Source organism: Bacillus rossius, chromosome 6 (assembly GCF_032445375.1).
Source record: "Bacillus rossius redtenbacheri isolate Brsri chromosome 6, Brsri_v3, whole genome shotgun sequence".
Lineage (NCBI taxonomy): Eukaryota > Metazoa > Arthropoda > Insecta > Phasmatodea > Bacillidae > Bacillus > Bacillus rossius.
In genome coordinates this window covers 10,916,759-11,060,937 of record NC_086334.1, presented here as the reverse complement: position 1 = coordinate 11,060,937, position 144,179 = coordinate 10,916,759, and the positions used below count along the sequence as shown (strand labels likewise).

The window sequence follows — 144,179 nt, the reverse complement described above, 5'->3', positions numbered from 1 at the left end:
CACGCGGAGGAGACATCTGGCGTCCTTTCCCCGGCAGCTAACTGCGTCCTGGCGACCCTTCCGCGCCTCCATCTCGCGCGGGCCGGGTTTACGACCGGCCCGCAGCCCTCTCCTCGCATCCCTTTTGTCTGAGTCCCTTCTTCACCCTTCTGAGATGCACTTCTCGTTCCCTGCTCTGCATTCGCGTTCAACTCCCCGCTCGCGCTCCAGCGAACCAGGGGCGGCTATCGAATGGGGCTATCGCACAAAGAAAGGATGCGTGTCAGAGATTGGATTAGGAATATACTTACAAATTTATGGTCTCAAATACTTTAACAGTTTCCTATACAATTTTTGACGGAAAAAAAATGTTTTAACACATACATTTTAATGATTAAGTAGACATCAGTACATTCTAAAATTAACAAATTGTTATGATTCGGTCTCGTGAGAGCAGGTTTTACTGAGGCACGCCCCATACACCACAATAACCAAGGGGTCGCCTGTCACCTGATTACACCAACGGAAACACAGCTGTATCCACAATCGTTGAGGACCTAAGCGACCAAACGAACGTACCCAGAAGCCTCAGCTTCTCGACGGGGACAGTGTCCTGCGTGGTGTGAGTGTAGTGCGCTGTACTCAAGCTCTCCGCAGAGTTGGCCTGCCTCGCGGCTCCATTCCGAGCCACGCACTTCGCAGTCTTGTGGCTCGTCCAGCAGCCGACCGAGCAACTGGCCGCAAACAAGGAAACATACATTCACACTCAAGTCACGCTGAAGAAGTTAGGTACAACCTCTAATCTAAAAATTTTAATACAATTTCTGCTAGTATTTGTGTTCCTGAGTACTGCTAGGATTTATCGACAATCCCAGAAAGAAGTATTTTGGAACAACCAATCCAACACACTCTAATTGATTAATTACAATGTTACTCTCTGAAGAAGCATTATAAATTACAATTTTTTTTTACCTGTTAAAAAACTATTTATGAAATATGTTAGCTTCCAGTAATACAAAATGCACCATAAATGAATTAATTGGACTGTATTTTGTTTCGCCACTGACACCATATTGATATAATATTGGAATATATAAAACAATTTTTTGTATTGAATTTTATGTATATATTTTTTAATATTTGTTTATTGGTGTAGAAATGAGTAGAATTTATTTTTATTTCCATTAACTGAATGTGTTATAAACAGTTAGATATTTTAGTAGAATCACAAAAGCTTTATTATGTAGTAGGATTTTTGTTTCAGTTTTATTAGTAGTCAGTTTGACGGTGTTTGATGGAGCTGAATGCTCACTAGATGTGTGGATATGCTTGTTTTTGTATGTGAATACGTAAAATGTTATAATGTGTCTTATAAGAATTTTTCAAATTCCTTATTGTGCGACTTAGTATGTTAATTGTAATACTCCTAGAATTCAATATGCAAATTTTTCTTTCTAATGCATGATAATGTGTGAGAGAGCCACGTGAAATATGAGTTATTTTTGTGTAATTTCTATGTTTTACATTGCTGTAGGTTGTGTTCCTTCTCAAAAAAGGCCAAGTGTTTCCAATAGTAAGTGATTGTGTAACAAAATTAAAAGGTGTTTAGGTTAGGTTATATAAAAATTTTAAAAAATTATCATTAAAATGTATGAAAGCTCACAAATTTTATATTTTATATTTCGACTGGATTCTGGAAAATTGTTTAATTGTGAAGGGCTTTGAGGTCAGGGAAAATTGTATGGTTTAAATAATTAAAATAAGTGAACTTAGATGAAGAACTATTAAAATTGCTGTAAATAATTTGTTATAACTATGGAGTAATTTTGGCAATAAATTTATGTTTCCAATAATTATTACCACACTATTTGACTGGGATTAATGAGCATCCCCACAACAGAATTATAAATTTGGAATTCAAAAATGCCTTATTTTTGCAGGAAAAAAAATCAATATTAGTAAGAGACCTACTAAAAAACACTATTTTCAGGATTTTTTTTTCTATTAAGCAACAACTAGCAACTTTCAAAATGGTAAGTAAAAAAAAGCAAAATCAAACACTGAATTTTTTTAGTACCTGAAATTTTTTTTTAATCAAGCTGGAATAACAATAGTTTGTCATGTGCGTCCATCATCCCACTCGCTGAGTGATTTACAACACACCGCTTGTCCGTCATAATTTTTTTTTCCAATTCAATGCTGCCAACTTTTGAGAATACTTAAATTTTGAACAAAATTGATCTTGTAAAATTATATTAGTTTGATGAGCATGTTAGCTATGCAATTATAACTCAACGAAAAAAAAATTTTTCACTCTGATAGTTACTTAAATTTTCTCAGTTAAGTTGGAATTACAAAAGCTAGTCCCCTCCATCCGTTCGTCACCCATACACACATTACTTCACAAAATCCAAATCCAAAATACCAACATACTTGTATATTGAGAGCCACAGGATAAAGGTGATAAGGTAAGGCCCCTTCTACAATGACATGGAAACTGTGAAGGAATACGTAAACAGAGAAAGATCTCAGGAACAGAGTTTCTACAATAGCACCCATACGGAGATGGACCCGTATGGGTTAGCGCAGCAATGATGAGCTCATCCGTTTACATTGCTCCGTGCAACCAATAGAAGCAGAGTATTTGGTTGCTATGGTAGGCATTGTTGTTTATGTTCTAAATATGCTAATAATTGTTTCAAATACAAGAATATCTAGAGTCCTATTATTACTTTGTGGTTTATATTATTATGCATGTAAATTCTGCCAGTGTTATGATCTCGAGGCATTATATATATAAAATATTTTCTAACCTTGAAATGCAATCTCATTGGTTGCCATGTGTTACGTTTCCGTGCACTATGGAAAAAGCAAACGCGATAGCGAAATGTTCTGTGAGATCCATGTGAGTTTACGTAATCCGTTTCCATGCCATTGTAGAATTGGCCCAAAGGTCAATGGCTTGGGCCGCATCACTGCACAGGCTACCTAATGTCACCTATGAACAGGAGGGTTGGCTGATTTAAATCAAGGTTTAAATCAAGTTTTTAAAATTTTTATTTAAATAGAATATCTTAACAAATGTTAATGAAAGGTCTGATTCCACTCTAATAACAGCAATAGTTTTCTTATTAATGTTTCTTGTGATACAAGAGCAAATAATTATATACTAATCAAGATCTTATCATTTAAATTATGTGATTAAGTTGTAAATTATACCCAGATTAATACTTCTCTAAAATTAAATTAGTAAATTGTGGTAAATTCTGTAGCTTAAGTCCCAGTCAGATGTGCAGATTTGCTGGAGTTCAGTTCTTTGAAGTTATAACTTTTCTGGTTCAACATTAGTGGCAGAAAATGGATTATTATATGGCTTTCCTTTGAACATACTGAGAACTAAAATAACTAATGTAATAAAAAAAACTGTTTAAACAAAAAAAACTTGTTTAAAACAAAATAAAAACAGGTTATTTGATTTAAAAAAAAAAAAATCCAGCACTGATAAACTGTAATTTCTTAGAAAATATTGCAAATTTAGAATCACTATTTTCAGGGTAACATCTTTAATGAACAGAGGGACATCTTTAATGTTCGGAAAAAGCATTTTCAGAATTTTATCGTTCTATTTACAGAAAGCTGCAATGTAAGAATTTTGGGTAAATATTTACTTGGGCGGTATTTCCGAAAAAAAATGTTAAAAATCCGAAAATACCTTTATTTTATGCTCTTCAACTTCCTCTTTTCATTAAAAGTGGCGGAGGTAAGAAATTCCAAATACTTTAGGAGATATCGAATTTTTAAATTTCATCATATGTAGTTGAGCGGTATTTGCGAAAATAAATGTTAAAAATCCGAAAATACCTTTATCATATGCTCTTCAACTTCCTCTTTTCATTAAAAGCGGCGGAGATAAGAAATTCCAAATACTTTAGGAGAGATCGAATTTTTTAATTTTGCAATACAAGACCTGTGGAACCATTCGAGGGGCGCCATTTTTGTTATTTTGACGTGTGTTCGTGAATACGTGAATCGTGAATGCGTAATTAATAAAATGGTTGATTAGGTCAGGTCAGTTACATTATTAATACTTTCAAACTAAGCCGACATTAAAAATTATATTGTGAATTAATTTTAATGGCTGTTTAGTTTTAAAATATTTATAATGTAACTGACCTGACCAAACAAACCCGGACAGAGGGTGAACAGTAAACTAAAATGGTCGATTAGGTCAGGTCAGTTACATTATAAATACTTTCAAACTAAGGTGATATTAAAAATAATGTGAATTAATTTTAATTATTCTTTAGTTTTAAATTATTTATAATGTAACTGACCTTACCTAACAAACCCGTAACAAAGGATGTACAGTAACAACTCACGTAAATTTTTTTGTTACTTATTACTTGCGCAACAATATCAAAATAACAAATAAGACTTTAAAATTAGAAACGTTAAAAACTCACCTAAGTTGGAGGCGGTAATTAAACAACGTTTTAAACAATAATTGAACTAAATAATCACGTATTAGTTCATTTGAATTCTGGCCTATCACGAACAATCACGTGACATCATTATCCAATAAAAAAATAGATACTCGTACGTAAACAAGAAACAATGGTGCACGCACGCCACAGGAATGCGCTGGTTTTGTGCTGAAATTTAAAAATTCGATATCTCCTAAATTATTTGGAATTTCTAATCTCTGCCGCTTTTAATGAAAAGAGGAATTTGAAGAGCATATAATAAAGGTATTTTCGGATTTTTAACATTTTTTTTCGCAAATACCGCTCAACTACATATGAAGAAATTTAAAAATTCGATATCTCCTAAAGTATTTGGAATTTATAATCTCCGCCGATTTTAATGAAAAGAGGAAGTTGAAGAGCATAAAATAAAGGTATTTTCGGATTTTTAACATTTTTTTTCGGAAATACCGCCCAAGTAAATATTTACCGAATTTTGACCAGATTTCAAAAAGGCAAAAATCATATTCTTGTATAAACATGTTAGTGTAAAATAATTCTGCCGTAGCTAAAGAAATAATATAAATTTAGCAATGTCGTTTGAACGCAGTTGATTAGGTTAAAGGTAAGGATAACAAAACTGCATTTTAATTTTTTTTTTTTACTTTGTTTCAGTGCACCCGTGCTCAATTTTTTTTTCGAGAAAATCATAGATTGTTGGCAGCTCTGATTTGGGAAAATATTTTGACGCACGGACGGATTTAGGACGAAGTCGACGGGGTAAATAATTTACCTAACTTCAAAACCTTCTACATAAAAAAAAATTTTGACACGCAAATATCTTTGCAGACATTTTAAGGTTATTCATTCATTCATCCGTCCGTCCGTCAAAGTATGAAGTTGCCAAGCTTCGGACTGATGGACGATGGAATTTTTCGGGATATCTGATTGGCTTCAGGTCCCTTGATAAACGCACGGATGACGGGCTTTAGCAATCCCGGCTTCATACACGTGCTCACGACATTTATAATCTATGTATAATTCTAATGTATTAAATTAGCCTACTTACTATGCGATAAGACAAGAAGGACATTTATATTTTGATTCTTCGTTACTGCATATCTGACACTTCATTCTATTTTAATAATGTTCAAATTAACATCAGATTTTATCTTTGTGACAAACTGAGAACCGCGACCGTAGACAAAAGGCGACTATTTATAAACAAAGGAAACAAAGAAAACTCGCTATCAAACAACCAGTGTTGCCAACAGGATCAGTTGAAAAGTCTTTCAAAGAGAATTTAGTCCGGAATATAACCGAAGTTCCCTGTTAGCTCATCGTCATCCAACTTCGCCACCGGTTTGGGGAGCCAACAATAACATATGGCACTTTAGGTTATAATATAACAAATACGAATGCTTGCATCTCCATTCGCCTGTAATTTGTATACGCTGATAGTTCTGCTCTAAGTATAATCTTAGTAAAGTAAGGTATGTCGTAAATATTAGTCTTAAATAATAGTATGTCCTCATTACTAAATAATAGTATTAATACAACAAAAGGCTAGAAATTCAAAAAATCAAGTGAAAAGTACAGAATTAACATACAAATATTCAAAAATCAAGCGAAATTTATAAAAATAAAATACAAAATATTTATCTTCAGCATATAGATACTAATCTAAATTTTAGCCTCAGCAACATGCAGCCATGCAAAAATATACTTCAGAGCGTACTGCGCACTTATCAATCTTTTAATCAGGTGCCTCGTTTGTAAGTTCGTTTGTTTTTACTTCCTTCTTCTCTACCCTACCAAAAATTTACAGCAGAAACCAACGAAACCCAAAAAGAATCTAAGTGTTTCCTGTTGTGTGACAGTTATGATTTAAGTGTATTTTATTGGATTATGTTGGTTCCTGTTGTAAACACAATAACTTTGTTGGTTTCCGTGGTTTCTGTTGGGTGAATTTGGCTCACAAACGAAAAAAAACCTTCAGTGTAATCAGTTGGTTTCTGTTGTCAAAGCACACTGAATACATTGGTTCTGATTGTATTCTATTGTGAACTAATTTTGAGCAAAATCTGTTGGGTTTTGTTGTTTTCTGTTGTGAAACAGTATGCTAGTTTATTTTGGGATTTAGTGTTTTCTATTGAATCTGTTGGATTTTGTTGGTTTCTGTTGAAAAAAAACCTATGGCATCTGTTTTTTTCTAGTGTTTTCTATTGTAATTGATTATTTTACTACCGGGACCCTCTCCATACACACTCAGATAAACATAGGCTAGGAAAACAAATCTCAATTTTACATGATTTTGAACATTTTTGCAATTTTAGAGTATTTTAAATGTTGCTGATCTAACTTTTTTTTTAGTTATGATAAATTACACGATTGAAAACCGACCTTCCCGGAAGGAGATAGGACGAATTTTGCAGTAAATTTATTAATAGGTACTTAAAGAAAATTACCCAAATAATCGAAAATTATCCACATAGCACATAATAACTTTCCCACTCATTTATTTAAAGTCAGCTTATAATTGTAAAACATAAATTAATGCATTGCTTTTCGTCAGAGGGAGTGACTAAAATTACGCTCCTTATTAGCATTCCTCACAAAAAATGCTCACGAGTGGCGATTGGCATGCCTATAGTGTTTGCACACACCCTCCGGTACATTATTATGTTGCATTTGATCTGTAGCACTTGTACCATTTAAGGATGGGTCAGACGCTACACATAAAAGTATATATTAGGGCGCGGTTACACGGGACCCTGAACTACTTCAGGTGAACATGTTTAAGTAAACACGTTTACAAACGCGAAAGTGTACGGTTACACGGTAGTTGCTGAAAAGTGTGTTTAGCTCTAAAACCGATTGTCTACTGTCAACGAATGACTGTGTTGTTGATCTCTATTTTGTAATTGTATCCAGAAAACGCAGGATTTTCTCACTTGTTTATACAGCATTATCAGCAGAAATGGAATGTGTTTTCATATTGCTCAATATTTTTTTACAAATCGGGAATTCAAACAACATGCACAGTAAAATTTTTAAACTTATTTTTTATTATTTTTTGAGCGAGAGTACCTATCTCAGTTTTAAGAAAATTAAGGTCAGGATCAATTTAAAAAAAAATATATATATATAATTATCTGTTGATTTTTTTTTGTTTCATTCGGTAAAATATTACTCGAACTTGTGCCAGAAACACTTTCCATCATGAATTTCTGCAAAAGACTGTTTATATTCTAAACAGCCAATCAGAGGCTAATGTAGAAGATATGTCGATCTGAACTACTTTGCCAACCTGTTTAAGTTAAATGGGAAATGGCCTCGAACGAACCATGACTAGTGACTGGTTTTAATGTAGTAGCACCTAATGTTTTTTTTTCTTTTTTTTTTCGGTTTTTATACTTTTTGCTGTATGTTTAATTACTTTCCTTTTTATGTATGTCTATGCTTAGTTTTTAATTACTTTATAATTAGTTATGGTTGAATCTTTTGTAATAGTTAATATTTGAACATTAAGTTAAAATTTCAATTTGTTCTCTTAATATTTAGTCTATATCATGTTTAATATTCAAATCTTTGATGTAATTGCAGAAAAGTGGTTAAGTGTAAGAGAAGGCGTACCGCCTTAACTTCGCCACCAATAAAGACGATAAACAAACAAACAAACAAACCATGTTCAGACTGTGTGTAACCGCACTCAACAGCTGAACATGTTCACCTGAAGTAGTTCAGACTCCCGTGTAACCGCTCCCTTATTGAAAGATGAATAAAACAAACATACAAAACGCTTTTATTTACCTATGTATGTGTTTTGAATAAAATGAAGTAAGAAAAAAAAATTGTTCAAGGTCCTTGGAATATATCTGTGAATAGTTGTTAAATCAAGGAAGTGGCCTGGTGTAGGCCTTTATCTAAATGGATCGAGTATTACGCTAGTAGGGAATGCGACTTGATGTTGCACGGGCTGTTGCAAGCCCGCTGAGACCTGCCAGGGGCCGACCAGCGCCAGTCGTGACTTCCCCGACAGCCACGCCGCATTCCGCGGGATTCCCGGTATGCTGCCATGCCGCACGCCGTGTCCAGGCGACGTAGCTCCAGCGCGGAGCGGCCACATGGCTGCGTCCTGCGCCCGGCGAGTAGCGTGACTTCCCTGACAGCCACGCCGCATTCCGCGGGATTCCCGGTATGCTGCCATGCCGAGCGCCGTGTCCAGGCGACGTAGCTCCAGCGCGGAGCGGCCTCATGGCTGCGTCCTGCGCCTGGCGAGCAGCGTGACTTCCCCGACAGCCACGCCGCATTCCGCGGGATTCCCGGTATGCTGCCATGCCGAGCGCCGTGTCCAGGCGACGTAGCTCCAGCGCGGAGCGGCCTCATGGCTGCGTCCTGCGCCTGGCGAGCAGCGTGACTTCCCCGACAGCCACGCCGCATTCCGCGGGATTCCCGGTATGCTGCCATGCCGAGCGCCGTGTCCAGGCGACGTAGCTCCAGCGCGGAGCGGCCTCATGGCTGCGTCCTGCGCCTGGCGAGCAGCGTGACTTCCCCGACAGCCACGCCGCATTCCGCGGGATTCCCGGTATGCTGCCATGCCGAGCGCCGTGTCCAGGCGACGTAGCTCCAGCGCGGAGCGGCCTCATGGCTGCGTCCTGCGCCTGGCGAGCAGCGTGACTTCCCCGACAGCCACGCCGCATTCCGCGGGATTCCCGGTATGCTGCCATGCCGAGCGCCGTGTCCAGGCGACGTAGCTCCAGCGCGGAGCGGCCTCATGGCTGCGTCCTGCGCCTGGCGAGCAGCGTGACTTGAACAGCCACGCCGCATTCCGCGGGATTCCCAGTATGCTGCCATGCCGCGCGCCGTGTCCAGGCGACGTAGCTCCAGCGCGGAGCAGCCTCATGGCTGCGTCCTGCGCCTGGCGAGCAGCGTGACTTAAACAGCCACGCCGCATTCCGCGGGATTCCCAGTATGCTGCCATGCCGCGCGCCGTGTCCAGGCGACGTAGCTCCAGCGCGGAGCGGCCTCATGGCTGCGTCCTGCGCCTGGCGAGCAGCGTGACTTCCCCGACAGCCACGCCGCATTCCGCGGGATTCCCGGTATGCTGCCATGCCGAGCGCCGTGTCCAGGCGACGTAGCTCCAGCGCGGAGCGGCCTCATGGCTGCGTCCTGCGCCTGGCGAGCAGCGTGACTTGAACAGCCACGCCGCATTCCGCGGGATTCCCAGTATGCTGCCATGCCGCGCGCCGTGTCCAGGCGACGTAGCTCCAGCGCGGAGCGGCCTCATGGCTGCGTCCTGCGCCTGGCGAGCAGCGTGACTTCCCCGACAGCCACGCCGCATTCCGCGGGATTCCCGGTATGCTGCCATGCCGAGCGCCGTGTCCAGGCGACGTAGCTCCAGCGCGGAGCGGCCTCATGGCTGCGTCCTGCGCCTGGCGAGCAGCGTGACTTGAACAGCCACGCCGCATTCCGCGGGATTCCCGGTATGCTGCCATGCCGCGCGCCGTGTCCAGGCGACGTAGCTCCAGCGCGGAGCGGCCACATGGCTGCGTCCTGCGCCTGGCGAGCAGCGTGACTTCCCCGACAGCCACGCCGCATTCCGCGGGATTCCCGGTATGCTGCCATGCCGAGCGCCGTGTCCAGGCGACGTAGCTCCAGCGCGGAGCGGCCTCATGGCTGCGTCCTGCGCCTGGCGAGCAGCGTGACTTCCCCGACAGCCACGCCGCATTCCGCGGGATTCCCGGTATGCTGCCATGCCGAGCGCCGTGTCCAGGCGACGTAGCTCCAGCGCGGAGCGGCCTCATGGCTGCGTCCTGCGCCTGGCGAGCAGCGTGACTTCCCCGACAGCCACGCCGCATTCCGCGGGATTCCCGGTATGCTGCCATGCCGCGCGCCGTGTCCAGGCGACGTAGCTCCAGCGCGGAGCGGCCTCATGGCTGCGTCCTGCGCCTGGCGAGCAGCGTGACTTCCCCGACAGCCACGCCGCATTCCGCGGGATTCCCGGTATGCTGCCATGCCGAGCGCCGTGTCCAGGCGACGTAGCTCCAGCGCGGAGCGGCCTCATGGCTGCGTCCTGCGCCTGGCGAGCAGCGTGACTTGAACAGCCACGCCGCATTCCGCGGGATTCCCAGTATGCTGCCATGCCGCGCGCCGTGTCCAGGCGACGTAGCTCCAGCGCGGAGCGGCCTCATGGCTGCGTCCTGCGCCTGGCGAGCAGCGTGACTTCCCCGACAGCCACGCCGCATTCCGCGGGATTCCCGGTATGCTGCCATGCCGAGCGCCGTGTCCAGGCGACGTAGCTCCAGCGCGGAGCGGCCTCATGGCTGCGTCCTGCGCCTGGCGAGCAGCGTGACTTGAACAGCCACGCCGCATTCCGCGGGATTCCCGGTATGCTGCCATGCCGCGCGCCGTGTCCAGGCGACGTAGCTCCAGCGCGGAGCGGCCACATGGCTGCGTCCTGCGCCTGGCGAGCAGCGTGACTTCCCCGACAGCCACGCCGCATTCCGCGGGATTCCCGGTATGCTGCCATGCCGAGCGCCGTGTCCAGGCGACGTAGCTCCAGCGCGGAGCGGCCTCATGGCTGCGTCCTGCGCCTGGCGAGCAGCGTGACTTCCCCGACAGCCACGCCGCATTCCGCGGGATTCCCGGTATGCTGCCATGCCGAGCGCCGTGTCCAGGCGACGTAGCTCCAGCGCGGAGCGGCCTCATGGCTGCGTCCTGCGCCTGGCGAGCAGCGTGACTTCCCCGACAGCCACGCCGCATTCCGCGGGATTCCCGGTATGCTGCCATGCCGCGCGCCGTGTCCAGGCGAAGTAGCTCCAGCTCGGAGCGACCTCATGGCTGCGTCCTGCGCCTGGCGAGTAGCGTGACTTGCCATGAATGTGTCTTATATAGTACCCCGGGAGGTCCTTGGTCGAGGTCGGCTCGTGCAGGGCAAGTCTAAAGGCCGGTAGACACGCAACGTTTTCAGCAACGGTTTACCTGCGCAGGTCACATCGTTGTAGACAAGACGTAGCGTGTGGACAGGAAAACTACGCAGTTTTGTGAACTGCGCGGAGACGGAACACGGAGAAGGAAAACTGTAGCCAAGAGCATTTATGTCCGCGCAGTTTAGTCGACCTGCACAGACTTGTCGTAGCGTGTGGTCACTTCCTCCGTCTTCTCCGTACACGGGGCTCAGTTCTCCCTCGGTATTTGTGCCGGAACAGTGTAATCTCTGTTCAACGATGACCAATTTGCGACAGTGTTCACGTGAAATTCTAACAGAGTTCATTAGTCTATACAAGTCCTTTCCGTGTTTGTGGCGGGTCAAATCAAAAGAATATAGCGATAGGGACAAAAAAAGTCAAGCGTATGAAGCACTTGTGCAAAAATACAAAGAGGTTGACATCGCGACTAACAGAGATAAAATCACAAAAAATAATAATTATTATTATTTGAGGTCGGTATACCGGAAAGAATTGGCCAAAGTAAGGAATTCTCGCAACAGATAGGATAAAACTTGGCTGCAAACTGTGTTGTGTGGACACGGATAAACTGCAACCTTTTGTTTGAACAGTTTTGCCTGCGCAGTCAAAACTGTGTACAAAACGTTGCGTGTGGACCGGCCTTAAGTCTCGCGAGGTCGCTGTGTTCAGTTAGCCTCGTGTGAACAGGTCTTCATTCCTCTACACGCTTCATGCTTCGCCGATCAGCAAGGTTTGTTTTGCTCGTACTCGAAGTGTAATATCATTAAAATGGTTATTTCTTTAACTTCAATATTCTTTCTTTCGAATACATACAAATTTGTTGCAGTATCTACTATATGTTCAATTTACTAATTATATCAATTATTTCTTTGTAATTATCTCTGAATCATCTGCTCTCTCAATGCCATCGTTTCTGACAGCGTGTAGGTACATGGAACATGTTGGTTTCGTCGAACGTTGGCTAACGAAGCACCAGGTTCGAGTTAGTGCTTTAATTGAAACATTCAAGCGATGACTCGCTAATTGTACGGCCGCAATGCAATGTCTACAATGACGCGTTAAAATATTTAACTCTTAAACTCTGCCGGGACGAGGGGAATGGGTTTCTGTTCCACTCCATTCCTCTCTTTTCGTTTTCGATTGTTTGTATACAGTCCATTTGAAAATCAATAATGTTATAATTCAAATACCAGTAAAGGCATGACTAAATTAATGTGTCGTTAATATTAGCAACTAGTGTTAAAATATTTTTACAGTTTTTATTTATTTAATCTTTATATGTGCTATATCTGCATAGCTAAAACATGACAAAAAATTGGTTGTCTGTAAAGTCGGTTTACGGACGATAGTTGAACGTGACAACGTCATAATAAATCATTGATGAAATGATTGCATACTTTTATGAATAAAATTGAATCATTTTTATTGAAGTATCACTATTTTGTATGGATACAAAGGAGGAGTGAAATGAAATCTACAATTTAATTGATAAATTTACTTTTATTTGCACTCATTAATTCAAATATGTTTATTACTTTAACGAAGAGATTATTTTAACTATAACTTTTATACATGTTTGCTATTTAACTTCTTCCAATCTGTGTTATTCTGTTAAGGATAGGACGATGATAGGAAAAGTAGGAAACGAATGGGAGTGTTTCAAGTTTAATGTGCCTCGAAAAAGTCAAATCGATGGTTCCAATCGAGTGGAAGAGAGATAGATGCGGCGCAAGCGTACAATAAGCGTAACGGGACACATCGTAACGGGACAATGTGCGTAAAGGGACACTTTTTCGTGCGTACAGCCGGCGTTCATCGATTTATTAGACGTTGTCACGTCTAAAACGAAAAAAAAAAAAAAAATACAAATATGAAATTTACGCGTGAGGGTAAAATTGTTAGGTACTATTTTGTAAATGATTAGACAGGAATTCACATAAGGAGGGTGTGGCTGGAGTATCGCGAGACAGGACGTGTCGGTAAGAACAACTTGTTGTAACACCATGGCGCGAGAATTTAGCTTGAACTCCATCACAGATAGTTTAACAGTTCGCAGAGGTCCGAGGCGGCTCGTGTACACGCACACGCAGTCCTCGGAGGCAGTTCCAAGCTCCTGGTCAGACTGCCAGGAGCTGTACACTACCCAGGCCCAGTGCACACTCGTACAGTATTATCTTTGAATGATTTGTGCAATGGGAGTGCATGACTTGATTTAAGCTTTTGGACATGCGCCATTGCTAAGCACATGTATGTCTGTAGAAGAAAACTACAGAAAAAAAAACACAAAAGACAAAAACATAAATTTAAAAAAAAAATTGCTGTGTTAACAGGATATAAACACCACATAATATTCCATAACCGGAATATGGTCAATAAACAAAGAAAAACAAATAAAAATGGACTAACAAAATCGAGAAAAAAAACCCACAAATGAAGACAGCACAAAAATATTGAACCCAAAAAAATTCAGCAAAACAGTTGACACGAGACAAAAACACAGCAAAACTAATTGACGAAAAAAACACAATAATTTTTCAAAAACAGAACAGAAAGAAAAAAAAACCACAAATGACATCACAAAAATACTGAACCCAAAAAAAAATTCAGCTCAACAGTTGAAACGAGACAAAATCACGACAAAACGAAAAGACGAAACAAACACAACAGTTTTCTAAAACAGAAACAAGCGACGTTTCGGGAACTGCTCTCTGCTCCCGTTCTCAGGCAGAGACACACATGGTACGAAAACACAGGTGCGACTCGTACAGTGTGTAGCGCGTGCTCCCAGGAGAGCGCGGCCTCGACTGGCCATGCCTCATGTTGTGTGCAATTCATTAATAAAGCTCATGTTGTGTGCAATTCATTAATGAAGCTCATGTTGTGTGCAATTCATTAATGAAGCTCATGTTGTGTGCAATTCATTGATGAAGCTCATGTTGTGTGCAATTCATTAATGAAGCTCATGTTGTGTGCAATTCATTAATAAAGCTCATGTTGTGTGCAATTCATTAATGAAGCTCATGTGTGCAATTCATTGATGAAGCTCATGTTGTGTGCAATTCATTAATGAAGCACGTGTGTATTTTGTGAACCCTCAGGGCAGGAACCAGTCCTGTGGACGGACTGAGCGAGATAATAATTACGTGTGTACATATTTTTGAGTAATTTGGAAAAGCTTAGTTTGGTTTTGAAACACGTAACTGTTGCTCCCAGTGGGGTGTCCGTCGCAGTTGTGATTTCTGACTCGAGAAGCGAGCAGTTTCCAAACAAGACCCCTCCACTTCAGAAACTTGCCCACTTGCATTTTTCCTAACTGTTGTACACGAGCATAGAGCAGGATCAGAGGCGAGGGCGTGACTGGCAGGGTGTCCACAAGGAAAAAAATATTTTGTACCAATTTAGGCGAGAAAAAAGTACTAGATTTGAAAAAAAAAAGTACTAAATTATAATTTGTTATGGTTTTAACAATTAAGGAAGTTATTATGACATTGCAATGCTCTAACTTAAATATCACACCACACACACATTCCATAGTTTTTTTAAAAAATAATTACGCTTAATAAAAAACATATTGGAGTTACTGTAACATTATTATATTAAATAAAAAAGTACTAAATCTGAGCGTAAATGTACTAGACTACTAAAAAACTTATAAAAGTACTAGATCTAGTAGGAAAGTACTAACTGTGGACACCCTGATGACTGGTGTCAAAGGTACGTGACGCCCGGGTCGAGTTATTGTTGGCCCGAGTTGAGGATGAAGGAGGAAGGGGCGGGGGAGGGGAGAGAGGGGTGCACCCTGGCACAGTCAGCACTGGAGGGGCGTGAGCCGTGAGTCACTGGGCGAGTTCCAACACAAGGGTGGGTGGAGGCACTGCTGCCAACTGCCACCGCTCAGGCACATGGGCACCCCCAGGGGGGGCTGTCACTAGATAGGGCCTACGATGCTGCTTATTGTACATACTGACGATTCATCTGTACCAACATCAGAATGCGATTCATATTCAGAGATAAATTATAATATTTTTTTTAGTAATGTAATCAGTGAAAAATCTGAAATTGTATCTTATTGATATGATTATTTTGACTCGTATAACATTTTAGTGTTGAGAAAACCATTTTACAATTATTTTTTTAAATAAAGATCTCTTGCCTGCCTGATCCATTAAAAATATTAAATAGAATGCATAAATATTAAATAATTTGTAGCACCTTAAATACACAGGAATCGGGAGATCTCAGTAAAAGTTTATGTATGCACGCGCACACAGTCCACGGAGGCTCCTGAGCAGACTGCGCCCGTGCAGTGCCGACCGCAGCTGTGGTCAGCAGTGTGGTGGGAGGGGACAGGCAGGTAGGCAAGAGCAGAGCGAGTTTACTCTCCGGCAGTCGCGGGGCTGCGGCAATGACCTTCCCCGGCTATTTCGAGCGGGGGGGAAAGCGAACGGCCCACTAACGGGGTTGTGAGAGCCGGAACTGCGGCCTTGCGAGCGTGGGGGAGCTCTGGCCGGCCCCTGCGGGGTGCATCTGTCCGAGAGGAGCAGCCAATGGCTTCTGTCTAGCCGGGTCGTCCGGCGAGGTAGCCAGGCCGTGGAACTCTGCCTAGTCGGATCGTCCGGTGGAATAGCTGGGCCGCATACCCCTGCTTTAGGCCGCTTGCATGCCTGAGTGCAGCCGGAGATGACCTAACATTCCAGCTGCCTGCCCGGCGCTGGGCGATGCTTTCTTATCGGTGCTTGCACATCATCCTTGGGTCTTGGTCATTCACACAATACAATACACTGGCACAGTGCAGACTGTGAGATGCCAGGGTTCAGTTACGACGCTGATTTAATTGAGTTTGTATAAACTAGACCGTGTTTTTGTTTTCATGTATTAAGTAGAAAAGAAGAAAGCGTGACTCGAAGTGTGTGTGTGTGTTTTTTTTAGCTTAAATTTCACTAACAGAAAGGAAAGAGAAAATTAAAAATATGTATTTTTAAGTGATTCAAATTAATTTCCGATCAACAAAAAAGGACATTATAAATAAAATAATATAAAATTAAGGCATTCGGAGCATTTCTATGTGTTTCAATACTATGTGGTATAATTAATATATAGGCACTTATTTTGTTTACTCTCTGCGCGCCTGTTTGGATTAATTTTTGTATAGGTAATATTTATTTAGCGATTCACGTAAATATTTTTTTTGTTATTAGTCCCGGATAAACTACTTCTGTTTACCATACATTTTGTTTTAGGAATTCAAATTGTCAGTTTATTCTCGTATTTAATGTGTACCGTAGATTGTTTGGATGTACCACATAGCTCAGTCTGTTGAGCGAGTATATGCACTCCTGCATGCCGGTAGCCGGTCCGGCTTCCGTGCTGTCCCAGACTGTGTGTCAGCTCTCCATGAATATCTAGTGACTTGCGAGCCACCCGGCTACGGCTCCGGAATTGCCGGTGCGTGTACAAGTAAGCTTAGCCGGGTCGTCCGGTGGAGTAACTGGGCGGCAATCCCTGCCTAGCCGGGTCGTCCGGTGAAGTAGCTGGATCGTAACCCCTGCCTAGCCGGGTCGTCCGGCGGTGTAGCCAAGCTGCGGCGGGACAGGATCCACGGTCAGAAGAATCGGCGGTCTCACGAGCGAGGGATGGAAAGGATTGCGAAAGGGGGGGGGGGAACTGCATTCCCGGCGGACTGCGGGGTTCGTGACTGCCTGGTCACCCGCTGCCACGACCCCCCCCCCCCCCCCCCCCCTTTTTCATAATCAAGAACCCGGGACGCTTCTGTAACGGGCCGAGTGCTCGCTCGGACGAGGCGTACACATGTCTACGTTTGGTTGCGAAGATGGGGTTCATGTCACACGCATACTCTAGCATTTGTCAGGGCTCGCTCTCAACCACAGTACTGCAAAATATCAGTGGCGTATTCAGGAATTTATTTCGGGACGGAGTTTGTACAAAAAATTAAAATAAAAAATGTTTTCATCAAAAATCTCACATCAACTACAAGAGGTTCGAACAGTTACATAATCATTACCAACATGGCTCACAGCATTTGTAGTTTGTGATTCCAGGTGTTGTAAGAGTTCACCTTGCATCACCCAGAATATCACATTGCCTTCACCGATATCTCGCATTTTTGATGTGTAAACATCTTAGCTCTCGAGCCGACGGAAATGTGTCCTTAAACACGGTGTTGCCATCTGCGGAAGTCTCAGAAATCTCGCAAATATGGCGGACCTGCGTGATTCATCAATTTATATTAACTTTCGCGAACATCGGGAAAAGTAAAAAGCATATTGGTGTGTCAAACTACACTTTATAATAGTACAATTGTCATTTTATAATTTATGTTATAACCTTACAGAACTAAACTTCAAAAATATTTAGTATTTACCTACTTGGTACATCTTTAAGCTGAAAAAAATGAAATTTCTTTTTACGTGTGTGTACATTTTAATATCTGTAGCTTCGTAGCTTGCGTTCATCAGTTTATATTTTTATCGGATAGCATCGTGTTTATGGTCAATGTTGTTATTGTAGATTGGTGAATATTTAATTAAAGAATGGACGGGATCAGCAAATAACTTTTAACTAAGCAAAAATCAAATATAGTTATGCTAGTGTTTTATGTGTTTTAAAATGTTTCAGGTTAATTTTGTTTTGATGTAATTATTGGTCTGCAACTTTAAGTTTAAAAATACTTACAAAATAGCGTCACGTTCGTAATGCTTTAGATAACAAACAAATTGTTAAATATCTTTGACGTCCTGATTGTCCCAAAACAAATTTTCTTGGCTAATGAATTAGGTATACGTTAGGTATTTTTAAAGTTTACGGTTATATCTTGTTATGACTATTCAGTTTTACAAAATGTATTCCAGGATAGTTTCATTAATATGACGGTAACTTTGGCACACCAATACGCTTGTAACATCCCGAGACATGCACGGGAGCACGTTGCCACACGCGGGTCCGCCATCTTGTCGACTTCGGCTCGTGGCCGTAGCGATACTGGGCCATAGGCACCGTGGGCGATACTCTGGCGGCGAACACGGCAACTAACTGCAAGACGACAGGAAAATTGAGACACTGTGCATCGCCGGCCTTCAGGCGAAATTGTCAAAACGATTAGCAATAAGGATGGTTATAAAGTTAAGGAAAAGGAAACTCACCAGGCGTAGGACTTTTTGGCAGGTGACCGATCCGTATAAGTTTTAGCTGCTCGTGTTTCCAAAAATTGACGGATTAAAGATGCCGACTCTCTCTTTTTAACGCCAATTTTTTTTTCTTCCGTGTAGCCCTGCCGGATTTTTTTTTTCAGGGGAAACTTTCACCCCGGATTCTAGTGTTCAGGTCCAGCTTTCAAGGCGGACTGGTCTGTGCCACTCCCGGCCTGTTGCGAGGCGACAGGGTGGCTTTCTGCCGGGTCCCGGGAGGGGCGCGCTCCATCCGGGGGCAGTAGCCCCGTGCAGCGAGGGGCACCAGGGCTGTGGCGATGGCCGGGCTATTTCAGCGGCGCGGCACCAGCCGGCGGCCTTGCCGGCGCGATGTGGGTCAGGGTCTCTCTCTCTCTCTCTCTCTCGCTCTCTCTCTCTCTCTCTCTCTCTCTCTCTCGCTCTCTCTCTCTCTCTCGCTCTCTCTCGGGAGAGGTCAACGACTTGGCGTGGCCGCCCGCGATTGCTCTCTCCCGGCCAGACGACGTCCTGTCGCGCGCATTCCTCTGCTTCCGCCGGTCGCCGCGATGCCACGTTGCCACACAGCCACACGTCCACACAGCCGCACCCACTGCAATCATCCCGAGCCACGGTCTCCACAATCTCGTACGCATTCCAAAGGTAAGGGGCTCGCCTCGTCAGGGGGCGTATCTGTCTGTGCTTGTGAGGCGGGATGATAAGCGCGACGCTCGCTGGTGCTTCTAGCGCGGTGTCGCCTCTGGACTGGCGCGCAGTCTTCTCGTCGTTGAGTGGGATAAACGCTCTTATGAGCGTTGCACTTTTGGTTTCGGTTACGTAATGTTCTCGGCTTGCCCTACCGGCTGCGAAGAAGTTTCACTTCGAAGTATTCTCAACTATCAATGTATAGCATTACTATAATGTGGTATTTTTTGAAACATTGTATCAATGATGTACGAAATTAATGTAAGCAATTCACATATTAAAAAAAAAAAAAAATCAGCCAAAGCACATAAAAATATAATGTAAATTTTCATGGTGCATGAGTCGTGAACAGGGCCGGATTAAGGGGGGGGGGGGGGGGGGGGGCAAGGGGCCCGGGCCCTGGGCCACCCACCAAGAGTGGGCCTCCCACCAATATAGGGGCGAATATCACAAAACAGGAAAAATAAATGTATTTTTGCTGTGAACTGTTTACAATTATAGGGAACATTTAACAAGACATCTCTAGCTTGATAAGAAATGTAATAAACAAACTTTATATTCTAAATTAGTTAAAATTATTAAAAATCATGCAACGTTATTGCACTGGCTAGTTCTTCCAAAAATGTAGTGATGCGCATTACATTTAGTTAAAATGGCTGATAATTTACTTATTTACACCAGTTATAATTATTCACAATAATATGTTTAGTATGTTTATTTTACTTGAAAAACACAAATTGCAATATATAAAAATAAAAAATAAAAGATTTATTATTACCGGTGACCAGGAATATGATCATTATCCTAGCAAGTAGGTTTCATTTTCTAACTTGTTCATAGGTGGCAGCACAATCACAATGTCAGTACAGAACTAGTCTTTGTCTTCTAGAGAGTAGTGTTGTTATGAGTCCCTATGACAAATGCGATCTCAGTTATGTGTAGTTTACGTGTTTAAAAGTTAATTATTATTTTCCCATGTAATGTTTATCAATAGTCATATTCCTGGACTTTGACTTATGATACATCTTGGTAAGTGAAAAACTGTTTTATTATTCTAATTAAAATGAACAATGAATGCATACTAACAGTGCTTTCAGTGTAAACCTAACCTCAAAAGACTTGGAGGGAAATCTCAATTTTAATATGATGCACTTTCCATCATTGCCCTGCCTATTTGGTCAGGACCACGGTCATATAGATAGGTCTGGCAACTTACCTTCATTCTAAATAGGCTTAGTGAAGCTTGTGGTGGCCTGCGAACTAACGACACTACTAGTAGTTGAACCCACCATTAACATTGTGTTATATGGGAGCTTCATGTAAAAGTGGATATATTTTTTATAACTCTGTTTCGTTTTAAACATTGAGTAAAGTTTTTAGTTTTTTATTTATTTGGAAGATTTTTAGGGTTTAATGCGTAGAAATAACTTGTAACTTTGCTGCAATTGTCAGATAAAGTTTTAATTTACTAAAGAAACTATATATCACATTTTTTTACATATTTAGAAGTCACTGGTGTAGTGTAATGGATACAATCATGAGCTGGCAACTTATGAGCTCGGGTACGAAACCTGCTAGATCCCTTTCTGGTTAGATTTTAATTTTTTTATTTCTCGCAAAATTAAACTCTTATTTACATACATTAAATATATTTAAACAGTTAAAAATGTATTATTTGATTGGAAGATGGATAAATGTTGTGTTTTGTCTGATAATAAATAAAAATCGGAGTAGTTACGTAATTACTTGCTAGAATTTTTGTTAATGTTTATTTTATTCAAAATATTATCTAATTATGTAATTTAACAGTTTAAACATATTTAAATTATGCAAGTATTAGTGTACTTTACATTATTTATTTCTTTTGTTATTTTCAGATTACCAGCATGGACAATCGTGAAGTAGATAGACACAGACATCGCACAAGAATTAGGGAGTCTGGTGCTTCTAAAAGACGTAAGGCAAAAGAAGCAACAATGAAATCAGCAGAAGAGGTGGCAAAGATAAGAAAATTGGACCAGTTCTTCACTGTTCAATCAAGACATCTGTCGGAAAGGAGTGATGATTTTCCATAACGTGATCAACCTGACAATGCTTCAGTGGAAATGGTTGTAGATCTCGGCGAAGAAAAGGCAGAAGTAGTAACTGGTCCAACTGAAGAACACATAGAAAAGGAGGCTGATAGTGGCACATCCTATGTAGAATCTGAGGGCCCACCAGGGGGCAATGACATTGGACTTTTACTATCCATGATTTCGTAGTAGATGCGGGATTACTGGATGAAAAGGGTGTGTCAACAATCCAGCACTGTGATGAAAGTTTGTTCATTGCATACTCGGTTTAGCAACCTAGAAAGGACCGCAATATTCCAAGAATATGCACACTTGGGCTTTTTCGTCGTCAAAATCATAATGGAGATGTCATAACGAAGAATTGGTTATGCTTCGCTCCTTCTAATGGACGTGTTTACTGCTTCACGTGCAGATTTATGTGCTTAACTACATTTACAGTACCTGAGTATTCTCAGCTTTCGTCTAATGGATTCTGTGATTGGAAACATTCACAAGAACGTTTACAAAGTCATGAGCGGTCAACGGAACATGTGAAGGCTAATATTGCTTTCAATTTGAGGTTAAAAGCAATTGGGCGAATTGATACGGAGCTGACCCAACAGGTCGAATGTCTAGAGCATTATTGGAGATTAGTGTTGAAACGAGTAGTAAATGTTATTCAGTTCATTGCCGAGCGTGGCTTAGCATTTAGAGGAGATAATGAGTTGGTGGGATCACCTAGAAATGGAAACTTTCTGGGTATTCTTGAACTCATCGCCCAGTACGACGACTTTCTTGCACAGCATATAGAAACTCAAGCCAATCGCGGCAAGGGTCACACAAACTACCTGTCATCTACAATAATGGAAGAACTTATCAGTGTAATGGGTGAACAAGTCCTCCGAGAAATTATTTCCAGAGTTAAGAAATCAAAATATTACTTCATCTCTTTGGACTCCACACCCGATGCAGCCCACATTGACCAACTAACCCTTGTATTGAGGTATATGAAGAAAGATGCTCAAGACATGTTCAATGGCTTAGTGCAATTTTTGAAGAGACATTACCTAGACCTGGGAAACTGCCGCGGTCAAAGTTATGACAATGCCTCTGCAATGAGTGGAAAGTACAATGGTTTACAAGCCAAAGTGAGAGAAAAGAACAATCTTGCATCCTGGATTCCTTGTATGGCACATTCTCTAAATCTAGTTGCTAAAAATGCTGTAGAAAGCTGCTCGAGTGCTATAAAAATGTTCTACTTCCTTGAAAAGCGGTTCGTCTTCTTCACAGTTTCAACGCATCGGCATCAGCTTCTGGCTGAGGCTTTGAAAAATAATGACTCAGCATTGACGCTCAAACATGTCACAACAATATGTTGGTCCTGCAGAGCTGATGCAACTAAGGCACTTAAGCTTGACTATCAGTAGATTAAGAATGTACTTAAACAGATTGCGGATGACTTAGAAGAAAAAGGCTGTGTACGGTGTGAAGCAGAAGGACTGTTAACACAGATGAATCAGCTCGAAATTGGTATTTACACCACCTACTGGAATGATATCCTGCAAAGAACAGATGCTACTAGTAAAAATCTACAACAAGCAAAACTCTATCTAAATACAGCTGTGGCATCACTGGCCAGCTTGAAAAACTATGTCGCTTCAAAGCGTGACTCCTTCGAAATTTATTAGAAGCAAGGCGTAGTGCTATCTGGTTCAACAGAGTATGTTCAGATGAAAACTCGACATAAGCGCCAAAATGTGCGTCTTAACCCATTGGATTATGGCCATATGGAAGAAGTACAAATCAGCCCTTCTGAAAAATACAGAACAGAAACTTTCTTGCCTGTTATTGATCAGTTTATCACTTCTCTTGACCAATGTCTTCAGGTATATAAATATATAGCAAGCCAATTTAGCCTTTTTAGCCATATGAAAGATATGTCTTCAGATGAGCTTAAGGCCGCAGCAGAGCAGCTCGTCAGGTCTTATTCAGATGACTTGGACATTACATTTATTGATGAACTGTGTCAGTTTGTAACATTTGCCAATATATTCACTGACATAGAGCCAAACGATATCAGCACTGAACTTTTCATGTACAAGCTTATCATGCAAAAGGGTGTACAGGACACTTTCCCAAACATTTAGATAGCTTTAAGGATATATCTAATTTTGATGGTAACAAACTGCAGTGGCGAGCGCTCCTTCTCAAAACTAAAATTAATTGAAAACCGATTAAGGACATCCATGAAGCAGGAACGACTTGTAAATTTGGCTATCATGAGCATCGAGTCTGATATACTGCGTGAATTGGACTTTGGTGACATCATAAGCAATTTTGCAGCACGAAAATCATGGAAAGTGCCTGGATTGTAATGGTTTTATAATGCTATTCATTTGCTGATTTGTACCTAATATATTTATGTGTTATTTATAAGTTATGTTATACTATACTTTTTAATGAAAAAAATCAAATAATTCTAATTGAATTATTTGCGTGAATAAATTTGGTAAATAAACTTGTGTTCGTTTCATTTTGTGATTTTGCTTTACATATTGAAACACCTTGAATCAATGAGCCTCCCACCCAAGTGGGCCCCGGGCCACCCACATCTTAAATCCGACCCTGGTCGTGAAACTTTTGACAACACATGGTTCAGATGATCGCGAAGTAGTTCCTCAGTCTGCCGTCGACAGCAGCAGTGCGCCGACACGCGATACTCTTGCAGCCTCGTGGCGACGACTCGGCGAGGATTGGCTGCAGATGGCGGCGTGGGCGGGCCTTGTGTCGCTGCTTGGGCGCCCGCCAGGTGTGCCAACAACAGTCCGGCGATAATGAAGCGCGTCTAAACTGGTCGCGGTGATGTCGGAACACACTATTGTCTATTTGGGCGTCGAGAATATCCTAACTCTTAAGATTTGATATCGAAACCGTAGAACGTTTTGGCGAAATTGTAACTTTATCAAGAAATAACATGAAATAACCAGTAACTTCACAGGAAAGAAGTGTGAAATGTGTTTGTAGAGGAGGGGGAGAGAGAAATATAGCTCTTTAGCCTTTTTATTACCTGTGAGTAATAATTACACAATGAGTAAAAACACATTAAAAAAAAAAAGTGTGTGTGAAATCCTTTGCGACAAAGTGAAACTTCTTGCGTATTAGGTGTAGACAGTGGCGGATCCAGGATTTTGGTTTGGGAGGGGCTTGACCCAGCTGAGGCTAGGCTTTATCAAGGCAAACACTTAAACAATAGTGGACCCAGATGCTTTTGGAGGGAGCTTGAGCCCCTTTGCCCCCCCTCTGGATCCGCTACTGGGTGTAGAGATAAATTATCTAGATTTGAAACCACACTATTCACGTAAAAATGAATGCTATTTATAAAGTTAGTTGCACAATTATTAACTCTTTTCCACACGAATAAATAAATTGTAGATAATTTTATATAAAATAAAATAAATACGTTATTGTCATTCATTCGTCGTTACGAAAACTGAGTAGTAGACAAATACATCAAGCAGCATTTCAAGAACTCCGTAGCATCCTGCTGCGTCATTCAAACTTCCCGGGCGTTACAACTAGAATCTAATATGGTACCTACGCTACATACCTAGCTCTACCCTCATTGTCATCTTTCCATTCGACCGCTAATGCATGCGTTGGAGTGGCGTCGCCGCTGACGCACTCTCTTCCTCTACCGGTTCCCCCACCACGTACCTAGCTATTCCCCTCATGCGATCGGAAATTCCGTAAAGCTCGAAAATTGTATGCTCTCCTCCTTCCCCATCCCCCCCCCCCTCAAAAGCAAAAAATTTGGTTGTCTGTAAAGTCGGTTTACGGACGATAGTTTAACGTGACGGGACGTCATAACAAAACATTGATGAAATGATTGCATACTTTTATGAATAAAATTAAATCATTTTTATTGAATTATCACTATTTTGTATGGATACAAAGGAGTGAAATGGAATCTACAATTTAATTGATAAATTTACTTTTATTTACACTCATTAATTCAAATATGTTTATTACTTTAACGAAGAGATTATTTTAACTATAACTTTTCATACATGTTTGCTATTTAACTTCTTCCAATCTGTGTTATTCTCTTAAGGATAGGACGATGATAGGAAAAGTAGGAAACGAATGGGAATGTTTCAAGTTTAATGTGCCTCGAAAAAGTCAAATCGATGGTTGTTCCAATCGAGTGGAAGAGAGATAGATGCGGCGCAAGCGTACAATGAGCGAAACTGGACACAGCGTAACGGGAAAATGTGCGTAACGGGACACTTTTTCATGCGTGCAGCCGGCGTTCATCGATTTATTAGACGCTGTCACGTCAATAAATCCTTTAATACGCACTATTATCTGGCGCAAAACTATAATCAGATCATTTAAACATTTATCTAAAAATTGAAGAAACTATAATCGAGACAGTGATACATTCGGCGTGAGTATCGTGTTGAATGCCAACAAACAATCGTGTGGGCTTCGTGGTTGCTCTTTTATAACCCTAGACGTTAGGTGGGGAAGGGGTTGAAAAGAGGGTATAAATTGCACCCACCCAACTTTTTTAATGATTTCAACAGGTGAATCTTGGTAATGGTTTTATTTAACTTCATTTGGACAATAATTGTAAAAGGACAATGCAAACACGTTACCACTTCACTGTTGGCTACTCGCTGCTTCTCTTGCCAGCTAGTGTGTCTCTCTTCCTTAGATTGCAGCAGACCCCCCACATCATTATGTGGGCCCCGTTGCTAGAAGTCATGATGCCCCCCCCCCCCCCTTTTTTTTCCAAAAGAGATTTTTAAAAAAATGTTTTTCCCCCTTTTTTTATTGTTTTAGTTATATATTTTTAACCTTTTCACAATTATTTTTAAAACTCATTAAAACTAGTTTTAAGTAAGTGTTTCGATTGTCAACGTAAATTGATTTTGAATAATGGCAAATAAATGAGTGTAAGTGTTCTGCACTGTCAACATGGTGTCACGTCAATTGGTGGTGGTTTTATTACTCACAGTTGTAGATTCAGACACGTTCTGTAAGCACAGCATATTCCGAATAATATTACTCTGGTGTAATATTTCATCGGTAACTCAATTTAGGCCTTACTGTTTAATTGTTTTCTATGATTTATTTAAAATTGTCTACTTTTTTGTTTTAAGTTTTTTTTTCTTTCCTTCGCAGGCCCCCTAGACCCATTGGCCCCGTTGCCATAGCAACGGTAGCACCGGCCAAGTGGGGGCCCTGGATTGTAGTGTGCAATACAATGGACATTTACTCTCTTTCCAATGCACGATATCTGCTATCAGCGCTGTCCTTTCAGTGCGCTCTGTTATCAGATTTAGCCAAATAGCACAAACATTTTGGACACAACTTCATAATTTAATAAAAACATTTATCATCTACTTAACAAATGTTACAATTAAAAGGAAATTTCGGAATGAGATACTTGAAAGTACACTTTCTTGTTGAATTTCGTCAAGAGCATCATCTAATAATGTTCAATTCTTACTTCTAAGGAACTGCATTTGAAAGACGCTAGCTTGGTTTCAAAAGTTTTTTTCATCAGTTCTTTTATCCTCTTAATAGTACAATTGTTGTCTCTGTTTGACCATATGCCATAAATCGAATGCCTTTTTATTAATAGTGAGTGACCCACTGCTACATATAGTATCTCCTCTGATACAATTGGTGTTTAGAATTTATATGTTTTTCTTCCAGAATTTAAACAACTGTAATTAAAGTTTAAAAAAAAAGCACAATTTTATGGTTTTTGAAAAATCTACTATAAGTAAAATAAAAATACACCAAAATTTATTAAAATTAATGATTAAATATGAAAAATATTAATTTTAACATTAACAAGATGGGTGGTATAGATCTGGCAACAATGGGCGCCATTTGCTCTAGGCGTGACAGACTACAGCTGCGATCCCGCCCAGTGTAATCGAGGCGCGGAAAGTGCGGTGGCTGGCGGCGCCGGAACAGTGTTGCGACCATTGGTACCGTTGGCCGCTTCCCGCCCGCCAGGAGGGGGGGGGGGGGGAGACGGGCGTGACCCACATCGCGCTTCTGCTTGGAGCGCCCGCCGCCGCGCGGCGCTGCTGTCTCGCCTGGTCGCCGCGTCGCCCGGCCAGTTCGCCCGAGAGCCGCGAGGGAGGAGGTCGGGTGCGTTCCGCCGGCGGGTGTGTTCGTGCCGAGGCTGCAGTAGTGCTGGGCGTCTTGCGAGATGGCGCTGTTGTCGCAGTCAGCGCGGCCGTTCCAGTTAGCGAAAGCGCTTTCAACGGTTTCTGGATTTCACAAGAGGAACGTCCGAGCGGCGGCTGTTTTCTCCGTGCGGTATGTTTCCAATCAGATTTTCCATGTTCACTTGCAATATAGTTATCTGCGGTGAACATGTCAACCTGTTAATCCTTTTGATAAATTATTTGAAATAATTTTTTGTAAGGCGAGTCGAGGTTTTTCTTAACAGTAAAATGGGTAATTTAGGAAACAAAATTAGATTTTTTTTTTCATCTTCTATTATTTTGCGAATTTGAGATAATTTTAGCTTGCAGATGTAGGTAATTTAGTTAGGTACCGTTATATAATTAACATACCACGCATGGGGGCTATTTATTTGTCTAATGCTAATGGTTCAGAGTCAACAGTGATAATAAAGAGTAATCATTGTACTTATAAACTATTTTATCCTAAAACATTTTTCCGATCACTTTAATTGAATCATTTCTTTACGATTTTTTTAGTGTTATTAGTGTAAAAATAAAATATTTTCTAGGATAGATACGTTTGGAGATCTATTTTCAATAGTGATTAAGAATTCAAACTATATATATAAAAATACATCATAAGGCACAAATGATATTTAAGTGTACAAAGTTACCGAGTCTCTTTCGGATAAGTGACTAAAGTAAATTTATTTCAAGTCAAATTTGTTTTTATCGTTCCATTATTTGTTGAATTAAGTAAAATCTACATTTTGGTCTAAGGGATGTTTATAATTATGAAGTGTCATTGTATAAAATAAGTCTTATTTTTTGTCGAATAATAGTTACTATTAAATTAATTTTTGTTGCGAAATCAATACGGAATATTAAATATTTAAAAAAAAGAATTTAAGACATTTCATTTCAATAGAATATAGTAACAAATATCTTAATTGACTTAATAACTCCATAAGTACCTTCTGTATTTAGATATTCGTAAGTGGCTTCGAGGGTTAATATTTACCCCAATCAAAAATTGCAAGTTATTTCAAAGTTTAATTACTTTAAATCCCTGGTTTAAGGGTGACGAAGCCCCATCAAAAAAATGCATTATGACAAAACAATGTTATTTATACTGACAATGTGTCAAAATCTGCAAAAGATTGTTTTTAAAATTAAGCTAAATTATATTTTTAAATAACCCTTTAAACAAAAACTTGCAGGTGAGCTAATAAAATAGGCCTAGGCCATGGGCGTCGCAACCGGTGGGGGACGGGGGGGGGGGGGGGACTCGTCCTCCCCAATTATAAAAGTCTTCAATTTCGTCCCCTCCAATAATATATTTAGTTTCGTAGTTATATTAAAAAATATGATTTCTGTGATATAACCCATATGTTGCGCATGGTGTATTTAGTCCAATCGTGGTAATGTGAGCACTGTTTTTTTACAAATTTATTCTCTGAAAATATGTTTTATAAAAAATAAATTACATATTGCAACCAACTATAATTAGAATATTTAGGAAAGAAAAATGCCTAAAATCCCTTTTGCACCTTCAAACCCCAAAATTTCCCGGGGGAGAACCCCCGGACCCCCGCTTTTTTTTTCCCAAGGGATGGATATTCCTCAACAACTAAATCAATTGCAGCCCCCCCCAAAAAATATATCCTTGCGACGCCCATTCTAGGCCTATTATTTTAGAAATAAATAAAAACACTACAAAGTTGAATTAAGAAATCCTGAGTTTTGTTTTATCAGTTCACGCACATGAAAAACTAAAAAAGTGTTAAAAAATCTGAAAGCAATAAGTTTTAAGTCATCAGTCTGCAAACTTTTTTCTCAATAGAATGGTTCTTGTAAATAAATTTGCCACACTCGGAACAGGTCTTTGCTGTCTTTGGTACGTGGGAAAATATAGCAGCGTGACAATTTTGGCTTCTAATGTTTACTAGGCCCTGCAGGAACTGGACTAGGAGTTGTAATATCTTCGATTTCACCGAGAACTTGGTCAACTATTCTCTTTAGGTCTCTTTAAAAGTTATTGACTCCTTTCTTTCCTCTACACGGGGAGTGACAAGGAAGACACACAGTTCTTGTAAGAACATTCGGTGCGAGTTCTGTTCATCGAAGTTCGATGCTCTCCAAATAACGCAGCTGTCGATAGAAGCTGTATCCAGCACAGCTCCGAAAAGTTGGCCAACGTTTTGATCTTAGAACAGAATATAGTACATACACACTTCTGAATTAGGGAATCCACACTACCCTTAGGTGAATGATAAAATTCAATAATTTCATGTTTGGAAGATTCAGGATTTACTTTTAGTTGATGATGAAACTATGACCACTGATTTTTCTTAGGCACGCGTGTAGCCAAAGTTATGTCTCTGATAAATTCGAATAAAGAAGAAAAGGGATCGTGTTTTTTTTTTTCAGGTTAAATTGTTTTGGAATTTTCCTTTTGTTTTTGAGCGTAGTCCCAACATAGTGAGATCATGCCGCTTGGGAGCCTTTATCAGTTCGATTGATATAAAACCAATTATCCCCAGTAATATTTATGTTTGTGTGACAGTTGACTACTGGTGGGTGCGGGTTACCGCGGCTGGCCACAGAACATGCAGCATTGGCAAGCCGCTATCGCCAACACTTCTCGACCAACACACACGAGGCTCGTTCACCTTGACCCAAGTGGGCATTCGAGGAAAGTTTCGTCAAAAAAAAGAAAACTGGAATTTTTTTTAAGTCTGTCCACAAAACAAACTAATGCTGCGTAAATTAAGTTTGCGGTTCCGAACCAGAATCCCACAAGAAAGCTCATGGGCAAGGCGAAAGACACGTGTCACAATTAATTTTAAGTTAAAAGTTCAAATCTTCTGATATTATCACACGAGACTTTCAGAAAATTGAATGAGCCAAACTTCTTAAGCTGCAAAAGGATTCGTGCTGAAAAAGGTCTCGTAGGTACTCAAACGAAAATGAATATATCTTATTTTAGCATTCTCGTAGTTGTTGGTGCTGTGGCGCTGATCCATGGTTCCGGGCTCGTGATTGTGAAGTCTCAGCTCTGCCAGGGCGTCGAGCGCCCCACTCTGGAGAATTTTTGCTCCGATCAGGTCAGACGAGTCACTCCAGCACTGTCGCTGGCACACTGCCAGTCCGCCTGTCCGCGCATGCGCGCGCTACCTCCGCGTCCTAGACGCAACACACGAAATAAAAGGGAAGCCTAAGATGTACATCAAGTTCTGTCCCTGTCCGAACACGCCCGAATATTCACCTTCGGCCAACCTCGGGTTTATTTATATATATATTTATATTTCTCTGTTTATTTTAATGTAGCTATACTAACCTAACTAACCGTCCATTGTGTTTTAAATTGTTTTAATGTAGCTAACCTAACCGACCACTTTTAATATTTGAATTCATTTTTCCTGCGCAAAAATAAAACAAATCCCGAGGTTGGCCGAAGGTGAATATTCGGGCATGTTCGGGCAGGGACAGAACTTGATGTACATCTTAGGCTTCTCCGAAATAAAAGGGCATTAATGTCATAATTATGGTACACTTTCCTACGACAATATTCCGTTCCCGAAGCAAAATTATGGTGCACCCCCCAATCATTATAGTAATACTAAAAATGCGTGCATAAACCAAGGTATGCCAAAAAAAACTCAACATGTATGAAAAGACAGTATTTTTAAACCAAAAACTTAAGGCAGAAAAATAAATGTGTGGAGTGCAATAAAATGATTAGTGAAATATTCATGCATCAGTTAGATATTGATTGCGTGCTCCCCATTTATCGTTTTAAATCTTACAAGTTAATTCATAGGTGTTAAAAAACAACAATCACAAATTTTTAGGTCAATCTGTATGGGGTTAGGAATCTGTATTGAGTTATAAATCTTAACGAGCCTACGAGAAATTATTTATACGCTTTAGTTTGTTTTAAAAATCTTATTTTTTAATTATGTTTTGGTTTTTTTTAGTACCGAGTGTGAGAAAATTTACAGTTAGTGAAATTAAATTTTAGTATGGACTAAGTATCTGATTTTATTCCTAATCCCATACAGACTGTAATGAAAATTGATAATTGTAAATTTAAAATACCTATTAAAATACTTGTAAGGCTTAAAAAAATTGAGGTGCGCTTGCAATAAATAATAATGAAACAAACCGTGTAGGATGCAGCAAACGACAGTGCGTGTCAATTCAAGGCAACGCCATCTATTGTTGACGTTCTTAACCGTTTCAGCACCATTAGTTCTCTAGTCGTCGTCAGCTTTGCTAAGTAGACGAGTGTCACCTAGAAGGAGGATCTGAAGTTGCCTGGCCTTATTATATAACAGTGTGGCGGACATTTCTCCTAGCCCTGTATGCGTGATATAGGCACCGCCTACGATTACTGCGTTATGCATCCCGCAACACGTTACTGTTCTGATCGATCGATCTGATCGATTCTGAACGAATCTGGGGGCTTTGCTACTTAAAACAAAACAAATTAGCAACGAACATACAATGAACCTAAAAAGAAAGCGAGTTAATATTGTATTGTCTTCAAGTTCTGGGCTATGTTAAAGTTTAAAGTCTCTAGCATATCTGAATGTTAGTTTAAAATCGATTGCAAAATTTGTATTGAACAGAGAAACAAACAAGAAAGCTAGTTAGTAAAAATGTTTTAATAACTTAAAACAGGCGCACCAAATATACTCTTAAAATTAAAACCAAAAAGTCATAGAGTAGCAAAACGTAAAGAGACGTGCCAAACGCATCAACTTGTGCCACTTAGAATAATGAAGTTACTGTGTTGTATTCACAATAGTCATATCATACTGTTTCATCTCATATCGCGATGCAAACTCATAGAACCTTTCTTTTATGTATAGGAATTAACATCACCAAACATTTAGCTTTGTTGCTTCAAGAGCTCAAAACTAACCCAACTTAAAAACGAGACGTTTTTACAGTACCCAATACATTTTGAGATTCACCAAAATGAAATAAAACAAATATTTCACGAAACAACGCACCTGTTACGTAACTCGGCAAACGAAATGCACATAAAACACTATTACAAATCACTTTTCTATATATTAATCGATGGCCGAAAAATTTATGGCCGTTTCGTAAAAAAAAAAAAATCGGGAAAAACGAACCGACAATTCCCTCGTCGCTAATATAATTACAACCACACATTCTCTACGCCCTACCATTTAATTTATTAAATGAATAGAAACACGATCTTGCATTTCCCTCGTAACATAAACACATTACCACTCATATCCAATAAGTACTTACTTATTGTATACTTATTTATTCACATACTTATTATAAAGATATTCCATTTCACAAGGGCCGTGTATCTTTTAGCAGTGGCCGACCATGCTTAGAATTTTGGGCAGGGCGAATGACCGTAGGATCGGTGGCATGCGGATACCTGCACAATTAAATTGTGTTGGGGGGGGGGGGGGGGAGATGGATCTTGAAGAAAAATATAAGTCCCTTAAATGCATTTTTAACGCGTGTTTGTGTTTGTGTTTGTCATATTGCAAATTCATCATGAAAACAATGGTAATATCTGGTACTTAGTATTCTAAAGTTATAAAATAAACCACAGTCAATTAGATTAAAAAATGTAATATAATACATATTGCAAACATAAATAAAACCGACTTAAAAGATTTTTTTTCACTTTAGTGTTTTGAGTGTTTTCATATTTTAAGTTCTAACGTGTTGACAGAAAGTTGTTTGGGGGTGGGGGTCGTCCACACTGGACACTTAACTTGGAGTAAAAGGAACATCGCCATTTAAAAAAAATGGTGCTTATATTTGATAAAACATGTAAGCAATTTAGAGACATCTAAAACAATTTTCGCTATGTATGACTGGCAATTAATAAGTAAATAAAAATAAATGTGTTGATAATGCATTTTTAACATTAACAAAAGCACATAATTATAAATCGTAACTACGAAACAAAGATATAATCGTAATGTAAAACTAACAAAGAGTTAAAAGAAAATAGACTTTTTGGTTAAATATTGTTTTTCCCGATACGCCTTGCCCGCCCGGCTGCGCGGAGCACGCCAGGGACTTTGAATATATATACTGTATAGAAGTCGCGAGTGGATAGGATTTACTCTACGTTTTTCAGGAGCGTATGATGAGCAACTTGGGAACTTCACCGCTGCAGGGCGCTGCCGTAACGCCCTGTATCGTCTTAGGATGTTATTTACACGTTAGAGCGCAGCACTGTCGACCGCTGTCATTACCCGCACCCCCCACCAATCATTCACTGCAGCTCAAGGTCGTTCAACGGGAGGGGGAAGGGGTGTTTGAAGAGTTCGACACTTGTCCGCTAGTCGATGCCCTAGAGATGGTGGCGATTGCGGCGGTGAATTAACCAACTACCTCAAACCGTATTAGAAATTTTAACCTGGGCTGGCGACTTCTATACAGTATGTATATTCAAAGTCAGGGCGCAAGTGCGCAGGCGCGTGCTCGGACTCTGACGCGGGCCGAGGTGATGTCCTTGGGGCGAGCGCCGATACCAGTGAAGGTGGAGTCGCGCCACCTGGCCGGGAAGACTTCTTTTCACAGACGAGAGAGCCAAACACCCGATCGTGCATCTCCGGTTTTTTGTTTTTGTTCATAACTAGTGGTCAATTAGGTTAGGTTGGCTACATTATTAATACTTTAAAACATTGTGGACGGTTGATTTGGTTAGGATAGCTACGTTAAAGATACTGTGAAATCATGTAAACGGTTTCCTAGCCCTGGATAGCTACATATTAAAAAAGTTATTTGCTAAGCAACCATAAAATGATTTTACAGTATTTTTAATGTAGCTATACTTAACCTAATATAACCAACCATCCACAATGTTTTAAATTATTTATAATGTAGCTAACCTATCCCAATCGACCGAAAAATTTAATGCCACACCTGTTTGTACAATGAGATATAACGGAAAAAAAAAAGCGAGCAAGAACTTCGGGGAACTTCGGGTGTGGCTCTCTCGTCTGTGAAATGAATGCTTCCCCACCTGGCCCTGCCTGCATCTCGCTCGGCCGTAGCTGGCTCGGCAGATGTCGGCAGAAAGTGGTAACGTGAAAGGCACGTTAAAAAAGTAATAATTTATTATAATTATACTACCGCCACCCCACATCTCACAAAAAAAATTGGTAGTACCTTTCATGTTTGTCAAGGAAACGTTTTTACTTTTGTCCATCTATGACACTTAACAGCACTTTCTTTGGTATCTAGGCATACTCGGTGAATTTAAACTAATGACGTGACAAACTTATCTGAAGTATGAGATAGTCTATTGATGTGTGAGAGAGAGAGAGAGAGAGAAAGAGAGAAAGAGAAGTGAGCAAAACTTTGTCTACTTGTGTGCTTAACACATTCTTTCTGATACTTCCAAAGCAGAGAAGCTCTATCATATTTGTAACAGGTGTATTAAGCTACCTGCTTCGGTGTCTCCAGTACGTGTTCAGACTTTTGTGTTTTAACTTTGATTCGTCCTTGGACAGCATTGTTCAATTTTATGTATCCTTCCCCCCCCCCCCCTCTCCCCACCCGATACACCGAAGAGAAAATTAGGATTTTAGCAGGAATTGGTAAAAAATAGTCAAAAAACTCTTGTTTACTTTCTTCATGGTGTTGTATTGTTGATTTGGAGCTATTTTCTCCAATATTGTCATTAGGTATATATATCATTACCAGGACTGCACATTCCTGTACGGAGACTTCATCTTGTAGCGTCCAACCACCACAGGTGTTGAACCTTGTGCAGTATACACTGTTTGAAGTGAAAAATACAGCCCTTTATGATGGCAAAATGGGAAGTTTGAAAATAAATCATGCTCTTTTTCTGGTACAAATTTATTCGTATAAAAAAAACTGGTTGAACTTTGTGTTGTTGTATAGGACAGGAAATGCGTGTGGAGAGATTGTCATCTGTTTATCTGTATTGTAGCATTGTGCATGGAGTGTGTAGAGCTGTGTTAACTGCTCGCGACACAGTCCATGGGGGTACTGCTTGTGAATTCAGTATTCCTCTGCCTTGAGCTACAAAAATCTAGCTTATCTATAGACAAAAAAATTTGTTTTCCATAGATTCTGTGTATGTTTGATCTCCTTGTGTTTGCCGTCTCGCGTGGTAGATGCTGTTTGAAGTACGAGTACGCAGGAACTTTTATCACGAGGTCGAATACTTGATTATCAGAGAAGCCATTTCTCCCTGGCAGAGCCTGGAAATAAATGGGCTCATCACCTTATCTTGATCTTAGCTGCCACTCACTGAATCTGGACTTATGTTTTGGCGATGTTTGGTTTTACTAATAATTTCATGCAATTTTCCCTCTTCCCTCCTGTTGCCACTCGATTCTCCGGGAATTCGTGAACATCAGTGAAGCTTTAAGAGTGTTTTCGAGCATTCTTTACTGTACTCCACACAATCGATACACAGGCGAGACTTCCGCTTATATTCTTCTTACGACCAGTTTAGTTGGCAATCTTGATTGAATTATTTGACAGAAAAAAGTTCGCTTCACATGCTACTAGTCTATGGTATTTAGCTGAGTGTTCAATTATTTTTTTGCTGCATATAGCAGCACTATCTGTGACTCATGATCACGGTCATATTTAGATAGGTCTGGCCACAAAGCAAGGAAGATAGAGTGGCAACTCAATGCGACTCATCTGCGAAATGTGTGGTATTTAGCGGCAACATAACAACCTAAAAGTCGTTTGCGTTTCCAAAGTAAATGTTGGTCATGTTGATTTTCTTTATGTCGTTTGTTGTTGGGAATATTCACTATAAATATTCAAGATTATCTTTTTTTGCAATACGGAAACAAATTTTAAAATGCGCTATCTTTTGTATCAAAAATTAAAAACTGCATAGTCGAAAAGTAATGAGTGTTGAAAACCACAACCTCAGTTTCAATTGCAAATCACACATCTGCACATGTGCTTACGGCAGCCATGCTTATTTCATTGCTACCAAGATAATTCAACAATGTCAAAAATTATTGTAATGTATAATATTTTGCCATTATACTCAATAAGCCACTCCGTCAGTACACCATAACATGAATTCTGAACGAAGAATGTTAGTAAAATTACTATTTTATTTAAGTTATGTTTAGGAAATGTCTATGTTTTGTTTATATTTAAAATTTAATTGATGTTGGCATTTCTCGACCGCACATCATGTTTCGCTTATTCAGTTGCGCTCCCCTTGGCAACTTACCCATCATTCTCCATCGGCTTCGTGAAGTTTGCGGCGGCTTGCGAACTAACGGCGCTAGTAGTAGTTGAACCCACCATTAACATTGTGTTAAATGAGGGTTTCGTTAAAATATATTATTCCTAATTCCGTCTCAATTTTTGAAATTTTTCCCTGATTACTATTTTTGCATTCTTTTGGGTGCTTGATAAATGCCTAATCTGTACCAATGCTTCAATTTTTTTTTCTGAATTGGTTATTTAAGTTGAAGTGATGTTATACGAATATGTTTCAAAATAATGTAAGTCAGGGGTGTGGTGCAGTGGTTAAGCGCATAGCCAGGCAATATGCTGCTCGGGTTCGATATCCACTGATACTTATTTTTTTTTTTTTACTTTTTAATATTTTTATTTCTCACAATATGAAACTATTAATCACAGAATATAAATGCGTTTAAACATTTAAATTACATAATTCAACACTGTTATCATTTTAAAACAATTCCTGTTTAAATATATTAACTAATTTACATTAAACTTTATTATATTGAACTAAGCCGACAAGACACGCCAAGGCAAAGAATAGGGGAAGTTGCCAGACCTATCTATATGACCGTGGTGATGACATGATCATTTTTTTTACTTTCTCCCACAAGCGACAAGTAAATTTAGTTAAACTTTCTATCACATCATTACATGTTTTTTCGTGTGGATACACAAAAACAGAACGTCTCGTGACTTCACACACGGTCACAAGCCACAACTCGGAAACCATATTCCTGTGACGACCACGAGCTACATCTCGATCACGAGACATTCGGAAAATGTTCAGTACTATCGAGCGGACCCCGCTGAGGGTGATCTCTGAGAAGCCTAAGATGTACATCAAGTTCTGTGCCTGCCCGAACACGCCCGAATATTCACCTTCGGCCAACCTCGGGATTTGTTTTATTTTTGCGCAGGAAAAATGAATTCAAATATTAAAAGTGGTCGGTTAGATTAGCTATATTTAAACACTTTAAAACACTATGGACGGTTGGTTAGGTTAGTATAGCTACATTAAAATAAACCGAGAAATATAAGTATGTATAAATAAACCCGAGGTTGGCCGAAGGTGAATATTCGGGCGTGTTCGGGCAGGGACAGAGCTTGATGTACATCTTAGGCTTCCCGTGCTGACACGATGGTTGGCCTGGAGAGGTGTGAGGTGAACAGGGGAGGATGGGTGGAGGGGAGGAAGATACGGGTAGGAAGGCTGTTGGTGGCAGGTGTGTCGTGCTAGTATTCGATGCATGTGGGCGAAAGGAAGAAGAAAAACAAACTTGCAAGCCTGGAAAAAACAAATGGAATCCATCTAATCGGGCGTACATGCACTAGGAAGGAAAAAAAAAAAAAGTAGGAGGTGGAAGTGAAAAGGCGAATTTAAAGATAGAGCCAGACGAAAAGAAAATATGTGGAGGAAGGGAGAACACAATATTTTACTTTCGCTTTAAGTGAAAAAAAAAAGGGGGGGGGGGGGGAGGGGCTGGCTCGTAGGGAGTGACGAGATAACATGGCAGTCGCTAGTGTATAGTGCTTTCTTTCTCCACAACCTTCACCACACACTCCTTCGAGAGAAGCGTATGTGAGTGTGTTTATTGAAATAGTATTTCCTGCTAAATGCAATGCAAAAAAAAAAAAAATTAAAATCAAACCGATTAATTTTAACAAAAATATTAGTATTGTATGTTGATCACCCCCCTCCTACGCCACCTGGCGCCCTCTGGTTCTTTAGGCCCTTTTAGCCGCCTGCAGAGGCATTGCTTGGGCCACAACAATGTGCGAGAAGTCAGTCTAGGAAAAAACTGTCTTGGTACATAACTTCAAATGCACATTGTACGAAACTATGTACGGACTAACTACAAATTTATGCATTATGCAGGAAACGGTTAATCTTTTGGCAATTTGGTGAACTGACTGTAGCCTTTGACATGGTTGAGCCGAGTTGCAAATCGCTGCAAAGAATTGGGAGTTCTTGCAGTTGCATAACCAAGAGGAAGTTGTCTGCGGACATGAATAATTGGTGTGTAATTGGAACTAAAGACTAGATTTAGTTTCGTAAGACGCTGGTGGGTTCTGATTACATGCACGGAAACCGTTTCGTACAGCGTTTGCCTCGGAATGCACTTTTCCTGATGTAACATTGAGCAGTCACATTCCACTGACCAAACGGAATTCGCTATGAACCCCAGTATCGGCTGACTGCGTCGGCGAGGGCGGCATCCATCAACCGATCTGGAAAGCGATATAAAGATGTAATATTTAGTTTGGATAGTAACCAACGAACTTAGAAAAAAGACGGAGGGACAAGCAAGCTAAAGACACTATCACATTCAAACAAAATATTTACGAAAAAATAATATCATTGACTGTTAATCATAACATGAGCTTGGGCTGTAGCTGGGTCTTCCTTCCTCAGTACTCGGCGTCAAGCATACACATTCTAAAGCATTGATAAAATTATGACAATTGAAAAAATTAACGTTTTAATATTATTTTAAGATTGACATTAATACTAAAGGGAAGTGTGTGCGACTCCCGTGTCACGACTGCCCGAAACTTACTTCGTGTATATTCAAAATAAATCTTAAAATACAGAAGGTTCAAACTCCTCTTCTTCGTTACAAACTCCGAATTTAAAATCCTCATCAATTCCCAGAAGGCCCATGGTTGGCACAAGCTGTGGATCTCGAGCATTCAAAACAGTTAATCCTCTAGCATCGCTAGCACGGTTAATGCTCGAGAAGGGTATCGAGTGTTGGTACGCCCGTCTTCTGGTCCTTTAGTGGCCCACCTCACTCACAGAGACGTCCTAGTCCATCCTGTGGTCAGGTAGCGTTCTGCTCGCTGGGACTCCGATGCAGCCAGGGATAGTCACCGAGGAACTGACCGCTAGTGCAGGTTGTGTCCAGGTGGCGGGGCCACGGCAGAGGCCAACAGCCCTCTTCCCGAGTGAGCTGCCCCACACCTGCGAGCCATCAGCCCAGCACCACACCAGCATCCGGGCGCTGTCGCGGAGTGATCTCCCAAGTGTCAGCTGTTGTTACACCCACCTACTGTGGGAGCAAGCTTAGTAAATTTACGTTAAGATTTTATGGTTAAATAATTTTTTTTTTACTCAGTACTACCAATACATAATATACATTGTTAAAATAGCAACAAGCAGCGTAATCTATGCTCGTGTTGAATGGTAAGTGGCCTTCTGGGTGTGTCATTATAGTGCAACCAACAGTTAACGTTTTTGTAGCGGGTGCATAGCTGCGTGACGAGTGAACGCCTTTTAGTTACAAGTTGATGTCTGGTTGAGATGTGCGAGTGAACTGGTATTTGAGATGAGATGAGATGGCGTTAGATCAGCGAATGTGTCGGCATTAGGCCTTCGTGTTAGCGTTTTTTTTTTACGCTCTTGCGGGAATCTTGCGTTCTGTTTGTAACAACCATTGTAAGATCTTCTTTTTTTTTGGTATTAAATAGTCAGATATATTTAAGACAAGGTAATTTTAAGTTAAAAATATTGTTGAGACTTTTTTCGTTAGCTTAATTTGTAACCAGCCATACTTTGATAGTGTTGAAATATGTTATAGAAAATATTGAATAAAGTGACGCAAACTAAGCCCTACTTCCTTACTGAGCCTGGCTCAGAGGACGTGGTGCTCCCACTGTAAGACCCACTGCCGTGCGCTCGGAAGAACTTCGAGAGAGTTCCTTGGCATCCCGCACTGCAGCGCTGAGAGCGACGGCCGGAGGAATGTAGTCGCTGCGCAAACAGCGGGCGGGAGCAGCCAATTAGGGGCGAGCGGCGAACTGGGATGGCGAGCGGTGCCTCAACCCGAATTCTTGCGAAACAACTGCAGGACTGTTGCTCTCGCCAGTAACCGCGTCAAGCTGCTTGTTTTGTGTACACTTTGTTTATGCCATGCGTTGTTGCGATAGTTGCTTCCTTGTCTTCCGAGTCGGGATCACGCGCCGTGCAGGGGTAATGAGTGTGTTTCCACGCCATCGTTATTTGTCCAAGCCAGACCCGCGAATCACTCTATCTCTCTTGTGTCTCGTTGCAACTTCTGCCGCCAGATTGTGTTGTAAGTTTTCTGCTCTTTGTGAATTAATATATTTACGATTAAAACATTTTGCTTGACTAATTTTCCAGATATCTTCAATTCACTTTTTCATTTTCCTCTGAGTTTATACAGTTAAGCAATTCGTAAATTACATCTGTATTCCCGCTAAAAAAATATTTACCGTTTAAACAGGAGTAAGCAAACATATGCAACATGGCGCGCGAGGTAGCAGCCAGTAAGCATGAGAACCACACAGGCAGCGCATCTAGAGTCTGTCACCTATACTCGGGGCATTGAACTGTCATGCAAGTATGGGACAGCGATGTGTGAACAATAGATGTGCGATGCACGGCAGATAACCACTTGCCAGGTGAGGTAGATAACTGGCAGATAACGACTGTGGTGGCATGTCTTATGGCCAGTTGCACAATTCTGCTCTTCGATCCGCGATCCAATGTTAGCTCAAGAATAATGTTAGGATGATTCCTCTAAACTTTGCGCCTACATATACTCGGACTAAAAGATCTTTGCTCGCTTGAGCCAAGGTTCATACATTTCCAGTCTGCAAAACATGCAGCAGCATTTTTGAAGAAATGTTGGTACTTATCAGTTGGTGGGCTGGAACAATAGAATAGATTGTGACGGCTAGCAAATGGTTCATGCTGTTGTCAAAAGATAGCAACACGCATAGTCGGTGCTTCATCTATTGAACTTTGAATTTTAAAAACGACTGAAAAAAACTTACTGGTATTTAAAAGTTATTATAAATTAAAGAAGCCGGAAATATAAATAGGCTTTGGCTTAAAAAAGGGCCTGTTTTTAATATGGAAAGTAATTATGACAAAAATAAGCCTTATTGAAAACGTAAACAAAATAACAGGCATTCCAAATACTTAAAATAGGGATACCTATTTGACGTAAGAAGTGGTAGTTGCATTAGAATAAGTAGCAGGTTTGATGCATGTATTTATAAATAATCGGAAATTTTGTAAATAGCGCTCTAACACTTGCGTCTGATATTAATCAGCATGAGGTCCGAGATGTCTGCTCATGCAGCGTCGCTCCGAGAACATTGCTATGGACCGCCCCGAGTGTGGTTCAGCTCGGAAGTTCCAAAGCTCCAAAGCTCAGAACACAACGTTGCAACTGAACATGTTCCAACTAGTGTCTGGAACTGTAATGGTACAACTGGACATCAGAATGTGTCCTTATTCTACTGATGAGCGGGTCGATGTTGTTGGATGGATTTGGCCTGTATGTAGTGTAATGCTAAGTAATGGTTACGTTTATGAGTTTGGCGGGGGGGAGGAAAGAACATCCCTCCCACAAGTTAGGTCGGCTAAACTGGTGTGTTGGGTGTCGTTGTTGTCTTAGCAGTTGGGCTTGTGAGTGTGTGCCCATGATGCAATTCGTAATTAACCTCCGGTGTGGCGTGTATTGTAGAAGCTGTGCGAGCCGCTCCGTAGATGTGTGCACGGTAGCGAGCCCGCTGCGACAGCTGGTTGTGAACACGTCCTGTCCGACTGGCAACACCGCAGGAGCTTGGCCGGGCAGTGGTGCTGGAGGGAAGCCTACAACTCACGTAGTTTCGGTTCCCTGCAAGAATTTCCGAAGATTTCTAAAGTTTTGCGTTTTGGTATTAACGCCACTTCAGCCGTTAAATCAGAAGTTTCCAATGAAAACAAGCATGTTGTGACTGATCTGACCTGACCTAACCTAACCCTTCTATTTTTTTAATTTCAATTTTTGAGAGAAATCCGAAGTTGCACGAACGTGGTAGGGAACCGAAACTACGTGAGTTGTAGGCTTCCCGGTGCTGGAGGAAGGCGCTCCAGATGGACAATGCAGGGGCAGCGTCTGGCGGCCTTGTGGGCGTGGCGCGGCTATGTTTAGAGTGGTCGCGGGTCCTAATGAGCGGCGCTGCGCTAACTGGTGGGCGGGCAGGAGCTGCCTACTGGCGCGGTGTCGATGACCCGCTGTTCGCACTCGCGCCTTATCAGCCCGCTGCTCCCGACCTTCCGGCCGCTGCGCTGTTGCCACGTGTCTCGCGCCCACTGTTGCCACGTTCATACTGCCCGGCTTGCTAACAGTACAAATCTTTTTTGACGTGACAACGTCTAATAAATCGATGAACGTCGGCTGCACGCACGAAAAAGTGTCCCGTTACGCACATTGTCCCGTTACGCTGTGTCCCGTTACGCTCATTGTACGCTTGCGCCGCATCTCTCTCTCTTCCACTCGATTGGAACAACCATCGATATGACTTTTTCGAGGCACATTAAACTTGAAACTCTCCCATTCGTTTCCTACTTTTCCCATCATCGTCCTATCCTTAACAGAATAACGCAGATTGGAAGAAGTTAAATAGCAAACATGAAAAAAAGTTATAGTTAAAATAATATCTTCGTAAAGTAATAAACCTATTTGAATTAATGAGTGCAAATAAAAGTAAATTTATCAATTAAATTGTAGATTTCATTTCACTCCTCTTTGTATCCATACAAAATAATGATAATTCAATAAAAATGATTCAATTTTATTCATAAAAGTATGCAATAATTTCGTCAATGTTTTGTTATGACGTTATCACGTTAAACTATCGTCCGTAAGCAGACTTTACAGTCAACCAATTTTTTGTATACCCTTATTAATTAAAATATTTTTTAATATATTTTTTATAATTTTGCTATTTTTTGTAAGACCATGTACAGGGGTATATTGTCATTATTACAGTTGTTTTTATTGATGTGTAAACATCGTAGCTCTCTGCATTTGGTAGAAATAATTTCGTGAAAATGGAACGGAAGCCAATGAACGGAAATGTGACACAAAGTTGGTGGACCCACGTGCAGCAACATAAACCCTCATATTTCGTAAATATTAGGGTACATATCAAATACATTGGTGTACCAAATTAAACATGATAATGAAACTACCCTGGAATACGTTTGGTAAACTGAAATAGTCATCGTAAAAAGTAATCACAAGTTTTAAAATACCTAAGGAAACTGGCATTATTATTATTATTATTATTATTATTATTATTATTATTATTATTATTATACAGTCTGTCCATTAAATTATGACCCAGTTATAAATTTTAGTAGTATCAACTGTAATAGTTGTAGAGTGTTGGTTCAAGGTCACAAAGAGTAACGATAAGCGCATGCGCTATTAGTACTGTGTTGTTTTCTCGCTTGCAGCGCCATTAAAAAAATTAGTGACTCCTGAACGTAAAGCGTTTTGTGTTATGCAATTTGCTAAGAGTGATTATGTGATTTCAGTTCAATGTGCGTTTCGTTTAAAGTTTAATTATGATCCCCCATGTGGCAAAAATATCCGCCGGTGGTATAGGCAATTCGAAACAACCGAATGTGTTTGCACAGAGAAAAGCACAAGACGACCAAAAGTGTCTACAGAATGTTGACCGTGTCAGAGCATCCTACCTGCGTAGTCCTAAGAAATCTGTTCGGAAAAAAAAGTCTTGAACTTCAGGTACCAAAGACGACCGTTTGGAAGGTTTTACGAACACGTTTACACGTGTCCATACCGGTTACAGTTGCTACATGCTTCAAAGCTAGATGACTATGGTCCCCATGGGAATCTCTTAGTATGAGAGTGGTTGAACGTCGAAAGCAATGTATTTTTCATCCCGGGTATCCATGCTGTAGTTTTTTTTTTACCCTCGCCGTATGGTTTTATAAACATTACTAGAACCTCCTCTTCAAAAACCTCACTTTGTGTTACTGCCTCATGTTTTTCAGATATTTTCCAGTTCCAATTTGTAGTTCCGTCAAAACATAAATATCAGATTGGATATCATTCATTCACTTGAATGCCGCATTATTGGATGCTTCTGCAGTGATGTTGGGATGTCCTCAGAATTGTTAACTGTCATCTGTGCTGCTGTAAACGTCTTTGTACTTTATTTCTTAATATTTTTAAGTAAATTCAGCGTATGCTTCACCAATATTCATGAGCATGTGACAAATGGGAACTTAATTCTCTTTTTTCCAGAATATGGGAGACTTAATTTCAACTGTGATCTGTGCGCAGTCCATCACTTCTGCAATGCAGTGCCACAGAAACACGCAGTACCGGGTGTACTGCAACTGTCGGGGAGCCTTCTTTTCACAGACGAGAGCCGAAACCCGAAGTTCATGCTTTTTTTCCGTATCTTTTATGTAGCTATCATAACCTAATCAACCGTCCACAATGTTTTAAAGTATTTATAATGTAGATAACCTAAACTAATTGACCATTAGTATCCTTTTATCAACACCGCCATATTTATTTACAATGAACAAAAAAAAAAAACCCGAGATGCACGATCGGAGGTTTGGCTCTCTCGTCTGTGAAAAGGATTACCGCAACGGTCACCCAGGCAGTTGGTAGTACTGTCGCTGGTCGACGTGGCAGTCTGCAAGCTGTGTCACTCGAAACCTCTTACGTGATTCATCGCAGCTCGTCTTCACTCATAGTTTAAACAAACGGTTTCACCCATGTCGATCCCGTGCCCCTTGGGGCGCGAATCAGCCTTTCATAGCTGACTTGGAATTGGAAACTTGTCGCCAGGGCCTTAACTTGTAGATGAGTTGCCCGCGCAACCTGCATGGAACGAGGTGAATACAGACCTGGGCCATGCCACTGACTCGGTCTGAACACACTTGCTCGAACCGCAACACAGCTGATCACTGTTCCATTGCTCTTTTCTTCGGTATTTAGTTTTTCTCGGGGCAATTGATCTAGTTGATAACAATCGTTCACCCATCATCATTTACAATGTTATTGACTAACAATTTATGGTGAGTGTGCATTTGTAACTTTGTCGAATGCATACTAAGCACTATGTACACAGTTGCTTCCCTTGATGTATTCCCCCTTTATAATTTCGCTGCCTTTATTCCCTTCTGCATTTTCCGTTCCTTCATGATTTTGTTCGCCCTTCGCCTCACTGCATGTTTTCTTTCTCATCTCACTTTCTTCTCCGTCGGAAAGACTTCACCGTTTCTTTTCGCTGACGGAGTTGAACTGTGTTGGGCTGTTGAGCAAATGACAAACACAGGATGGAAATCCCAACAGTCAGGATATCTTGTGAATTGTAACCACCTGTGGATCCGTAGCTTGCATCTGCAAGGATATTATTATATGTCACTGGCTAACAGTCTGCGGTGGCTTGGGGATATTGTACACATTATCCTGCTGTCAGCTGTGATGGCTTAATAAGTCTTCAGAGGCGGGATTTCAAATACACGGTCTCAATTTTACCTCGTAAATACAACATTCAACATCAAATTTGTTTATTTTGCACCGACTAACTTCTGTGTACAAGTCCACACCAAACACCAATTAGAATGAAACTGAAAGTGGCCTTGGAGGGAGTTTCAGGGTTGGCAACCCTGATGTGCGCGCGGCGAATCGGAACGCTATGAATAAAAGGTAACGACACAACACTAGAGGTGTAAAAGTAACGAAAAAAAGCGTACCCGTATGTATTAGTTACTATAACAATTAGTACTCGTTACTATCGTATCGTTACGTTACTCGTTACTTCTGATACCGCATAACATGCTATGTTATGTTGCAGCAACGAATCGAGTCGTATTGCGTACGCGTACAGTATGACGTCGCGTAAATAATAACAAATAGAATATAAACAATTAACAATATTTGATAATTAAGTTTTTGTTAACCAAGAAACAATTAAATCACATTAGAGCGGCTTCATTATATTATCTGTTTTAAGATAAGAACAAAAACACGTGAAAATACGCGATAGTAAAAGACAAAAACATACATATTTCTAATTTGTAAAAAATACTGTCTTACATTGTTTCTGTTCCAATCTCAAACTTTGTCTACACACACAATACCTTTAATAAACAGTAAAAAACTTGGACGACGAATTTCCAAATTATACTTAATAAACAAACATCGTTCTTTGTAACGTAAATACATCGAATATGCGAGAGTATGCGTAAAACATACGAAAAATGCGAGTAACGAAATGCATTCGTGTGTAACTTTTCGTTACTCGTTACTAGATGGCGCACCCGTTACTCATTACCGAATACATCTGTACCGGTTGTTTTACGCCTAAAAATTACTCTGGAAACATGAGTTTTAGCCATTTTACCTCTTCTAAAAATACGTTTTAAAAACTTAATCTGAAATCAAAATTACTTTTCGGCTCTCAGCGAACTCTTAAATGCTTTTCGTAAACAGACTTCACTCTGATATCTTGAATAGTTTTGAAATCGCGTTGTTTTTCCTGAAGCTCTGCACACCGCATGTGTGCCCGGGTGCGCTGGCTAGGTTGTTCACACTGGTTCACACTAGACTCGAACGAGGGGAAACGCTCTAGCTCCGCCATACGTTAGAAAGCACGCCGGTCTTCAGGGACCCAGTGCTGGAAGGACCCTCCAGCCCTTTGTCCAGGCGGCGGCTCAGGTAGCCGAGGCTGAAAGGGCGGGAAGGCCCTCGCGATGGTACTGTTACCCTGTCCCCGGCCCAGCACTCCCGCCAACAGCGATGGCAGAGTTCACCGTTTTTCGAGGGGGCAGATTTCTGGAACGAATCCGGGAGCCAGGCACACAACTAATACTGCGTTTTACAATTTTTGACGTGACGTCTAATAAATCGATGAACACCGGCTGCACGCACGAAAAAGTGTCCCGTTACGCACATTGTCCCGTTACGCTATGTCCCGTTACGCTCATTGTACGCTTGCGCCGCATCTCTCTCTCTTCCACTCGATTGGAACAACCATCGATTTGACTTTTTCGAGGCACATTAAACTTGAAACACTCCCATTCGTTTCCTACTTTTCCTATCATCGTCCTATCCTTAACAGAATAACGCAGATTGGAAGAAGTTAAATAGCAAACATGTATCAAAGTTAAGTTAAAATAATCTCTTCGTTAAAGTAATAAACATATTTGAATTAATGAGTGCAAATAAAAGTAAATTTATCAATTAAATTGTAGATTTCATTTCAGTCCTTCTTTGTATCCATACAAAATAGTGATAATTGATAATTCAATAAAAATGATTCAATTTTATTCATAAAAGTATGGAATCATTTCATCAATGTTTTGTTATGACGTTGTCACGTTAAACTATTGTCCGTAAACCGACTTTACAGACAACCAATTTTTTTATGTCATGTTTTTCGTGCAGTGACTAATATATAAAATTGTGGCATGTAATAAACAGTATTTACAAAAAATATTAAAACTAATGGACATATAAAATAATTACCATTGAACATTATTTATATTACACGAATAAAAATAGTTTTTTTTAGGGTATTTTATTGCGAGAATACTCTGGTTAAACAATGTCAGCTGACAATTTTTCTCTACATGCAAGCAAACAAAGACTACAGCGCACGACAGTATACGTGGTAATACTGTTACGGCGGGCCGGGTGGCACTACTGCACTACACGCTTCTAGCCCTGGCTGCGGCACTAGACGGGAGACCTAAGATGTCCATCAAGTTCTGTCCCTGCTCGATTACACCCGAACAATTCACCTTCGGCCAACTTCGGGATTTATTTTATTTTTGCGCAGGAAAAATGAATTCAAATATTAAAAGTGATCGGTTAGGTTAGCTACATTAAAACACTTAAAAACACTATGGACGGTTAGTTAGGTTAGTATAGCTACATTAAAATAAACAGAGAAATATAAATATAAATAAACCCGAGGTTGGTCGAAGGTGAATTGTTCGGGTGTAATCGGGCATGGACAGAACTTGATGGACATCTTAGGCTTCCCGCACTAAACACTGCGTGCACATGCACCCAGCACAGGGGTCGGCAGACCGCGGCTCTTTGCACGGGATTTCACACGGCTCTACACCCACTGCGCTGCCACAGCACGTAAAAATAAAATCCAATCAAAATGGCACAATCACAACGCAAGTCCTAAACCATCATCGCACTCGTCCAGGTGATTTTATTTTAATAATTGATTAATTAAAAAAATTAATTAAAATAATTTGTTTCATCTGTAGAGCTCTACTGACTACTATTTTTTTTTACATTTAATTTTTTTTGTCTAAGCAGCTTGTATTTTTTAAGACATATGTTGAATTTGTGAATAAAAAAATTGGAGAATTTGTTTACTTAATATTTTGCTCATCTCAATGTGAATTCTGCCGACCCCTAGTTTAGTACAACACACGCTGAGATTCGGTTGTTTAGTCCCTCCTAAACACTGAATTTTTGTGCTCTTGGCTCTTCATAAAAAATTTGTAGGCAATCGGGTGATATCTGCTTGCGACCACTCAAATGCACTTAAAAATTCAGAATACTTAGCAAAAAAAGAATCATCCGTCCAACCTTGCTGTATATATCCCAATGCGCATATACATAATAAATTTTACTTACAATTTAAATGAAATAAGACTTTTATCATTAAATAAAAACATTATTTTCACACCCGTTAATACTGTGAAGTTTGCAAGTCAAACATGGGATCCGTCTTTCTGAAGATCCGCGATGCAGGCATGGCGTGCATTGCGGGGCCAACAGGTCACCGCTGGTAAGCGGCGCGCAGTGCTGCCAACTGGCATCTCCCGCTGGCTTTCGCCCGCATTCCCTGCCCCCGTGCTTGGCAGTTCGTGGTACTCTGGAATAGTTAAGACACATTTATCCAGTCGTTTCAGCCGACATGCACGCGATATCCAACCGGAAAACAACCCTTCCTTCACGCCTGTTCCGACTGCAGGACCGAGCGATCCTCACGTCCCGGGCTGAAAGTGGCTGTTGCGACCACTCTTATTCACGGGAAGCCTTTTCACAGACGAGAGAGCCAAACGCCCGATCGTGCATCCTCTGTTTTTTTTTGTTCATTGTAAATGGTTAGGTTAACTACATTATAAATACTTTAAAACATTGTAGACGGTTGATTTGTTTAGGATAGCTACATTAAAAATACTGTGAAATCATGTAAACGGTTTCCTAGCCCTGGATAGCTACATATTAAAAAGTTATTTGCTAAGCAAACATGAAATAACTTTACAGTATTTTTAATGTAACTATACCTACCTAATATAACCAACCATCCACAATGTTTTAAAGTATTTATAATGTAGCTAACCTATCCTAATCGACCGCAAAATGTAATGCCACGCCGGTTTATACAATGAGATAGAACGTGAAAAAAAAGCGAGCATGAACTTCGGGTGTGGCTCTCTCGTCTGTGAAATGAAGGCGTTTCCTTTTATTTACACGATCGCGTTCCCTAGAACGCCGCGTTTAGAAAACTACATCGGGGCGAATGAACCTCTAATTCGCGGTGGAGAGCATTCGCAAACACAGCCTGCGTCCAGTAAGCCGCGAACGCTAGAAGTTAAGATATGCAGCGTTAGAACGTTTCCTAATAGCGTTGTCTAGCCAGTGAGAATGTAAACTTCATCTGCGACTGCCGTCCATGTGCCAACAAGGTAAGCTGTGAGTTCCGCAGCGTATGCTGTCCGGGATAGAGCAGGACTCTCAACCCGGCCCCAGCCGAGAACACAGCCACTGCGTTGTTTGCAATTTTTTTAGTATTGATTTTAATTCTTTTTCTTTTGAAGATAAAAAAAAGTGCTGGGCAGTGGGGATACCGACTCCTGATTTAGACATAAAAACAACAAAAAATCTTATGTTAGACATTTTAATTGTAATTTATATTCGAAAAATGAGTTTTTAACAGGCTGCCCATTACTTGGAAAACGTTTTTGCTGGCCAAGTGCATTTTATATTTCTACCAGGAAAACTGCAAAAATAGCCCCATTTTGCACCTAGAAATCCAAATTTTTCCGGGGGGAGGGTCTCGGGGATGGATGAGACAGCTTACCCACACAATAACTCCACCACACGCCACTGATAAAAGTTATAGTTAAAATAATCTCTTCGTTAAAGTAATAAACATATATGAATTGATGAGTGCTAATAAAGTAAATTTATCAATTAAATTGTAGATTTTATTTCACTCTTTTGTATCCATACAAAATAGTGATAATTCAATAAAAATGATTCAATTTTATTCATAAAAGTATGCAATCATTTCATTAATGTTTTATTATGACGTTGTCGCGTTAAACTATCGTCCCTAAACCGACTTTACAAACAACCAATTTGTTTTTAAAGGAATGTGTCTTGGAATTGATTTATTTCCACTAGTAATGTATGGTTTCAGTTAGCCCATGACTGAAGCACCGAGTGCGGTCGGGGAGTCGTCGAGGTGTTTGTCTGACGGCGTCATGAATTGTTTCCTCTTCGCCGGATCAACTCCCCGTGGGTTGACTCCGGGGGTGGCCTCGTCTGCATGATCACGTGGTAAGTGTGCGAAGCAGGTTTCATTCTTCAGTCAATTGTTGCGCCATATTGGTTAGACGCCTGAAACATTGGCTGAAATGCAGTGTTTGCATTGTGGAAACAGTTTGAAATGACAATTTTCTTTTAAAAGGAAGTGGCTGTTTTTAACGACGAAGATTCAGACTTTATCAAGCACCATTTCCGCAATGTTTTCGAGGGGAACAATGTGCCAATGGCGAGGTTAAAAAGTGACTTCAAATAACCAAATACTTAACAGCATGCCGTCTGACTTATTTCTAAAACCATGATTATTGCCCTGTTACACGTCGTCTTATCATGGTGCTCTTATCGATTGTAGCGCACATAGTTGCACAGTTTTATCAGTTGAAAACAGCGCTCGACGATAAGATGGCGTTGCATGTCTGAGAGATCACAGTATCAGCACCTAGCCTTATCGCGAGATGCAGCATGTTTCGGTTGCCTGCGTCAGGTGTTTGCATCTCCACGCGCACTCATTTTTTTTAAAGAGGATTTTAATAGCTGATTCCAGATAAGTTATACTGCGAGGAACGCGGCACTGGTAACATAGTAAAGAGAAAAAAAGGGGGTGGATGTACTGGTATTTACGTTTTTTGACCCATCACTTGGCAGTTTTGAAAGTTTCAGACTTATCACCTACAAAATAGCTTTTATATAACTGAGGGAATTCTAAAGAATGCGATGCGTTCAATTTAATGTAAATGTTTGTCTTAGTTAAGCTAGTCTATCAAATATTAGCAGTTCAAGAAATGTACTTTTGAATAGTTATAAAAAAATCCATTTTGTTTTTATAGTCTGGAGTAGAATCGATTAGAGCTGTAGCAAACCGTATGTATTCGGTACTGAGTAACGGGTGCGCCATCTAGTACCGAGTAACGAAACGTTACACACGGATGCATTTGGTTACTCGCATTTTTCGTATGTTTTACGCATGCGCGCTCTTATTCGGTGAATTTAAAAACGTACGTTACAAAGAACGATGTTTGTTTATTATTAAAGTACAATTTGGAAATTCTTCGTCAAGTTTGTTTTACTGTTTATTAAAGGTATTGTGTGTGTAGACTGTAGACAAATTTTGAGATTGGAACAGAAACAACGTAAGAGAGTATTTTTTACAAATTATACATATGCATGTTTTTGTTTATTTATAATCGCGTATTTTCACGTTTTTTTGGTTCTTATCTTAAAAGAGATATCATAATAAAGCCGCTCTAATGAGATTTAATTGTTTCTTGGTTAACAAAAGCTGTTAATGATCAAATATTGTTAATTGTTTATATACGATTTATTATAATTATTATTTACGTGACGTCAGACTGTACGCGTACGCAATACGACTCGATTCGTTGCTGTAACATAACATAGCATGTTATGTGGTATCAGAAGTAACCAAGTAACTAGTAACGATACGATAGTAACGTGTACTAATTGTTATAGTAACGAATACATACAGGTACGCTTGTTTTCGTTACGTTTACACCTCTAGAATCGATGACGGTGGTTCTTTTTAAATCAATTTTTCCTATCTAATTAATGAATTTTTGTAGTTCGCCATCCATTAAATAGTTTCGTCTCTAAACAAGCTGTTAACCATCACCGTCCATTTCCGCCGCTATTTATCACCAAAATCTCATTTGTTAACATTAAGAAAAACTATCAAGTATCTGTTTGACATTAACAAAACTCTTGAGTTTTTGTTCCTAGAACCTTTAATCACGTAGCTATTTTTTTTTTTTTTTTTTTTTTACAAATTTGATATTACTGTCAAAAAAAATACCCCTATTTCATGATCATTTTCTAACCAGTACTGCATTAACTTTAACAAACATTCATTTTTGTCGCATTGTATTAATTTTATATATTGCTGAAACAAAAACTCGAGTTCACAAAAAAACAACTTGTCAGCTTTTTAGAACACCAACGAGATCATGTAAATAATAAAAAATAAATAATTTGGAGGCCATATCACCGATAAACTTAAGTTCAAAGATAATTTCGCAGCTTTTCCCCCTTAAATAAACTTTTATTGTCGGCTCATTTAACCCACCCACTGTCATCGTACTGCAGGAAAACTGCTGAGCCAGATAAATAAATATGACTACACACCTGCTCAGTACTGCTAAAGCACCGAAGCTAAATCGTACACGCCCAAGAAAAATATAAAAAATATGCATAAAACTTGGCAATTCTCTGCGCAGGCAGGGTACCAGAGAAATACCCGACATCGCCATCGTCTTTCAGTCAGCTGATTTTGTAGGTTTCCAAATGGCTGATATACCTGATGATCGTATCAACGCCCACCTCATCGTATATGTGGCTGACCGAACGCCCATGTTGAACGCCGCACATTTCGTCGGTATGCATCAGCCTCTCATCAAAGCCGATTATTTAACAGCTCGCGTATATATGGCACAATCCGTATCCAACCAAGCCCATGTGTTGTGAAGGCCTGAAGACTAAAAGAACTGGGTTACCAACAAATTCGTATGCATGTGTGACATCGTTGGTAGCACTGGTGTCGACTGCATGACTCGTTGATGGCCTCAATATTCGTCCAGCTAGTAATCACTCGTTGGTGAAGAATTCAAATCCAATGCAGGCAGATCTCTCAACACCACTCTCTTGACATCGTCCACTGTGTTTGTTCGCCACGCCCCGACGCCCTGCCTCTGTGGCATTGGGCTGGAAACTGCACCTCGCAAGGTGACTCCTGATGGACATAGTGACAGCTTTGAATATATATACTGTATAGAAGTCGCGAGTGGATAGGATTTACTCTACGTTTTTCAGAAGCGTAAGATGAGCAGCTTGGAAACTTCACCGCTGCAGTGCGCTGCCGTAACGCCCTGTATCGTCTTAGTTGTTATTTACACGTTAGAGCGCAGCGCTGTCGCCCGCTGTCATTCCCCGCACCCCTCTTCCATCATTCACTGCAGCTCAACGTCGTTCAACAGGAGGGGGAAGGGGTGATTGAAGAGTTCGAGACTTGTTCGCTAGGGACCACCACAAGTCGATGCCCTAGAGATGGCGATTGCGGCGGTGAATTAACCAACTACCTCAAAACCGTATTAGAAATGTTAACCTGGGCTGGCGACTTCTATACAGTATATATATTCAAAGGTGACAGGCAGCCTGTTTGGTGGGCTTATATACTGGTCTGTAACATATATGCAGTCGGAACGCTGGAGAATATTCCAAGCTAGCTCAGCTCAATTAAAGCTCGTGTCTGTTTTTTTTTTTTGGCGTGACAACGTCTAATAAATCGATGAACGCCGGCTGCACGCACGAAAGTGTCCCGTTACTCTGTGTCCCGTTACGCTCATTGTACGCTTGCGCCGCATCACTCTCTCTCCCACTCGATTGGAACAACCGTCCATTTGACTTTTTCGAGGCACATTAAACTTGAAACACTCCCATTCGTTTCCTACTTTTCCTATCATCGTCCTATCCTTAACAGAATAACACAGATTGGAAGAAGTTAAATAGCGAACATGTATAAAAGTTATAGTTAAAATAATCTCTTCGTTAAAGTAGTAAACATATTTGAATTAATGAGTGCAAATAAAAGTAAATTTATCAATTAAATTGTAGATTTCATTTCACTCCTTCTTTGTATCCATACGAAATAGTGATAATTCAATAAAAATTATTCAATTTTATTCATAAAAGTATGCAATCATTTCATCAATGTTTTGTTATGACGTTGTCACGTTAAACTATCGTCCGTAAACCGACTTTACAGACAACCAATTTTTTTTTGCATCTCACTCGTTCCTGCGGCCCGTTCAGCGACGTGGGTAACTCGTTTGGCGACTCTGGAAGACATAGCAGGTGTACACTCCATTGCAGTGTCGCAGCTGGCGAATTTACTGCTATGTTTATCCTTCATGCAGATAATTTTGCTATTCACTGTTTATTAGACAGTTTTTGTTTTCAAGATAAATAATAAATGTAGTAAATTAGTAGATACAATATAGTCTAAAGCGTGGTATTTATATATTTAGAAATGGTTGAAAAATGTATTTGTATCTAATTGCAAGCTATGTCCGACTTCACTACTAGTGCTATGCAAGCCCCTGCAGATATTGGATGGAGCAGACTGCACTACCAGTCCCCTGAAAGTCTCTACAGCGAGCGGATGGAGCAGACTGTATTGTAGTCACCGGCAACCCCCTACAAAAATCAGATGGAGCAGACTGCACTACCAGTCCCCTGCAAGTCCTTACAGCGAGCGGATGGAGCAGACTGCACTACCAGCCCCCTGCAAGTCCCTACAGCGAGCGAATGAAGCAGACTGCAATACCAGTCCTATACAAGTCCCTACAAAGAGCGGATGAAGCAAACTGCAATACCAATCCTATACAAGTCCCTACATCGAGCGGATGAAGCAAACTGCAATACCAGTCCTATACAAGTCCCTACATCGAGCGGATGAAGCAGACTGCACTACCATTCCCTTGCAAGTCCCTACAGCGAGCGGATGGAGCAGACTGCACTACCAGTCTCCTGCAAGTACCTACAGTGAGCGGACAGAGGCCGACGCGTACGGACGATCGTTCACGCCGACCTTGTTCTTGAAGCTGGTCGGTGGGACTTTCGTCCGTTCGTAGCGTCCCGGAAGTGTCTGGCGTTGCGGCCTGCTCTTTGGTTGGACGTCTTTGCGGATCTGGAGTCGCTGCATAAATACATCAGAACTGCTTCTCAGGTATTTGTAGAAGTTTGTACAATTGTCTATGATTGAACATTTTGAAGAAAAAAAAAAAACATAAACTCGGATGTTTTAATATTACGTCTAATTGCAAAGGTTTTTTTTTCTTACTTCAACAGGGTTCTATGTGGCTCATGAATCAGTGGTTTTCAGTGACTGGACTTTTTTTTTTAGCTTAGTGTTATTTGTGTAGCACACGAACAAATAATGCATTTTTTTAAAAATGTATAGTTACGTTAATCTACCCTTCACCACTTTTCCACATACCATCATGCACTATAATTTTTCCAAACACTAAACTTGCATACCAAAATTTTTATTTCCCGAACTCACATTCGGCATGCCATAATTTCGCCCACTCGTATACCAAGTGCCACATTTATCGGATGTACCGGTAAACTGGGGTAGGAACCCCATGCTCTCCCTACTTACTACAGCTAGGCTAAGGTGAGACTGTGTGTGTAGGGCCCCCAGTGCGCAGTGGCCTTCGAGCATCTTGTTTCTCCCGGCTCAGCACTTGCTGTTGCTGGTCGCGTTGTCCGAGCACCTGTTCGCAGGGTTCTCGTTCAGACCATAGACGAGCAGATTCAATTGTACACTTGTTACACGAAACTCAAGACACGAAATTTAACGTACAATTCTTAAAAATAATGTGGAGCGTGATAAATATTGGAAAATTGTGTTTTAAACATTTCTTGATGCGAATCATATGTAGTTTTCACTCCGCCGCTATAACTATAATTCGCTGCCGAAGTAGTTTAGTCGACTATAGAATAATTCGATTATCAGAGTGATAGGTTAAACTAGATAATGAAACGGCTTCGATAAAAGTGAAAAAGAGCTTAAAAAAAATACTAAACCTCTGCTTTTGACCTGATTTTCAAGAAATTTTATTAAAATATTGCCTATGTTGTTAAATGAATTAAACAGTTAATACGATATTGTTTCCTTTTGTATTTGTGCACTTAGGTTCCCGCCACTCGCCACAGATAGCAGCACTGTGGTAGTCATTTCCTTTCCATTCCGAAACTGCTCCTACTGAATGCAGTATAACGACGTTTACACGTCAACAATTGTAACTTCAAGGTTGTGTGGCATTGTTCAGAAAGCAATAATATTTAACGCAATTAATCATTAAGGTGACCTATGAAAGTAAATTCTCCAAACTTCCGCTGGATAAAAATCGGTAACTGTGTTTGTCAGTCATGCGGGTGTTTGCAGCTGTTTGTTGCTAAGCCAGCTGTGTTTTGGTGAGCGTCAGTGGCAACAACCACGTGTGCGATCTCTCCGCCTGAATGGTTGTCTCTCCGCTAGCGAGAAGCTGATGTAAACAGTATGTCTCTAGAAGTCCACTAGGGATTTTGTAAATGTATCGTGGGAAAACTAATGGCGGTAGCTGCATCCCGTTTGAAGCTAATTAAAGTAAAACTTTGGAAGTTTTTGTTTTGTTTCCTAGCATATGGCGTAAGTTGCAGTCTTCGTCTTAAATGTTTATGAAGTGACCACTTTTGAAGAGAGTGTGGGGTATGTGCCGTGGCTTTCTAAACAAAATCAGTAACCCTGGCAAAAGCTAAATTATGGCTAACAGTTTGTTAAGCAACCGACCTAATGACTACCTATGCGTTAAGAGACTGGATTTCAGGTTAACATCTCTGCAACAAGATGGTGTCCCACCTGGGGTCTGCAGTACGCATGATTGGAGTGGCAGAGGTGGGTTCACATTCGGCTGACACCACACCTCTGGGTTTTTATTTGTGGGGTTACGTCGAGAGCATTGTGTTCCAGACACTGATTACCTAAGTAATTTGATGCCCAGGAGACAGTATCAGGAATGTGATCTCGAATATTCCAGCAGACACGCTCCGCAGAACATGGAAACACCTAGAATATTTTCTGGACGATCTTCGTGCTACCAAGAGGCAGGGTCGCCCAGAGATGGGTTGGGGGGGGGGGGGGGGGGGGGGGCATGATGGTGACAAAATACCTGTGGTTTAGTTGAGTTTCGAGATTTTTTTAATTGCATGAGTTTACCCTGATCGGATGAAAGTTGTCAGTTTACTAAAAAAATTAATTGGAAATCTCGTTACGAAATACGCGCAGATTACATGTAAAGTTTTTGCCATGGTAATGTTTACAGCCTTTAATTTTTTTTTTAATTGTGTGGTTTGAAAAAGTTGTTCAATAGGTGATGGCGAGAAGGCCCGTCAAAATTTTATTGCCCTGGGGCCCTAGTTCGTCTCGTCCTGCCAAGAGGTGTCATTTTGCGTTTTACATTTGAGACATTTCGTGTCGTCGCTGGATCGAAGCATCCGTCTGTACGTTCCATTCCTCAGATGGTGCATTCAGCTACAGACCACTCGGGAACTGTTCAGTTGAAGGGCCACGAGAAAAGCCACCTAGCGCTAGTTACGGATTTCAAAAATATATTTTTTGACGTCTTGGTGTGCGTCCATGTTGTTGATGTTTTGATGTTCCTGCTAGTGTACGAACAGCAAACAGCAGTGTACAAATATCCACACAACTGTTAACATCAGAGAATTAGGCGGAGGCGCGGAGCACACAGCGACGACTGGGAATTGGCTTAGTTAGATTTTTTTTTTGCAGCACCGTAACCGCAGTTGATTTTGGATCACGGCCTGAATTTAAAATTGAAAGTAAAATACACTGTAGAACTTTTGCTCAGCGTGTTGCTGTTTCAGTTCGCTCCTATAGTCTTTGACATAGATCGACTAATTTGTCCAGTATATAAAATAGGACGCTGATTTATTTTACAAACGTGTTTGTTCGCCAACTTATTAAAATAAGTGTTGGGGAAATTGTTTCGCGGGGGCCGGAGGGCCCAGAAAACAACTCCGTGATGCCGCGCGACTGTGGTCAGGAACCTCGTCGACCTTGGTGGCGGTCCTGTCGAGCGGGTGAGGCGGAAAGAAAGGGGAGGGACGAACTGGTTGCTTCCTGCGCCGGCCGCCAGGGTGTGTGCCGTGCGCGCAGCCCCGGACGAGAAACTGCGACGCTTCTCGTGCTCGGGTTTGGTAATCGCTTGTTTGCGCACGTGATCCGGACGACCTTCGACCTCGCGACGACTGGCGCCGCGGCTCAGTTGGGACCCGACAGCAGCAGCGGCGACCAGCGACCAGTCGCGCTGCCTGCTTCGAGGTGAGTCCACAGCTGGTCTCTGCTCTCACTCGGCGCGGCACCTGACAGCAGGGTTGCACCTTTGAATATATATACCGTATAGAAGTCGCGAGTGGATAGGATTTACTCTACGTTTTTCAGAAGCGTATGATGAGCAGCTTGGGAACTTCACCGCTGCAGTGGGCTGCCGTAACGCCCTGTATCGTCTTAGTTGTTATTTACACGTTAGAGCGCAGCACTGTCGCCCGCTGTCATTCCCCGCACCACCCACTTATCATTCATTGCAGCTCAAAGTCGTTCAACAGGAGGGGGAAGGGGTGTTTGAAAAGTTCGACACTTGTCCGCTAGGGACCACCACAAGTCAATGTCCTAGAGATGGTGGCGATTGCGGCGGTGAATTAACCAACTACCTCAAAACCGAATTAGAAATTTTAACCTGGGCTGGCGACTTCTATACAGTATATATATTCAAAGGTTGCACACAGTGATGCAGAGTCCAGTTCATTGTGCGAGTGTTTGCTGATGTGCAGTGTCCCGCACGCCATCACGGTGATTTCATATTCTAGTTTCCTGTCATTTAACAGCAGCGTACGCAGAATTGGTGGTTTGCAAAAAAAAATAAGGGGGGGGGGGGGGGGGAAGAGATTAGAACAGCTTTTCCACACTGTTTTTGCTTTCACATTATTTTCCTTTTTGTTGGTGGGAGTGGCAGATCTTTTATCGATATCTTTAGGATTTAGTTCGCTCCTGTTATTTGTACGGCTTTTCCTGCAAATCTACCACACAAGTTTTCTTTGCGTTTTGTTGGTTCTTCTCAAGGTTTTCGCTACCGGTATACAGATGTTTACTAAATATTATAAAGGAGCGGTAAAAAGTCGCGTGGAGGTTTTTTTTTTCCATTGGCTCAATAGTCCTTCAGGTAAACGGTGGTCCAATCACTGAAGCAGTATGAAGATGGAGTTTGGTTTCGTTTTATCCCATCGCTAATTGAATCCGCGAATTTTTTTCAGTCTCTTTTAACTATCGGAATGAGGTTACATTTACCAGTTACAAGAAACTGCAATAACCAACTTGGACCCGCCTTAGAGCTGGAGGCAGCTGCCGGACACGTGGGCACATGGACGGACACATGGATGCGCCGACAGTTAAATTGGAGCCGCAGCACTGACGCACCTGATGTTACACTACGGCGGCACGTAGCCCTCTGGCTTCTCGCGGGTTTGCTCAGCTGTTTGACTGGTCATTGGTGTTCCCGCTGTTAATGTTAGGCATTCTCGTCGATAATAAAGCGCCGCTGATGACGTCATACACTCGGGAGCAGACGAGAAGGCTTCGCTGGAGGTGGTGGTGGTAGCGGCCGAGCTGTGCTCTCAACAGTTCCAAAAGTAGTGTTCTTCTGCCAGTCATGTTGCAGTCGTATTCAAGCCAAAATTTAAGTCGTAGCGACGTTTTATGAAATAATTGCACTTAATTGAACTTATTTTAGTTTATAGCTTAACCTTCAATATCGGTAAAACGTTTAATGGTTAAGGTATCACTGATAAACTGCCCATTTCAGTCATGTTTATGTATAATTTTGAGAGGAATACAACATAATTACACATTTAATGTTTATCTCGTGACGTGATGCATTGTTTGGAGTTGACATGAATTCCCTGCCGTCACAAGGTCCACGTGTTGTGAACGAGGAGTGCGGAGCTTACTGCGCTACGATGGCGATGCCCTCGGACAAGCAGCGACTGCGGCTGGTGACCCACATGTGCCCCAGCCTGCCCGTGGAGCTGTACGAGCTGCTCATGTCGTACCTGGAGGACGAGGCGGGCTGCGAGGCCACCCTGCAGTACGAGTCCCGCGCCCCGGGACCGCTGCCGGGCCGGCCCGACCCCTTCACCACCGACGCCATAGACCTGGGTGGGTACTGTACGCGCTGCCCCCTGGCGTCGTCGGTACGTCGGGCTCTACAGTACTCTCACTATGAACAGATACGTTTATGTAAGCGAGTAGACGTTTGCCAACGGTATTATTATGTTTTCACATTTGCGATACCGTTGGATTAAAATAAAAGTTGTGTTGCTTTGTTGAAAAGTTCTGTATGTCTGTAAACCCTGCTGTCATATGTCAATATTTCCAACTACAGGAATTATTATGTCAAGACTTGTGATAGAATTATTCACATCATGTCAATATTTTAAAGCCATACTTCAATTTAATAATTCTTCAATGCAAGTATTAGGTACAATAAATTTAAATACTCATATCCGATTGCCAAATAGATACATTTTATAATATGTAAAAATGACACTGAAAGAATGGGTATTGCACAGCTTCGAGTAAAAGTTAAAAAAAATAGTGAGACGTAAGGCTTTCCAGTATCGTGAGAGGTCCGGGACAAAGATCTCCTGCATGTGCAACTGACCTTATACAAGGTTGTTGTGGCAGCACAGGCTGTGTAGGATGATTAAAGGTTTTATCTGACATTTTATGTAGTATGTTTAGACTAATGTTACATCAAGTGGTGGAATTTATAAGCATAAAACTATATCATCTATCAGCAGAATATTTCATTAACACCTTAAATTAAAGCATTTTTTATGTCTTAAGAAGCTGGGAATAAAGTAATAATACAGCATATAATTGTTTTATTATTAATTATACTGCTCAATATCCAGTAAAAATGTTTGTGAAGTCTTGTAATGATAGATGCATGAATTGCTTAGCTTGAACACAAGGTGCTTTAGTGAAATATGTTTGGAATCAAAGTATTGTATCTGTCGCTGGGCACAGCGAGTAGTGAGAACGTAATTGCATTGTTGGCTGCATTTCATTTACAATTTTAACTGTCAATCTACATTGCATGAAGAAATTTTGCAGCAAAATACAATTAGTTTTGGAAATTTTGTTTGTAAGGACGTGCAAGGGTTCTGTTGTTCTGCTGGCGCAGCGTTCATGACGCCAACCGCGTTCGTGAACCTGGTGGATGGCGGTAACTCAGACGCGGAGCTCCTGCCCGTGACTCCCGTGTTCTGCCACGCCAAAAACCCACGCGAGGAGAAGGGCTACTACGCAGACATCATCATCCACAAGGACCGCAGGTGAGTCTCTGCTTGCCCTGTCGACGCTCCCGTGTTGGCACAGGTGGGCTGGACCGGAGCTTAGCCCGAGATCTCTCAACAGTAGTGACCTTCTGGAAGACTTTCTCTGCACCTCTTTTTCTGTTTGACAGTACCATAGCGTGTCTCATCCTTAGTTTGTAGTGTGTATTTTAATGTGCACTTTCCAATGAATGATTTCTGCCATTAGAGATGTCCTTGTTTCGATTAGCTCTGTTACTAGATGTATACCAGAGAGCAACAACTTTGAAGGCACAACATTGTACTAATGTAATAAAATAATGATTAAAATGTTGCTGAAACATTGTATTTCGTAAATTAAAATTTGTATTTCATCAAGGTTTAGATTTTGCACATTTCTAGCGAGTACTGAAGGACTCGCTCATGTGTATTTTATTATTTCCAAGGAATCATAATTGATTTGGTTTCAGATGTTTCTGTCAACATTGTTTAATGACATTTAATATTAAACCAATTTGCTCTTTTGTGCACATCAAATAATTTTATGGACTGCCTTGTTATTAGTAATGGCAGACTGCTACAAAAAGTTTCTCTGTTAAATAATAATTTGTGTTTAGAACAGAATTATTAATGTTTGTCGAATGACTGCTGTCATTAGGAACCAATTTGTGGACTTAGATCAACAAGTTGTAAAAAAAAAATTATAGAAAATTTTTAATGCTAACAAACCAGGTATTATCAATCTGGCAATGGTGGTTGCCACGTACTCTGTACTACAATCTAAGTATGGGACAGACTATAGAAGGATTCAGAACATAGGCTTTAATGGCAAGAGCCACCAACTACTTCTTGGCTTGTAGGTTGAGAATCAGTCTTGAAGATGGCTGCAACAAGGCATGCCGTAATGTCTGGCAACCATCATTTCAAAGGACGAAGCCTCAACCCAGAAAACAAAAACTAATGTTAAAAGGAAGCTTAATTTGGCAATTAATAACCTACAACATAATTTTTCCAATCATGAAACCAATTAACTAAAACAGCTTGTACTGTGGTTTGTTTTCATAACTAATAAATTTTCCAAACAAAAGCTTTAGATTATTACTTGTTCATTAAATTTTCTTTTCAAGAATTAACTAGAGTAGTTTTGTTTATTTCAGGTTTTACTTAAGTTTTTGTTATGGTATTTAAGCTTGGATTAAATTATTTTATCCCATAATATTAATCATGTTATTTGTCATAAATGATATAGTGTTATTTTCAGAACAAAGTTTACCTATTTTCTTGTGACATTGCAGAATAATGAGTGTTCATTTTTGAGCTTGGTACCTATTTATTTCCTTAATATATATTGAATTACTATTATTCCTTTAGAAATGAAGTGACCTAAATTTTAATTTAAACAATATTATAACTGACAATAATATTGCTGGCATTCTATTTATATGGAAGAATTCTCATGGCAACGGGGAATCAACATAACTAACATACCCAAGACCTTGACATGACCCGGTCATCAGATTGCTACACAAACTTGACAACATGTTTACTGTTGCTTCGAAGTTCATACTCGCCAAAACTGAGGGAATGCTTCCTTATTCCTAGGTCATGTGACATTTCTCTATTGAGGCCTATCAGTATTTTGTAGTTGTATGAATAAACAAAATATTTTCTAGTTTATTTGTATAACTGCTATACAAATAGCAGCGTGTGCTGGCCTGACTAAAATAAGTACCTAAGTTATAAAAGTATTTAAAAATTGGTGAGTGTCGATTAAATTTAGTTAATCAGATCAAATTTATATTGTACAGTTATCATGGATCATTAAGTGGCTTGGTCACGTACTAAACCATAGAAAAATATTCTTTTACCAACAAAATTTGCTCAAGTTACAGCTTTTAGATTAGGCTTTATGGATGACATATCCAGCGAGGGGGAAAAAAAGTACACCGAAATTTCAATTTCATTTTCTGTAGTTTATTATTGGTGATGCTTTTTAAAGGTAAACAAAGAATGACATAAGTACGTTTACATTATTTTTTAATAAATTTAGGCATCCTTGCTGAAAAACATTTAGGCCTAAGTTACAAAAAGAGGGACTGCCGGCTATGTTGCAGTTACATACAGAGGTGCAACAACTGAATTTTCAGAGGGGGGGGGGGGGGGGCAATATACCTTTTTATAAAGAATCATCGATCCCCCTAATTGAAGCGGGGGACCCCCGGGAAAATTTGTATTTCAAGGTGGAAAATGGTGCTATTTAAGCAGTTTTACTATCTAAAAATTGATTACACAGCACTTTCTTTGCCCCCGTTTGCCCCCACTTCAAGGTTTAGGGGGGGGGCCAAAATACCCTTGCCCCCCCTGTTGTTGCGCCCCTGGTTACATACTTACTTTGAATTGACTCTAATATCAAATTGCATACAAACAAACCCATAGAGATTAAAAAAAACTTAACTGTGAAAAAGTTTTTGATAATCATTTTGTAAACACTATGTCAACTCACATTAGACAATTGCAAGCGAGAGAGAGTTATGACATTACAACTTATGTTCCATGATTGTAAAGACTTATCTCCTAGCCAGCTACGAGGATAAGATCGTCATACAGTGGTGAACATTGGAAAGTGAGACCAAAAGAAAAAGGGCTTGGAAATCGTGGGCTACAGGGATTTTGCACCAGGATGTAGAATTTGGCTGCAGACTCATCCGAGGAGGTGGACCAGGGGTAAAGTTGAATCCACACTATGCAGAGAGATTAGGTATGAATAGTTAGTAGTAAAAATGGCAGAAGTAGAAATTGACACAGTCTGGGACGGAGAGAAATCAGCCACTGTCAGGAGCCATCCCGGCAATTTTTGAGTGATTTTGGGGAAGCAGAACTGCTAGACTTGAGAACTGTAATGTCGGTCCACTGTATCGCTGTAACATTACTGTGTCATAGTCGGTACATGATATTGTGATTAAATTAAATATTTGGCTTATATACTATTATAAAATCACTTTGAGCCCTTTGAAGCATGGGGTGAGTGTGCTGGTGTGCTTGCAGCAAGCACGTGAAGGAGTTTGCAGACCTGCGGGGGTGCCGCTGGGCCTACAGCCACGAGGAGTCTCTGAGCGGCAGCCTGGTCGTGCTCAAGAAACTGAGGGAGATGGGCGAGAACGCTGCCTTCTTCGGCGACACAGTCCGTGAGTAGCACGGGTCCTGGCTGCGACACTGCAGGGATGCACAGTAAACATGTGGCACATCATGAACATTAAATGATGTTCTGATAGGATTCCCAGTACCTATATCATTTCTTGTTTAATAATTAGTAGAGACATGCAAAATTCGCGGATTTATTTCGCGATAGGCTAGCATCAAAACAACTATACCTTCGTACTGTTTCTGCGATTGGCCCACATTTTATCCGGGGAACTGTGAGCCAATGGGAAACACTAAACCAAGAAAGTTCCGAATTACGGACAGCCTAGTTGAGAAGTCTTACGCGTCAGTAGCCAATGAACAGGTGTCATTTCCGCGAGTATTTAAAGGACTGTGGAGTCTTATCCTAGAGGTCAATGAATCCGCGGATTTTGCAGGTCTAATAATTAGTGTTAAATAATTAGCCAATTTTTTTTAAATTTCATCTTAAGCATAAAATGTCTGTAAAATACTTCAGCTCTAATTAGACTTTTTCTGTGTTCTTGTATCATAATGTCTGTAATTATTCTTCCTATGTCCTCTGGTTTAAGGGGTTTAACTAAAAATGGTATCGTCGAAAGGGTTACCATGTGCGCCACCACGTGAAGGGCACACAGACCCAGGAGATTCTGCATTAACAGGGTCGTGACGTGACCCGTGTGGTTACAAGAACCAAAGTTACTCCCTTGCTCCAACCACAAGGACTTGGCCCGTTCTGTGCATTGGGCATGCTACTTGCAATTAATGATCTTAAATACACGCCTTAGTTTCAACTGTGTTAAACATGTGATTATTCAAAAATATACACAATGGTACCTGGTAAGATTGCTTTAATTCCTGTAGCACCTGTTCACATTGCTCATTATGTTACCAACTAATAAAAACTGTTCAAAAGGCTCAATGGCACGTATATGATATGATATACTTTACAGTCCAAGTCAAGTTCAGCACTCGTCATTAAGGTTTGAAAGTCATCAAACTGATAAATTAAATAATTACATTAACCAGTCTACCCAAGGTAAGCCCCGAAGCAAGGTTAAAAAATGTTAAGTGGAGGATGGAAACATTAATGGAAAAAAAGTTGAAAGCCCTGGGATGTGATAAGCATCCTACTCTGGGTGACAATCTCAGGAGATAGGGGGTAGAGCAGTGTGCAATGACTGCAGGAAGTGTCCGTTCACTGAACTATAATGACCGTTAGGGGTTAGGCCAATTTCAAAACATGTGCTGAAGGCGATCGAAAGAAATCCTTTGACAAAAAAAAAAATTGAAGCCAGGCCTTTTTACTATAATATCATGTCAATGTTGCATTACTTGAATTTAAAACTATCTTAAATTATTTTGGAATGGGCTTCATTATGAAAACCCAAGTACGCACCACTACTTACGCACCACTACTCCATTCTTTTTTACCCGCTGGAATGGAAGCGCACACATGGGGGACATTACAGAAAAAAATTAATCTGACAATGTTAAATTAGGGAATTAGGGGAGTGTAACACTGGCTTGGCCTGATAAAACTCGTTGCACACGCACTCACTTTGGAGGCGGGATGGAAGGGTGATTGTTGGTGGGTAAAATCTGACCAATAGGAGGGGCATAGCCCCTGGTCAACATCAGTTGGAACCTTAAAAAAAAACATAAGTTACTGGAGGGTTTTTAAGAACTTGTGATTCTTCTGGTGGCATCTCACACTTTTTAACCATTCTTAAATGGTTCTGTGCCTGGGGGGCCATGCGGTTCGACCCTCAGGGTGGAAGGGTACGTGGCTTGAAGCATGTTTGGATGGTGTGGTGTTCACAGGGTCGGGCTCTCACCTCCGATCCCTGCAACTGGTACTGGGCAAGAAGGCGGAGGCTGCAGCGGTAGACGCCAACTGCCTGGCGTACTACCGGAGTTACCTACAGGACTGGGGGCGTGACATCAAGGTGTTGGAGAGCATCGGTCCCCTGCCCCCGTACCCCATTGTCGTCAACAAGCGCCTCAGCGGTGTGTAGCATGTAACCTTCTGAAGTCTGATGTGCCGAGTGTTAGCTGTGACAAGGCCACTCAGGCTTTTTCTGTGCCAATCAATGTTCACTACGAGACAGTATGTAGGTATAGCAGGCCTAGTATGATTTCCCATGGCCATGACACTTGATTAATATCACTTGAATAAGCAGGCTTTCTATTTTACCAAGATCTTGCAGATTGGTTATCTGTGGTTATTACTACAGTGAAACCTTGTTTGTACAATATTGGTTAATCCAAAATCCTTGTTATTACAAGCCTGTGTAAATCCCTGGAAGCATGAATAGGATGTTCAAGTGTTAAAATAAAATTACAAAATTTTAATGTAGGAGGGATATTATAAATGTTAGTGCTCAAAATAAAAATATTTTTAGTGAATCCCCAAATTTTGAAAATACTTTTAATGAGCATTATATACCCCTTAAAGTTTATACTCACAAATAATTAATACTTTCAATGTGTATATTTATGTTTTTCTTTGTCTTTGAATTATACATTAAACTATTTTGTTTACATTAAATTCTATGCCAAAACTTTAAAGCAATATTATGTCAAAACAACATAGAACACTATTCCGAAGGTGGACATAGGGATGCATCAGTGGATGCGGGTGTCACATTTCTAGAAATCTCGATTTCAGTGGACTCATTCAGGGATGCATCGCCATACAGTGTTGGTATCTGGAAGCAACACAAAGATGGCCGCATCCACTATGATGCACTTTTAGTGGATCCCTTAGCTAAGGGATCTATTAGGCTGGTATTCGGATGCAGCCCTTGTCTTCTGTATTCATTGGGGGTAGAGACTAGAGACATTCTATTCTGATGGTGCCCGTATTTGAAACACCTGCTGTTGGTGGGTGTGCCTCAAGAGTTGATCGCTGTGGCAGAGTGGCCATCCCGTTCCACGCGACCTGACCGTGCTAAACGAGGAAAGTGGCAGCGACCCAGTTACGTGCTGACGAACTCGCAGCCCAGCGCGACTTGATCCACGTGGTCTGTGCTTGCAGATGCTCTGAAGGCCCGCCTCGTGGAGGCGCTGCTGAACTTCTCGGAGACCAAGTTCTGGGGTGGCCGGGGAGAGGTGTACGGCCTGAGGAAGTTCGTCCCCAACAGCGCGGGGACCTACGAGGGGGTCCGCGAGTACAAGCGAGACGTAGAGCAACCGGGCATCGGCCTGCGGTACTACTAGCGCTCTCCGCGTCCCAGCAATACAGTTCCAGCCTTTATCATGTCCTGTTGTCTGTACTAAGTTAGCAAAACAAAAATTACTGGTGACTACATGTTGTGTGCATGTAAGACACTATTTCAACTAATTAGGCAGTTAAAAATTAACTTTTAGAGACTTTTTGAAAAAGTTTTTTTCAATTGTTAACTTGTTTCAGAGAAATAAATATCTACAATATCAGTTCAGTTAGCAGAGTTGGTTCTCCTAAATAAACAGATTTAATGCATGATATAGCAAGGGATGGACAGATAATACATTAAGATTGAAATACTGATCTATATTCCCTTCTTGTTCAGTTTCAATTCACATTCCAAGTTATACTTGGATTCTGATGACTTGCTGGAAATTCAAGCATAAAGCAAACCTAAAGAAGAATTACGAAGCTGTAATTTTATTTTCTGACACAATGAGCCTTGAATATATTTTCTCTTGCAACAAATTTTCACTTGAATAATGTACCCAAATTACCTTTGAGGCTTTAATTTATTTTGCTGATCTTCCACGTAAAAAAAAAAAATTAGTTGTATCTTGGCAAAAAAACATTTATAAAAGTAAAAGTTTTGAATCTCGTGAAAAGGATGAAAAATCACAGGTTTGTGCCATTGAGTATCTGCCTGGTCCAGCCTTACATTTACTGCAATGTGGATAAAAAAAAAGTATTTTTGCTTGTGATGTAAATATTTAGAATTATAAATTATTTAAAACTAAACAATTTTCTTTGAACTGCTGTGTGTTTAAATATTGTGCTTTGTATTTTGTCGCCCTTATACAACTTAGGATGTTGGGGAGTATTCCGTATTTCTTTGTACTTTGCATTTTGAAGCTAGCAATGGCAGCAACTGTGTTGATCTGTAACATACAACATTCATACTTTATCTGCCTGGACAGAGCTTACAGGAAAGGTATATAGGAGAAATAATGGGAGCTGGTATTATTGGTTATCTTCTACTAGGTTGTCTCACTGCCATTACTTATTGAACATTTTGTTAAGTTGTAAAAACAATGTTTACTAATTATTTGTTTGATTATGTAATTTAAAAAAAACATATACTAATGTTTAAAATTGTGGATATGTTTGTGCACTTTTTTGATACTATCATTCAAATATTTTTTTTGTATTAATGTTGAAAATATTGACTTTTTTTTAGAAGAATAAACAAATGTTTTTCACATTTATATTTTGTAGATAAAACTTAAGAAAAACTTTGTTCCAGTGACAAATAGTTGTTAAAAAAAATGTTCTTTTTTAAAATATATTTTTTAATATTTTTTTTATTAAGCTGTTCATATAGAATGAGACTAGCAGTAAGTGTCAGTGGTGCTGGGGCTAATTGAGAACTTTTTCAGAAAATGGTGTAAACAATTTGGAGATGGTTAATGTACCTCAGGAAGTGGTATAAAATCATGTATAAATAAATAATATATTTCAACCAGTTTGGCTGAAAACAGAATGCAGGGTATTTTATTGTTCACCATTAGAAGAAGTATTAACTTATAAATGACGAAATCATTTGCTTTTTGCCAACAAAATCTTGAAAAGCCAGGGAAATTTTATTTTGAAGATGTGTAGTACCTATATAACTACATACAGCGAAACCCCTTATTTACGTTACCGTTATTTCGATTTTCCCGTTATTTGCACTATATTTTTCAGGTCCCGTTTAGTTCCCATTTAGTCCAATACAATACTTTCCCGCGAATTACGTCTCAAAAATCGAATCCATCCCGCTATTTAAGTCACGTAACAACCATAAACAACCAGAAAATACAGTGGGTACTTAAAGTGTAGATAACAATAGCTAGTAGGCCTTAAAACATTGTGATAAACGTAACCTTTATAGTCGGCAATGAACATTTTAAATCGCAAAATATACATATTTTATAACATGAAAAGTTGCTTTTATTTCTAAACATGTAATAATTTAAGCCTAGGCGAGTAAAAGTCCGAATGTATAAAGTTACGGGAATGTCGGGAATATTACGTGGCTGCTTGAGTTCTGATACTGTATTTATGTCACAACTTGGCTGAAATACTGGTACGAGACATAAACTTCACAAGATAAAATGAGCGGAGTCTTGGTAACTGTTTTATACGTATTTTATAATTTTGGAAGTATTGTACAGTTGACGCATATTTTTTAAACTAACCATTTATTTCTGGGGATCGTAAATAATTAATTATTGGTATCAAGACATCACGATGAATGTAAAATGTCACGGCAGCGAGAAAACTGGTGCGTATACCAATAAACTGGTATTAGAACTGGACAAAACTGGTACACGGGAGGTGGAGCTTATATTTTTTTCCGCTAAGCTCGCGTCTATTGGCTGGCTGCTGATGGAAGGTCATGAGTCTGGGCGGAGCATAGAGTGAGTTATACTGCGCATGCGCCGTAACAGCAGCTGACCGAGTACAATGACCTTTCACCGCGTACGGCACGCTATTGACTGTAAATTTACTTCAATTTGCGGCCTTTTTTTTTTTAATAGTTTACTGTGACGCAATGTGTATGTAGCCCGTATTTGTTATAAACGCTGCAGGTTGCAACTGTATTTATAATTTGGAGAGGCAAATAATCTCCTTGAACAGTCAAAAAGCAAGGAAGTAATCAGAAAAACAATTTGGCTTTCATTTTTTTTTTTGTCAAATGTGGTAAATTAATAATGATTAAATACTAAAGTAAAATTTGTTTATAGTGTATTTGTACCTGCATTATAGTCTGTGCTATTAAACAAAAGGAAAAAAAAAATACTAAATAAGGTAAACTGTACTCCTTTTTATACTTTTACCTTTATTTACACTTCCCCGCTTTTTACACTTTTTTACTTTGTCCCCATGAAAAGTGCAAATAAGGGGTTTTGCAGTATACATGACTTTAAGTTGGTTTATCTTGTTTCATTCTACATTTAACAGAAACAAATGCACATGTAAAATTTTAGTAGGTATGCTTCTTAATTGTAACTGATAACGTGATAAGTACATTCATTGTTAGATATAATGGCACATTCTGCTGCTTTACTATCTCAGTTTTGTCATTCTATTAGAGAGCTAGCAAGTGAATATTCAACTTCATACAGAAGAAATGTTCAGCGAAAGAAACAATAATGTACCTACTGAAATGATGCACAACAGTTTAGGGATGAAAAAAAGGCAACAATAATCACTGTTGTAATGGGCATCTTCAGGTGTGGAAAATACACTACATATCAGGGATGGACCCAGTGATGAGTCTTGGGGAGGGAAACGGTGCCCTTCAGCTAAGCACAAAAAAAAGACGTCTGACTAGAGGTGGGTCGAAAAGTATCAACATGTTACTTTGGCACTGATACGCGCCTATATCAGGAACGGCAAACGAGTACACTTGAAAAGTATCAAGTACTTTAGTATCAGTTCAGAATTCGCCTGGAACAACACCACGGCCAATGTGCGCAGAACCCGATCGCAGATGACGGTCACTTGGACGGAGCTTGTGAAAGGGGAGGGAGCAGGAATGACGAATAAGGGATAAAGAAGGGGAATAAGGGATAAAGAAGGGAAATAATGTAGGGGAGGAAGCGCAGGGGAAGGCGTTGAAGGAGAGGCGCAAAGCGAAATTGTTACGAGTCGTTTGGTTATTTTCCCACATCAAAGTACGCTCAGTGCGCAGTGCGTGCACAGTCTCATTCAATAATAAAACTAATGAAATTTTAATATTAAAAAGTACATTAATACAAGATATAATGTTTATATTTGTGCACCTAACAGCTAGAAAATGCAAATAAATTCTCAGTTGACACTAATAACAGATGTAATCAACATATGGACTTTTTTTTTCGAAAACAATTAGTAACTAGTGTTTTCATACATTAAAAGATTACGATTTTATCAAAAATTAAAAATAAAAAAACAGATACATACATTAGTGAGCATACTATATCAATGTTTACATTTCAAATGTTTCTTCAGATTAGTCGATGATGATTTATAACTCAGTTTTTGTTTACACAAATTACAATTAGCAAACTCATTATTTTCCGTAAAAAAATTCCACACAAATGAAGTCTTTTTCCTGCACTTATCCATTCCTTATTTCACTATAAAGATAGTAACTACAAAGCATGACAGCCCGCAACAATGTACATACGTGGTGGTAATTAATACACGGCCAGGACGAACTGCAGTGAATGTTGAACTGATTGATACTGGCTGTATCAGGCGGGCATGAGAGTAACAGAGGTAGAGAATTACCGGGCGTGATAAATAATGTATCAGAGACACCAATACTTTTTTACGCTGGTGATGACGGCACGGAGGATGTGTACCCTGTAACGAGAATGCTGATACCTTGTCGCTTCCTGGGACCACTTCTGCTCTGATACAAAAGTATCAGAGACTTGTAACTAGGTACATTACTGTATCAGTATCAGGTTGGAACAGATACTAGGGATGTTCGATATACATCGATGCATCGAAAACATCGATGTTTTCTATTTGATGCATCGAACCCATCCGATGCATCGATGACTTTCGATGTTTAACGATGTATCGATGTATTTCTTTCGATACATCGAAAAATACATTTTTTTTTCACATTAAAAGAACGGTTTCGGAATAGGAAAGAAGGAATATTCTATGAAGTTTGTTTATATTTGTCTCTGTAATAGATCAAATACAAGCAATAGTTACGATTCTATTACTTCAACTGCGAATTATGTAAATAAATAAATTACAAAGCAAACCTGAGTGCAGGTGAGATTTTGTAGTATTAATTAAGGGCCCTATCGCATGATGTAGGTTTCGTTGCTAAATTGGAGGGATTAAGTGATTAAGATGTTTTGATCACTGGTTTTGTACTAGACCATTTTCGATCGTTGTTTGAATGTAGGCTAAATAAGGTTATTCAACCTGGCTGGACCATTGTGAATATAGAGAAATAATGTGACAGAGCCCTATATTTAGATTAAAATTACGCGATTTGACGTATGTTAGCTCTTAGGCTATAGAAACTAAAACTTATTTGTTTACATGGTATGAACATAAGAGCTTTAAATAATTTACTACATTTAAATTAATATGCACCCTATAAAATTTTTGAGTGTTCATTGCGCTTGATAATGTTTATTTCTCGTAGGTAACTGTATTTTCTGTACGAAAAGTGTGAAAAGATGATAATAATAAAGAAATATGTCTGTAATTTGTTAAGATATGATTTTTCCCCCATTTTTAAATACTGATATCACAATTGTGTTTTTCCATGTAGGTATAGGGAAAAAAGGCATTACTGAGGCTAGTGTTAATATTTGTTAATAATTGAGTGTATATGTCACTATACATTCTTTAATTATTATGAAATCAAGGATACCATCAGATCCAGTAGCTTTATGTTTGACTTCATTTTCTTAATGACCCACCTAATCAAACTCTCCGTAATCGGTGGCACATATATGTTAATAACATTATTATAATTATCTCTAGCTGAAATTTTTAAGTTATCTGTTAGAGTAAAATTTCCTGAAGATTTTAATATGTCTTAGCAAAATGTTTACTAGATAGTTTATAAATATATAACTTATTTATGCCAATGTTTCTTTACGATGCATCAAAAACATCAATGTTTTTGTTAGATACATCGGAAAACATCGATGCCACTTTACGATGCATCACATCGAAAAAAACATCGATGTATTTTCAGCATGCACATCCCTAACAGATACCGAAAATTGCTGTAACAACCCACCTCTACGTCTGACACTTATTTCATAGGACATAGAACAATATTGACAAAACCCTGCTTTTGGAAACCGGACATAGAATATCAAATATAATAGAATAAACATATTGGTACCAACATGATAAACATATTCAAAATTATTAACCTATAAAATTTAAATCCAGATCAGGTAGAATGCCATACGTGGTGCATTGAAAAGGCCTTGGGAAAATTAATTGACAGTAATTCAAACTTATTCACAACGAAAAAAAAAATATATATACTTGGATTGCTTCGAAACAGGAGAATTACAAAATATAGATAACCTAAAAATACTACATAACAAAGTATGTCTTAAATGCTTGGAGACCTTTCTCCTTCCCAATTAAATTTAATTAGAAATCTAAACAATGATATGTGGCTATAAAACATTTTTTGTGACTCCTGTAAAATGAATGAAAATGGAATAATGAAATCCATCCAGTGGACTATGTATTTAATAATAGATAAACCTACACAAAGAAAATGCATTAATATGTATTTACTTAAAGCAAAATTTTTATAATCTAGCATTTTAAATAATACATAAATGAAAATTATCCAGTGACGAGGTTTAAACCAAGTCAAAAATTGCCCTTTAAATTTCAGAACCGCGTGCTCTGCCGCCGTGCTACCGAGAATATTAGAACCTAGGAAAGAGACTTGTATAATCAATGTTGTAATTTCGTATTTAAAGAAAGCTTCAGTAATCCTTGCATCAAATAACTTCCAAAAAAAGGTTAATTGAAACAACACCCACTACTACAATAACTGCTGCTTGTTTACTTTTACAGCGTGAAAATTATTTCGGACACTGCGAAACAGTATCACCAACTTCATATTGAGAAATTTATTTGGAAAAAGGATAAAATTCCCATTACAGATATATTCAATAATATACAGCATACAGTGAAGTTGCCAGGCAGTGTTTCTAAGGGCGCGGTTACACGGGAGTCTGAACTACTTCAGGTGAACATGTTCAGCTGTTGAGTGCGGTTACACACAGTCTGAACATGTTTCGTTCGAGGCCATTTCTCATTTAACTTAAACAGGTTGGCAAAGTAGTTCAGATCGACATATCTTCTACATTAGCCTCTGATTGGCTGTTTAGAATATAAACAGTTCTTTCCAGAAATTCAAGATGGAAAGTGTTCCTGGCACAAGTTAGAGCAATATTTTACCGAATGCAAAAAAAAAATATCAAAAGGTAATTATATACTTTTTTAAAATTGATCCTGGCCTTAATTATCTTAAAACTTAACACTCTCGCTCAAACAATAATAAAAAATAAGTTTAAATTGTTTTACTGTGCATGTTGTTTGAATTCCCGATTTGTAAAAAAGTGTTGAGCAATATGAAAACACATTCAATTTCTGCTGATAATACTGTATAAACAAGTGTGAAAATCCCGCGTTTTCTGGATACAAAATAGAGATCAACAACAGACATTCGTTGACAGTAGACAATCGGTTTTAGAGCTGAACACACTTTTCAGCAACTACCGTGTAACCGTTAGAGGTGTGAAAGTAACGAAAAAATGTGTACCCGTATGTATTCGTTACTATAACAATTAGTACTCGTTACTTTCGTATCGTTACTCGTTACTTCTGATACCGCATGACATGGCACATGCTATGTTATGTAACAGCATCGAATCGAGTCGTATTTCGTACGCGTACAGTATGACGTCGCGTAAATAAAAATAAATCGAATATAAACAATTAAAAATATTTGATAATTAACAGCTTTTGATAACCAAGAAACAATTAACTCTCATAAGAGCGGCTTTATTATAATATATATTTTAAGATAAGAACATAAAACGTGAAAATACGCGATTATAAAAAACAAAAACATACATATTTATAATTTGTAAAACATACTTTCTTACGTTGTTTCTGTTCGAATCTAAAACTTTGTCTACACACACAATACCTTTAATAAACAGTAAAAAACTTGGACGACGAATTTCCAAATTATACTTTTATTAATAAACAAACATCGTTCTTTGTAACGAATACATACATACGAATACATACGAAAGATGCGAGTAACGAAATGCATTCGTGTGTAACGTTTCGTTACTCGTTACTAGATGCCGCACCCGTTACTCAGTAACGAATACATACGGTTTGCTACAGCTCTAGTAACCGTACACTTTCGCGTTTGTAAACGTGTTTACTTAAACATGTTCACCTGAAGTAGTTCAGGGTCCCGTGTAACTGCGCCCTTACTTTATATTAATTGATAAATTCATTGAAAAAGGCATAAGTCATTTCTCATTTATACAAAAAAATTTCCAATATATTCTCTGATAAATTTAAAAGTGTTGGTATTAATAAACAGCATTCCATTTTTTTGCATTCTCAGAATCTTTATGTTCACGGGGGGGGGGGGGGGGGGGGGGGGGGAGGGAAGAATTTCCCCCTTCCTGCTCCCACTGCAAAAGCCCCTGCTAGGTATACACAAATCAAACCTTCATCCAAATTGTCGCCAGACTCCGCAAAATGGTGAAGGAAAGATTACATGAGAAAGGAACAAGTAGTGGTTGAAAAAGGAACACGAAGAGGAAATAGAACAATGTGAAGGTAACTACAATAAATTGTAGGAGTATTTATATTGACGCGAGATGCAGATGGCTGGACTGATGGAGGACTTAGTGGAGGTAGTGGATGAGGGAAAACAGGCAGATTGATTTTGAGAAGGTGTACAATAGGGTGGCACACAAGAAGGTGATAGAGAAAGTTGATAATCTGATAGAGGACAGTAGGGTGATGAATTGGAAGGGGACTACCTGAGGGATAGGAAACAGCAGGTTAAGGTGGGAATGTAAAGATCATAAGAGGGGGATGAGACATCAGATGTACAGCAGGAGAGTGTTATTGGGCTCCTGCTGTTCCTAATAGTGATGAACGATGTTGGGGAGGAATTGGATATCTAAATGAGACTGTTCGCTGATGACTGTGTGATCTATGAAACTGTGGGGTAAGCAGCACACCTGCAGGAAGACTTGGAGAAGCTGAAACTTTGGCAAATGGAATGGGGATAAATATCAACAAAATGAAGGTGGTCAGATTCACAAGGAAAAGAAATGTTAAGTTAATATATAGTTGGAAGGGGCAAGAGATTCAAGAGATAGGTGAATACAAGTACCTGAGAGTAACCCTACATAATGACATAGGTTGGGGAACCAAGTGCTTTAGGTGGCAAAGAAGGGGTAGAGAAGGCTGGAGCTGATTGCTAAGATTCTGGATGGGACAAGATTGACGTCGTACCTCCTCTTTATTAAACAAAAATCCCGGGTCACAATCCTGTCCGCGGCGCAACACTCCAGCCATGGCCCTGGTAGTGCCCCCACTCGTCACCAGATGGCAGTTGTAAATATAAAGAGACAATGTATTATAGTTATTTTATATATGTTATTATTGTAAATATTTATGTAGATTATTAAGGGTATATTGTAAGTATGTTTTGTAGATGTGTAAATAATATTGTAAAATGCAAAAGATCAAAAGAGATAGAAATATGTAAAACTTTAACACAAATGATTGTAGACGAAACGTGTATAAATTGTGCGGGCTAACAACCCTAGACTGTTTTCCTCTCCCAGCCAATCTGGGAGAAAACCACCTTTGTACATTGCCGACCTCACCCCCCCACCAGGCACCTACCTAGTCCAGTATGCAGATGACACCTGCATACTGGCCTCCTCAGTCTCGGAGCAGATGCTCGGCGACCGTCTGAGCCGCGGCCTGAACTCCCTCCAGACCCAATTCATCGCACACGGCATCGCCCTAAACCCAACCAAAACCTCCACCATCCTCTTCTCCTGATACCACCCCAAACGAGACCACCCACCTAAACTCCGCAATCACGTCATCCCCTGGTCCCCCACCACCCGCTACCTCGGGGTAACCCTTGACTCCAACTTCACCTTCCTACCGCACCTCGACTCCATCAGAACGAAAACCCGAGCTGTCATGGGGCAACTGGCACACGTCCTCCGTCCCACATCCGGCACATCACTCTCCAACCGCATCACAGTCTACCGCTCCCACGTCATTTCTCATCTCACCTACGCATGCCCGACCTGGGCACACTCCTCCCTCTTCAACCTCCGCCCGATCACCCGCTCATTCTTCCTCGGCACACGCCTCATCCTTGGCCTCCCACGCGCCACCCTCCGCCAACACCTCCTCGATCAAACCGGCCTTCCCCACCTTCACCACAGCATCTCCCACATCACACAGAAATTCCTGCACAAATGCTCAACCAACCTCAACCCTCTCATCCGACTTCTCGCCGAACCACCCCCTATCACCCCACATCCCAGACGCCCCCTCTTCACCACTGCCCACCTCCTCCTGGGTGAGGCTGCAGACGAAGATGCCGCCGCCGATGCCAGGGGGGCCGACGGGTAACATCGGTGGCCCGCACCTCTTACGGTAATGCACTGCGGGACAAACCATCAACACCACTGCCCACCCCCACTCGTACCGCTGACCATATGACCCGGCCGCCATTCTTCAGGCCAGACCCGAGCCAAACGGGCCCGGCCTCACCTACAGCCCTTCATCCCCAGCACCACCAACCAACAATAGAATGCCACGCATCACTACCAGCCCCCAAGGACTCTTTGTTGGAAGGGGCCCAGTGCTATGTAAAGTATTGTAAATATGTTTTGTTTTACTGTTTATTATGTTCAGATTTTTCCCTCCATGTACATGTACTTACCTAGTGATCCTAATAAAGGATGCTATTTTTTGGCAGGGTGGACCCCCCGGGGGGGTCCCCCATTTAAAAAAAAAAGAAAAAAAAAAAAGCTCTCATCTTCCAGCCAATCTGGGAGAATAGTTATTATTGTGAGCTTTCCTCTCTCCCAGCCAATCTGGGAGAATAAATATTACCTCAGTCAAAAGTGGTATCATTGGCTTGAATTCCTCATCTTCCTTTCCTCAGCTAGCGACTCTTCGTGAGACCGCGGGCTTTCCTTCTCTCTCTCCTTCTCTCTCTCATTCTCTCGCACCTATCCGCTAGCGACTCGTTGTGAGACCGCGGGCAATCCTCTGCTAGCGACTCTTAGTGAGACCGCGGGCTTCCTTCTCTCTCTCTCTCATTCTACCTCTCTCTGCCCACCCATCCGCTAGCGACTCTTCGTGAGACCGCGGGCATCCTCTCTTCTACACCCAATCTTCCTGCTAGCTACTCCTTGTCAGCACGTCCTCGGTCAGCTGCACTGGGCCGAACGGTCCACTCCCGCCTCAGAGTGTAAGGCTGCTCTACCCAAGAGCTGGCGCCGGGCAAACAACACAACAACTGAACGACCGAGCGACGTCCACCCCGTCTCCACATCTTCACCAGAGACGAGGCCGCGACAAGATGGAGAGTAAAGGAGAAGGCATATTCAATGTTGGTAAGGCTAATGTTTGAATATGCAGTGGCAATTTGGGATCCATACCTAGGGATAAAAATTAAGGAACTGGAAAGGATGCAACACAGAGTAACCACATGGGCGATGGTTATGTGGAGAAGGAGGGAAGGGGCAAAGGGTGAGATACATATGCCATTTGTGATAATTAAGGAGCTGGGGTGAGACACACTATATAGAAGGAGGAAAGTAGAGAGATTGGTGAAGTGTTTTTAGAGTGTCATGCAGGGAGGGGTCTGGGGGTTGCTGTGAGACAGGTTGAACAAAGGGGCGTATAGAGGGTAGAGGGTTCATGTGTGTAAGGTTCAGAGAGAGTGAAGAAGAACATAAAGAGGAAGGCAAGTATTCCTGTTAAGGATTGGGCAGGAGTGGAATGTAATTAAAGGAGGGATGCTGGATGTGAGAGGAGGAAAGGTCTTGAGGGAGGGGCTTCAGAAATTGGATGAGTTGGGGGGAATCCTTGTCACTGGGAGGAAGCTTAATCCTAAGTTTATCAATTAATAATTTATGCAGAGGTCGAGTAGCCCTAATATTCTCCCATTGTGAAGCTTAGGCTACAGTCTGAAGAGTGTAGCACCCGGGAGTTAGTGTGCACATTGTTTTTAGGAAATGTTTTTTCAGTTATCCACAGTATTTTCTGAAGAATATTTTAATTATTTACAATATTTAAACCTGGCAAAATTTTTATTTCTGACTACTTATTTTGTTTTTACAAATATATATATTTTTATTTACCAGCTGGCATTCGGTTTTTCTTATGGCTGCATATTATAATATATGGCCAAATGGGTGAAAGGCAAAAAAGTGTCATTGTATTTTGTTCTGTTAACAGATGACTGTCATAATGTTTCTTTTGCGTGATTGTACAGAAATAATATCTTAAATCGACAAGTTACTTTCTAGTTCATGTAGCAGTGAGAAAAAAAAAAAAAAACCTTTCAATTATATCTAACGTAGTGTTTTTGGGGATAGCGAATGTTGTTGGTAAAAATGTCGTGTGTTTACAAATGACAGGTTCCGAGTGTCACATTTTGGTTTCTGTTTGTTATTAATAATAGAACATTTAGTCTGCACTACAAATAATAATGTTTTCAGGCAGTTACCCTATCAGAAATGTTTAATGTATATAGTGACAGCTGAGTTTGTTTTAGTTCTCAACTGATTTAACTCATTTTAAATGTGGGGCAACAGTGGGAAACATCTGGAAATACTATTTTTAAACTTGAATTTTGTAACTAGTTTACAACTTGGTATATATTTACAATTTTGTATCAAAAACACATCCAATTCCTTTCTTTATTTTAATATTTTAATTTGAACAACATCTGGATACAAAATATTTAGCTATTACCCTTATAGTGTATGTTATTGTTTACAAAGTGTGCATATGTTTTAAATGATTTTGTATTCTATGTTGAATTAGTTAACAGTATATTTTTGGTTGAAAGCTATGTGTGAAGTGCTTTATGTTAGAAATATAAATTTGGAAGTTAAATTTTATTGATTCTTAAATGTTAGTTTTTAACATCGTACTTACATTTAAAAAAGTTTTTAATTTTGCTGACATCTAAAGAAATTTGTTTGCATGTTATATTTTGGAACTATTAAAGTCTGCAATGTGTTATTTAATAATTAGACAACAACTGCAGTTATTTATACAAAATAATTTTAATTTATGTTAAGTAGAACTGTAGCACATACAGTACAGTCATTGTTATTTCAGTAAGTGATATGAAAGATAAAATATTTTGAAAACAAATATAATTTAGTTGAAATTATTAGAAATTATAAATACATTCAACTTCAGGTTATATTTTGGTTTTTATTTTTAATATAAAGTAATTTTACATAATCATACTACCATAAAACAAAAGATAGTAAAGATAATATACTTTTGGTCGAGTTCTTGAGAAAGCTTTGAAAGGAAACTTATAGTCAACGACACACATGTTAGATATGTAGTTGAAAATGTATTAGCTTATAAATGCTTTTACCAAAAGGAAAAGTGTTACTACCTATAAACTTATTGGTAAAGTTATTTTAAAATAAATTATCTTAAACAGATATGATTAATTTTTAGTGTTCATATTGAATAATACAGTCATTCCCTGGTAAATATGTACAGTCGCGGTAGATGCCAAAAAAAATGCTAAAAATCTGAAAATACTTTTATTCTGTGCCCTTTCACTTCCTCTTTTCAAATAAACCGGCGGAGGTAAGAAATTCCAAATACTTTAGGAGATATCAAATTTTTAAATTTCATCATATGTAGAGTCGCGTTAGATGCCAAAAAAAAATGCTAAAAATCTGAAAATACTTTTATTCTGTGCCCTTTCACTTCCTCTTTTCAAATCAACCGGCGGAGGTAAGAAATTCCAAATACTTTAGGAGATATTAAATTTTTTAATTTTCATCACAATACCTGCGTAGTATGCAGCGATCACCATTGTTTCTTGTCATAGATAATAAGGTTTCTTGTTTACGAGTATCATATTTCTTATTGGACAATTTTGTCACGTGACTGTTCCGTGATTGGCCAGTATTCAAATGAACCAAAAGGTGATTATTCCGTGATTGGTCAGTATTCAAATGAACCAATACGTGATTATTTATTCATTTATTGTTCAATACGATGTTTAATTAATCGGTCAACTTCTTCCGTGAACGACTACATCATTTCCTTATATTGGCAAAGGAAATGTACCCGCCTCCAACTTAGGTGAGTTTTTAACGTTTCTAATTTTAAAGTATTATTTTTTTATTTGGATATTGTTGCGCAAGTAATAAGTAAAAAAAAATTACGTGAGTTGTTAATGTTTATTATTTGTCCGGGTTTTGTTAGGTCAGGTCAGTTACATTATAAATAATTTAAAACTAAAGAACCATTAAATTAAATTCACATTATTTTTAATGTCCGCTTAGTTTGAAAGTATTTATAATGTAACTGACCTGACCTAATCGACCATTTTATTTATTACGCATTCACTAACACACGTCAAAATATAAAATGGCGACGTTCGAAGGGTTAAACGGGCGTTGTATTGCTAAATTAAAAAATTCGATATCTCATAAAGTATTTGGAATTTCTTATCTCCGCCGGTTGATTTGAAAAGAGGAAGTGAAATAGCATAGAATAAAAGTATTTTCGGATTGTTAGCATTTTTTTCCGCATGAATACGCAGGTATTGTGATGAAAATTAAAAAATTTGATATCTCCGAAAGTAGTTGGAATTTCTTATCTCCGCCGGTTGATTTGAAAAGAGGAAGTGAAAGAGCACAGAATAAAAGTGTTTTCGGATTTTTAGAATTTTTTTTGGCATCTACCGCGACTGTACATATTTACCCATTCCCTTATTGTTAAGTAGTAATATCATTTTTTTTTCTGGTCTGAAGAAAGATTGATTTATTAGATACAAATTTGAACAGACTTTTTATCTTTATGTACCTAACATGAAGGAATGAAAAATGAGGCAGCGTCATAAAACAGGCTCTCAGGTGGACAGTTAGTCAATCTGCGATTCATGCTTACCTACCAGTAAAACATAGGATGGATAATCATAGAACTTAAATTTGTTTTTAATCTGTTTTTTGAATTTTATTTGACTCATGATGTTATCTCTCTACTCTATTTTAAAACTCTATTTTACTCTCTATTATAAAACTTTGACTCTGCTTGACTTCAGACTGGTGATGGGCTTATTTGTATTCATGAAATACCAATGTATTCGTCAAAATAGTTTTTTTATATCACAAACATTTGTATTTATAGGTGTGAATATGAATATGCTTGCATATTCATACAAATACTCATATTTGCATATTAGTGAATACAATCACACAAATTAAATATTTGTATTTGCAAATATATGCAAATATTTAATTCCTCGATTTGTATTCATGTATTTGTATTCATCTTATCAGTAAATAGGTGAATTTACCATATCTATTAATATTGACACTGTTTTTCTGAGTTCTTGACCACAGTTTTGGGTAGTTCAATCATCGTGGAGAGGAAAAGATATGGTCCACATTCCACCGGTCCACCCCTCTCCTTAAATACACCCTTAAAATTTAAATTGAATAAAGAGCTTTAGTCAATTAAACCTAAAACATTTTGATAATTTAAGTAACAATAAACACAATGTGAAGCACAAACAAAATAATTGAATTTGAATTGAATCAGTCTGTTCAAAAATATAGAAATACGTGATAGGGAATTAAAAAACTCTTAATTTTAAATGGAAAAAAAGTAAAACAATTTTACTGTTTAATGTGGCACTAGTTTTTACCTTATGTTGTACGGATAGTATACCAAAGTAATATTTTCTAATATGTTATGATGGTATGTTTGGAAATAAATGGAACCGTAATGCTTCTGTTGAAAAAGCAATTGCAAATATGTAATAGGATTTTACTGAGTATTATTTTAAAGAGTTTTAACTAATTGTTATTTACTTTAATTTAAATTAAGTGTTTCCAAAAAAATGCCTGTAAAAGGGTGAGGAATAAGCAAAAATGTTTCCAGTTCCGCAACCTTTCCCACAATGCATGTGAGTGTTTGTTCCACTGCTTTATGTTTTTCTGAAGTAGGTATAGAATAGATATTTGTAATGAATAAAAATAAGTATAATATTATTTATTTATTATAGTGTAAGAATATTAAATCAAACTATTAGTTTTTTATAAAGGAAAAATGATGCTTATGCTGTTATCTCTTGTTTATTTTTCTAGTTCTTGTTTTTGATTTTCAGTTTTTATTAAAAAGATATAGTCCTATAATTTTTATTGTCTTATATGAAAGAATTCATGCCATTTCTTTCTTAAAAAAGTAGCATAACACATGTTATAATTTTTCTTTGGTATTCTATAAGTGCAGCATTAGTTAGTTTCATTGTATTTTTTTTTTTTTTTTTTTGGAAATACAAGATTATACTTTATTATCTTGTGTTTATATATAATTTTAAGAGACTGATTCAAATTAAATTTTTGAGGCAATAATTTTTGTGTGTGCTAAGTATACAAGTTTGTCAATATGTTATTTTCAGTTGGTTGATGTCTATAATTTTTTTTTTTTTAAATTTGAAGGGTAGGTATGGTTTTTGGAGGGATGTGGATCATAAGATTTCCTCAGGGACATTGGGAAGTACCCAAAATTGTGAGTTACATCTGGGTAAAACAACTTGAATACTAATGAAGGTGGTAATTTTGTGTATTAATTGATAGGTGAATATATCTATGCGAAAACCAATACAGGAATTTGAGTAGTTGTATATAGTTGAGAATATGAATATGCAAGTATGAATATTCATAAATACAAAATTATTTGGTTTAACATATGCAAATATGAATAATTCATCTTCATGTATGTAAATACTAATATAGTCATATTTATAGAGAATAATCTTAGTGAATAAATTTGTATTTGATTTATGAATACAAATATGCCTATCACTGCGTCAAACATAGCAAAGCTAATGCTTTGATGGGCCGTGACTTTCGTAATTAGACCTGGTTACATGCTGCTTGTAGCCTCATGACAATGTTGTGGTTCTCTTAATTTAAACTTCATTGTTCATTAGCATTCCTTTTATAGATATGTAGTAAACTTAATAATTAAATTAAATAAACCTTTACCATTGAAAACAAGGGTAAAAATAATAAAGAATGGAATGACACAAACAAATGAAAAACACTTAGCAAAAATACAGAAACATTATAATCCAGATCTAAAAATCAATAGAAAAGCCAGCAGTAAGAGTAGCATTTGGAAATGTATGAACCAAAATGTCTCCTCTTTTTTGCAGGTCACTGATTTGGGGAAATGAGACACTTGTGCGTCTGTTTGATGGTGTTTACAATTGGCCTCATCTGGCTGGATTACACGCTGGTGACTGTCCCGTTGGTTGATGAGTGGAAGTCGCTTCACGTAGGCTGAGCGAGTGGCGCGCATCGTGGAGGATGCCCCGTGACAATGAGGCGACCTCGGAGGACGGAGCCGGGCCGGCCACCGACCCCGCGGTGCCCCTCCCGGTGCTGGAGAACCTGGCCGGCGCCAACAACAACGCCAACAACAACAACCGCACGCGCAACAACAACAACCAGAACCCGCTCATCATCGTCCGCGACCGCCTGTTCCACGCCCTCTTCTTCAAGGCCGCGCTCACCTACGCCCGGATCTTCCCGCGCCCTGTCAGGCGAGTCCTGGAGTTCGTGGTGCTCCTCAAGGTAGGCGTGCGTTCCCCCGCACTTCGCACAGCTGTTGTGCTACCAGCGCTTTGTTCACTTTTATTTGTTTTCCTTCAGCGCTGTTGCTCATTGCATTATTTGTTTGTGTTTGTGAAGGACAAGTTAACTACATTCGAGGGCATCATACCAGAAGGGCGTATCAACACTTTTTGCAAAGTCGAGATACGCCCTTCTGGTATGATGCCCTCAAATTATCAATTCTAATAACACTTCCATTTCAAATTAGAATGAAATAATCAAAGTTGGCGTTGAGTCTCATTCCTTGAATGCCAAGTGCGGTATCTGTGGTGTCTGCAGTGTGGACCGTTAGCGTGAATGTGCGTTCCAGGCGATAACGGCCTTCTTCGTGCTGGCGTACATCCATGTGGTGTTTTCGCGCACGCCCACCAACTGCCTGGAGCACATCAAGGACGACTGGCCGCGCGACGGGATCCTGCGGGTGGAGATCTTGCGCAACGGACCAGAGGACTACAGCATCGAGAAGTCGTACGCTAAGGAGGAGAAGCTGCGGCACATGGGCGACCTGAGCAGCGTGCTGGGGCTGCTCTCCACCGACGGGTACGCACCATCCAGTTCCCCCGACAGTCGACAAACATCCCTGTACTGGCTCACATTATGTGGGTACTAACTTTTAAGGAACTTTACTTTTTTTCTTATTTCAGTAGATGAAAACACACATCTGTTCTTGTGGAATGCCACACTCGGGAGGAAATACACGTTTGTGCAAAAGTGTGTTTGCAATGATCCACTGGTTAGATCCATCTTCAATGTGGTTATTACAAAAGATCAAATCAGTTTGCAATATAATGCTCTAAAGAGAAGAGAATTGTTCTTCATTCAAAGCAGATTAAAGTAATCCAAATAAAAATCGACACTGTGCATACAAGCACAATCAGTTGTGGTGATCAGTGTACTGATCGTTTGGACTGGAATTAACTGTCACGGTAGTTATTTCAATGATCACTAAATTATGTGTTACAAGTTTTACTTAATGAAGTAGGCAACAGTTATTTAAGTTGCTGTATGTACCTAGTTAATTCTTGTTCAGGAGTTACCAACACCCAAGTTTGAAGGCAAGTAATGCTCCCACTGAAGAAATCCTAGCATTAGAGAATCAGGATTCACATGCAGCCACTGAAATATGAGCTAGCGAACAACTGTCAGCAGCTGGAGATTGCAGAGAATCTTGACCCTAATGGCCTGTGAATTGTTATATTTTAATTATACTCCATACTAGGCATTCTTAAGACTGGATTTTTTTTTTTTTTACTATTGGCATGAGGAGACAGTTGGACAAATTAGTAGATAATTGGATTTATTTTGTGCAGACAGGGAAATTTGAAAACAGGGTAAACTCAGTGGAATTGGAAAGGTGCCTTAAAAAATCTGGAACACACAGAGAAATTGTCAGTTTTTAAATACAAAAAACAACAAGTAATTTTTTTATACTATGTAATATCTGAATGTCTTAAAATCGAATAATTAAAAATCATAAATATATTTGCTGTTTGTAATCCATTTCTGATTTTCACTATTACAGAGAGTAAAACCTTGTAAGTTCAGTGTGACTTAGTCATTTAAGGCATACACATATATATATTGATTTGTTTTGGGAGCATGGTAGAAGTTTTAAATATTTTAGTTACTATCTCATTGGTTTTTTATTTATATAAATACTTGTTTTTATTTGATTAAACAAATAGTCTGTAAAACTGATTCAAAATAGTAACAAAAATAGTAATTTATAAATTATACAAAATTCAATTTAAGACGATTGGCTTATGTTTTTATGAGAGGTCAGAGGTTTTATAAATTAATAGCTGTCAACAGAAAACCTTCGATTAGAATGATCAGTCAATATTGAACCTTCTTGCTAATGAGAAATTAGCTATCTACGAATATTATATTTAACTACGAATCAACATTAAATATTGATTTATTTTACAAATAACTCGACTAGCTAATACATAATTAAGCATTGGATTGACGATTGCAGCAAGGAGAGTGCCTTAATATTGATAACTAAATTCGAAATCATACCAGAAAGCTAATTCGTCATGAAACATAGAATGTGTGAAGTTTCTGCTGGATAGAATAATGCCGAAAACTTTGAAGAAGATATTTGAATTTGGAGACATATTAATTTAAAACCAAGTGTATGATGTGTCGATGCTTCAAGAAGAGAATTTGTGGAGATTCAGCTGATCCAACTCCGTGTCAATGGCTAACTTCTGTACAAGATGAAGCCATGTTGCAGAAGGAAGGAGGGATACCTATTGTTGACCATATTACAGATCCTGTTCTGCAGTGCTGATTGATGTACCAGGTCTATACCACGATAATCAGGAGTGCGGGATCCAGCCAAGGAACACCCGTTGTCTCAAGATGCCATCTTAAAGCACTTACAGGAGTGGGACCAGTATCGAATATGAATTGTGTTTGTAAAAAAAAGATAACAGTAAGACAGTATTATTTAGATTTTTTTTTACATTTCTGGAAATAGTTCATCTCATGTAGTTACAATCTTGCATCAGTTCATTTTATTGGTTATATTTTGCGATAACCATATAAATTGAGAATTGTTTCACCGATTCTCGTTTGTAAACTTAGAATTATGTACAGATGATTCGTAGTGTTGATATTGAATTTACTTGTAACTGAGAGTGAATTTAAAGAATAATTTATTTAATCATAAATATTTTGAGTTATTTTAAACTAATGAATTATTATTCCCAGAGGTTAGCTCTCACAAAGTACTGAGTTATAGTTGTGGTAAAAACGACTTGATGGTCGTAGTAGTTGAATGTCAATATATTACTTTTAAAGTCAAAGTCAGTTTCATATAATATTGACCTTGGGACAGGTAAACAAGGGACTACTCAGGAAAATGAGATAAAGTGAGGAACTGGGAACCCTGTTAGTTTATTCATCGTGTCACTGCATCTTGTGCCGTGTCAATGTGCAGACACTGGTGCAGACTGACGAGATCTAGCAGATACAATGGACTGGACCAAACACCACTGTGAAACGTGCACGCTGTCTGCTGTCGCGATGGTTCTCAGGCTGTGTGTGTGCGCGCCGTGTGTGCAGTTTCGTGCACATCGAGCCGTCGGCCGTGCAGGAGCTGGAGGAGACTGGCGTGGGCGTGGGCGCTGGCAACGGCAGTGATGCTGCGACGGCCAGCGCCGAGGCCACCCGGCTAGCGGCCGCCAACGCCTCGGCCGGTGAGTACCCGTCCAGCCTCGGATTTTGGCATCTGGGTTGTGTGGGATACACCGTCTAGTCAGGGGTGTATCTGTGTTAGTGAGACTGGTGCAGGGACGTTGGAACAGGGGGGGCAGCAGGGGCAAGTCTCCCCCGTGCTGTTATGCATGGGGGGGGGGGGGGGGTGCGAGAGTAGCATTTCGCCCCCCTCCTTTTCCCAGAATAAATTTTTGGCCCTAGTAGTATTTTTCTCAACCAGTAGTTACAAACTTTGCATTGGTGATCACATTGATTAGAAAATCAAATTTATGATTGTCAATATACTGTAAAATAATTGCAAATTCGTAGATGGTATTTTATTTAAATTGTACACATCTACTGTCAGAGTAGTATTTAATACATACTACGTCATCAAATTCTTGGAATGGTATATTAAATATTTTGGTTCGGAAACTCATTAAATAGCACAATTTTGCATCTAAAATTCCAAATTTTTCCGGGGGAGGGCCAGCATGAGTCTGTGTACTGATGTGCAGTGCAGTCTTCTCGTTGCGTACAGAGAAACTCTGAGATCTGAGCGGTGACCATAACTTTATATGGTGCAGAAATGAAGATAAAAGTATAATGCAAGTGCCTTGAGTTTTTTTCAAGAATACGTAGCGGTTGTTTTATGCTTAAGTATTATTCTAAAGATAAAAGTGTTTTAGCTATTTTTCACTCTTCTAAAATACGGTTGGGAAACTAAATACGGAAACATCTGCCTCCAGCGAATCAATGAATGCTTTTCGTAAACAGACACCACTCTGATATCATTAGCAGTTTTTCAAATCGCGTGGTGTCTTCTGAAGCTCTGTCCACCTTATGTGTGCTCGGGTAAGCGGGGACCTTAAAAGAATTATACTAAAATTTTCAGTAGTTCAGTCTGGAGCAAGGGACTCACGTTTGCACCGGCAGTCACTGACTACTTACTGCCAGGTCAGTTCCTTACTGAAGACCATTGCAATTTCTTTTCCATATTACACTAAATGTGATTAGTAACCGTCTCGTATTACCTTGCTGTTGAGTGAATAAGCCTAAATAAATGATTAAAAAACTTAAGTCAAATACCATATCTTCTTCAATAAAAAATAATTAGTTGACAAGACGATGACAGGAAAATACTTGCACAAAAATGTTTTTGTACTGTACACTACTGAATGTACAATATTTATAAGGAAGACATTTATATTTTGATGTCATCAGAATTTGTTAGTTAACTTAAGTAAAAAATTATAAGGTGGAGATGCTTGAGGCAGTTGACTGTAGTGTGCTTGAATATGAAGCAGTGCTTAGGACTCGACTACCTGGTCATGAGCAGCAGAGCCTCAGTGAAGTGATCTCTGGAGAAGTGAGGGATGATCTGTGGGAAAGTGCAGACTGGTTTCGGTACTGATGCGTGATGAGAAACATTACAACTACTGTAGTGTGTGTGTCGGTTCAGGCTGTCTTTTCTGGTCAAGAGTATTTTAATTTGTGTTAACTAACCCTGATAATCAAAACTGTAGCTGTTGCCAAAATTATATGATGTGCTTTCGTTAGAATTTCAGCAACATTTATGCAGAGTAATTTTTTTATAGTAAGTTTGTAAAATTTTGGAAGAAAACTTTGGGAATGCCGTGAACTGGTGACTCCGTCGGTCAGTGTGGACAGACAAGCCAGTGGAGAACACTCGGACTTGCTGACGCTGTTCAGTCACAGCTGCACGGGGCCTTGTGTGACCTCTGCATGTGTCCCCAGGTTCGAGCGTGCCCCTGACGACAGCGTGGGACGGCGCGGGGGCAGAGTCCGAGCAGGTAGGAGCAGGTCCCTTCACCCTTCATCCTGCACTCCGGTTTAAAAAAAATTTATTAGACTTTTTCTACTGATAAATGTCACTTGTTCAATTTTTGTGTTTATCTTTTATTCTGACGTCATTCTCGAGCCATTTTACCGAGCCAAAACAAGGCAAAATTTGTGCTGGTATTTTGTGTGGTCCAGCCTGCTGGGCTCGAGTTTGATTCCCAGTTGGGTTGTGGGTTTTTAATTCCTGGAAAGTTTTCCTGGTTTGGGACTGGAGGTTGTGTTGCCCCGTCACATCCGCACTGCAGAAGGTAGCGGTGGGCCACCGCAGGCTCACCTCCATCCTGCTCATGTCATGGCAAACTCTCTGTGTTGGTGGCTGGGGTCCCATCGGCCTCCAAGCTTATCACTCCATTTTGCGGCGGCACATTACCTGACAGCGACGTCAGTTCTGAGGTCACTGGCATGTTTGCCTTGTTGGTCCGTACTAGTTCTGTTCAACAGTTCTGCTCACTGGGTGACTAAATACGAGGGGGGACCCAAAAAAAAAAAACCGAACCGAGAGTGTGCTGCCATTCGTAGACATAGTAGAGAGTTCTCCCGCTAGATGAGGTTAATAGATACCTTCACTAAACAGCGCCCCAGATGGTGTCAGTTTGTATGTTAACATTTGATCGTAGTATTGTTTTTCTTTTACTGTTCTCGTGTTCCGCCTGCGAAGTTGTTATGGCAGATTTAAAAGAACAAAGAGTGTGTTTGAAATTTGGTTTCCTGCCACAGTAACCAGACTCACAGAGGGTTGGCTTCAACATTACGAGCTATAGAGCAGGAAACACCGCACTGAAATAAACCGACAGTGAGCGCGTGTGTCTAAATGGTGCCAAACCATAGAACATCAGATTAAAAACCTTCCACTGTACTATGTGTTAATTCTATTTAAAATTTCTAAAAAAATTTATTTTTTGTGAATAGTGCTGAAAATTTTTGATGTCTAATTAATGTTAGTGTTGTGTTGTCAATGTATTTTATTTTTATTAAATCAATCATTTTGCTCTGTGGAGCTAGCTGGCAGATATAGTATACCATCAATTTACGAATACACACGTCCAGTAGCAATTCTTGCATAACTCATACACTCGAGGTTTCAAAACCTAAATCTCTTGTAACCATCTTCTAGAATTAAAATATTTTTTTTTTGAGTAATGGAATGGGCTAATGGCTAGTAGGTCACAGCCAAGATTTGTTTGCATGTAATTAGCTGTAGTTATGGAGCAAGTGGTGACAAATGGTGAAGCGCACTGCAGTGCAGCTGGTGTTAGTGCCGCCGTGCGGACGGCCTTGACGACCGAGCTCGTGTGTTGCAGCCGAGTGCGAGGGCGGGCGTGCTGATCGAGGAGCAGGACGCGGAGCAGGAGGTAACGTTCCTCGTTTTCTTCTCTCGCTTGTTTGGTGGAGCGCCATGTTTTGTACCTAGGAAACACTTGACTGCTACTCAACCTGGAATTGCATGCTCTTACAGATACGACCTTTACCTAACCTTTTGACTTGTGACCAGGGGTGCAACAACAGGGGGGGGGGGGCAAGGGTATTTTGCCCCCCCTCTGAAACCTTGAAGTGGGGGCAAACGGGGGCAAAGAAAGTGCTGTGTAATCAATTTTTAGATAATAAAACTGCTTAAATAGCACCATTTTCCACCTTGAAATACAAATTTTCTCGGGGGAGGACCCCCCCACCCCCCGCTTCAATAGGGGAATCGATGATTCTTTATAAAAAGGTATATTGCCCCCCCCCCCCCTTGAAAATTTAGTTGTTGCGCCCCTGCTTGTGACTATTGACTTTGGACATGAATAGGAGGTTTCCTTTCATAGTAATTAATAGTAAATAGTCAAGATTATTTGTTGCTAAAGGTACTTATTCCTTTATCAATCAGTGCAATAATGATGCAATTAATTAATTAATTAATTTCATGTATTTGCATACATGCATTGGTGTGTGGTTTACTTGGTTATTGCTTTGCTGCTAGTTGATTGGGCATTAAGTAGCGGGTTTCTAAGAGTTTGTCATTTTGTGTTCCCAGGCTATCACCACTACCGCGGGTAGTGTTTTTGGAGTAGTTAGTAGAGTGGGGGTTGCGAGCAGAAAGGTGAATTTTGTGATGATCAAATAATTTTACTCTGGGTAATGTTCCTCTAGAAAGTCCGTAATTTGTGTTTAATTGAATAATTTAATTCCTTAAATTTCAATAATTTTCCTTAAAAGCTACTTAATAACTATCTAGTAAACATTTTTTTTTATGATATTACTGGTTTTATAACTCTTGATGGTGGCAAAGGGATTCTAGAAATCTCCTTAATTTTTAATTTCACGAGAGGGCACGAACCTTGTTAAAGGTTTGAGGGCAGTTTAAAACTATGGAAATGTTGTAGCATAGCATCAAAGTTCTTGTTAATGTTTAAACAATGGGTATTTTGTTTTGTGCATGGACTGTCTTGAATGGTTGTGGGTGTGGCAGGTGAAGGCAGGCAGGGTTGCTGTGGCTGTTCCAGAACTCGATCAACGTTAACGACACCCTGAAGGAGGACGTCTCGCTGGGTGACGCCGGAAGTGACATGATCTCGCCTCTCAAGGATTCCGTCTCGGAGATGGAAAAGCTGGTTCGTGCCGGTGAGGAAGCTGAGCTCTGCTGATGTGCGTGCTTTGTTTAATGACAGCAGCACAACTGATCTCTGTCACTGGGTGCAGGAATGTCATTGACATCCGAGACAGCCATGTAGTTCTGAAATATGTAAGGAATTAGCAAAAGAATCGTTTTGACTACTTCAGTAGTCTTACAAAGCACGGTGGTATGTAACTGTGAAGGGACAAGTGAAGTCGCCATTCCAAATTTTTGTCTTCAAAATGTTTATTCATATTTCAATTGGAAAATTAGAAATATAAACAATTTTAAGTTGCCAAGTATCATTTTATTACAGTGACATGTTTAACCTATGATCTCGGGGATAGCGTCCCTCTCAAAGGCCCATTTTTGTGAATCTAGTAAAAATAAAGGAAATTTGCAGAAAAGTAACTTTGTTATGTTTATTTTGGGTGCCCATGTTGCGGTTGCCATGTCATGTTGCGGACCAGGAAGTGTCTCTGATACCAGGAGTCGATTCTCGAGAAGTTGTACAATCATTCCAGTGAAAGTTTGCCAAGTTTGGATGCTGTCTTGAATTTCTTTATGATATTCCTGAGTAACATAAGTTTCGAAATGGAATAATTCCATTACAGAATAATTTCACTGGCCGTTAACTCAGCAGATTAAATTCAGCCTTAAAGGTACTATCACATAAGTAATTTTTATATAATATATATATGTATCTTTTTTAATAAAAGTAAGAGCTTGCCATAAGTTCCTGTAGCACGGAGACTATGACTGTTTCAACTACATTTTTTTTGTAGTCTCTGTGGCAAAGGCATTGTTGATAATGCTTTTTTCATCTCCCTGCAACAGCTATTATATTGTTGATGCATTATTCGTCTAGTGGCAGTGGCTAATATGTACAATTATTATGCTTTCCACGACTCCTGGAAACTATTTCATTGGGAATGGCTATTTACATTGGTGATGCTTTTTTCATCTTCTAGGAATGATTATTACAATGTTAGTGCTTTCTTCAACTTCTAGCACTGATTATTGCATAATTGTTGCTTTCTTCATCTCCTGGCAACAGCTATTGCATTTTGATACTTTCTTTGCCTCCTGGAATGGTTATTGCATTGTTGATGCTTTCATTGTCTCCTGGCAACTGTTTTTACATTTTTAATGCTTTATTTGTCTCCTGGCAACAGCTTTTACATTGTTGATGCTATGATGCTTTCTTCATTTCCTGGCATTAGTTTTTACATTGTTGATGCGTGAGAAATTGAACTCTAGAGGACATCATGGGTTTATTTATTCTCCAGTTATCACTATTCTAAAGATTTGTTTTCGTCAGTTGATTTCGGAATTTTTTTTTTACCTTTTTCTCATTCTTTCCTGCTATCTCTTTCTCACTCTTCTCTCTTTACAATTCCTGCTATCTCCCTATCTTTCTTTCAGTCTCTGTTTCTCTCTTTTTGTATCTCTTGTCTCCCATTCTCTCGCAAGAGTACGGCTCCTGACTTGCCCGTAGTTTGGCCGGATGGGGAGTTCTAGTTGAGTATTCGCTGGAGTACGGCTCCTGACTTGCCCGCAGTGTGGCCGGACGGGGAGTACATAGTGGAGTATTCGCTGGAGTACGGCTTCCTGCGGCTGTCGCCCGGCACTCGCCAGCGCCTCAGCATCCCGGTGAAGATTGTGACTCTGGACCCGAGCCGGGACGAGTGCTTTGGGGACTCGTTCAGCCGCTTTGTTCTGGAGGAGTTCCTGGGTTACGACGACCTGCTCATGGCAAGCATCAAGATGCTGGCAGAGCAGGAGGACAACAAGGGCTACCTCAGGTGCGTCAGTGCTCTTAACTTGTAGGTGTATCTATTTTCTTCATGGATTATGTGCATTATGTGTTATGTCTCTCTTGCTGTTTAGTAGCCCACATCAGGAAGTGGGTTTGTCCCATGGTTTTGCACAGGGCATTAAGATGATGAGAATTATCTCTTTGCTACATTGTTCGTATATAAAGTTTTTTTTTTGTACCTTAATGGGTTGTATCGTCTCATAGCCGGGTCAATTGGACTCATTCAAACGTCTTGGCATCATTTCCTAATTAAGGTTATGTATCCATAACTGTGCAATATGCAATTATATTTTTTGAGTCTTTATTTTGGATGATCACAAACCACGATGCTGTTCGAGTGTAAGCTTACTTGTTGTGGCTAAGAGGGACTGAACAAGCGCAACAGCCTGGCTCGATGCAAGCGTAACAGTTCGACTAGATGCGAGCATCATAGCCGGACTCAGATGTAAGCATCACAGCTCGACTCAATGTGAGTGTGACAGCTCGACTCGATGCTAGCATTACGGCTCGACTTGATGCCAGCATTATGGCTCGACTCGATGCGAGCATTACGGCTCGACTTGATGCGAGTGTGACAGCTCGACTCAATGCGAGTGTGACAGCTCGACTTGATGCGAGTGTGACAGCTCCACTCGATGCGAGTGTGACAGCTCCACTCGATGCGAGTGTGACAGCTCGACTCGATGCAAGCATCACAGTTTGTCTTGATGCGAGTGTGACAGCTCGACTTGATGCGAGCATTACGGCTCGACTTGATGCGAGTGTGACAGCTGGACTTGATGCGAGCGTGACAGCTCGACTTGATGCGAGTGTGACAGCTGGACTTGAAGCGAGCGTGACAGCTCGACTTGATGTGAGTGTGACAGCTTGATTCGACATGAGAGACAGCTAGCAGGTGTGTGTTTGGTGCACAGGAACGTGGTGACAGGCGAGCACTACAGGTTCGTCAACATGTGGATGGCTCGCACCTCGTACCTGGCTGCCTTCTTCATCATGCTCATATTCGTAAGTGCATTCCTCAACTTGCTTAACTTGGCCTGATGGGTTCTGTCAGCGGCTGGTTCTGCTTGCCTCACTCTGGATGTTGCTTACTTCTTCATTAGTAGGATGGCACAGCAACTTAAAAAATACCCGAATCTAGCATCTGAACAAAAATATAAATAGTAATGGATCTTTTGCTCAAATGCTTTGTTTGATTTTCATTGAAAATGAAAAAAATTTAAATGAGTAAGTACTGGCATGCAGTTTTCTGTAAAGAAACAAATTTTCTTGTTCGGACATGACCACCCTGTGGATACTTCGAATCAGATAGCTATAATAGAGATTTTACAATTTTTGTACGTTCTTTTGAGTATTCAATTTCATGTATTCACACCCTAGTATTTGTGAAACATTTTGAAATCATTTTGGTGTAAAATGAATGGTTTCCAAGTTTTAATATACTAGCCAATAACCTGCAGCTTTGCTCGCACAATTTCAGGGTATTGCTGATATGTTGACCATTGAAAGGAAAGTATGCCATTAGTTTCAAACATTTTTACTATAGAAACAGGCACGATAAATTGTCAGGTGCATAATTTTAATTTATAACAAAACCGTTTAAGAATGATTTTTTTTAAAATGGTCATCTATAGGCCTTTTTTATATATATATATATATATTTTGTATAGGTCATAGTTAATTGTGAATATTGTTTTTTTTAAATATTTTTAAATATTTTTCAACTTGAATACAAAAATTAAGTAAAATTTTATACACTTCTCAGGAGTGCAAGAAAAATTGATGCCAAAAACAGTTAACTTAAAGAGAGATAGATATGTATTGAAATAATTAAAACACACTCTTAGGCATAGTTTTTGGATGATAAAACACAATAAAAGAAAGAAATTATTAAATAAGGGAATTCTGTAGTAACTGTTCCTGCCCATAGCACAGGCTTGTAAAAATACAACAAATTCATTATATTTTATGCAGGCCGAAGGATTTAATTTTTATTTGAATAGAACTTAAAATTTCTTAAAAATGCATATTATTGATAGAATTAATGTAAATAAATCATAATTTGAATTTAAGTTAAAGTATACTAATCTATTGGTGTTTTTAATTTCTATGAACAATAGAAACATTTTGTATAACGGTCACCTTTGTAATATTGCTACAACAAACTGCACTTTTTTTTAAAATGTTTTTAATTTGGTCATAATTATAACACCTTAGGTCATTCAATTAAAAACTTTTTAGACGATAACAGTATACAATGTAATCTAAGTGGACTTCAGAATTGGACATAGAGGGGAATGAATAAAGAGGGAAAATGAAAAATATAATAAAGGTAAATGAGAGTGATTTGCATTTTTGCGCTTCATTGACATGGCAAGAGTCGCAGAATTTATATTGTTTCTAACTCTTAATTTATTGCAATATATTTCTATAGACATCATTATATGATTTATTATTTGATGCCAGTATGTATAAGTTTTGGGCGATCAATAATCTTGAACAACCAACATATAACTGACCATGCGAGAAGCATGGACTGGCTAAATGAAATTCTTCCACTTTCAATGTTTGGTTTTGGGACTTAACTTTCATTGTAAATGCTAACTTTAGCAGGAATCGGAGCCCCTTAAATTGTTATGGCAAATTATTGGGAATTAATGGAATGCGGGGAATCTAAACACACACTCGGCTACTCTGGTGAGAAATATGGTTCTCTCCAGCTGAGCGATGCAGAGCCTGGTACTGTTGCACAATCTCGGTGCATCAGCAAAACCAGGATGCCAACCTTCAGCTTCAGTTTGTGGGAAGACAGGTAACCCCTAGGCAAGACGTGATGGGTGTACCAAACGATAGCACATTTCAAATTCAAGGCAACACCATCTACCTGTTATTAGCGCAGTTAGTTCGCTAGCTGCCAGCCACTAAGTGGACGGTTTTCACTAAGGAGAAGGATAAGAAGCTGCCAGACTTTCGAATATGATCATGTGGCAGATATGGAAAGACACTCTTGGTAGCCAATTTGGCATGAAGAGGTAATTACAGAATTACGCTTCAAATCCATCTCACATTTTTCCGGGATAAACAGTAACTTGTCACTATCCGGCCCATAACTATCTCTTCGCAAAAAAATCATGTCGATCCGTTGCTCCGTTGCTGCGTGAAAGGAGGACAAACCAACTAACACACTTTCACATATATAATTTTAGTAGGGATACTTTTAAATAATTTTTTCCGTGAAATTTCTAGAAAGAATCCTAAGATTAAAAAATCTTTGAAAGAAATATATATTTTTTTTATATACTTTAAAGTTGTCATTGAAAATATTCAGTCTAGAACTTGTATATATGTATTTGCTTAGTTGTTCTACAAGAAAAGTTAATAGTTTATAAGGAAAGTCACCAGTAGAGGAAAATAAATGAATATGATAATCTTGAAAATGAGAAGTATGTTATGAGAGAGTATGATTAAAACATTAAAACAAAGATGTAGTTACATTTTTGAAATCATTAGACCAAACAAAAAATAATTCCCTGTACAAAGGACTAACTGAAGAAAAAGAAAACTGTAAAAAAAATTAAACAGGTAAAATAATTTTTTTTTAAAAATTTTTCAATGTTTCCTTAGGTACAATTTTATCCAGTTGGTTAGTATTAATAGCCCTAGATTATGTAGACAGCACTTTTACACTTGTTAGTGTGTGTAAATGCACTATTTCTGTAGTACTTCATACAGCGTGGAGGAAATTGTTGAAATGTTATGTATCACTCTTCTCTGTTTACAGACTATGTCTATATCGATGTTGCTGAGGTACTCTCATCACCAGATATTCGTCTTTATCGGTGAGTACTGTTTTCATTGTTTTTTTTTTTAAATCAACTTATTTGAAGCTCTTTGCTGGCAATTGTATTGTTCCGATGATATGTGAACGTGGTGGATTCAACATTTTGATGTTTGGTGATGGTGTGTCGGTACAAAGAAAAGGAGGGTTCGGTTCGTGTGGCATTGGTGGAAACTGTCAAACAAGCAGCCAGCAGACTGACAATAGGGATGATTTTATTGAATTAAAATTCTGATAATTTGTAAGAATCATGTTCAATCTTTTTCGTGTTCATACATATAGAACCTGAGGATAAGGCATCTAAAGAGAGAGTACAGTTTTGCACAGTAAAATAGACACTTGATTTATAGCCATGATATCAGAGAACTTCCTTACGTTTAGGTCTACTAGGAGTAGCTAGTTGTTTGTTCTTTTGAAACAGTTCAGTTTTGTAATTTCGTAGGTCTAGACGGTGTATATGAATAATTGGTAGGAAATTTGTACCGGTGTGATATTTGTTAAAAAAATTAGTTCTTTTAACAAATGAGGCATTTGCAGAGAATAAAAAATTTATCGAAGACAACTTAAAATGCACTACCATTAGTAGAGCCAAGATTTTATGGTGTTATGAAAAAGGACTTTTCGTCATTAAGAATTGTGGATTTCGTCTTTATCGTCATAAAAAATTAAAACACATGTAATAACATGTACACACCTAGCAGAGCTGCCTTGATCAAATGCTTCAATAATTCGTGGTTAGAGACTTAAAATATGCATATTAAACAATACTATGTTGAGAGTACATAAAAAATTAACAACTAAAATATTCAGTATTCTTATGCAGGTAAGTACTGTTCCTGAGTTCAGGAGAGAGTCTAAATTAATTAAAATATAAACTACAGTTAAACTTTTGTTCTATAAATGCAATATAATTAAGCTCAGGAAAAAGCCACCATTGTCAGCAGTTCAGCATTCTCTGGTTTTAGAGATCTTCTTCTGTCACTTACAACTGCAGAATACTTAGAAAAAGATCTTTCTGAGTCCACATTCGTTGCAGGTATCCATATTAACTTTAAAGCAGCAGCTGCAAATTCAGGATAATCCGCTTTCATTTTACATAGTATGTCCACCATGTCTATATAGTTCACATGCGGTTTCTTCTGCTCTTGGGAAACCAGGTTTTGGAGTGTTATGTAGCCTGTTGCTACAGAGGTCTTCTGCACCTTGCAAAGGAAAGGTAGGTTCCCAATATGTTTCTGGAATTCTTTTTCCTCCACACGAATGTTTCCTACATTTTGAGGATTCATTAGAGCGCTGATTCCCAGAAATAGTTCACGAGATGGATCAGTGTTCACCAGATCAATCAGTTTTATAAGACTGAGTTTAGCTGTGTTCTTGAACTGCTCTTTAAGGGCTGCAGAGTTTTCATTTCAGCCAAAATGTCTTCAACATTTTCAGGAAATATTCCCTTAGCCAAGACATCAAGAGTAGTTTGCAGTTTACTCAATTTTGTGAACAACTGATGAGCAGTAGGATACTTTGTTCCTTCAAGAAAATTAATTAGCTCTACAAAGGTGTTACAGTTTTGAGCCACAAATGTAAGAGTGGCCTCAAGACATTGTAACTCTTCCTTCTGGAGTCCCTTGATATATTTAACACCAGAGTTATCTTCGCTAAGCTGCTCAAAGAATTCCACAATGTCGTGCAGATGGAGTGCGAGGTATGATACAGATTCAAACCATGTGTTCCAACGTGTAACAACTGGCATGGGGAATAACTTGACCAGAGCCTTGTTTTCTCCATGTTTCTGGAGAAGAAATTGAAGGTATGCATGCCTCCTCTTTCTGGTGTTAAGAAAGGCCATCTTTACCTTACAAACGAAGAGGTTCAGTTCTTCCAAGTTGTTTTGCCAGATCTGCCCAACAATGTTTACTTTATGGGCCCAACATTGTATGTGGTACATGTGGTCACCAAATACACCTTCAAGTGTGCCAGCAGATTTTGTCATGTACCTGGCACTATCTGTAACATACGCAATTATGTTTTCTTCCTTGACTTCATATTTGGAGCATACATCAATCACTGCCCGAGAACAACAAACAGCATTTGCTGACACAAGAAGCCCCTAAGATAACATCTTGTTCAGCACCTGGTTTCAGAATTTTAAACAAGATGTTGAAAACACAATTATTACTCTTGTCAGTGGTTTCATCTGCGAGTATGACCACATCTTGCCCCAAGAGCTGCTGCTTGATTTACACTTCTTTTTTCTCTCTAAGTAGGGGAATGTACTTTTTCCTCATCCAATCCGCTGTTGGAAGATCACCAGCACCACTTACATGCTTCTGCATCCATGCAGTCAACTTGCTGTTGTCAAGTTTCTCAAGAGGAATACCTGCAGCTACAAAGGCTTCAACAGTTTCGAGAACAAAATCTTCCTTTTGTTTTTTTGCGCATATTTGCGCCACTCCTGCTTCTGGGATAGAAAGCTGTCGTTTCAAAGTGCATGGGGATCGTTTAGCTTTTACATGTTTGTCGCTAATTATGTGCTTGTTTACCGTGTCCTTACGTTCATGCTCCAAACGGCAATTACAATATTTACAGAAAAGTATTTTTCCGTCACTGACATATAATCCCTCATTCTTAAACTCGTCAGCACGTGATGCCGCAGTAGCTTTATTTTTCGGCATGATTAAGAAATTTAGCTTTCATTTATGCACGTCATTTGTAAACAAAGCCCGGAGGTACCAAAAACTAGTATTTACTGAAGTTGTAGCGAAAAAATAAACCGCGGGAAGCCTACTTTTTACAGGCGAGAGAGCCTTATACCCGAAGTAAAAGGTTAGGTTATGTCAGGTCAGTGAAATAAATGTTTTTATTTATTTTCCGGAAGGGTTGGGTAGGTAAGCGTTATTTAAAATATTTAATGATCGTAAAATAAATAAATCCTTGCAATATGGTGCTTTTTCATTAGCGATCTGAAAACTTCGATTATGTTACGATTTTGGCTCTCTCGCCTGTGAAGTGTGAAATGAAAATGAAGGCTTGACGGTAAACTGCTTATTCAACAAGCACACAAAATTGCGTTACAGTGAAATTTCATTAAATATCAAGTGATCATTAAATATCAATATTCGCTTTCATTTTATTTTCATACGTATTTATTTAATGAATGCAGTTTTTGTTCACGTGTATTTTTCAAAGGATACAGCAAACAAGGCGCTGAGATTTTTCACGTTGTTGTGTTTGTTAACTTGTTAATTTTAGTTTACGATCGTCAGTTGTTAATATTGCGTGATCTCTAGTGGCTAGATGAGTTTTAAAAACCCTAACCTAACTCCGATAACAATCTTTTTTTTGTTCGTGAAATCGTCAATTTTTGTGATATATTGTAATTTTTTAAGATGAATAATTAACGTATTAAATAACCACCACACTGCAGTTGGATGACGACCATTTCTTCTACAAACAGATATGGAATTTTTGTCAATCAACCAATAGTCGGTAGTTAACGATTTAAATCAATACTGAGGTGTTTATTTGTGGTTAGAAAACATTTCACATTTTTCGCGGTTTGGGATGAATTTCGCGTGAAAATTCGCGATTTCGCATAAAACCATATAATCTGGGCTCTAACCATTAGTGATGGGAGTCACATATTGACATGAATACAGAAAGAGACCAAAATATACATTGTTACAAATGCAAACAGGACCACGATGAGCGCCAGGTTTGGAGCTGGCTGGCGGCCTTGCAAGGACACTGACGTCACACGCTGTCCATTGATGTAACATGCTACATGTGCCTGGCCGGATTACAAGGGTCGTCACTACTCCTTCCCCCCCTCAAGAAGTCCTGCCTTGGCACTGTTATCTATCGCTGAGCGGCCTTGGGAATTCCGCGGAATGAGATTGGAGCAGCATGACTTTATGTCGTCCTTCTGGACTGTTCGGACGTCGGTTTCGGCCCGGGACAATGTGACACATTACAGCCGCTCTTGTCGGTTCGAGAAGGGCGCCCCAGGTACTTAAGCAGCGACGCTGCGGGAGTCCCGCGACGGAAAGTGCCACAAGAGTTCTGGTGAGTGCCGCGAGAGTTCGGCGACGGGTGCTGCGTTAGTCCTGCAATGATTCACGTGACGATTTTGGTGACAGAGTTCTGCGACGAGTCCGCCGACAGTTGCGAGCGAGTTCCAGGCAAGTTCCGAAAGTGAATGGAAGTGCGACATCGGTAAGAGTGGCGCGATGAGATCGAGAGTGTGTGAATGAGTGGCGCGAGACTGTGTTTGTGTGGACAGGCACGAGGTAAGGGGCGAACCACTGTCGAGCTTAGCTCCAGTGAGGAGTGCGAACTGCAGAACTTGACAGACATTGAGTGACTGGAGAATAAACATTTTTAAGTGCCAGTGATTTGTGATCGGACATTTTTAAGTTCAATTATTTATTATTATTGTAAATATTAGTAATTAATAAAACTGTATAAAAAACTTAATTGGTCTATCTCTTACGAACCCAGTTCTCCCCATATTAGGTCGTAACAATATCTTATTTCATGTCACAAAATTTTTTAACAGCAATTTGCAACTTTTCTACACTTGAATATAATAGTGTAATTTTTAGATATGCATGTGTATGGTAGAATAAATTGTTTATAACTAATGTAGGATTAAATATATGATTTTAGAGATCTGCTGGTAAATTGATGCTTACACTTTTCTGGGACTCACAAGGAACTATTTTATGCAATTTTCTTGAAGACCAACGAACAATCAAAAGTCAATATTACACTGATATGCTGGAAAACAAATTAAAACCTGCAATTCACACTAAACATTGTAGACTTTGGAAAAAAGGTGTGATTTTGCTTCACGACAATGCATGGCCACATACAGCACAGATAACGCAAGAATGCATTCAAAATCTGGGCTGAGAGATTCTTCTACACCCTCCTTACAGTCCAGATATCACCCCCTCACACTTTTATATGTTGGGTCCCCTTAAGGAAACTACACTGCAAAAAATTCTGCTCCAACGAAGAAGTCAAGATTCAGTTGCAAATTTGGCTCTAAAAGCAGCCAAAATAATTTTATGTCAGAGGTATATGTAACTTAAGGAAACAATAGGATAAGTGTTGGGGGGAATTATGTTTAAAAATTGGTAAATTTTTATTTTGATTAAATAAACTATTATTTGAGCTACATTGATTTGTCTCGTTACTTATTGAATGACCCTCGTATATAAAATGTCATAAGTTTTATTTAAAGAACATAACAGTGGTTGATTAGGACTATTAAAAAAAGGTATTTTGATTCCAGTTTATCATCATAGGCATTACCAACCAATAGTGCATCTAATGTAGCTCTTCTTGAAAACAAACAGCCAAGAATTAAGTCTAGATCAACAATGATTTTGAAATTTTTATTTTTCCTTATAATTTTGAATAATTTATTTTGTTCTTTTTGAAGTTTATCATAGTCAGTTTTATATATTGTGTTTCAAATGATTAGAGCCATGTTCAAGATTAGATCTAATTAAGAATATATATAGATTGGGTATTGAAATACATTAGATGCATTAAGTGTAATGTCTTTAATGAGAGAAAGAGTACTGTTCACATTGGATAAGATATTACCCCGGATAATCAGGAGTCTACTGTAATATGTTATGGTTTACAGTATCAAATGCTTTTGCTAGATGGAAAAAGCAAGCATCAACCTGACCACGAGAAATAACCATAGAATAAATTGGATTAAGAAATGATAATAAATTAGTGGAAGTAGTTTTGCCTTTTCTAAATCCATGTTGATTGTTAGATAGTCTACTTTTTACATTATGTTTGAAGATAATTTTATCAAAGACGTAAGCAAACTTATTTAAGATAGATATGGACCTATAATTCATTACAATAATTTTACTACCTTTTTTATGTATAGGAATAACCTTAACTGTTTTCCACAGGTTAGGATGTAAAATAATTTGGTTTTTTAGGAGGTACATAAACACTGGAGAAATATTCAGCAAACAAGTTAGCTATAATAAGGGGTTCATTAGTAACTGTATCATTAACCTAAATGGATATTTGTTTTTGATAACCTCTCATTTAACATATTGCCAAAATTTTTAGGGTTGTGTTTGATTTTATTATTAAAAATTTGAAGCGAGAATTTTTTATCATGTAAAATGAGATTGGCCTCTTTGCAAAAATGAGAAAACAATGAATAATAATGATTCATGTTGCAGTTGTATAATTTATAATTTTTTTTTACTTTTTAAGGACTTAAGTAGTTTGGAATACCAATGAGAATAACTTGAAGTTTTCTTTGTAATTTCTGGGTTGTAAAAATTAATATAGTCACATAAAGGTACTATGAAATAATCCACCATAGTGTTTACATCATTAAAATTATAGATCACTAATTTAATATAAGCTTAAAAAAATCACAATTCCTGTAGTCTTTGAATATAGAGCTTCTGTGATTGAAAACTGTTGTAGATTGTTAAAGCAAACGTCCAGTTGGTGATTTGAGTCCAGAGAAAAGTTAAATTGGGTTAAACCCAAATCAGATATGAAGTTAATAAGAGCTTGAGCTTTAATACCTGAGTGAAATTCTTATAGGTAGGAAAGTTTGACCACAGTTGACACCAGGCACATTGAAGTCACCCATAATTACAATATTGTCTTGGCAGTTAACAATCCTTTCTTCAAGATTATCAAAATAGGAAAGGTAACTGGCAGAAGATGTATTAGAAGGAATATAAATGTTCCCAAGTATTAGATATTCATTTAAGTTAATTTGATATTAACCCAGATGGCTTCAATTCCGGGATAATAATAAGTATTATTTGGCAGGACAGTTTCAAATTTTTGTTTGTTTATTACAATTAAAGTCTCTCCTCTTTCCCTCATTGATTGTATGGGTAGGGGGGTCTCTATCAGATCTAAAGATGTAATAGTTGTCATTGAAGTAATGTGAATTGTTCAACCATGTTTCAGTGAGACAAATTATTTATAATCAATTATTAAATTCAATCACTTTCGTTATTAGGCCTCTTAAATTTTGATATAGTATCTCAAATTCACAAAACTCTGGCATACTAGACAGAGGGCATTAAGGTATCTCCTCCAGGCACTGAGCTAGCTGGCTGATTAATATGCTTCAGTCATTATAATTTTCCCTTGAAGTAATAAACAGTCTTTGATACTGTTCATTTAACTGGTCATGTATGTAAAATAACTTACAGATATATTTTTTTAAATGGTTAGATACTGTAAAATATGATAAAACTATTTCAGTTGTAAAACATAAATAGAGATTCATCAAAGACAAAGCATAGTTTTAGGTAGTAAATTCATACGGGACAATTTCAAATTTTGTTTGATCAATAAGCCATAACAGTATGTATATAAAAATATTTTATTAAATGTTGTTTGATGAAGAACAACCTTTAGCTCTTAAAATTGTGGTTTGTAGCCGTGTCCTTGGCAGATAATTCACCGACGTTACTGCGGTAACTGCTCCCTGATGATGGCGACTGCAATGTCGACCGAAACGTCGGTGGATTATCCGCCAAGGACACGGCTACAACTCAGAAGCCGAGCAACTACTGTATAAAGTCAAGTTTGATTTTGTCAGATTTACTACAATATTTACATTCAGTTGAATAACCGGAAAGTATAAAGTTTTCATAAACGGCTCAACCAGCGAACAGGCGGGTGCCCACCGATTCATCATACTGCCATCCGGGGCAGTAAGCGTGGGCGAGGCCAGAAACCGAAGTTTCTACAACTCGCTAAGTGCATAGTAATTCAGGTGCACCACACACTGGTGAAGAATCATTTGAATCGACGGCAGGGGGTGCGTGTCTTGTGGGGATAGGTTTGGCACACGGGCCTGTGTGTGCGCTGGTAGGTTGTGTAATGCTAGAGAAGTTACGTGTACCTAATTCGGCGGGGGAGTGAAGCTCCCCACCAGTTAGATCGGCTAACTGGCGTGATGTAGTGTTGTGCTGGTGTGCATTAGAGGCAGGGCCGGATTTAGGGGAGGGCAACCGGGGTGAAAGCTCCACAAATTCCGACAAGTAAACACTAGTAAACATCTTTTCCTTTGATATTCTTTTTTCGCTGTTTTACCTTTACCTACAGTACTTTGTACATACATGTTAAATATTAACAGAAATATTCATTAACACTAAAATTTAATTTCATATTTTCTTGTCACCGATTATATTTATGTATGTTTTTTTTTAATACTAAGAGAATCTACTTAATTTCACAATAAATTATTTATTGGAAAACTCTCATGAAAAAAAAAATTGTTCATTTTATTTGAAAAATAATTTGGGGCCAGGGGGCCTCCGCTCCTCTGTTGCCCCGAGGCCTCCAGACCTCTGAATCCGGCCGTGATTAGAGGCTTGTCGGTGTGCTGTAATTTCAAGTGACCTGGTTGAACTCGATGCGTGGCGTGTAGCGTGAAGCTGTGCGAGCCGCTCCTACGAACCCCTGGGAACAACACACGACGTGCGAGGGGCAGACAGGCGGGTGCAATCGGGGCGAGCTGGTCTCGCCTTGGACTCGGCATGGCCGGGCTTGTTTGAACGGGACGGCGAAGGACGTGATTGGCGCCGGCAGCAGCAGCTGCAGTACGGTCAGCGTGACTGAAGGAGCGCGGATGTGGCGACACGCGCGGCCGGAAGTGGGGCTCGCCTCATCAATACTGCATGCGCGGCGCCGCCGCCTCGCCCCGAGGTTGGCGGCAGTGGCTCTTGGCGGCCGGCCCCTCTGATGTGCTCCGGGGGCTCCGGGTATGAAATATTCATGTCGCCGGGGAGGGCGCTATCTCTCCCGGAGCGCCAGAGAGGCCGCTGATCTCCTGCGTCCTCCTCCCCCCTCCCCTTCTCCCTCACAGACCGGACAACTGGGTCGCGGCGCCTAGCCACCAGGATCTCCACCTGTGTTGCTCGTGCTCGACCAGCCCTGTCCCGTCAGGGAAGCCCGAGATGCACATAAAGTTCTGCCATTCCCATTGTTACCGTGTTCGGTAACTTTCTTTGCGATTTAGTTGGCTGTTGCTTGTTTTCTTGTAAGAAGCGTTTCTTTGTTTTGCATTTAATAATTTAAATTTTTTTTGTAATTAATATTTTATTTATTGCTTTTGTTATTGTTATTTAATTATTCATAGTTTTGCTTATTAGGTTTTTCCTTTTTTTTTAAATATTAAATTGCATTAGGAGGACACAAAAAAAATGAAATAGTTTGCTCAACAGCCGCCTAGTGATTCAGAAACGTAGGACTTGAAATTTAACGCCATGCGGACTTCATGTGCTTTAAGGGAATATCTGCAGCACTCCTAACCTCTAATCATCCACCGACTCTGGCCTCCAAGAAGCTGGATTACAGGAGTACGCCACGACTCCCAGCCCCGCCTAGTGATGTGTGGGTTTGGTTGTTACGAGTGTACCCGAGGACGGCCGAAGAAGCTCGATGGTGACGTAGCCGAGAGACGCGCTCAGCTGTGGCGCGGGAGTGTGTGGAACGGACTTGCGAGCGAGAGACGACAGCAGCAGGGCGATTTTTTTTCCTAACCTAACTAAAACTAAGTGTATTTTGGAGGGGTCCGGGTTAGGGAGGGACCTAGGTGCGTCTCAGGCCGAAGCCTATACGCCTATTCATGCTGGGATCAGCCATGCAGGGCTAGGGTCGCATGCATCATGTGCTAGGAGGGGATTGGCCAGCCATGGCAACGATTGGCGCCATGACTAACTCCCCTCACCCTTAAATCTATACTATAACTAGAGATAGGTTGGGCCCAGGTAAAACCTGCATAGACACAGGGAAAACCCTGGGCACATTCATGCGGGATGCAAATTGGCATGCATTACGTGTAGGAATTTACAGGTGACAGGATGGTCTGGATGAAGTGTTGGACAGAGTAGAAAAGAGTCTACCCATGAAGTTCTGCCATTCCCGATTACACCCGAACAATTCACCATCGGCCAACCTCGGGTTTATTTACATATATTTATCTGTTTATTTTAATGTAGCTATACTAACCTAACCAACCGTCCATAGTGTTTTTAAAGTGTATTAATGTAGCTGAACTGACCGACCACTTTTAATACTTGAATTCATTTTTCCTGCGCAAAAATAAAACAAATCCCGAAGATGGCCGAAGGTGAAATGTTCGGATGTAATCGGGAATGGCAGACCTTTATGTGCATCTTAGGTCTCCCCGTCCCGTCACCACCTTTCTCCTCGGCTGCTCGCCTCGGCTCGCCAAGTACGGGAGGCCTTTATTTCACAAACGAGATAGCCACACCCGAAGTTCCCCGAATTTCACGCTCGCTTTTTTCCCCCCGTCCTATCTCATTGTATAAACCGGCGTGGCATTAAATTTTGCGGTGGATTAGGGTAGGTTAGCTACATTATAAATACTTTAAAACATTTGTGGGTGGTTGGTTACATTAGGTAAGTATAGCTACATTAAAAATACTGTAAAATCATTTTATGGTTGCTTAGCAAATAACTTTTTAATATGTAGCTATCCAGCGCTAGGAAACTGTTCACATGATTTCACAGTATCTTTGATGTAACTATCATAACCAAATCAACCGTCCACGATGTTTTAAAGTATTTATAATGTAGCTAACCTAACCTTTTACAATGAACAAAAAAAAAACCGAAGATGCACGATCGGCCGTTTGGTTCTCTCGTCTGTGAAAAGAAGGCTTCCCGCCAAGTACAGTTGTCGACACACTTGGCCCTGTCTTCGGGTCTAACGGCAGTCCCGTATCGACCGATACATCTCGGCTGTGGGTTCACCACGTTTTGCTGTGTTTTTGTCTCGTTTGAACTGTTGTGCTGAATTTTTTTTGGGTTCGGTATTTTTGTGCTGTCATCTTTTGTGGGGATTTTTTCGTTTTGTTAGTCCATTTTTCTTTGTTTGTTGACCATATTCCTGTTGTGGAGTATTGCGTGGTGTTTATATCCTGACAACAGCAATTTTTTTGCTTAACACCACAACGCCGAACGTACAATAACGCCGAAATACCATAACGCCGAATGTCAAAATTGACCACAACGCCGACCGCTAGAAAACTGCTGTGTACCAAAACGCCGAAATAACAACTGAATGAATTTGTGTGTGTTTCTTAAATGTACCTTAACGCCGAAATACCACAATCAAACCTAACCTAACCTAACTTAACCTAACCTAGCCTATCCTAGCCTAACCTAACATAACCTAGTCTAACATAACCTAGTCTAACCTAACCTAGTCTAACATAACCTAGTCTAACATAACCTAGTCTAACCTAACCTAACCTTTGTGGCAGTCCTGCAATGACATTTTTCGGCGTTAGTGTATTTCGGCGTTGTGGTACACAGCAGTTTTCTAGCTGTCGGCGTTGTGGTCAATTTGGCATTTCGGCGTTGTGGTATTTCGGCGTTGTGGTCCGTCCCCTTTGCTGACCTGTTCCTCCTGGCATTGCTGCCGAGCGAGCCCGTGGCGCAAAGACAATATGCATGAGGGCATAGAATCACGTTTTTGAGAGGTCGATAGTTTCAGCATTTTTTTTAAAAAAGTGACCAATAAGGGAGCCGGGGCATAGTTGGCCACAGTTTGGCCGCTGACGAGTCTGAGTGTTAAATGAATTATATTTGTTGCATCAAAATAAGTATTTTTTTAAGCCAATAGAGAAGTGTGACTTCAATGCTTACATCTTGGTGTTGGGTAAGCCATTTTCCTGCACATCAATGGCTTTTTGAGTATCTTAAATATAAACGATTCAATGATTTTATTTTGTATGATTCTGTGTGTTACATTAAGAAGCTTTGTTGATAGCAACATTTTCGGAATAATTTTTCGAATAGTCAAGTGTAAAATCAGCGACGTGATTCTCCTATAAGGTGAAGGGTCGTGAGGGATGACAAAAGCACAAATGTACGCAAACATCCACCGTAACTGTTCAGGCATATGGCAACATCAAGAATTGATCTCAACCGACACAATGTTACCTTTCGGGATAAAACGCCGCCAATGTCCCATAATTCCTGCGTACACTGTTCACACTACCAGTTGCCAATGTAACTTTGTCACGACCAAGAGTTGTTAAGTGAAGGTGTATACTGACCCTCATAAGAGGGAAGCTAAGATGTACATCAAGTTCTGTCCCTGCCCGAACACGCCCGAATATTCACCTTCGCCCAACCTATCTCTAGTTATAGTCTAGATTAAAGAGTGAGGGGAGTTAGTCATGGCGCCAATCGCTGCCATGGCTGGCCAATCCCCTCCTAGCACATGATGCATGCGACCCTCTCCTTGCATGGCTAATCCCAGCATGACTAGGCGTATAGGCTTCGGCCTGAGACGCACCTAGGTCCCTCCCTAACCCGGACCCCTCCAAAATACAATTAGTTTTAGTTAGGTTAGGAAAAAAAATAATTATATTTCTCTGTTTATTTTAATGTAGCTATACTAACCTAACTAACCGTCCATAGTGTTTTAAAGTGTTTTAATGTAGCTAACCTAACCGACCACTTTTAATATTTGAATTCATTTTTCCTGCGCAAAAATAAAACAAATCCTGAGGTTGGCCAAAGGTTAATTAATATTCGGGCGTGTTCGGGCAGGGACAGAAATTGATGTACATGTTAGGCTTCCCCTCATAAGACGCGGTCAAGCACCATGTCTTGGACGTATGCATTATGGCGAAGGCGAGGTTAAAAAGTGACTTCACCCACGTCACAGCATTCCGTCTCCTGACAGTTCCTGACTCCATGATTATATGACGTTTTACTCTCCGTGCTACAGTTCACAAAATTTACCACGTAAAACGCGAGGAGTGCATCCCATTTCTGGAAGTCAACGTTCCACAAGACACAGTCGCTGGAACACCTGCTTGTACCCGAGTAGTTGTGATTGTGTTGATGTGGGGACGCACAACGCTGAAATACCACAACGCCGAACGTACAATAACGCCGAAAAATGTCATTGCAGGACTGCCACAAAGGTTAGGTTAGGTAAGGTTAGCACACAAATTCATTCAGTTGCTTTTCATTTTGCTCCTGTGGCCCCTCCTCCCCGCAGCAACATTTTTCGGCGTTACTGTATTTCGGCGTTGTGGTACACAGCAGTTTTCTAGCTGTCGGCGTTGCGGTCAATTTGGCATTCGGCGTTATGGTATTCGGCGTTATTGTACGTTCGGCGTTGTGGTAACGACCTTGTTGATGTAAGTGCGGGCAGTGCTGCTCTACTTCCATATTTGAAATGCCATATTCAGTTGTTAACACACCATGTTTCTTATTTTAAGCAGCTGTTTCAAACTTGAGAGTTGTGAGTGTTGCATACCTGACGGGCGTCGGAAATATTTCGTTATAAATTTTATACGAGTTTTTCTCGAAAATGGTGTTACCCCCCACCCCCCTTCCTTTCCCCACAACTCCTTCCCTTTGGATAGAGAGGATAACAAGCACTTGAAATTAGAGCAAAGGGTGCACTTGTTGGCAAGAACACAAATTTGTTAGCATAAGTTACAAATTTAATTAAAATGACAAAGCTCGAACTATAATCTACGAAACTTGCCGTATTTTCCACATATTCGTGCTCTGACATCTGAAACTACATAATACAATATGTTAGCCACCTAGGAAGATATAAAAAATTGAGTTTACAATATACGATGTATCAAAGAGGCAGTTCTGAAATTTACGAGCCTTGCTCAAAATACATCACCACAAACAAATTTACTTGGCTTCTTAAAATAGTAATCAAGGACACCGCCACCTTGAAATTAATATTTACAAAACTCCAAATGAAAATACAAATAAAAGTACAATTTCATAAAGGCAACTGTAGTAGGCAAAGAAATATAATTTGTTTACAAGAAATACTCCAATGCACCAGAAATATTATTACTTTAAAGTTTATAATTAACTACTAAAAGCTGCAAACGACTGATTCTTCTTGACAGATGAACAGGAAATAAATTAACTGCCAGTTCATCATTATATTATAGTTTACAATAATTTACTGAAAGAAAAAAAATAATTTTTTAATGTAACCCTCTTTACACTGTGTGAATCCAGGCAATCAATTGGACAGCAATAGATTTCTCTGTGTCAAAAAGGTTACGAAAACAAATTTTGATAAATTTTTTGTAAATATATAGCGTATTTAAGTATAACTTCTACAGCGCGCACATAAGCACACGCATTTTTTTTTTTTTTTTTGCCAATCCAACGCAGATCACAAAAACAGATCACCGCAGTAATCTCGAAGATTAAGGCTCCTTTCACACGGGAGACTTGTCTGCCGGCGACTTGTCGCCCGGCGACAGCAGTTACATACGCAGCATTGGTAGTGTTCACACGGTAGACTGTCGCCACCGTGTCGCCGGGAGACAGCATATCAGTCGCCGGGTACCTGCTGTCGCCGAGTGACAGAAGACTCGCGAGTAGGGTTACCAGACGTCCGGCAAAAGGAGGACATGTCCTCCTTTTTATGTATTTTTTTTGCGTCCGGCCGGATTTTCCTTAATGCTCCAAAATGTCCGGCTTTTTTATAAAGTGAGATAATTCCAGCAGTTACACTCTGAGTAAAGCGCGCGGTGCGCACTAATGCGCTGTCCGCAGAGTCACCCCACTAGTAAGTAGTTCAATGACAGCTTGACAGGTAGCAGCACATGCAGAAGCACGTGGTTTTAATATGCTGTATATGCGTAGTTTGTTTGATTCTTTATACTGAAACTGTATTAAATGCCAAAACATTGTAAATTATCGTACTCCATTGTAATTAATTCATGGCTTTTTAAGAAAATATATTGTCCTCCTTTTTAGTGAAATGTCTTCCTTTTGCGAGATGAATGTCCTCCTTTTATATTATCAGTGTCTGGTAACCCTGCTCGCGAGCGACTGCAGGGGCATTCAGTAGCATTGTTGCTGTCACACGGTAGACTTGTCTGCGATGGCGTCCAGTGAAGTGTTTTTTGATACTGAGAAGTTTATTCAAGAAATTTGGCAACGTCCCACATTATGGGACATTTCATCAGCAGATTAACATAAAAACAACAATATTAGCCTATCTATTCGACCTAGATACCTAAGAATAGATAAGAGTCCAGATAAGTAGTTTTACTTATTGCGTTATGCATGAACAATTTCGGCCAATTTATTGATATAGTATTATATTTTGATTGACTAATTAGCAATAAAAACACACAAATGTCTATACAGCGATTATCCTTTAAGCTGTATCCTGCCTCTAATATTATACTAAATTCGCCTGTGATATATCTGGCGACTTGTCTGCCACTAGTTTTCCGTAGTCTCCAGTGACTACAGTCGTCGGGCGACAAGTCGTCGGCAGACAAGTCTCCCGTGTGGAAGGAGCCTAACAGAGCAGGCCCACGTCTTGTGACGTCATCGCCGTGGCGTCACGTGGCTTGCCGCGCGCTCGACAGCAGATCGCGAAGTTATTTTTGTGATGATATTGTGCGGAGGACGCGAGCCATGTGATCGATCACCGAGCCTGTTTGCTAGCCGTGGACATCAGTAGCGTGACGTCACAGGCTGCGGGGCCTTATTGCTGAACCACCTGTGCATGATATCCGTCAATATCTAGGATTATGCTGGCTTGAAAAAAAATATATAAAAATTGAGCAAAAATCTAATACAAATATGACAATACTTATAAAAGTAGTAGGGTTTGGCCGAGTCTGGGACAGGCTTCAGGCTGAGGTTTGAGAATGGGGTCAATGACCGACCGCCATCTTGGATTTTGGTGTCTAAATTTCCCAAATTTTTCCTCAAAAATGACACGAAAATATTTAAAAAGTCACACTATTTCTCTATTGTGAGGGGAAAATATCATTTGCCCCCTCAGAAAACTTAGCGGGGGCAAATGTCCCCCAGAATGAATTTTTTTTTAAAGTCTTTGGGTTATCCTTGACCTTTTGACCCTGATCACTACTGATATTTGGATCACTACTGCTGACAACCACGTACTAAATATAAACTAAAAAAATATATATTTCATTAATGAAATAAAATGGAAACATATTTAAATGTAAGGTATTTCGTATTCTATCGAGTTCATTTTCCATGGTTCGAGCCTCTAGAGTGTAATTTAATATAATATTAGTAAAAAAAAAAATTCTAAAATAATTATGAAATATCAAAATGTTAAAATAATAATTATTTAAATAAAAACATTTACTTCAGGTATACCGGGTGTACTGGGTTCAATTCCCAGTGAATGTACTTGAAAAATAATAATAAACATAGCATCGTTTTATAAATAACTACACTCAGTGGCTAACTACTACCGGGGATTATATAATTCCCGCCATTATGACGTCACGGCAGCCAGATTAGATTTAGCCATGTTGGATTTACTTGTCTGCTAGTGTCGATCGCCATATTGGTTTACGGTTTACCTGCTAGGCCACACTAGTCTCAATTACCAGATTGTCAACTAATGTACCATATTGTCGGTTATCTTGGCTGCCATTTTGAAATTCTTTAAAAATTATAAAAAAAGATCACATCAATAAATCTATTATTAGGTAATTTTTGAAAATTTTTAGGATGTCTTTCGATTCTTATAGCGATTTTTTAATATGAACTTAGCGGCCAAGCCAAGGTATATGACAGTATGGTGGACTACATGGTTTTTATTATCTGGTGATTGACACTAGTGTATTGCAGATAACAAGAGAAGCAATATGACGACTGACAAGCACACTCTAGCAAAAAAAAAGTTAATCCAACATGGCGACCTAACCTTCTGGACGCGCAGACAACATTCGGGAATGGTAGGAAAGTGTTGCAATAAGCAAGAGTGCAGTATTCTTGATTGTAGCAGAAGGGTTGTGGCTAGATGTAGAGGAAACGAGCTACCCTGTCCAGTGAGAGTGAGAGTGTCGTGTTGCAGATGCTGGAGTACAACACTTGGGAATGGTAGGGAAGTGTTGCAGTGAACAGGAATGCAGTACGCTTGATTGTAGAGAGAGCTGCCCTTTCCAGTGAGATTGAAATCGAAATTGATAGTGAGAGTGTCGTGTCGTGTTGTGTTGCAGTGGACCTGCTGCAGATGCTGGAGTACAACTTGGCCATCAGCTTCCCCGCCGCACCACTGCTCACCGTCATCTTGGCGCTAGTCGGTGAGTGCACTCTGCTCACCCCCACTGCTCTTCATGAAGTCATCAGCTTAAAGCTGACAACAGATGTCATACCGAATATTTATTTTAAATAACCAATTTGTGGCAAGGCTCCATCTGCCGCCCGCAAAAAGGTTGAGACTGGAACCTGAAGTCACGACTGGTTTCGTAGCCCTGCGAAGTGACATGCCAACAGAATCCCCGACTTAACACTCGAAGCTCTGAGAAAAATGGCGTCCTAGTTACGCCACTTCATGCAGACGAGTATTCGGAAACATGCGGAACCTTCGGGGGATGTAAAGAAAGGCGCCGTGCTAATCGCTTTACCGTGCTGGTAGGAGACCGGCGCGCGCTACTTGTAGGCTGGTGCGTCGGAGCATCCATTTTTCTGGTTAGCCGAGTGGGGTAGGGGGCCGAAGGTGGTACATATTCTGGGATGGGTAGCCTCAGCCTCTGTGTATAGCCAAAAGCTCTAACACCCTTCCTGGTTGCGTATGCGGCGTGATCCTCATCCATGCCTATGGGGGCCCCAGGGCGGAAGGGCCTAGGCTAAGAGCGATGGGTCAAAAAAGAAAAGGGGGGGGGGAATGTATGTATGTTGCATCGGCTGTCTGGTCAGCCTCATCGGTAGCCACGGTGTAACAGTGCCCCCCCCCCCCCCCCCCACTTAAATCTGTTCGTCCCGAGCAGGTAACACACCTCTCCCGGCGTATTCCCTCAATTGGTCCAAATGTATGACTTTCATTCGTCCCCTCTTTCCTTTATGGACAAGGTAGACCACATAATTATTTAGTCTTTACAGTACTTCAGATGGCCTTCCCACGTCAATTGATGCAGGTTGTATAGCCACACAAAATCACCTTCCTGAAATATAGTTGAATTAGCTTTCAGGTAAAACATTGTTTTCATTTAGTTTGGGTCTAATCTAAGGTTTTTACAAGCCTCATCCTGTATGATTAGATGTGTTGATCTTAATATTGTTAATTTTCAGCCCCAACCTTGGCAAGGTGCTCCTACTTGGGTCCTGTTGAACTTTTCCACCATGACATAAAATTGAGTATGTAAGGCAGTTTATAATTTTGCTTTACTGGGTAGATGCAACACCAGACATAGTTTTTTAATAACGAGCGAGAAAAGTGCTAAACGTAAATGTTGATTTATTTTGAACTTATGTTTCTTAAAATTTAAACAAATGCAGATTTTCTCTGGTTCAATGAATATAGTCTTGAACCTCATAAGCCTCCGAATTGCTGGACCACACAAATTGCATAGAGTAAATTATCAGAAATATAACAGTTTTTACTATACTTAACCTGAGGCATATTATCTTTCCAGAGAGAAAGAATTCTCAGTAAAATTTCTAGTCCTTTGATATATATCACAGCTTTACTTTAATCAAAACACTTATCTAAATATTTCCAACTTAAAATGTGATATACAAAATTGTACCATTATTTGCCGTTCCTTAAAAATGATTACATACACATACCTCAAACTATATAATATCAGCAATTACATCTACATCCAGTTTCTTTTATTAAAACTTCGATTACCTCTAAAACATGTAAGCTTTATTAAAGTCTACAAACATATGACTCATTGAAGTTCATTATAAAGGGAATTTTCTTAAATCCCGTGCAACTAACTGTCATTGTAGAGCACTATCTTTAGACGTGACAACGTCTAATAAATCGATGAACTCCGGCTGCATGCACGAAAAAGGATGACTTATTGTCCCGTTACGCACATTGTTCCGTTACTCTCATTGTACGCTTGCGCCGCATCTATCTCTCTTCCACTCGATTGGAATAACCATTGGTTTGACTTTTTCGAGGCACATTAAACTTGAAACACTCCCATTCGTTTCCTACTTTTCCTATCATCGTCCTATCCTTAACAGAATAACACAGATTGGAAGAAGTTAAATAGCAAACATGTATAAAAGTTATAGTTATAATAATATATTCGTTAAAGTCATAAACATATTTGAATTAATGAGTGCAAATAAAAGTAAATGTATCAATTAAATTGTAGATTTCATTTCTCTCCTTCTTTGTATCCATACAAAATAGTGATAATTCAATAAAAATGATTCAATTTTATTCATAAAAGTATGCAATCATTTCATCAATGTTTTGTTATGACGTTGTCACGTTAAACTATCGTCCGTAAACAGACTTTACAGACAACCAATTTTTTTTTAGTAAATACCTTAGCTTGTAGTGACTGCTGATAGAGGTCCTCGTGGGCAATGCACAAGTGATGCCACTGAGCCTGTCTCGACCCGCAGGGGACTGAGAGGGGGTTAATGTGATCCGAGATGCCACCCAGAGAGCGCCCTCGCAGCTGGCATAGCTTCCACCGGACTCCATGAGCAACACTCCTCTGGGGCGAGGATTGGGGAGAATCAAATTACACGCTGGGAATATTGGCGGGGCGCGGGTAACCAACTTAGCCGGAGACATGTGGACAAGCCGGGGGAAAGACTGCCGTAGTGGGGGGAGGGGCCTCCAGCCTCCAGGTGGAGCAGCGCGCCAGTGTGGCCAACCGCCGAGGTCTAAATAAACACCGCGCCATGTGTGTTGACCAACCACCTCCCCTCTCACTCGAACTGATTTAATCAAGTGCCGGAGAGGTGCATTTCCACCTGCCCTTGCCTTCGTCTCTCACGTCAGCCATTGGCCTGTTCTCTCGGCGGCTGTTGCTTCGTCCTCAGAGCCTCACATCCTACACTGGCTATGTGACCCTTGCAACCCCGGTGATCTGCTACCAGCTGTTCGTCTGAGTGCTGGCAGCCTCTGTACCCGAACCGACTTGTTTCCTCTACTAACTCGCCAACAGCGCTGATGCTCCGCCTTCCCCCCCCCCCCCCCCCCCAACCTCCAATCCACGAAGGCGTGTTTACGCTGGCGCCACGCCCGCCGCCCGCGCAATTTGCAATTAATTAAAACGTGGCGTCGGCGGGCAGTGCATTTTAATAGTGGTTCAGGCGGGTGTGAAAACGGCGTCTGACGCGACGCGCCATGAATAATGCATCTGCCACTCTCCCCAGCTCTCCCCGCCCCGAGAAGTGAATAATGCTCGGCGGGGCGGGTAGGGGGTGGGAGTGACTTCGCCACATTCGGTCCCGGCTAAACTGCTCACCGCAAATTACATTGGCTGTAGCGGGGCGCTCGGCAAGAAGCCTGCGTCTAGGCGAGTTGGCCTACTGCCGCCAGCAGCGGGCGCCGTCGTGCCGGGAGCCTCCCGGCGCTGTTGCCAGATCTACGCCTTGCAGACACAACTTTGTGATACAACCCAACATTTTTAACATTTACAAAAAAATTACTATTAAAAAGGTATATTTGAATTGAGAATTTTGGAAATATTATTGTTCTTTAATTTCATCAAGAGCATCATCTGATAGAAATATTCAATTCTTACTTTTAAGAAAACTTAACTGGAAGATGCCATCTTGATTTCAACAGTATTTTTCCTTAATATTTTTATTTTATTATATACAAATTTGAGGCTCTATTTGACAATAGTACATAACTAATGAAATGTAGTGTTGCTAATAGTGAGTGACTGATACAACTAGTTTCTTCTGTGAAATAATAATTGGTGTTTAGAATTCATATATATTTTTTTCTCTTAATGTATTTGACTTTAATAATACTGCCAAAAGACTTTTTTTGTGTAACAATAGTAAAATCGAAATATCGAAACTTTTTAGATGTATCGATTATAATATACAAAATAAGATTTTAAATATTAAGCCGGGTGGTATCAGTCTGGCAACAGAGGCCGCCATTAATCTACACTGCAGTCGAGGCGTGAGACAGACCATATGGATCACGCCAGACACAGCCATCTTAGCTGTTGGATCAGGCCATGGATCGCCCGTATGCTCCAGGTGTCGAGACAAACCAAGGTCCGAGCTTCCTCCCCATTAATTAATGTACAATTAGTTAAACCCTCACACTTAAAAATAAATATCTAAATACTAAAATTTACTGTGGCCATAACTGTAATCATGATCTGGAAAAATTGCATAACTTGTAAGGTTTTCAGTGAAATTTCTTTAGCAATAGAATTGTAATTTTTGCCCTAGTATTGGGGTGAACCCAGCATAAAAAATATTTCGCAACTCAACCGGGCCACCTCCTTCTCCCATGCCCCCCCACTCATTTGCCAACCCCCCCCCCCCCCCCTTATACGGCTGTGAGGTTTACACTTGTTATCTACAGCAAGAGGTCAGAAAGAGGAAATTAATTTAATTATTAACAAATATGACCAAACTAATATCAGATTATTTTCAGACACTTAAAAGAACGTTTGTCATGTTGCGTGTTTCCTGATGCGGTCAGTTTTTGTAATGTCAATTGTAAAATGTGGTTGTGGATGAGTGTGAGTGGAGTGAGTGAGAGAGTGAGCCATTTGCAGGCATGGAGGCCATCATGTCGGAGTTCTTCAACGACACATCCACTGCCTTCTACATCATCCTGATCGTGTGGATCGCCGACCAGTACGACGCCATCTGCTGCCACACGCCGGTCACCAAGCGCCACTGGCTGCGGTGAGTGCACTTCGCGCTCGCCATCTGCCGGCGATTGCAGTCAGTCGTGTTGGGTCAACTGCAACCAGTGGCGTAGCCAGGATTTGTGTAGGGGGGGGGGGTGTTAAGAAGCGTGCCCCCCCCGTATTAAAGGGGGGGGGGGGGGGCCCGGGGGTCCTCCCCCGGGAAAATTTTAATTTTAAGGTGTAAAATAGTGCTATTTTAGCAGTTTTCGGTTCTTAAATTAAAATATTGTAATGGTAAAAATTTTATTAATTTAATATGAAATTTGTTTTAGTGATGAATAATAAATTAATTAAAGATTTGGTGATAAGGGGGGGGGGGTTGAACCCCTAACCCCCCCCCCCCCCCCATCCGGCTACGCCCCTGACTGCAACCTCTTCCTTACTTGAACAAGTAACTAAACAACGTACCATGAAAGTATGTCTTGGAACTAGTGAGAACTTGTTTGGGACTTTAGAGACGGTGAAGTAGTAAAATAAAATTGTAACTTAAAAATAAAAAAAAGTAGAATACATTTTATTAAAAAAATTACAACTAATTATGAAACATTTAAAACATTTGTTAAATATGCAACAAGTGAAATTATAAAAAATTTGATGTAAAACAAAAAAAAAGGGACGAGGTATTTGTGACATTTAAAAGCACTTGCAGTGTATATTAACGTCACAGAACTTAAAAATCGTAAACAGCTTAAATACCACCTGGTTTATGCAGCTTGACAGCTTACAGTCTAAACTCCAAACCTAATAACCATACAAATAGTCATAACACTAAATAGACTAAATATAGCATGCAAAAAATATTATTAAAACTAATTTTTTATACATCTTATAATCAATCAATCGATACAATTAATAAAACTGTTTGAGGTAAAAAGTTTATACTTTGTATGAAACAATGAAAAAAATTATTGAATTTACTATTTACATTAATGAGAACTCAAAAATATATTTTTTTAAATTGTTACATGTTTTATTTGAGCATCATTTGGAAACTTTATGGATTTTGATGAGTTATTTTTTTATTAGAAAGGTCTTTGGCTAATTAAAGAACTAAACTGTATATAATTTAAGAATTTCACTCCTAAAAGGGTGAAAAAAGGGTATGTATGGTTTTAAGATTAATAATTATATCTCAAAATTTAATTAAGCATAATAAATGATTTTGGGTACCAATAAGAAACATAAGAAAACTACTAACGAAAAATGTTTATATTTTGTGAAATTCAACCCCTAAGGGGTGAAAAAGAGGTAAATGTGGTTTGAAGATAATTATATCCCCCCCCCCCCCCCCGAAGCTAACCAAGCATAACAAAATATATTAAGGAGCAATAATAAACATAATAAACATAGCATGTCACTCCCTCCTCTGTCTGTGTTAAGTCATTACCTCCTGCTGCCTTCGTGGTGAAGTCACTCTCTCCTCCTCTCCACCAATCCTGAATCATTAGTTGTGGCCTCTGTGTTCCTTCGAGTTGTCTCAGCCTCAGTGGCGCTAACAAGTCTGCGTGAGTGGACATTTGGTATTTGGCTGCATGCAGTATTCTGTACAGTGTATCATACTTGTCCCCACCCCCTTCCCTTTTTGAGAACCAACAAGAAGATAGTTTTTCATTTTAGAATGATATTTAACATAGCAAGCAATTTTATTCACAATAAGTGTCAAATATAACTGGCACACTAAACAACTAACATCATTTCACATTGTTTTTGTTCTTATTCATAACCTGAATAATTCTTTAATAACAGAACTGCTCTCGGCATCAGCTTATGACTGTTAACAAGACCAGAAAAAAAAAACAATGAGATTAATACAAATAATTTACATTAATAGTCATGTGGTCGGCAATATATACTAATCAACAATTACTTATTGCCTCTGAATTTAACCACTCCTTTCCTAGACGTCAATGTTAAAAAAGGTCTCTATAAATATTTTTCAACAAATATGCAGAAACTTAGAAACTTCAAGAGGGCTTCTCTGCATATACAAAATTTAAACAGCCTGCTTTCCTGAGTCCTTGATTCTAACACAATTGAATTACAAAATGTGGATTATAAATAAAGGGCTAACCAACAAAAGTTAATGACCACTAGCCAAAAAAAACTTTAAGATGTTAAAGGTCGCTCTATTGTTTATGTTTCGGTTGAGGACTGTTCATCCCAAAACGTGTCCCCTCGACAACTGGGGCCTTTACTAGTTCGTCACCACCAGGCGTTAACTACCGACAAAACAGGTGGTGTGGAAAGATAGTTAGAGGTGACAGCTTATAGGTAGATGTGTCAGTAAGACGGCTGGGGGGGGGGGGGGGGGGGGAGGAGAGAGATCGGGTGCTCCGAGTGCGTGTTGGCGTGTAACAAGTAACGACATGTTCACGTATCAGCAGGTGAAGCGACTAGGGACGATGCAGGTCGCCTTCAGGTAATCACGGTGCCCGGATAGCATGTCCGAGGAAGCCTGTCTTAGCCTTGTTATTATTTTCAGTGCGTGTGGGTCTCGAGTCTCTGTGTGTTCCCCCCTCCCCCCTGTAGCAGCAGCAGGCGGGCGTGGGTGTGTGGTGGGGCGGGCAGAGTGCGCACTCAGCGCTCCGCGGGGAGGCCGGCGGAGAGTGCGCGATGGCGCTGACAGGGGTACCGCATTAGTCTCCCGTGGCGACCCTCGCCCCCGGCCTCTGCCCCACGTCTAATGGAAGCGTTGCCCGCGTTGCCCGCGCCGAGCCAAACAGCCGCCGCCTGATGTTCCTTAAGTCGCAAATCCTTCTTCCTTCGCCGCATTGTCCGCCGCCGGATAAAGAGCCCCGCGCGCCCCATCGTGGGTCGCTGGTCCGGCATTCGCGAGTGACAGACAGCCCGAGGGAGCTCACAGTGCAGTGCCATCAAGTATCTTATCCCCCCATACTAGCGAAAGTATAAAGTCACGGTCTATTATTTATTCGGTGTAAGTTTCGTTAAAGAAACAACTGCAAGGTAATACAATCTAAGTGTTTTTTTTTCAAACAAAATTTATAGTTAATGTTCACCAAGTCTAATCACAGTGAATTGCTCGCACGTAATATTGTAACGAACTAGGGGTCGCAGGGTTCTTCGTGAGGAATTACCAATTTATTGTAGGCATTTTTACCAACTGCACTAATCATTATATAATTGGCTCTGAATTTTATAACAGTGTAATGCTCATCTCCGCAGTTGTTCCACTAAATGCGCACGTCTTCAGACTGTCCTCACCCACGGAGGTCTCTGGCAGCTCCGAGAACCGCCCAGAGACTCGCCGTCCTCCGGAGGCTGTGGTCTTCTCCCGGGCCGGGCGTGTCCTAGCAGCGACATGTCCCAAACGTGTTTTACATTTATTTATTAACTTCTCTGGAAATGAGTTTCTTAGAAAATCCGTACAGATTGTTAACGAGGGTACAAAAAACAGGACCGCCGGATAAAATAGTCATCTTTTATCCCAAGCGTTGGTTGGACTTTCGCGAGAGTAACGAAATAGTATTGCATTTCAGAAACTCGTGCTGTAATTAAAGTACTAGTAGGCAATACCAAACCTGTTCACATATTATTCAGAACTTACGTGTGATGTACATATCTATGTATACAAAATACAATAATATTTAAATGATTTGACCTGGTTCTACTAGTAGTCCGCGCGCCGTGGCACCGCTTAATTTTCCTTCAGGGGCATGTTTTCTTCTTTTACTTAAAGTAGTTCTACTGGCCAACGAACTTCACTTTCGACATCGCTTAATTCAAGTTTTCGGGCGGTCCCCATCGCGCGACCAATTGGCATGAAGTCGCAACACTCGTACCGTCAAACTGGGACGCCATGCAACGTAGCAGCTGACTCCGCCCACGGGAATGCGAGAGCTTAGGGGATGGAGCCGATGACTGGACGTCTCCCGACCCAGTGCCAAAAACGGGAATTTCGGCGATCCAGGCTTGTGGACTCGCTGGTTCGGGCGCACACGCACTTGTTCGCCCACGCACTATTCTGCTCACCGAATCCCCGTCCGGTACTCTCGACTCGTGCATTTCAAATACGTAACCATTACGTAATGTTATCTAAGTTAAGCCGTCACTCCCTTGCGGCCAGCGAACACACATACGTCCTCACCAGTCAGCTGGGTGCTCGCGAATACCTCGTCGTACTCGTCACTACGTCACTACGTCACTACGTCACTACGTCACTACGTCACTCTTCACCCCTCTCTTCTAGCGCGTCTGGCGGCGGAGACGTGCAAGCAGCTTGTATTGGCGCATTTACTAGTTCATACTTGTCCACGTATTTTAGGCCTCACGTGAAATATGTGTTACACTAAAATTAACTAAATATCTTAAAACAATTTATACTAAAAATGCACTATAAACTTAACGTGATAATAACCAGGCTGCCAACTTTACCTTAAAATAACTAAAAGGTTGTTTCCCTCGGTGCTTACGTGCCAAACAAACTAACTCAACTAGGGGAGCTGCCGTTAACGTCTCTCAAGTCTTTTGGCCATAGCGAAGCTGGCCGCACAGTTGTTTGAAGAGCGAAGTAAGAAATGCCTTTTTGATTTTTGAAAGCGGTCATAGAAGATCGTTGGTGCTCCTGTAGCCTGGGTAGTAAGTAACTTGCAGTTTTGTTGTCGCAGGTTCTTCTACCTCTACCACTTCTCGTTCTACGCGTACCACTACAGGTTCAACGGCCAGTACAGTGGCCTGGCGCTCATCACCTCCTGGCTGTTCATCCAGGTGAGTGTCCCGTCTCAGCCAATATACTTGCTTCACGAGTCACTGTTCATCAAGAGTCCCATACTACTGTAGTTAATGTAACACTTGAATCCTGATTGATGTTACACATCAAAAATTCCACAGTCACAAAGATGAAAGTTGCTATGTAATCATAATTTTTGATGTTATTTTCTGTAATTATTTAGAATGGTAAGTGTTTAAATTCCATTCTCTTCCTCAACTACAGGGCCTCGAGCCCTAAAATGAATATTACCTTTGCATCTACTCACCTGAAACAAAACAAAATGCTCTAATCATAACTGCAAGCCTGCCTGAAACAAGAAGGTAAGGCTGTTCAGAAACATAATTTCATTCTGAGTAGGTTGCAATCACAAGAAAAGAGGGCTTCAGACATTAGACTTCCATCAGGAGTCCAGACATGAAGTACTTTTACGAATTTACTCCCATTTTGATGGGTTGACTCCCATTTTGGGTGATTCCCAAGTTGATTTACTTGCAATTACACAGGATGGATTTATTTTAGAAAAGTTGATCTCAATCCTGCATAGTTATAAGCAATAAAGCAGCATGATGAACACACAAAATGCTGTAATCTAGAAACTAACCATTTCAGATCTATGCTGTTTGATTTCCCACCATACCATATACTTATTGTAGTGTAAATAAATAATGCCTGCGTACACACATTTTTCCTCCTGAATTGGTGAATTTATGCTACATGGTGGGTGTCAGTGTGTGTGAGTTATTATTTAAAATTGTATAGTAACATTTCTAAATGGAAATTTAATTTGAAATGGAACCCTTTGCTGTGGCATGTGATAGGACTCTGGATGATGCAGACTGCAACCCCTTTATCACTAAACCTTGTTGTTCATTGGTGGTTTTAGTGTTGGTTTGTAACAAGTAATAAGTGCATGGATAGTTTATTGGAATGTATATAGTTCATTGCATTCACATAGCCATGTGACCATGTATGTACCTACTTGATTATGTTGACCCTCGTGGTTGGCATTACTGGCAGTTTGAGGGCTGTTGCTAATAAATAATCGTTCATATCATCCAAACTTATGGATGTTGTACCTTAGGTTTTAATATGTGTGCAAAGTGCAGTACAGCCTGTGGACGTCGTGAGCGGTAGCCTATAGTCTGCAGGTAACTGTCGAAGGAATGACAAGTCCAGCATGTGACTCGCTGGAGTGACAGTGGCTGGTGGTTGGTAGCCCTGATACACGTGCTCTGCTCAGACCACGGACTGCTCGTGACGTCTATAGCCAGTCACGTGGCCGCTGCCCCCCCCCCCCCGACTCCGGGGGAACGAGTGCCCCTGACGGGGACAAACCCCCCCCCCCCTCTCCCTCCCCCAACCCACACGCCACTTACATCATCGCTCAAAGCTTTATTGGGACATATTTTTTCATCTCTGGGCTGTCGTGTTCCTGTGGGGGGGGAGCTGGGTGGGTTCTTATTGTTTTACCCCTCCCCCCACCCTTTTATTCTTTATCCCAATCCACCTCCCCGTTTAGGTTTTTTCAGTTTCGTTTTGTTTCTTCCGCTGTTGGCAATCGCTTTCCCCCCCCCTACCCCACCTCCTGCCTCGTCAGCTGCTCGTGTTTGCCATCCAGAAGCCCTCATCTCCTCCCTGTCCTTGTTATTATACCCCTGGTATTCACGCTCGCCGCAGACCGCAGAGATGTCGCCCGCCGCTACTCAGCCAGCGAGTCTCGAAGCGCACGTAACTCCCTGCCGTCAGCGCTCTGAATCATTTACCCAACATTCGTTATTTGGTGCTAAAGAGATTTTTTCTGGCTAAATAAAAGCTATTTTGTTTTTCATACCTGAATTTATAATGAGAGACAATTTCAACAACTCTATTGAGTATATTAATCTAACGGAAAATTTTATTAATTTATTTAGAACTGAAAAAAAAATTTGTAAGATATTTTTTATCAATTTTTTCTTTTAGGTGTATATTCCACTAAAATATTGCTAAATAAAATTTGTTTACTTAACATAAATTATTAAAAAAAAAAACGTAGTTTTACAAGAAAATATTTTGATAAAACAATACAGGTTTTCCAGCTAAAGGAAAAAAAAACATCGCTAGAGATTGTATTGCTCTTAATGCCTCGCGTGGCTATTCACGGGCACGTAGGGCCGAGAGACCTCGAAGACGGGCTACCAGGCTACGAGCACAGCTGGCGACTGGTCCAAGCGAAGCGCTGCTAGTTAGGACATGCCGTGTCTGCGCTACCGTCTGCTCTCGAATTAATTAGCCCGAGCAAACAACCTCGCCTCCGCACTGTTTTACTGGCGTCTCTGTTTTTCCGACCAGAAATAATCGTTCTGCACCGCAACACATACACCGCGCGGTATTTTTTTTTTTAAATTTATTTTTCGGTTAGTAATGAAATGCGATAAACAAATAACCCACCCGTGGCAGGTCCATTGTTGCCGAGAAGCCTAAGATGTACATCAAGCTCTGTCCCTGCCCGAACACGCCCGAATATTCATTCACCTTCGGCCGACCTCGGGATTTGTTTGATTTTTTTTTCGCGGGAAAAATGAATTCAAATATTAAAAGTGGTCGGTTAGGTTAGCTTACATTAAAACACTTTAAAACACTGTGGACGGTTAGTTAGGTTAGTATAGCTACATTAAAATATATATAAATACAGGGACGTCGGAACAGGGGGGGCAGCAGGGGCGAGTCGCCCCCGTGCTTTTATGCATGGGGGGGGGGGGGCGAGAGTAGCATTTCGCCCCCCTCTTTTTCCCAGAATAAATGTTTGGTCCTAGTAGTATTTTTCTCAACCAGTAGTTACAAACGTTGCATTGGTGACCACATTGATTAGAAAATCAAATTTATGATTGTCAATATACTGTAAAATGATTGCAAATTCCTAGATGGTATTTTAATTTAAATTGTACTACATCTACTGTCAGAGAAGTATTTAATACATACTACGTCATCAAATTCTTGGAATGGTATATTTAATATTTTTGTTCGGAAACTCATTAAATAGCACAATTTTGCATCTAAAATTCCAAATTTTACCGGACCCCCCCCCCCCCCCCCCCCCCCCCGCTCTAGGACTGAGGTAAGTGTGATACATCTTTTCGCGCCCCCCACTCATGAAAACGTTCCGACGTCCCTGTAATAAATGAACCCGAGGTTGGCCGAAGGTGAATATTCGGGCGTGTTCGGGCAGGGACAGAACTTGATGGACGTCTTAGGCTTCCCTGGCAGGTCGTGACACGCGTGGCCTGAGGGCGGAACCGCGGAGAGCCGCGTGGGGCGGGACTGCGCGTGCGCGGCGCCCTCAGCCACTGCAGTCTTGAGGCCCCGTGACACCACGCCAGCCGCCGGCCCCCTTTAGGATAGAGGGGAGCCGCGCGCGTTATGTTTGCCTAATGAGCGGGGCCACGTTGCCACATTTCCATATAAATTTGATCGAGCCGAGGCCTCGCCCCCCCCCCCCCTCCCCTGACGGCGTCCGCCGCGGAGACGCCCCCCTCCTCCCCCCACCCCTCCTCATCCTTCCTGCCCGCGCGGGGATCCTCGCAATCCTGCCGGAGGACACCGACCCAGTCCTCGAGGGCGCGTGGCGTTAAGGCCCACCCTGGCCGGCGCGCCAGGCACCACGTGGTCCTTACAGCCTGTCCCTGTGCTGGTGCGTGTAGAGACTTACATGTAGGTAGGAAAAATAACAGTCCACTGATCTGATTCTTCAAACCAACTTTTGAATTTAATATAAACTATATGTATGTATATATATATATATATATATATATATATATATATATATATATATATATATATATATATATATATTACTGGTTAAACACTTCAAATGGTTGTCAACAGGAGTTAATTTAATTTCTATACAGAATGTCCCATAACTCAGTGTCAAGCCAAGAACATTTGATAAGCCAGTATTACGGTTCTAAACCAAATAAAAATCAAATAATTTCATCGTTCTCTAATTAAAGGCATTTTTTTTTCAAAAGTTTATATATCCCGACTGTGCACCGAAATTAAACTTTTTTTTTTTTGCTACACAATCATTAATAAGTATGAAAACATTTTTAATCTCGTAAATTTGACTAGTCATACTTAAAAAAAAATACCTTTTCTAACTTAGCAAGTTATTTGAAAATATGGCTAATTAAAGCAAATAGCTTGTTTAGTTAGCAAAGTAATTTTTTTTTACGGTGTGACTAGTCAAATTTAATAGATTAAAAATTATTGTTGCATAGGCTAAGTCGTGCAAAATTCCCTCCCAAAGTATAGCATTTTAAATTTTATTTTGAGTTATTATAAATAATGTTATTGTTAGCCAAATAGAGTAACTTATAGTTTGGTGCATGGTGGGAATTAAAATTTTTTGATAAAATGCATTTAACTCGGAAACATTTTTTTATTTTGATATTTTGCTTTGCTATGATAATCGGCTTTAAAATGTTCTCGACTTGACGTTTCGTTATGGAATATACTGTATAGGGTCTTAGATTTACTTGTGTGAGCAAGCAATGGTAAATTTTTGTAATGTATAAGGAAAATCCCATAATCTGAATCCAATAAAATGATTCTCAGCATTATGAAAGTATGAATATTGTGTTGCTAACTTTTAAATGAAAATTACTTTTTAATTTCTATTTTTTAGACAATTAGTAGTTTTTAAATATTAATATGAAATTATAGTTTTGCTATAATCTTAGTGTTTGTATTGAGAATAAATGTATTTAGGAAGAATGAAACGAATCAAAATTTTGTACAAAAACTTAGTTTTTTTAAAAAAACACTATCTTATTTTATTAATCTAATATGATTTTAATGCTGAAGATAGTATTATATGAAGCAGAAAATAAATGCCATTTGTCGGTCTAAAACCAAATAACTCAAGTGAATAAGTTTGTCGACTTTATTTAAAGCTTCATCAGATAAAAACAGACCCCTCTTGGAAATTATCGTTTTGATTTTACATTAATCTTCCAGTCGGCAGCAGAATGAATTAAAACAGAGGGTGTGAAGGCTGTCGAGAGGGGGGAGTGGCTGTCGCCCCCCCCCCCCCCTCTCCTTGGCTGTGGAAATGGCACCGGGAGGGGGGAATGGGGAATGGCGGCCATCAACAAAAGAAGAGCGCGACACTATCTGCATGGTAATGAGACACGATCATTGGTGTTCCATGGCAGATCTGGCAGTCACTGTCCTGGTCTCATGGGGGTTTGTGTGGCACGAACTGCATCGAGGCGTGCTGCAGTTACGCACTTCACCAAATGATATTGCTTTCAATATGTCATTACATGTCTCATTAATAACAATTGACATCACTCTATTAAACATTTCTAAAACATAGAGACAATCTTTGCCATGTTGTTATGTATTAAATATGTATTTTGTATGTAACAATTAGGTGTCCATCTGAAAAATTTGGGGCAACAGATGGCTTCAAAATTGAAACTAAAGACATATATACTAAATATAAAATAGTTTATACATTTGCATTACAAAAAAAAATGTTTTGTATTGTAATTGATTTTCTGGAGTGGTCAAGAAAGTAAATGTAGTGACACTTTCAACCCTACCCCAGTTTAGTCATGTGTGCTGGCGTGTTGGGGGAGGAGGGTGGTTTCAGTCCCCGTTAGGGACAATAAGTAGAGTATGTGTTTGCAGTTCTGCTTTATTGTTGGATTTAAGTGCATACCAACTGTGTAATCTGCATTAAAAACAAGTTATACAGTTTATATAGAGATCCTTCTTTGTTCATTGCGACTGTTATTCATTCTCTGTCATTAAACGTTAATAAATACTTAATGCAACACACACACAGTATTCTATCAGAGGTGAATACCTCTGTTCCTGAATCTGGTTGAAGTTGTGTCCGTTAGTTTGTTGTGAACTCGCGAGTTTGATTGGATTGCAACGTAAGTCGTTTATGTTTTTCTGTGGTGCCAAGGAATAAAAACAACTAGAATAATAATTAATTATTCGTGTTCAAATCTTTTCGAGAACGCAAAAAAATATATATATATATATCAGCAAAAATATACGAAATATTGGAAGACCGATCCAGAACTTCAAGGTTACTAAACATTTATTTTTAAACCGAAATTAAATTCGTACATGTATAAAATTGTAGATACTGAATGTTATTTTTCAAAAGTATTATGCTCTGTTTGGGCAGAAAAATAAGAAAAGGTTAAGGTTCAAGAGAAAATAATTTTAGCTCTCAAACAAACAGGATGTACAAGGAAAACTTTAGGTGTTTATAATCGAGATCTAGGGGGATTTGAAGTTGGTCCTAGGGGAACACACTGTAGGAGTTGGCTTCACTGGACCGTCGTGCCCGAGGTTATTCTAGTACAAACCACGATGCAGACAGGGGAAGCCTATGATGTACATTCTATATTGCATAGACCCGAATACTCACGTTGGCAAGCCTTCTTTTCACAGACGAGAGAGCCAAACCCGAAACCGGTGTGGCATTTAATTTTGCGGTCGATTAGGATAGGTTAGCTAAATTATAAATACTTTAAAACATTGTGGATGGTTGGTTATATTAGGTAAGTATAGCTACATTAAAAATACTGTAAAATCATTTTATGGTTGCTTAACAAATAACTTTTTAACATGTAGCCATCCAGGGCTAGGATACCGTTTACATGATTTCACAGTATCTTTAATGTAGCTATCCTAACCAAATCAACCGTCCACAATGTTTTAAAGTATTTATAATGTAGCTAACCTAACCTAATTGACCATTAGTTATCATGAGTTGTATATTTATTTACAATGAACCAAAAAAAAAAAAAAAAACGAAGATGCACGATCGGGCGTTTGGCTCTCTCGTCTGTGAAAAGAAGGCTTGCCAACGTGAGTATTCGGGTCTGTGCAATATAGAATGTACATCATAGGCTTCCCATGCAGACAGAAGTGTGCTGACAACGTGGTCGCCGCTGTTATCCCTGCATCGAAAGCCGCTTTCTCGGGACTTCACTTCCAAAACAGTGCTGAGTCGGAGGTTCTTGCATCGCAGGTAGGGTTACCAGACACTGATAACAAAACAGGAGGACATTCTCCTCGCAAAAGGAGGACATTTCACTAAAAAGGAGGACAATATTTTTTTAAAGCCATGAATTAATTAACATGGAGTACGATATTTTACAATGTTTTGGCATTTAATACAGTTTCAGTATAAAGAATCAAACAAACTACGCATATACAGCATATTGAAAACACGTGCTTCTGCATGTGCTGCTACCTGTCAAGCTGTCATAGAACTACTTACTAGTGGGGTGACTCTTTAGCGCGCACCGCGCGCTTTACTCAGTGTAACTGCAGGAATTATCTCACTTTATAAAAAAGCCGGACATTTTGGAGCATTAAGGAAAATCCGGCCTGACGCAAAAAAATACATAAATAGGACATGTCCTCCTTTTGCCGGACGTCTGGTAACCCTACTCGCAGGGCACAGAGGTTCACCAGAGTGGTTTCTTCAAACCGATTGCTCGCTACGACAAATGTCTTAATGTCTGTGGCGACCGTGTCGAAAAATAGTGCCAGGTGTATAGTTAGTTCATGATGCCACGGTGTATTTTTATTTGGCAATACAGTTTCCGCCTGAAAAAAAAAAACGAAACATTCGTAACGCCCCTCGTATTAAAAATTGTTTTGTGGAAAAACTCCATGGTAAGCAAACAACTGTAAATTAAAGAAGAGTAGAGGAAAAACATAATGGAGTAGATTAAATTGGGCAGTGTGAGAAATAAATATCTAAAAGCTTAAAAAAAAAAAAAGGTTCATTAAGAAATTACCAAAAAAGCGAAAATTACTATTTTTAGTAAAGTGACTTGTTTATAGACAAAGCTTGACAGCCAAATAACCGTAGCCAAATTTACGTAACTTAACATACTTGCATAATAAAACCCGCATATCCAAACCAAAATTTAAATGAACCCTAAATATAAAAAAAGAAGAAAATTACAACAGTATAAATTATGTTTATACAGTTTATAGCGTTTCAGTTCTTAAGCTCCTGAAACTCTAGCAAACTGCATTTTTAAAGTTTAAAGGAAAAATATCGAAAAAAGTATTTTCTTTTTTAAAGTTAAAGTAAAATTACCATACACGTGTCAGCGGTAGGTGCTAGCTTGATCGCCGTCGATTAGTTCGCAGACATGGTTTTACGATGTCCTAGAAACGTGTCTCAGGATTAAAGTTTGTGGAAAGTTAAAATAAGATCAACCAATTTTTCTTGTCTGAACACTAAATTACTTCAAGAATAAACAGCGCGTTTGCTACAAAAAAATCAGACGTAGATTTAATCCATGCAGCTAACTTCAAAATTTTTACGCAGTTCGTAGAACACAGCAATAAAACTTTAAGTCCAAATTAAATCATCAGATAACTGCTAGTTAAACTGGGTAGAAAAATTTAATCTAAAATTTTGAAACATTCAAATATACTAAGTCAAAACTTAAGCGAAATATAAACTTAAGTTTCTCACATGCTAGTTTTGTAAACCAAATTTGCTCTTCAGTTCCAAAATGTAAATATGGTGTTTAACAGTCTACCACTGACTCCGGGCCCAAGTACTTCGGGCACAATTCTTCTAAACTGCTAATACATTTTTTTTTCCCGAAGCGCCAGCAGTTATTTGCGTACGGCGCCGTCGAAGTTCTCGCTGGTAACAACCGACCTTTTCACTCTCTTGCGGAAAAGTCTTGTCGGTCGCACGGTCGTATACGTATTCCCGAGGCCCGAGGCCCAAGGCACAAGGGAAGCCTTCATTTCACAGACGAGAGAGCCACACCCGAAGTTCCCCGAAGTTCATGCTCGCTTTTCCCCCCCGTATCTTTAATGTAGCTATCCTAACCAAATTAACCGTCCACAATGGTTTAAGTATTTATAATGTAGCTAACCTAACCTAATTGACCATTAGTATCCTTTTATCAACACCGCCATATTTATTTACAATGAACAAAAAGAAACCCCGAAGATGCACGATCGAGCGTTTGGCACTCTCGTTTGTGAAAAGAAGGCTTCCCCAAGGCCCAAGGCCGTTGGATCCCGCTCGCAGGCACGGCCGTCATCCGTAGTCTCGGTCAGGGAACCAATCAGTGGCGTCACACCAACCCTCCCCTGGCGCGCGGCCAACCGTCCACCGGCTCAGCTCTGACGTCATCCTCCGCCACGTCACCGCACGCAACAAACACGTTCCTGCAACTCAGTAATAGAAACTTAACAACACTTGACATTTAATTCATAACACAAAATAAATATAATGTATTTTTAATCGTTAAACACAGTAATCAAAAAACTGCTGAAGAATTTTAATTCATGAGAAAAAAAAAACTATTAAAAATTCAAAACGGCAACATGCAAGCAGAAAAAGGGGAAGGGGGGGGGGGGGGTCGGTGTCTGTAAAGTCGGTCTACGGACGATAATTTTACGTGATAACGTCATAAGAAAACATTATTGAAAAATGTAATACTTTTTTAATTTTAAAATATTATTTACAGTTTTTTTTTGCAAATTTAATTTAAATAATTTGTTTAAATATAATCACGAACAATTAGTTAAAAAGCCCGTCTTAACCTGTTTAACGGTGGTTGGCCGGTTCTTGCACGCTCGGCTCAAGGCGGGAACGTGACGATGAGTCACGCTTTTTTCCGCGCGTGCAGCCGGCTTCATCGATTTTTACAAGACGTTATCACGGTCAAAAAAAATCTTTCAAAAGAACGTCATAAAGTTTGATCGACCAGCCGAAATTTGTGGTGAAGTATAAAATTTTAAACTTGTAAATGTAAGTTTTTTGTGAGAGATGTCGGGCCACGCGAGCAGGGGCGCAACAACTAAATTTCCAAAAAGGGGGGGGGGGGGGGGGGCGGCGGGAAATATACTTTTTTTTAATAAAGAATCATCGATCCCCCCCCCCCCCTATTGAAGCTGGGGACCCCCCGGGGAAAAATTTGTATTTCAAGGTGGAAAATGGTGCTGTTTAAGCAGTTTTACTATCTGAAAAATTGATTACACAGCACTTTCTTTGCCCCCGTTTGATCCCACTTCAAGGTTTCAGAAGGGGGGAAGGGGGGGCATAATGCCCTTGTACCCCCCTCCCCCTCTTGTTGTTGCGCCACCCTGCACGCGAGGAAGGGTGTCGGATGGTGCGAGGGTGTGTGTGTCTTGTCGGCAGCACTCGATGCTGTACTTCTTCCACCACTACGAGCTGCCGGTGATCCTGGAGCAGGCGCAGCTGCAGCAGCTGCTGGTGCGCAACCACCGCCAGCTCAACGCCTCGCCGCCGGACCAGCAGTGACGCGGGCCCACGCTCCAGCTGTATCGACCCCTCGCGTTGTCAACGTGTACGTGTCTTATTTATTTTGACGTTGGTGTGCATGTGTTGTGGAGTGTGGTGCGTCGACGACCGGAGACCGCCGTCGGTCTCGTGTGCTGGGCGCCGCGAGAGGCGCTTCTGGGAAACATAGTTCATTTTCTCTTGTCTGCTCGCGAAACCGCCAAGTGCACCAGTAAGGGAAGTAAAGGGAAGCCTACATACAACTCACGCAGTTTCGGTTCCCTACCACGTTCGTGCAACTTCGGTTTTCTCTCAAAAATTGAAATTAAAAAAAAAATCGAAGGGTTAGGTTAGGTCAGGTCAGGTCAGTCACAACATGCTTGTTTTCATTGGAAACTTCTGATTTAGCGGCTGAAGTGGCGTTAATACCAAAACGCAAAACTTCGGAAATCTTCGGAAATTCTTGCAGGGAACCGAAACTACGTGAGTTGTAGGCTTCCCGGAAGTAAAGCCTCCCGAAAGTAAATAGCTCTAGCTTGATGAGTAGAGACCGGAAAAATTCGTGAATTCATTTCGCGATAGGCTAAAATAACAAATCGTTATACCTCAGTGCTGCCTCTGCTATCGGCTCACAACTCACCTGGATGACTCTGGGCCAATGAGAAACACCCAACCAAAGCTTTATAGAATCGCAGGCTGCTACGCTGGAACGTCTCACAATACAGCGACCAATCAGTGGGTGGCATTTGACCGAGTGTACGTACGTAGAACTATGGAGTTCATCCTGCAGGTCATTGAACCCGCGAATTTTGCCGGTCCCTATTGACTATGAATATATATACTGTATAGAAGTCGCCAGCCCAGGTTAAAACTTCTAATACGGTTTTGAGGTAGTTGGTTAATTCACCGCCGCAATCGCCACCATCTCTAGGGCATCGACTTGTGGTGGTCCCTGGCGGACAAGTGTCGAACTCTTCAAACACCCCTTCCCCCTCCCCCTGAACGAACTTGAGCTGCAGTGAATGAAAGGTGGGGGGTGCGGGGAATGACAGCGGGCGACAGGGCTGCGATCTAACGTGTAAATAACAACTAAGACGATACAGGGCGTTACGGCAGCGCACTGCAGCGGTGAAGTACCCAAGCTGCTCATTTTACGCTTTTGAAAAACGTAGAGTAAATCCTATGCACTCGCGACTTCTATACAGTATATATATTCAAAGCTATTGATGAGTTGTAAAAGAGAAGGGGCATTTCAGCTGCTGTAGGTTATCACACACAACAATGGCAAATATAAGAAGAGATAATGTGATGATGGTTATGTGCAATACGCAGTCTTTTTTTAAGTCTGGAAACAAATCACTTGTCGGTGGAATGTTTCAAAGAGAGAGAGAGAGAGAGAAAAATAATTCATATTGTGAATGCAGTTCTCGGAAGTCATTTGTTCAGTCTCCAGACTCCCATGTCCTTGTTCCTCACTGCAGGCCTCACTTCGAGCCGTGTCCTGTTCACTGTAAATGGAATACAAAAATATTATTCTATCTAAAACTAGATGAATGTTGTAAGGTATGTATTTGAAAATAAAAAAGTTAAGAACTGTTGGTAAATGACAGGTTAAACTTTGTGCAGTCTGGTGGCAGCTTCGGAGAGGGTGCCCTTAAACCTCGTAGTTATAGATCCACTGTTTGCCAGTCTGGCGAGGGCATTAAGGCAGTCCCTGACCGTGCTGTTTACACTAGAATTATTGGCATCACATTCATAACTCATACTTTTATCTTCTTCATTTGTAATTAGTTTTGCATATCACAGTCAATTATGGACCACGTTTTATGTTTTATATGTATAATTAACTATAATAAATGAAATACATATTGAGATTGTAAAATCTATAATAATAATTGCTAATAAAGTAATGTTTTTACAGAAAATTAGTTTTGCAGAACTTTGCTACAAACAGTTTTCACAGTAAGACTCAGTAGATTATAAATGTTTAGAGCCTGCAATGCTTGTTTGTTTTCCCCTTATCAGCATATCTTATTACTTGAAGAACACAAATGGCAACAGAAAGTGCAAAGTGAAGAGTCAGTCTGTGAAGTCTGCTGGTGGAATAGCAGCGTACTCAGTTCCCACAGCTGTGGTGTTATGGTTGGTTTTGTTTACTTATATTTTCAACGCAAGAATTGTGAACAAAAACACTTTATACAAATATGAGATATCTACGTTTTGCTCAAAGTGGCCAATAGTTCTTATCTCCTGGTGTATCATTCACCTGCCTGGTCTCGGAGAAGCACAGTGCAGATGTGCCAGAGATCAGGCCGGCCACTTGCTTGTTTGATGAAAAAAAATTACCTGCTTCTAAATTTAGGGAAATAACTTAGAGACATAGATAGTAATTAAAGTTCACAAATGAAAATAAGGAAACACAAGAGTAGAAAGAATAAACAATTCTCTGTAATTAAAATTTACTGTTATGAATAGAATCTTAAAATTAGGTTAGTGTATTTACAATTTTTTTTTTTTACCTTTTTATGTATAATTTTTGTTAAATGTTGTATTTTTAGAATAAACCATAGTTATATGATAATACAATAGAGGTTTTCAGTTACAATTAAATCTACAAATTATATGTTGGTCCAGATGGTGAAAATTGCTATGCATAGAAGCAAACGTTTTACTATTTTTGATTGAGTACTTCATCTGTAATTCAGATGTTATTAAACATTAATATGGAATCTTCATAAGTTGTGTTTTGGTATAATAAAAATTGTAAGAAATTAAACAAATATGTAATTGTTTTGGTTCTTTGGATTGTATGTAAATAAGTATATTTCTTTTACCAGCAGGAGTAGTTATTATTATCAGGAATAAATACCTGTATACATTTAAATGGATTTCTTTCACTTTTCATTAGTAGACTCGTGTTTGTGTGTACATAACGTCGCATAGCACATTGTTTGTATGTCAATGGTAGTCTACTATGATATTGTCTCTTTTATCAGGTTTCTGTTTTAGTATATTCAATTTTCTAATGACCATTAATTGACTTTGTTGAAGGTTATTTTTTATTTAGTTATTTTGGACTATTGACATCTGAGAATCTTGGTACACAATTATTCTGTCAGTATAATCAGACCCTGTCCATGCACACAGATTCCTAGCTCAATGGCATGGGAGCAGATCTAATTTCATATGGAAATTGATATATTATGTTATTTATTTTTGAATACATACAGCATTGTAAATAATATTTCTTTGAAAACAATCCACCGATATAACACTGAATTTTTAAAATAATATTTATTTTGATGATATTAAAACTTAATAAACATGCAAAATATCTTGATATATTTAAAATTACAAATTAAAAAAATTATATATGTATTTTGGTGATTTAATGATTTACTCACAGTCTAGCCTATTTATTATTATTATTTTTAATTTGCAATTCATTGCATGATATTTAGAATGTCGGAAATTGCGTTTCACTTGAAAGTGTGCGGGAGGAACTAGGTGACCAGCCCCTCACGTGTGGCTTGTGTGGCTGCAACTAGTTTTAACCCTGTACATCCCGATCTCTCACGTGAGCAGGCTTCATAGTAGGCCCAGCATCCATGCATGCCAAACAGATATCTTGGTTGAAATATGTTTTGTAAAGTTATGTGCAAAAGCAACCTGAAAAGTTTATATTTATTTCTGTAAACATCCATAATATAGTTTTTCTTTGTATGGTTTTTTTAAACTAGATTATACAATTTCTTGCTGGTGAAATACACCAATTAGTGAACACCTGTTCACATGTGTGGTGGTTTACACTAAGGAAATTTTTGCATTAGCTGATTTTGAATGTGCTGCATACTAAAACCATAATATATATAATATAAATTTGGTGATAAGTTCTTAAGTTTTTTTTTGTTTTTTTACTTTACGGTTTCCCTTGTCTTTAAAATATGTAACTACCATTCCTACTTACTCTTAACAGGATATTTTTGTTATTATAGCCCTTTGTTTGGTAGTGAAAAGGCTTAACAAAGGATAATTTTTTTTGCAATTTATGTGTATCTGTTAATTGCTGAAATTGATGACAAATGGGCTTGGAAAATATACATTTAGTTTTTTTTATCACCTGTAAATGTAAGAAAAAATTTTAATTCCTTTTCATTAGATGCTTTCAGTTATAACTTTTATTTTCTGCTGGATAAATGTATAATTTTTCCACCGAAGCGGCTGGTTGGTTGTCAGTGAAGCCCTATTAGCTGTGTGTGCATCTTATTGGTTGTGGATATAGCATCTTCTGCTTCTTGGAAGTAGAATGTACGTTGAGTGATGACATGTTCTTCAGGTCCGAGTTGTGTGATAGTCTTCAAGTCGGCGCGGTGGTGTTCCTGTGAATGGGACAGTGCTCCTTTATCAACTATTTACATACGTGTAAGGTTCTGATGATGCCATTACAAACATTGTGGTTGCCCATAGGTAAAAAATCAGTCTTGTAAAAAAATTTTTAGGGAGGTTGTAATGTATAACTTATTATTGTTATTGATTTGTGTAATTATAATTTCTGCAGTTGCTGTTTAAGTCTGTAAGTGCTAAGAGACTTGTAAGATAGTTGACGACACGTAATACGGAACGATAGGCGCTGGTCACGCCTGGGTGCCTCGTTTCTCACACGTGTGTCAGTGTCAGTTGAGTTGCCCCGAGCTCTGACTACACTAACTAGTTACCTCCTACTAGTCCCACTCTCCTGTAGCTCACCAGACGCCCCCATGTGCTAGTGCTTGCGCTAGCTGCACCGAACACACTGTTCACTCACACGTCTTATGTGTTAATGTTCTCTTGAGCATTTTATAGTATCAGCAGAATGCTATCCTGTTATTGTTTCTCATAGAATTTTCTGTACCATTGCGAGGACATTGTGATAATAATGGTGGTGATTATAATGTAAATGGTGTGATACATCATGTTTTAAATACTGTAAAAAAAATAAAGTTAATTATAATATTTTATGAAGCATTTTATTTGTTATATTTTAATGTAACTAATTATTTTTTTTTAAATGTAATCCATTCTGCTGCCCAGAAAGAAGATGAGCTTGAAGAGAGAGAGCTTGCATAAGGAAGGGTTATCAGCGGAATGAGAGTAGCGTATGCTTGCTGGATGGTGCACACATATCACAAACTTCTGTGGTGTTGACATTTTACAACCTGCACGTTAATAGTGACTTTACATTGGCACATGTTTTTTGCCAGGGTTTGCCATATGGCTTTTAAGAGCACTGGAACTTTTAATTGACTTTGGTTAGTGTAAACCTCCCCCCACACTTCACTTCACACTTATTGTCTGATTTTGACCCACTTGGGTCACTGTCACTCGCTCGTGTTTTTCCAGGTCCCATGTCAGTAGTGATGTGCTGATGCGAGTGGCATTATCTTTGAATTTATGAAATGCTTCATTAAAATTTTTCTCAATCCCAACTCGACCATATGTCGAGAATCATAGGCTGCTCCCCTGCTCCCTAATTCTATTCTATTGTGACTTCTCCACCTCATATTATCATCTTAGGTTCAGAAATCGTATCTCCATGTATTCTTGCTGCCGCCGCTGTTGTAATGACAACACATCACTGACAGGCTGGGAACTGAGCACTCGGAAGCATTGAAGTACAGTCAAGAGATACCAAAATTGTTACAAGATTGTAAAGTCAAGGAAATACACCTTAGTTTTTTACTTGTCACAGAAGTGCAAATAAAGGCCAAATGACTCTTGGAAGAACGCCTAAACTGTGTTGGAATCACCGGGTTGGCAAGCCTGGTGTTGGTCGCACAAAATCTATGCACTCGTGACCACGATACTGTGGACCGGGAAGCCTTCATTTCATAGACGAGAGAGCCACACCCGAAGTTCACCGAAGTTCATGCTCGCTTTTTTTTCCGTTCTATCTCATTGTATAAACTGGCGTGGCATTAAATTTTGCGGTCGATTAGGATAGGTTAGCTACATTAAAAATACTGTAAAATCATTTTATGGTTGCTTAGCAAATAACTTTTTAACATGTAGCTATCCAGGGCTAGGAAACCGTTTACATGATTTCACAGTATCTTATGTAGCTATCCTAACCAAATCAACCGTCCACAATGTTTTAAAGTATTTACAATGTAGCTAACCTAACCTTTTACAATGAACAAAAAAAAAACCGAAGATGCACGATCGTTCGTTTGGTTCTTTCGTCTGTGAAAAGAAGGCTTCCCCTGTGGACCTCGGAAGCCATCGAGGGCGTGACTCAATGTGTACTCAGGCATATTGACCAGCCCGGCTGTCGAGCTGGGTCCAACCCAGTGACGTAGTTGGTCGCAGGAGAGTAGCGTCCTTCCCGGGAGAGAGAGAGAGAGAGAGAGTTGGCACGGAGCCTTCTCGCGCCCAGCTCTTGCGTCACGAATCTGTATGAGGTATGAATAAAACAGTCGCTTCACCGGGGGTTAGGCGCGGGTACCTGTCGGGCAGTCTGGGCACGCCCGAGGCAGGTATGCGGGACCCTGGCCTGTCGCACACTGCGTTAGCCGCGCGCGAAGCAGGCATGCGGGCATGCGTTAGCGCGAGACGAGCTCTCGGCATTCCGGGCACGCACGCCGGCGGGGCCGTTACAATATTACAGTAATTGTAATAACGCCGGCGACAGACAGAAAGAAAGCGCGCGAGGCACGCCGGGTATAATCCACTTCTCCGCAGTTTTCCGCCGCTGGTCCGGGGGTTGGCGCGCTGTTAATTACGCAGACTGCTCCTTCGGCTCCCCCCCGCGGCGCGCCCCGGCTGTTTTTGTTTCTAATTCCCCCTCCTGCTCCGCCGCCCGGACTTCCGGCCGTGTTTACACTTCCGCCCCCCCCCCTCCCGTCCTCTCACCACGGGCATGATGGAGGGGAGCTGCTCTTGATTATCTGGTCATGCCCCTCGCGGGAATTAATTAAACGCCTGACGGGTAGGCCGACCCGGACTCGCCGCTTCGCCCAGCGTGCTCGAGGGACAAGTGTCTCCGCCCGCGTGAAGACACCTCGTGGCCCCGCCTTTGCAGACGAGGAGAGTCACAGTTCACTTGTCTACGTTCGCGGGAGATCAGAAACTACTTGCCACCTCGGGCGCCACAAGCCACAGGCCAGTGGCGGATCCAGAGGTTCAGAGCACTGTAGTATTTCAGAGTAGCCAGAGAAAAAAAATGTCTTAAAATTACTAAATTTGTATTTAATCTACTCACACTACACATAGCATCCAACCACCAGATTTCATGATTCTAAAATAAATAAATTAATTATATTAAAATATTTTATTGGTTTCAGAAACAATCATTTTTGTCGGCAATATTAATGTAGCAGACAACTGGTTTTTCGGGGGGGGGGGGGGGGTACTTTCCCCTGGTGCCCCCCCTTGGATCCGCCACTGCCACAGGCTCGACTAGGGAGGGCGGGCGGGACAGTCACACAATCACGGGGAATATAAGTATTTTAACGAATGACTCCTTTGTCAGAGATCACGGAACTGCGGTTATTTATTTGTTTGTTTTGTTAAAGCTGGAGTAAGAACATGAGCTGCAGAGATTTGTCGGCCGTCATCTTGGCATCTGTGGGCTTACAATTAACCGGTATGTGGTTGTTTTGTATGATGAGTACTTACTTATTTTATAATGACTCTCCATCACCCAGTAATGGGCCCAGTTAAATTATGTGATTAAGTGACTGAATTATACTATTAGAACTGTCAACATGAAGGCCAATCAAATTCGTGATGTGCTTAATGTTAGCCATATTAAAATAAAGTAATGGGTTTTGGAATTCTGTTTAATGTTGGTTTTCCTTCAAACAGCACTTTTCTTGAATATGTTAGGTTCCTAAACTCGTTAAGTCCTAACTGTTGTTCCAAAACCCACCTAGTCCAATATTTTTAATTTTATTTTAAATGTATGAGTTTCGGTGCAATTTTTAGACATAAAAACACATATTTCAAAACAGTTTATCATTGAAGTAATTACGATATAATGTGGTCTTGAGAAATTAATCATGAAAACAGTTTTTTTTCCTGTTCAGTCATTTTTGTATAAATAAAGTAAACATAGTGAGCTAGAGATCTGGACCACTCAAAGTATTCTTACTAACTGTTGTATTATCCAAGTAAGTTCATTTGGTAGCCGGATGCAACAGACGTA

General features: G+C 40.0%; 3 protein-coding genes across 12 annotated transcripts in view; 2 read left to right on the top strand and 1 right to left on the bottom strand.

The window, feature by feature from the left end:
- Nucleotides 1–5,701, bottom strand: part of LOC134532622 (zinc finger HIT domain-containing protein 3) — a 6,698-nt gene extending 997 nt beyond the window's left edge. The window contains exons 1-2 of the mRNA XM_063369214.1: nt 5,512–5,701; nt 559–713 (exon numbers count right to left, since the gene is read on the bottom strand). Coding sequence (XP_063225284.1) covers nt 559–713; nt 5,512–5,576 — 220 coding nt within the window. The 5' untranslated portion in view covers nt 5,577–5,701. The remainder of the gene's footprint in view (nt 1–558; nt 714–5,511) is intronic.
- A 53,086-nt stretch (nt 5,702–58,787) lies between these two features.
- On the top strand, nt 58,788–73,709 carry LOC134532621 (uncharacterized). Of its 2 annotated transcripts, none has more exons than XM_063369212.1 (6): nt 58,788–59,074; nt 60,722–60,964; nt 61,995–62,145; nt 65,170–65,309; nt 67,108–67,293; nt 68,324–73,709. In XM_063369212.1, exons 2-6 carry the CDS (start codon nt 60,766–60,768, stop codon nt 68,503–68,505), a joined length of 858 nt encoding a protein of 285 aa, XP_063225282.1. In that variant the 5' UTR covers nt 58,788–59,074; nt 60,722–60,765; the 3' UTR covers nt 68,506–73,709. The 2 variants fall into 2 exon arrangements, with proteins under 2 accessions (XP_063225282.1, XP_063225283.1); XM_063369213.1 differs by lacking the exon at nt 58,788–59,074 and adding an exon at nt 59,510–59,602.
- Nucleotides 73,710–79,524: 5,815 nt separating this feature from the next.
- LOC134532619 (membralin) lies at nt 79,525–140,994 on the top strand. 9 transcript variants are annotated; one of them, XM_063369206.1, is made up of 15 exons: nt 80,505–80,682; nt 85,503–85,923; nt 86,273–86,502; nt 89,035–89,168; nt 90,925–90,980; nt 92,331–92,381; nt 93,513–93,630; nt 95,184–95,427; nt 96,356–96,446; nt 99,223–99,280; nt 116,331–116,414; nt 120,837–120,969; nt 125,600–125,699; nt 135,896–136,064; nt 140,334–140,994. In XM_063369206.1, exons 2-14 carry the CDS (start codon nt 85,657–85,659, stop codon nt 136,016–136,018), a joined length of 1,689 nt encoding a protein of 562 aa, XP_063225276.1. In that variant the 5' UTR covers nt 80,505–80,682; nt 85,503–85,656; the 3' UTR covers nt 136,019–136,064; nt 140,334–140,994. The 9 variants fall into 9 exon arrangements, with proteins under 9 accessions (XP_063225279.1, XP_063225276.1, XP_063225273.1 ...); XM_063369203.1 differs by having other exon boundaries at nt 80,505–80,712; XM_063369211.1 differs by having other exon boundaries at nt 80,523–80,732.
- The last annotated feature ends 3,185 nt before the right edge of the window (nt 140,995–144,179 follow it).

Bases quoted from the DNA above. Each gene is read 5' to 3' on its own strand.
- LOC134532621 (XM_063369212.1), top strand. From the start codon at position 60,766: ATGGCGATGCCCTCGGACAAGCAGCGACTGCGGCTGGTGACCCACATG. The intron at 65,310-67,107 runs GTGAGTAGCACG...TGGTGTTCACAG, and splicing joins CTTCTTCGGCGACACAGTCC to GGTCGGGCTCTCACCTCCGA. The intron at 67,294-68,323 runs GTGTGTAGCATG...CTGTGCTTGCAG, and splicing joins CGTCAACAAGCGCCTCAGCG to ATGCTCTGAAGGCCCGCCTC.
- LOC134532619 (XM_063369209.1), top strand. From the start codon at position 85,657: ATGCCCCGTGACAATGAGGCGACCTCGGAGGACGGAGCCGGGCCGGCC. The intron at 89,169-90,924 runs GTGAGTACCCGT...ATGTGTCCCCAG, and splicing joins GGCCGCCAACGCCTCGGCCG to GTTCGAGCGTGCCCCTGACG. The intron at 90,981-92,330 runs GTAGGAGCAGGT...CGTGTGTTGCAG, and splicing joins CGGGGGCAGAGTCCGAGCAG to CCGAGTGCGAGGGCGGGCGT.